Source organism: Typopeltis vanoorti, chromosome 5 (genome assembly GCF_054136105.1).
Source record: "Typopeltis vanoorti isolate ZY-2024b chromosome 5, IOZ_Tvanoo_1.0, whole genome shotgun sequence".
Classification (NCBI taxonomy): Eukaryota; Metazoa; Arthropoda; class Arachnida; order Uropygi; family Thelyphonidae; genus Typopeltis; species Typopeltis vanoorti.
Genome location: NC_143553.1, coordinates 31875430 through 32019608, shown reverse-complemented (window position 1 = coordinate 32019608; position 144179 = coordinate 31875430). Strand labels below are relative to the sequence as shown.

Below are 144179 nucleotides of genomic sequence, written 5' to 3'. Positions count from 1 at the left end.
ATGGATGTCAGTTCAAGGAGAGCGCTCGTGAGGCAACAGTAGCGGCGGTGTGTAAGAAGTGCTCTAGATTCAGATAAGTTATTCTTGAAATAATTAATTTTATATGGGTGATTGTTTGAGTAAGAGCTGCTATAAAAGTTGTGCGTTACTAGTATTATTAGTGTATGGGATATTTTGCTTAAACTTGATTACAAATTCGTTGTTTTTGGCCCTCAGAGCAGGGTTACCACATCTAGTACTTTTTATAAATTTTTAGTGTTCTAGTACTTTCTTCCTTCCGAAAAATAATAACAATATGAGAGTGAGACATATGAGTTTAATATTTTTCTCTTCTACCACCTTCCCATATGTCACATTCAGCGACACAGTCAATATTTCATGAAATCTCAATATGTTACTCCTCTCCATGTGGGACACCTGTTTGTGGTGGAGTGGACCTCCCAGTGATGATACTGGGCCTTTTCATTCTATCTCTTTTTCTTTGCTTTTCTTCCCGTATTCTTTGCTCTACTTCTCCTGAGTCTTTTTCACTATCCTTTTTCCAGACCACCATCACTGGGATCCAATGTCCTGCCGCCATGTTTGCCGTGCAGTGCGACCCGTGGACATCCGTAAAGGGGGTCGTGGTAGTCTTGCACTACTTTGGCCCCTGCGTCGGCAAGGCTGGTGGTCCTGGATGGCCCAGCCAGGATCATTCAGTTAGTGGGCGCTTGCCTGCAAGGGTCAATAGTGTTGCAGTAAGTCTCTCATCCCATGGTCCAAGGTCAGGATCCTAGACCTGCTGCAGTGCCGGTATAGTGTCCAGGGTAGCCCTAGCATTCCACTCCTGAGCACAGTCTTTGCTTGCCAGGTAGTGAGCATCTATGTGTGGCTCTGTGGTGGGTGGGGAGCTCTGACGCCAAATTAAAAATTCCTTAAATATGAATTCTTCATCCTCAAATGTTTCATGGACCCTAACAAAGTCCCAACCAAGTGCTGATAATATAGACACAGCATATGGAAACAGAAATAAGAAACAAAATATATCGGATACCAACATTTTTAATCATTCATGCAACAGGTGAAAAACCAATTGGGAAAATGTCGCCCTTCTTTATCCAAAAAGGTTTAGGACTGGCAGGACCTCCCAAAACTGTCAAGAAATTGCGTTCTGGTGATATCCTCGCGGAAACAATGTGCAAACAACATTCTGAGAAACTACTGAGAGCAACGACAATCGGTGGAATACAAATCACAGTAACACCTCACAGAACACTCAATTCTAGTAGAGGAGTGATATCAGAATAGGATCTCCTTGATGTCCCTGATGAAGAGATATGTTCAGAGCTTAAAGATCAAGCAGTGACAGGTGTGAGGCGCATCCTGATACGCAGGGATGGTCGCCTGGTCTCAACCAAGAACATCATCCTTACTTTGGTACACCTAGGCCTCCAATATCTGTAAAAGCAGGGTATCTCAGCTGTCCTGTTAGAATGTACATTCTTAACCCACTGAGATGCTTTAAATGTCAAAGATATGGACATGCCCAAACTACCTGTCATGGTTCTACTACCTGTGCCCGATGTGGTAGTAAAGAACATGATAATAAATCTTGCTGTGAAAAAAAAAGCTAAATGTGTCAACTGTCAGGGAGATCATCCAGCATACTCTCGTGCATGTCAGAAATGGAAAGATGAAAAAGAGATATAAAAAATTAAAACAGAACAAAACATAACATATCAGGATGCAAAAAGAAAGCTAGCCACCATTACACCTGTTCTACAATCCTCTTATGCTGAAAAAGTAACAATTAAAAAGTGCCAACAGCAACTCAAACATGTATGTCTATTCCACCATTTGATAATTTCACCACACCTGAACTTTACGATCACAAGTGCTTCTCTGTTGAGCGCATTAATCAAGCACATTATATGGCCTTACTCCAGAGACAACTTCATAAATGATCCCATTCGATGAAAACTCATCTGTCAAAAAAATTATGGTGGAGACTTTATTCAAAGATAAACCACCAGACACTTGCACAGAAAAAATGGATACCTCGATACCCACTAAAAGCAAACTAAGCATACCAACTAACCCTAACACATTTGATATTTTGAACACTCTACCAGAAGAAGAGATGGACACTGGCCGTCCATACTTCCTTAAAACAGTGGAAAAATATAAATCTGACAAAGGTAAGCCCTCAACCTCTTGAAAACCAGACAAGTCAATAAAATCAAAACAGTAGGAAAATTTTTACAATGGAACTGTCGTGGGATCCACCAGAATATTGACGATATCAAGATGTTGCAGAAACACAAACCTTTCTGTTTCTGTCTACAGGAAACTTATTTAAGACCCATTGAGGACCGTACCTTTAAGAATTTCACTGTTGTACATAAGGATAGAACTGGAGATGGTCCTGCTCATGGAGGAGTAGCTATCCTAGTGGGCAGTCATACTCCTTTCCGTGAGGTCCAACTTAATACTTCTCTGGAAGCGGTAGCGATTCGCTTCTCTGTGGGATTTCATATTACAGAATGTTCAATTTATTTACCACCAAATGCTGAGTTAAATAAAACTGATCTTGATAACCTTATCTCGCAACTGCCTGAACCCATACTTTTGATAGGTGACTTTAATGGTCACAATACCCCATAGAGTATTGTGCCAACACTACTAATAGACGAGGTCGAATCATTGAAATAATTCTTGATAATATTAACCTTTCCATTCTAAGTAATAAACTCAATACTTTCTTCCATATGCCTACCCACTCATATTCTGCAATTGATCTTACGATCTGTTCCCCTTCCATTCTTCCACTGCTCATGTGGGACGTTGAAGAGAACATATATGGAAGTGATCACTTTCCTGTTCTTTGTACAATGTCTTCACAGGAACCATGTTCACCCACACGGATACCAATATGGAAAATGGACCAGGCTGACTGGAACACTTTCTCTCATCTTGCAAAATTTAATGCTGATGCCATCAGTCAAACACCTATCAATGAAGCTGTAAAATATATAACAGAATGCATTGTCCAGGCAGCAACAACCTCCATCCTAAAAACATCATCTCGATTTCCAGTCTATCCAAAGCCTTGGTGGAACCCAGAATGTCAGGCAGCCAAAAAAGATCAACACAGAGCATGGAGCATATTTCGTAGATACCCCGCCACATCAAATTTAATAACTTTCAAGTGTGCTCGAGCCAAAGCACGTTATGTAAGACATCAGAGTTAAAAACAATCATGGATCCAATTTACTACATCAATTAATCAAATGACCAGTCCAAAAATTGTATGGGATAAAATCAGGAAAATGAAAGGCAGATAGTACACATTGTTTGTCCACCTTAGACTATAATGGAAGTGTTCTTGCTGATCCCAAAGCTATTGCATATACTTTGGGAGAAACTTTTGCTAAAATCTCGGCAACAGCTTCATATTCTCTGGAATTTTTAATAGGGCAGCAAGAGAAACAAAGGCTTAAATTTTCTACCAACATTCTTCAGCCATATAATCAGCCATTTGTCAAGGAGGAACTAAAAAGAGCTCTACAATCTCACCCTAGTGCAATAGGACCTAATGACATCCATTATGAAATGATAAAACATCTACCATCTTCATCTCTTATTATACAATAGAATACTTGCAGAGGAAGAGTTTCCAAATTCTTGGCATAAGTCAATTGTCATCATTGCTATCCCAAAACCAGGAAAAGATCCAACACAAGCAAATAATTATCGACCCATTGCTCTGACCAGCTGTCTTTGTAAGATACTAGAGAAAATGGTTGATGCCAGACTTCTCTGGTATTTAGAAAGCAACAGTTCTTCTTTCTTATACACAGTGTGGTTTACTTAGACATCAATCAACTTTAGACCATTTAGTTCGGTAAGAAACTTGTATAAGAGATGCATTTCTGAAGTGAGAACATCTTGTCTCGGTTTTTTTTGACATGGAAAAAGCTTATGACACAACCTGGAGATATGGCATGTTAAAAGACCTCTATAACCTAGGTCTCAAAGGACACCTCCCTATATTTATTAAAAATTTTCTGTCCAGGCGAACTTTCCAAGTCAGAGTGGGAAGTACGCTATCTTGACTATATCTTCAAGAACAAGGTGTTCCCCAAGGCTCTGTCTTAAGTGTAACACTTTTTGCTATTAAAATCTACTCAATCATTGAACAGCTTCCTCCGACTGTAGACAATGCTCCATATGTTGATGACTTCACAATTTACTATCACTCACGTAACATGAGGATAATTGAAAGACAACTTCAGCAAGCAATTGATCATGTCTCTCAGTGAGCTCTTAATAATGGGTTTAGGTTTTCAACAGAAAAAAGTGTCTGTGTACACTTCTGTTGAAAACGCACTCATCACCCAGATCCTGAACTAAGAATGGGACCTACTGTTATTCCAGTAACTACAGAAACCAAGTTCTCGGGACTCATCTTTGACAGAAAACTCACATTTCTAGCACACACATTCGTCAACTAAGAGAAAAGTGCAAAAGAACTTTGAACCTCCTTCGCACTCTATCCTCTACTGGGTGGGGTGCTGATTGAGCTCCATTGCTCCATCTTTATCGTGCACTTATACGTTCAAAGCTGGATTATAGGTCCCAAGTGTATGGTTCGGCAAGACAGAGTAACCTACGATGGTTGGATTCCATCGATCATCAGGGTATACGGATAGCTACTGGTGCCTTTCGCACCTCACCCACTCCAAGTCTCTATGTAGAAGCAAATGAATCGGCTCTATCACTCCGACGGAAACAGTTGTCTCTTAATTACGCCCTAAAAATAAAATCTCTCCCAGGTCACCCTGCATGGAATAGTATCTTTTCTCTGCATTGGGAAGCTCAATATCACACATATCAGACTGCTATACATCCTTTTGGTATGCGTATTAAAGAAACTATGCAAGCTGTTAGTATAAATGTTGACAACATTAGCTACACTAAACATAACAGCATTCCTCATGCTGTTTGGACACCAACCTGCAACCTCTCACTTTGTCAGCTACCGAAATCTTATACTCCATCATCCATTTACCTGCAATTGTTTAATGCACACAGAGCAGCACACACTGATTTCTTACCCATCTATACTGATGGTTAAAATTTCATATGAAATTTTAACCATCAGTTAACCTATGAAAATTATTAAAACAAATCAAGTAGGTATGAAAGACGAGCGAGGTGGCGTTGTATGACGACTCCATTATTAAAAGTGTGCTGGATGCACAAGGTATGTTTTCCAGGTGGTAAAATGAGTAGAATGATTGAGGTATTGGATAAGAGGAGGGAGCGAACGAAGGAGTTGATGGTTTTAATAGTTACAAATGACTTGACAGAGGACAAAGAGCACGTAAGAATGGATATCAGGAGCTGCTTAAACGGATAAAAGAGAATAATGTGACAGGATGGGTAGTAAGCATGTTGCCTAGGTATGACTGTGGTGAGATGAGGTGGAGAGCAAGGATTATGAATGGTATGTTGGCTAAAATGTGTGAGGAGAGGGGAGTAAAATTTGTTAATGTGTGGAATGAATTTGAAGGACGAAGTGAACTGTATGGGAGCGATGAACTACATTTGAGTAGTTATGGTGTGAGTCATTTGGAGAGACTGTTGCTAGAAGGTAGAGAAGTGAGTATAGAGAATGAATCAGATCAAGTGGGAAGTGATGTGGAAGAGCACGAGAGATTGAAGAAGTGGTTATGAATGAGGAAGTAAGTGGCATGAGTATGGAAAATGAGAGAATGGGCATGCAAGATTAACAGGGAAACAGGGAAGCTCAGGGTGGACAGGAGTACACAGCATGAGAAAGGTGGATGCTCTAAGAGGAGGTAAGAGCATGTGTAGACAGGAAAGTAATGGGATAACCTGGGATCAAGAGGAAACAGTTGGAATTGAAGAGGGTTCTAAAATGAATAAGCAGAAAGGGAAATGTCCCCAGTCGAGCATGGAGAGATCACATCGAATCAATGTTATCAGTGGAACTAGCTGTAGATCCAGGAATGAGCTGTTATGTTTATATACAAATGGTTGCACTAATTGAGTCTGTTCACCCAAATATTGTTGGAATATGTGAGACATGGTTAGATGAGGACCACATCCTCAGGAATAGAGATGGAAGGATGTGATTTGTTTCGTGAGGATAGAAAGGGTAAAAATGGAGGGGATGCTATTGATGATAGAGAAAGAGTTATGTCCATACAAAGTAGAGATGCAAGAGGGAAATTGTGCCAGTGGTTTTGAGGAAGTATGGTGTAACATAGAGGTGAATTGAATGAAATACTTGGTTGGATGTTGTTATAGACCAGGAAATGTGGATGGTAGTGACTATAAAATGTATAATCAAATTAGCCAAGCAAAGAAAAGAGTGATCATTATGGGCGATTTTAATTATGGCAATATAGACTGGAATGATGAGATAGCAACTGGAAGTAAAAAAAATGAGTTTCTTGAGTTTTTGAGGGATAACTACCTCAGACAGTATGTAACAGAGGGCACACGAGGATTGAGGGTCTTGGATTTGGTCATCTCATTAGCGGATGTCATTATAAATGAAGTGTCAAATCACCCACCAATTGGTGAGAGTGACCATGAGGTGTTTATTTGGGTGGTTGCCAGCAATGTGAGGACCTCTGTAAGAAAAGGGTATATGTGGAACTAAAAGGGGAGGGGTGATTATGAAAAGCTCAGGAGACAGCTTGCGGGTGTAACATGAAATGAGGAGTCAGCTGGAAAAGAGATCAATGGAACTTGGGGGATTTTCAAAAACTATCTAGAATATGCAATGTCTAAATGTATTGCAAGGGTGAGAAGGTTAAATAAGGTAGTGTGAAATGGATAAATAAAGAGATTAAGTATACGATACAGAGAAAAAGAGCATTAAGGAGGCAGCTTAAGAGAAGTGGAAATAACCAATTCCATGAGGACTACAAAGACCAGGCAAGGCAAGTGACTTGGTTGATGAGGATAGCTAAAGAGAGGTATGAACAGCAGTTAGCTAATGAAGCCAAAAAGAATCCTAAGGAGTTCTTTCGATATGTAGCCAGCAAAAGAAAGAATGATTATGGAAGGATGACATTGATTGGAGAAAATGGTATAAAGACAGCTGTTGCAAAAGATGTGGTTGAGATACTTAATGAGCAGTTCATAAAGGTCTTTCAATCTTGTGAATGTGACTTCATGGAGAGATTGAGAGCCATTGATGATGGTGAAGAGAGACTGACTGTAAGTGAGCAAGAGGTATATGGGGAGTTGAGCAAACCAGATCTAAATAAAGTTGTGGGACTTGATAATATATCACCACGTATTCTGAAGGAATGTGCCAGGGAGTTGACACCTGCCTTGACATATTTTTTAATACGAGTATTGCACTGGGTCAAGTTCCTAAGTAGTGGAAGGAGGTCAAGATTGTGCCACTTCATAAAGGAGGTGATCGAACTCAAGCATCAAACTATAGGCCTATCTGTGTGTCAGGTGTTGAAGTTAATTGTTGGAGAAGCTTGTGAGAACTAGGATCTAGCATTGGATTGACAACAATGGTATTATCTTTGATGGACAGCATGGATTTGCTAAAGGGAAGTCATGTTTTAGTAATCTACTTACTTATTACAATAAGGTGACTGCTTCCATGGTCAGAGAAGGATACACAATAATATATTTAGATTTTGCAGAGGCTTTTGATATATTACCGCGTGATTAGGTGATAGTCAGGGGCGTGCCAGCACAGTGTGCAATACACACAGCCGCCAGGATAGTAAAGATGCCAAAGAGGAGGAAATACTTTAAAAAAAAACGTTTTTTTAAAGTGATTTTTTTTATTGGGCAGGGGGGGGTGTCCACTAAAGTTTTGCACACAGGTGCCAGACACTGCTGCCGTGCCCCTGGTGATAGTCAAACTGGAGTGGATGGGATTGGATATTAGATTGGTGCATTGGATTGGAGACTGGCTATCTGATAGGTATCAACAAGTTGTGTATGGTGGAGCGATATCCAGGAAAAGGAAAGTTACTAGTGGTGTGCCTCTGGGGTCTGTTTTAGGGCCATTGCTGTTTAACTTTTATATTAATGATATTGGTGAAGATTTGGATGAAGATATTCAGTTATTTTCAGATGATGCAAAGTTGGGACGAACCATGAAGAGTAGGGAAGATGTTGTGACCTTACAAGAGGACTTGAATAAATTGAGTGATTGGGCACGGGAATGGGGATGTGAATTCAATGTTGCAAAATGTAAGGTTTTAAAATTTGGAAAACAAAAATGGAATGCAGATTTGTGCTTGGAGGATATATTGTTGGAGGTGGAGGAAATAAGAGATCTGGGGGTGATAGTGGATAAGGATCTGAAATTTCGGTAGCACATAGCCAAAATTGTGAAGACAACTCAAAGTCTTCTGGGAATGATGCGGAAGACACTGACTTGTAGAAGTAGAGAGATTCTTGTTCTATTGTAGAAGGCTTTGATTAGGCCTCACATAGACTATTGTGCCCAGATTTGGTCACCTGGTTTTCAGAAGGATGAAGAGATGTTGGAGAGGGTCCAGAGGCGAATGTCTAAGGTAGTTTCTAATCTCTGGAATGTCACGTATGAGGAAAGATTGAGAAGATGCAACTTGCAGAGTCTGGTGGACAGGAGGAGGAGGGGAGATATGATAGAGACCTACAAGTTATTACGAGGTTGTTATAGGATCAATGCTGGAGAGGTCCTACAGAAAATAGTTGGAGATCAGGGGAGAACCAGAAGTCATCCCTGGAAGCTGTATAAGGAGGGAGTGAGAAGCAGGTTTTTTTTATGCAGAGTTGTGAACGATTGGAATGCCTTGCCTGAGAGTGTGGTGTCTGCAAAGAATTTGAGTGTGTTTAAAGCACGGTATGATGAGTTGTGTGTTTGATAAAAAGACCTCCTAGATGATTCTTTGACTCCATTGGGTCTTGCATAATAATAACAATAATAATAATAAAATGTAAAGTTCTTCACTTTGGCGTGATTAGCTATCCAATGTTGTATTATATTGGTGGGATTATGCTAGAAGAAATTGATCAGGCTAGAGATCCTGGAATGTTAGTAGATAGGAATTTGAGGTTTACAGCCATATAGTGAAGACTGCAAATACAACTCAAAAGATAACTGCAGTGCTGAAATGAACATTCAGATGTAAAGAATAAGGATGTCATTTTGGCTCTTTTACAAGGCCTTGATAAGATAAGACCTCAGTTGGACTATTGTGTGCATCTGTTCTCCTGGTTTCTGTTGTGATTCTGAAATATTGGAGAGAGTGCAAAGGAGAGTGTTAAAAATGATATCAGGATTGTGGAATATTCTTATGAAGACAGATTGAGAATATGTAGAGTGCTGACACCAGCAAACAGGAGAAGAAAGAGGGGTGATGTGATTGAGATTTACAAACTTCTGAAAGGGTCATAAAGGTAATAATTAATTGAATTTTTCAATTAATGGAGGATGGGGAAGGACAAGAGGGCATCCTTGGAAGCTGAGAATGAATGCTGCTAAGAAGGGGGTGAGGGCTAGATTTTTCTCTCATAGTGTGACTGGAATGGATTGCCCTTGGATGTTGTGAGTACAAGCAGTTTGAATGAATTCAAGAATAAGTATGATAGCTGGTGCATGTAGTATGTGGCCTCCCTCGATAAATCCCTGACTCTCTGGAGGTCTCTCTTAATAATAATAATTATAATAAATATTGAAAGAATAACACAACAGACAAAATGCAGAAAAATTATGAATATTACTATAAAATCATTCATTATTATTATTATTACTATTGGATTGTGTGCTGTATCAGTGCATTGTATAGAGAATTGTATGCACATTTGTGCCAATCCACATGTAATCACAACGGATAAATATTTGTAGTTAGTTTAAAAAAATGTATATTTACATTTATAAAGTATTAAGTAATCTGCATTTTGTACCGAATCTTTGTACTGTACAGAAAATGTCACATATATGTATTCTTGAGCTTCTACTCGGTTGTAATGATACATTTTAAAGAATAAATTTTAAATGACTTTAAACCAAGATAAAATATTAAATTGTAATGATAATGATACAACTAGTTTCAGCCTTTTACAGCCTTCTTCAGGTATCCACTAAAGGTAGAACACAATAATAAAAAATTGAAGTTACAAAAAACTGAGAATTACAGGTAAAAAATAACACAATTTTATTTTATTTTATTTTTTTACCTGTAATTCTCAGTTTTTTGTAACTTCAGTTTTTTATTACTGTGTTCTACCTTTAGTGGATACCTGAAGAAGGCTGCAAAAAGCTGAAACAAGTTGTATCATTATCATTAAAATTTAATATTTTATTATTATTATTATTACGGGCAACTCCAGGGAGTCCTTAGACTCATCGAGGGAGGCCCCAAATCATGTTCATCACAACTATTCAACATTCATACAGTATCTATCATACCTCGCCTTAAACTCATTCACTATCACAGCATCCACCACAGACTCTGGCAGCCCATTCCACTTATTCACCACTCTAAAAGTAAAGAACCCAGCTCTAACACCCTTACTAACCACACTTTTGCCCAGTTTCCATGGATGTCCCCTAGTCCTCCCACAACTAGCCCTGTTCTCAAAAATATCTTCTGAATTCATTTTATAGAAACCCTTCAGTAATTTGAATGTCTCAATCATATCTCCCCTCCTCCGCCTATCAACCAATTTTTGCAACCCACAAATCCTCAACCTGTTCTCATAAGTTTCATTCCACAGACCTGCTATCATTTTGGTCACTCACCTCTAGATCCTCTCAACCCCCTCCCCATCATGAAGAAACCTAGGTGACCAAATCTGGGCACAGTAGTCAAGATGGGGTCTTATCAATGCTCGATACAGAGGAACAATTTGGCCACTTTTGCAATGTGCCTCCTAAACTTCAACTCCTTATCCACCAAGACTCCTAAATCTCGTGCCTCATCAATTTCCTGGAGTACAGTTCCACCAATCTCGGTTTAAAGTCATTTAAAATTTATTCTTTAAGATATATATATAAAAATATGTACATATGTAAACACTCTGCATGATAATAAATTTTGTCATTGTATAAAATAAATAACAAAAATTATTATTATTATTATCTCCAAGGATTCAAAGGACTCATAAGAGGAGGGCTTTCCCCTCCACACACACACACACACACAGCACTGTCGCCACTATTTAATCATCCATCTAGATGCAATGGTACTATGCACCATCCACAGTCTACTAATAGTATTTTTTTTGTCCATAAATTTTGTGTGTTCTGTTGGTCACGTTACCTATATGCAGATGAAAAACGTGTTTCCATAAGAAAAAAACCCTGTTACCTCTGTATGAGATCAGCCAGTTCACCTCCATATGAAAAAGCCATATAAAGATTCCTGTCATCATGATAAAAATCAAACTCTGGGCTTTTCCAACTTAAGGGGGAAATGTCCATTTATTCTTCCAATTGAACTATGGAAGGACTCTCACTTTCTACTTTTGCATTTTAATAGCACCACTCATATGGACATTAAATGGACAAAACATATAGAATACCTACATACCAAACTCTGGATCATCGCAGCAAAACTCTTCCAAGTAAAAGACATTATTCCATCCAACATAAAAAAACTCCTATATCACGGTATCTGCAAATCCCTACTCAGATACAGTATAACAGTCTATGCAAACACATCAAACAGCCACCTAACAAAATTAGAAACATTACACAGGAAAATTGTGTCAACAGTGATTTGGACACCTTACATGCAACAATCAACATCCAACCAGCACATGGCGACACACAGAATCTGAGCATCAAAAACCTGAAACACTATGTAACATTAACAAGGAATTACTTCAACATCACCTATCGAAACAACAACAACAGAACGTGTTGTATAACAACCTACAACAACTCTCTACATCCCTACACCCTTCAACAACTCATACAGTTCTTTTGTGGGATCACATCAGATACCACGCAACTCAACAACCTACCAAGAAATTTAACACACATAGATAACTATAGAACATTAAAACACGAAATCTGGAAAATATGAAAACAAAGTTAATGTTATGCCCATCACAAATCTCCAACATCGAATGCCTAAATCCCATACATAAACGGTAACAACAACATAAAGAGTGAAGGCTAATCCCACTCTCTTCATAAAAGCTAACCCAAGCTTCGAAGTAGGTGGGATTAATTCGCCTCACTCATCTACACGTTATCCTTACAATCAAAGATTGCAGATTATGTAACAAAACAGTCAGTAAAGTGTATAACAATAATGAAGATACTGATATTAAAAAAAAAAAAAATTGTGCATATGTAAATAGGCTGAATAATAATAAGCTATGATATTGATATTGAAAAAAAAATTATGTACATTTATATTTAAAAAAATCACTGTACTCTACATTTGTACTGAACAGAAAATGTCATAGTATACTTTATTGTATACATGTAAATACTCTGTATGATGATAAATAAAATGTTATTACAGTTTAAAAAAAAAAACATTGTTATATATTTTGAATTCACACCCATAACACATGTGCTAAATACCTCAGTCTATACAAAGACAGCTACCTTAAATGGACTAAACATATAGAATACCTTCATAGTAGCAAACTATACACTACTGCTTCAAAACTCTTTCAAGCAAAAGGCATGATGCCAACTATTATAAAAAAAAGTCATATACATATTACAAAATTTGTAAAACAATACTAAGGTATAGTATAACTGTATACATGAACACAATAAAATACATGAACATAATAATCACTTATCAAATTAGGAAAAACTTCACCACAAAAATTGTCTCAACAGTGCTTTGGAGTCCCAATACACACTAGATGGTAACTGAATCTCAAATGGCACAACACAAAATCCTGAGCACAAAGAATCTAAGACACTTTTTCAATGATGCTTATCATAACAATAAAGATACATATTGTATAACATGACCAACCACAAGCCTCTACACCAGTTGTTCCCAAACTTTTTCGATTCTCGACACCCTTGCTGAATCCAGGTTTTCCCAAGGCGCCCATTGTCAAATTCTAACAAGTACACTTTGCAAAATAGCGAATGATTTTTTTAATTAAAGGGTTAGGTAAAAATAAATAAAACGCATATTTAAGATCACAAAAAAAAGTAATTGAACAAATTCAACTGATTATCATTACTGGGATGGATGAGCCTGTTGATCACCGCACATTTTCTCAAATCTTGGAATCAAACTGGACACAGCCACCCTCATTTCCTTCTCCACATTGATTTTCGTGCGATACTTAGTTTTTACGATAGCAACCGCCGAAAATCCACATTTTCTCAAATCTTGGAATCAAACTGGACACAGCCACCCTCATTTCCTTCTCCACATTGATTTTCGTGCGATACTTAGTTTTTACGATAGCAACCGCCGAAAATCCACATTTTCTCAAATCTTGGAATCAAACTGGACACAGCCACCCTCATTTCCTTCTTCACATTGATTTTCGTGCGATACTTAGTTTTTACGATAGCAACCGCCGAAAATCCAGCTTTGCACAAATAAGAAGTCGTAAACGGAATTAAAATTTTCTGAGCTTTTTCACTCAGAAGGGGATATTCATCTTTTACTGATATCCAAAATTCCAAAATTCAGTTAATTCCATGCTGCTAAATTTTGTTTTCAATGTATTGTCACAAGACAACTCAATAAGATTCTCTTCTTCTGCAGCAGTAAATTCAGATAGAGCACTGGCATTAAATGGATCTTGAATCCATGCAAATTTATCAATATTATCATTTTGAAAATATTTCTCAAACCAGGTGATAAGCTGTGATAGGTGTTCTTCAAAAATGGATTTCATACCTCGAGAGAAATCAACTCCATTGGAGGTCAAAAACTGTTGCAACAAGGGGAAACATTCTTTGCCTCCGTCTTCATTCATTTTTCTTTTCCATAGTTTTAGTTTTTTTATAAAAGCTGAAATTTTCTCAATCGACTTTAAAAGGTGCATGTTGCATCCCTGCAGGGAGAGATTCAGAGCATTCATCTTTTCAAAAATAGCACATAAGTATGCTAGTTTTACCAAAAAATCTTCATTCAGAAAATTTTTGGTATACTTGTGGTCTTCCTCTTTAAGAAAAATATAAATTTCCTGTCGCAGTTCAAACGTACGAGACAAAACATTACCACGAGAGAGCCATTGCGAAGTGCTGTGGTACAACAAAGACGTGTGCTCAGATCCCATATCCTCACATAGTTTTTTGAAAAACCTTGCCTTCAACAGCTGAGTTTTTATAAAGTTTGCTACATTCACTACATATTCTAAGACCTGGTTCAATGTAGGACTCAGATATTTTGACGTGAGTGCTTCCCTGTGAATAACGCAATGGGTCCACAGGGCATCAGGGGCTTTGTTTCAATCAACTGTTAACTGTTGACTTCTATGGCAAGATGGACATCAATCCCTTGGATTTTTATCTCGTAAACGATACATTTTAATTATTTAATGAAAGAAATTTATGAGCACCTGGCTCGCCCTAATCAGGGCTGCGTAGAATTATTTCAATCTGTGATCAGAGCCGCGTTTGTCTTTCCATCTGTCTTTTTCATCGTAATCTGATGATTCATGAATGAGTTGGTTGGGATGGAGTGATGCCTGAGCAAGGTACTTGGTTGCTATCTGGAAGAGAAGCTTCAATCAATCCAATCAAATCAGCTGTTTATACGAACACAAAGTACCGAGAAAGTTCGAGAAACATAATTATTGTAGCATGCCATCTAGTAACCATTTATAGAGGCTTCTGCAAACAGTTATTACTAAGTGAGTTACTGGTTTACACCATGTCTGCTAGATGTTGCATCCTATCACATTGAATTGAAAATGGAAATAAAATTATGAAAATTTTGTAATCGCAGCGCCCCTGTGAGGAAGCCACGGCACCCCAGGGCGTCACAGCACACACTTTGGGAACCACTGCTCTACACCAAGGTTTCCCAAACTTTTTTTTCCGTGGCCCGGTTATTTTAATACTTCATCTTCGTGACCCACTGAAATTTTTATGGCCAATAGGTAAAATAAAACAGATTTGAATGTTCATAGAGGTTTCATTTGTTATTATTATAATAAAGAAGCATTTACTCTTAGAAAAATATAAAGAAATTAAACTAAAGCCAAGTAATTTATTAATGAGAAGTGTGATGCTGTTGTTTGTTAACTAGAAACTTCAGGTTTGGAGGAAAAGATGATAACTTTATTCTTAAATCCGGTTCGACTTTCAGTTGGTTTGTATATTTATTTTTTAGAAAAACCAAGAAGAGTTTCTAACCGGCACATTGTTTGTTTGTTGTTTTATTACCCATTATCCATTGTTAAATAGGTAATGGCGAGATGAAGAAAGAATGAAATAAATTATTTAGAAACATTTAAAATAGAAATTTTCAACAGAGGTTTTGCAGAAGAGGTTTAAAAACCTTTATTAAAAATCTAACTTTAAATAATACAGATATTTAGATTTATTTTCCTTTTTTTATCAATTCTGGATATTTTTCTTGGAAGAAAAAAATTAACAAACAGACAGAGAGAGAGAACCACTATGTGTTTCTCTCTCTCTGTCTGTTTGAGTACAGCTGAAAATTTTGAAAAACAAGCCATAGAATCAGCTGTACTCAAACCTTTTATCTTGCTAAGATGATGTGTTTTCTGTTTTACCTCATGGCCCAGATACATAAGGCTCCTTCCTTTTCACCTCAATAGTCTACATCCAAGAATCCAGTTTATGATGGAAAAGAAAACTAACAATAGTTTACCATTCCTAGTCATGTTAGGGACATGCCTTCTGAATGGTAACCTCTCCTTTACTGTATATGGAAAACTCACTCACACAAGCAGATATATTCACACTCTCCCACCACCACCCCTCTTTCAACAATATGGAATCTCTAGCCTCTAACCAATACAGTCCACAATCTTGGTTCCAGTGAAACCTCCCTATCAACAGAAGTGAACCATATATACACCTTCCTATCCAATGGCTACAGTTCATAGAGAATTTAAAAAACAATGAATCCCTTCTCCCCCTGCCCCAAACCCTCAACCTTCTCTGGATTTAATGAAATTTTGAATCAATATTTATTTATTATTATGTGACACCTCCAGGGAGTCCAGAGACTTATCGAAGGAGGGCTTACTCCACAATGCTCTGTCTCTACCACTCAATCCACCAACTACAACAAACCAGAACTACTCCAATGCCATCTACCGCCCACCACCACCACTAGTACTTTCACAGACAATGGATGTTTATCCATGCCCACGGTGGGATTCGAACCCGCAGCCTTTTGATGCTGGAGAGCGGATATGCTAACCACTCGGCCAGGAATTCCAATCCCATTCCCTATGTCTGGGGGCACATCCAAAAAATAGCCATATACTTAAAAAAAAAAAACCTCTGCACAACTTTTAAGTCCCACCAAAAACTTGCTACCCTTATCCATTCCACTAAAGATCAGCTCCCTCCTCTCTCTCTCTCTCTCTCAGTGCCTGGAGTGTACAAGGTAACCTGTTCCTACAAGTTGCCATACTTTGGACAGACAGGTAGATCAGCCATTATCTGTACAGATGAACACAAAACAGAGATTAGCAATCACGACTATGGGTAATCTGGTCTTGTGGACAATGTATTGGATATCACCCACAGGATCTTCTGGAAAAAAAAGAAACACTGTTTTGTGAATCTGCAGCAACACTCAGAAATCAGCTAAATCTAAATAAATAGACATGCAAGATAATTTCCTAAATTCCCAATTTACAACCTAGGCCACCTATAAACAAGCAAAGAGAATATCTCACATAGATATGACTTTAGGATCAGATCCACGTGTTACATTTATTACTGTGTGTGTTGCTTTTGTGTGTGTATTATTATTATTATTATTATTTGACACCTGTTACAAGTATGCTTTTGTATTTCCTGAATATGTCTCAGTAACTGAGACAAAATATGGGAAGGATTAAATAGTTTTTAATCCTTTCCTTAGTGTTGTTAATACTCCATTAAACCTCCAACATGATTTCTTACCAGCACTTAAGCCTCAACACACAATTATTGATGCTCTTCAAGGAGTCCAAGGACTCATCCCAAACAATTGGATACTGTTCACTAGACCAGTGGTCTCCAAACGTTTTTGATCACGTACCCCCAAGACAGAAAAAATAAATAGCACGTATCCCCAGTTGATTGAGCAAAAATCTATTGTAATAAGTATATAAAGAGGAAATATGCCTTGTATCATCATATAATAATTAAAAATGCTAGATATTTTTACACATTATTTTTATTATTAACAGCTTACAAACATATTTATTACAATATTTAATATGAACAATGGCCTTGCATTTCTTTCATAATTTCTTGAAATTCTGGTTTGATGGCTTGTTCCAAGTTTAATGTATTTCAATATTTGATTTTAATACCTGTCATTGCAGAAAATGATGCCTCACATAACTAAGTAGAACTAAACGGTAGGAGTGCATTATTTGCTGTGTTTACTAAATTGCTATACTCAGACTTCAGTCCCATCCACCAATTGTGAAGAGATTTCTGTTGAAATTCGTTTTTCAAAGTTGTGTTGTATCTAATGTCAATTAATTACTCTTGAAAAATAATCAGAAGGTGGTCAATTTTTACATTTTCTGCAAATAGGTATAAAATCCATTGAAATTCTTTGTCGGGAAGATCTGTGAATAAGTTACAAAAATATGTCTCTAAACTTTTTAAATGTGCAGATATTAGACTTTTTGTTTGTTTTACGTTTATATTATTTTCTGTAACGAAATCAGATAAAGATGGAAACATTTCTAAACATACCTTTTCAAATTTCTCTCTCTCCATAGCACCAGTTTCTTTCGAAATGCAGTTATTTTCTCATTCATTGTTAAAATGTTACCTTTTCCTTGAAGAGACAAATTAAGCATGTTTACTTTTACAAAATATCAGCTAGGTAGCATAGTATTAATAACCACTTATCGTCATTGAAAAGATCTGCAAATTTCTTATCTTTATCCAGTAGGAAAATGCATAACTCATCTTTTAGTTCTACAACTCTCTTAAGCACTTTTCCTCGAGATAACCAACAAACCTCCGTGTGGTATAGAAGATTTTCGTGGATACTGCCCATCTCTTGACATAGTACTGTAAATATTTTACTATTCAAAGGCCTTGTTTTTATAAAATTAACTATATTGATAACATCCTGCAGTATTTTGTGTATATCAGGCTGCATTTTTTTTTTCCGCACTTGCTTGCCGCTTGCCTGTGGATAATACAATGAATGAATTGACATATGGTGCTATTTCGGTTACTTTTCCTTTGAATCCTTTCTTTGTACCAAATAAAGCAGCTGCTCCATCGCTAGTTATGCTTAAACAGTTTTTCCACAAAATATTGTTTTTAACAAAGAAGTTATTTACTGTTGAGAAGATATCTTCCCCTGTACATCTTTCCTGAAGTGCCTCAAAAAAAGGAAGTTCTTCGTCTAATTCATTATTAAAATAATATCTAGTAAATACCAATAACTGAGACATGTTGGCAACATCTGTGCTTTCATCAAACTGTATAGCAAATTTCCCACATTGAGTCATTTGTTTTAATAGTTGCTTCTTTAAATTATCTGCAATGATTTCTATATGTCTACCGATAGTATTTGCTGATAAGGGAATACAGTTTAGTTTATCTGCATATTCTTTTCCATGGATTATTTCTACTAGTTTTATGGTGGTTGGGAGTACAAGTGTTTCCCCAATGGTGTGTGGCTTTTGAAGATATGATATGATAACAAGTAAGAGATTTACTCCGTAGTTTTAAAAAACATGACAGCTTTGCCACGGACGATTATGTGTGCAAAGTCGCCCAATGTGCGCTACTTGCAAATTTAAGTTTACAGGATCTTTATAATGTCTTTGTCTATATTAGATATATGTTTAATTGATTAAGCATGTATCTAAAAATATATGTTATTCCTATCAATATAAAACTTTTTTTGACGTACCCCCACGTATCGACTTGCGTACCCCCCCCCCCCCCCGAGGTATGCGTACCACACTTTGGAGACCACTGCACTAGACAACACTATCTCACTACTTCTTTTAAACCCACACTACATTAGAAATATGTGGCAGCCAAAATGGAACCCTTACAGAGTGCACCGAGAACCATAGCTTTTACTAAATTACATTATAGACGGCTCTCATCATGCATTTCAGCTCTGCAGAGATGGAATATTGGACGACACTGATGCAATAGCAGATGTTGATTATCAGAAATGCTGATTCTGCAAACAACTAAGCATCATTCTTAAAGTGTAATTGATAAATCATAATTAACTTTGATCTCTTTGTAAAAATCAAGTTTTACGTTATATTTGTTAAAAATAATAATAATAAACGTTTCTTTAACACACACTGTCATTACTACCTATATACAAATATATTCTCGCAGCCATCATTTGCTTATATGGTATATCACCTCACTGGCAGTAAATAAAGCATTATACAATTATTTTCAATGTGAGAAATCTGTAAACCTGGTATAAAAGAAACATCTAAGTGAATATCACATAAATGCATTTAGGTTTTCTCATGCTGCTTGTAGAGGAGATTATCTTATGTCTGTCAGCAGATACAGCATAGAGAAAATCAAAACTATTCCTAGTATACAGCTATAAGCAGGATTAAAATGCTATATCAGGAACCATTCTGTTGCATTTTCCACACTTGCATACCTAAAACTCAGTTCTTCCATAAAAATAAGAAGAAGGAATTAGAATATGGTTGAGAGCAATGGAAAGAAGTATATTGGTAGTAAAAGGAAAAACATGAAAGGTGGACATTAGAGTGTAAAAGATTGTTGATGCTGCAAAAGTGGAACTAGGCTGTTCATTTATTATTATTATTATTTGACACCTCCAGGGAGTCCAAAGACTCATCGAGGGAGAGTGTGCTAACAGCATCGAATGATTGGTTCCCTTCCAACTACTAACCACGCTTAAACTTACTTAACTGAGCCATTAGTAGCAGAGGCTCTACCAATCGACCAACCTTTGCTGGCTTTATCCAGAACAAATGATGACAGATGGAAAGCCTTTATTACTACACCATGAATTGCCTTTTAGATTGGAAAAGATGAGTGGGGAGTTTAGTAGCAAAAACAATTGAATGAGAAGAGCAAACAGGATTGAGGGAGGTCTTTGTACCTCAAAGTAGGATGCAATAGGCTGATAACAACAATCAAATATCATTTACCACCCATATTATTATTATTATTATTATTATTGTATGAGCACCTCCATGGAGTCTGAAGATTGATCTCAGGAGATCTAACCTATCCACACAATCCTCTCCTTGAACCCATTAATAGATAAAGCACTCAAAACTCAACACTCTGGCAACCCATTTCACTCATCCACAACCCTCCAAGCAAAAACATCTAGTCCTTATACCCAACTAACCATCCCCCTTTATTCAACTTTCAGGGATGACCTCTTGTTCTGGCCCCTCCAGTCAAGTCCTGAAACATTTCCCCTGCATCACTCCCATAAAACCCTTTAAGCAACTTAAATGTTTCTATCATATCAACTCTTTTTCTCCTATTAACCAACTTCTGCAATCCGCACACCCTCAATGTATCTTCATAGGGAACATTCCACAGACCACTCACTATCTTGCTCACTCGCCTTTGAATCTTCTCCACTACTTCATCATCTCCAAGAAACCAAGGAGACCAGACTTCAGCACAGTAATCTAGATGTGAACATATCAAGGCATTTTAAAGAGGAATAACAACTTCCTTATCTCTACCTGTTAGTGTGTTCTTCAATAGCCAAAATAACCTTATGGGCTACATTAGCAATGGTCCTCTAAACTTTAACTCTCTGTCTATTACTACTCCTAAATGTCTAGCTTCATCTACTTCCTAGAGTATAGTTCCATCAATATGATACACAGTTTGTAATTTATCTCAAAATGCATAACTTTACATATCCCATTTGTTCTAATTTGCATAACAGAGTTCCACGTGATATTCTGTCAAATGCCTTTGTAAAATCCAGCAGAGTCATCGTGTAGCCATTTCCTTTATCCAACTCTGCAAATATTGCAACGAATGAATTAATGAATTGCAATAGGATGAAATATTTTACCCAACATACATAATTAAAAACTTAAAAAAAAAAAATACAAAGATGGACTTAGTTGCTGGTGTTTTTTACAGGTGATCTGGATAAGCATTTAGAATATTTTTTAAAAAAATAATAATAAATAAAAAAAACTAGAAAGCATGAAATTAGTTTGTCTTTCTTTTTCTAGTTGCATTTTTTAATGTTAAAGACTCCAGACATTGTGTCATGAAAAGCCACTAATGGAACTTCAAGGAACAGCATTTCGAGGCAGATAGTTATTATTAAGTGACATCTGCAATGACTCATCGCATCCAGGCACTCTATTTCAATACACACATCCCACTGCCACCCCTACTGCTTAATCTTCTGACTATATGTGATGGGACAATTATGTGCCTTGTACAGAATTTTTTTTTTTTTCTAATTCACTGTCACCACTACATAATTCTCCAACTACCCTTGTTACGACGAGAATCGAACTCATGTCTTTTCTAATTGAAGAGTGTAATGTACCATTGGTCTTCCATTTGTGCTATACAGGTTGTTTATTGCAAATAGAGTAAAATAAATAAATAAAATAATTAAGAACAAGAAGTACGTGATATTATTATTATTATTATGTGACACCTCCAAGGAGGCCAACGACTCATCGAGGGAGGCACCTACTCTACAACCCTCTGTCTCGACCACTCAATCCACTAACTACTGCAAACCACATCATCTACACCAATGTCATCTACTGCCCACCGCCACTAGTATTTCCACAGACAATCACAAACATCAATGCCTACAGCGGGATTTGAACCCACAGCCTTTTGGCTAGAGCGGATATGCTAACCACTCAGCCAACCAAGCCAGCATAATAAAGGAGTCACCTCCAAGGAGTCCAAGGACTCATCGTGGGAGGGCACACTGCCAGTGGTGTAGCTAGAGCTTTTGCCGCTTGGGGCAATCTCTGAGTTTGCTGCCCCTCTCAATACAGACCAAAAATACTACAAAAAGTCAAAATGACGTATAGGGAAGTAAATTAAAACAATATGTTTATTTTGAAGTAAAACATTAATTCCAACATTCTAAAATGTTATTTTTCTTGCTTTCCCGTTAAGCAAAATCGCCGACATTGTCGAAGTCTATGTCATCACTCAGTTGCTGTTCTATAGACAGTATGGCAAGATTTCTTAAACACAAAGTGCCTCCCAAGGCGATTCCCCCCCTCTTCCCTAGCTATGCCACTACACACTGCTACACATATCTCACCGCCTCCCATACTACTCAATTCTCACACTACACAGAACTGCCAATCTATCCATCACCACCAACAGTGTTTTTTTTTGTCTGGAAATTGCGTGTTCCGATGGCCGATTTATTATTATTATTATTACATGACACCTAAAGGCAGTCCAAAGACTTATCAAGGGAGGACACCTGCTCTACACCAACGACATCTACCGCCCGCCACAACTGATATTTCCAGAGACAATCACAAACATTCTTGTCCACGGCAGGATTCGAACTCGCAGCCTTTTCGCTAGAAAGCGAATACGAGCTAACGACTCAGCCAACCATTGGCATCTACGCGGTATGAAAAACTCGAGTTTCAGGGAGAAAAAACCCTGCTACCTCTGTATGAGATCGGCTAACTCTCCTTCAAAGGGAGATGAAGGAACTTCTCGATTCCCGCTTGAAGCTGCGACAACACATGAAAGAATATCGTGAATGAAAGTAACAGTACTCAGAAATAAATACTAAGGGAACTAGTACTTGATGATGTATTTTGCTGTAAACTCAATTTCGTTCAGTGTAAAAATTGTGTATCCTACTTCAGTCATCATCGACCTATAATTTCTGTAGCTGATACATAATAAAAGATAAATGTAATAAATGACTACATTAACGGTTTTTTAATTATTATTTACACGCTTAAGGTACATTTACATTTTTTAAATTATATTGCTTTACGCTAAAGACGTTTTTAACGGTGCTCTATGAGACAGGCTACGCTACACTATGAACAAATTAACTTTGAAAGCTTCTAAATATGTTGTTGGGCACATTATGCACCTTGTACATATTTTTTTAATTAATAAATTAAATTAAATAAAAAAATAAAAAAATTGTACATATTTTTTAATATATGATAAAGCTTTAATGACTGTTACCGAGAGATAAAAAGATACTACTAGTTTACTAGTTTCGTTGAATAGATCAACATCCTCAGGTATCACAATCAAAGAAATATATAAAAAAAATCACAGAGACTTAAAATTGTAATAACAGAACAAGTATAAAAAGACAGTAGCGTGTTTGAAAAACAAATGCGAGTATGAGTTCCAAACAAACGTATACTATGCGCTGTCGAGAGTGCGCCATTACAGAACAGAAGCAACGTGAGCATCAGAGAGATTGTAACTCAAGCTGTTGTTGATATGAGAGGAATCTAGAGAAATTTCCCTGGATTCGACAATCTTTCTTTCGAGTTATCGTAGCGCACATGGATGTTAGAAGTTTGAGTCCAGTTTACAATGTGTTGGCGGCCTTCGTCTGAGTTAGCTGAAAAGAGGACGTGGCTAGAAAGAGCGCTAGCTCTAGTCCTGTTATAGGAGATATCTCTACGGTGTTCATCCAAACGTAGAAGGATGGATTTAGCAGTCTTCCCATAGTATGGCTTTCCACAATCACACAAAATCTTGTACACTCTTGGAAACTGAGTAGGAAGATCTTTCTGTTTATGTTTTGCTAAGTAATGAACGAAGTTTTGGAAACGTAGTGAAGCAAGTTTGGAAGTTAAATTTCTTGAGAATCTTGGCCAGTTTTGGTGAGAGAGAGCTGATGTAAGGCAAGGAGATGACGGCTCTTGGGGAAGAGGGATCTTCAGAAGTAGTTGAGTGCCTGGAGGAAAGAAATTTGTCAATTTTCTTTGGAGAGAAACCATTGTTAATAAAAGTTTTTTTAAGAAAAAGGAGTTCATTTTCAATTTCTGTTTCTTCTGTAAGTAATGATTTGGCTCGGTGAGCTAAGGTGGAAATAATACCACATTTTTGGGGGATAGTGATGGGAGGAAGCATGAAGGTATCTATCAGTATGAGTAGGCCTTCTAAAAATTGAGATTTTAATGCTCTCAGCACATCTGGTAAGTTTGAGGTCTAAAAAGGGAAGACAGTCATCATCATCCCTCTTCCCCAAGAGCCGTCATCTCCTTGCCTTACATCAGCTCTCTCTCTCACCAAAACTGGCCAAGATTCTCAAGAAATTTTACTTCAAAACTTGCTTCACTACGCTTCCAAAACTTCGTTCATTACTTAGCAAACATAAACAGAAACATCTTCCTACTCAGTTTCCAGGAGTGTACAAGATTTTGTGTGATTGTGGAAAGCCATACTATGGGCAGACTGCCAAATCCATCCTTCTACGTTTGGATGAACACCATAGAGATATCTCCTATAACAGGACTAGAACTAGTGCTCTCTCTAGCCACGTCCTCTTTTCAGCTAACTCAGACGAAGGCCGCCAACACATTGTAAACTAGACTCAAACTTCTAACATCCACGTGTGCTACGATGAACTCGAAAGAAAGATTGTCGAATCCAGGGAAATTTGTCTAGATTCCTCTCATATCAACAGCAGCTTGAGTTACAATCTCTCTGATGCTCACGTTGTTTCTGTTCAGTACTGGCGCACTCGCGACAGGGCATAGTATACGTTTATTTGGAACTCATACTCGCATTTGTTTTTCAAACACGCCACTGTCTTTTTATACTTGTTCTGTTATTACAATTTTAAGTCTTTAATTTTTTATATATATTTCTTCGATTGTGATACCTGAGGATCTCACGGTAACAGTCATTAAAGCTTTATCATAATATTCCAACCGAGTAAAAATGAATTCGCATAATATATATATATATATATATATATATATATATATATATATATATATATATATATTAATGTATGTTTACGTCTGAAGAAAACCTTCGCAATTACGATGAAACGTCCTGTTGTCATTAAAGTAAATGTTAACATCTTATTCCGGTGTTCTGCCTTATAAGCTTTAGTCACACTCTCACGAACCGGCGAAAAACCTACACGGATAAACAAATATAACAATTCGAAGAACATCTCAGAAATATCACCTATGGTAGAACCAAGGCCACGTCCTTATACAGTCATGGGGTTAATTCTTCTGATCCCAATGACCATCAATCCACTATACACTCAGTAAACTGGGATAGATCCGACGATTGTGATTGTGAAGTGGAAACGTGAAGATATAACCACAAGAAAGCCACGGTCGGATAGGCGACGTTTAATGACAGGGACCGCCAGCGTTGTAGAAGGTTGTTCATGGAAATCGCAAGTCATCGAGTGAAAGAATCACCCAGGAGTTCCACAGTGCTACTAGCTGTCCAGCTAGAACCATGACTGTGCGTCGTGAGTTAAGAGGAATGGTATTTTATGGTCGAGCAGCTGCCCATAAACCAAACATTTCTCCTGTGAAACATATCGTTTAAGCGCCGCCTGCAGTGGTGTAAAGAGCGAAGCCATTGGAAATTGGACAACTGGAAACGTACGATTTGAAGTGATGAATCAGGCTTTATCATGGGGCTGTCCGATGGGAGAGCCTGGGTGTGGCGAATGCCTGGAGAACGATTCCTGTGAGCGTGTGTAGCGCCAACAGTGAAATTTGGAAGATGTAGCGTTACAGTGTGGGGATGTTTTTTATGGAATGAACTTGGCCCTCTCGTAACACCATACAGAAATGTAAATGTGGAAGGGTACATGGACATTTTGACTTTTTGCATATTGTCTACAGTAGAAGATCAATTCGGTGATGACTATTGTCTGTATCAGCATGACAATGCTACCTGCCATAAAACAAGTCTGAGAGAGAATGGTTTGTGGACAATAACGTTCCAGAAATGAATTTGCCGGCCAGAGCCCAGAGCTGAATCCCATAGAACATCTTTGGTTTGAATTAGGACGCCGACTTCTTTCCAGACCCGAACGACCCACATCACGAACTGCTCTGGCTACAGCTCTTCAGGAAGAATGGGCTGCCATTCCTTCAGAGACGTTCTGCCACCTCGTTGAAAATTCCCCGAAAGAGTTAGAGTTGTCATAGAAGCAAAGGGTGGACCCACCCTGTATTAATGTCCACTACTGGAAAGTGTGTCACAGGGAAAGTCTGATTACAGTTTCGAGTAGGTGTCCGGATACTTTTGATCAGATAGTGTAAATCCTTTCTTCCATGAACTTCATTCAATTCCTCCGCAAACTCCACACAATTTTCCTTAACAACCTGCAAATAGACTTTTTCGGAATCATAGCTCTTCGTATCATTCAATTTTATCATACCATAACAGCAGATATAATGTTTACTTTCTCACAGTTTTTATTCTATTGCAGCCTTACAGCATTGATTGATAATATCATTAACCTTGGCTCCAGGGTAACATGATTTCGTTACACTCGCCATATGAAGTTAAATATATTATGGCGTACATTTGCTCTTTAGTTGGAAAATATGATTTCGTTACACTCCCCTCAACCAGTCCTCATATCATGGAATAACGCGCAAAACCCAATCCTTATTATCCTCCTTTTGCTCTTTCATATTGTGATTTCACTTTCATGCATCTCTTCCATTTTTTGCCTAGAGAGAGGTTGTGAATGAATAGAATGGGTTGCCTTAGTCAGTTGTGAGTGCTTTGTCTCTTAATGGTTTGAAGGAGAGGCATAATGGATATTGTGTTTATAACTTGGTACTCCGACGACGAGTCTTAGGACTCCGTGAAGGAGATTGCGCAATCATCATCATTATCTTCTTCATGCATCAAGGATTTAGGCCTAGCGTTGCCTGTTCCAGCCTTAGAAGTCATCGTTGAATCATTTAAGAGGACGTCCTGGATTTCTTTTTCCTAATGGCTTGTACTGTATGGCTTGTTTTGGTAATCTTTCAATCTTCATTCTTTTTGACGTGTTCCATCCATTTATGTTTATATTTTTTAATTTTTTCTATTACTGGTTTAATTCTTTCATAATTTCTTCATTTCTTTTGTGATCAAATGGAGTATACTTTGCAGTTTTTTTTTTTTTTTAATTTCTGTTGTTATATTTCTTTGTTTGTCTTTTTTGTTTTATTGTCCAGATTTCACTTCCATACATAAGACTGGTAGGGCTAATGTATTGTATACTTTTAGTCTGGTTTGTTTTAAATATAGAGTTAATTACACCTGTTATTTTTAAATATTTTGCAATTTTTGCGTTTATCTTTTTCATTTTCATATGTGATCATACATCCTAGGTAGTTAAATGAATTCATCTGTTCTAAGATCTTGAACAGAACTAATAATAATAATAATAATAATAATTATTATTATTAACAACAATATTATTATTATTATCAACAACAATAATAATAATAATTATTATTATTATTGTTGTTCTTGTTGTCCGTCCCTGCCTTATGTTAACACTGGACTTTCAGTAATTGGATGTCATAATTGAGTTCACATTTTTACTACGAGGTGGTGCTAATATTAAAAGATGGCTGCGCCCAAGAATACTGGCATTATGTGTATACCAGGTTTGCTTTTTAAAATTCTTGATAATTTCTATTAAGTTAAATTTATTATGGCGTACATTTGCTCTTTAGTTGAAACATATGGCCCAGAATGCGCTATTTGCATAATTATGAAAGTGATAGGCAAAATAGAAATCACTTTATGGAACCGGTAATAGAATCGATTTCTGTTATGACCAGATCCTGAAATTATTTGTGTCATTTTTGATTTATTAGCAAACTTAATTTTTAACATATTCCCATGGGATTTTTAATTTTAGAGTCCTAATTTCAAAACTTTATAGTGCTTAACTTAAAATAATTTCATAAAAGCTTATAGCAGTTGAAAATTTTTTTTTAAAGTTTAAGCAGATTATTGCTATTACACATCACAAAACACCAAACATCTTAAAGAAGTATATCTGCACTGCTTTCAAACCTCATACAAAGGATCAACTCCTTACCCTCTCAGTTACAGGTGCGTACATGGTACTTCGCTCTTGCAACTTGTGTTATAGATTAAACTGGAATATGTGCCAACATTCGCCTTGAAGAACCCGAGAAAATATATCCACATTTCAACTATGCTTAGTCAATCAGTCTTCCATACCTTGTGCAAAATGCAATGGAAAAAATTATTATACTTCCAAACAGCAAATACAAACTTGAAAGACAGTTTTTTAAAGAAAAAAGAAACATTAAATAAATATGATCCTGTGAAACTTCCCAAGGTTTGGTAAACAGTATGGGTGGTAGCACCCATCTTAGCATTTCAGGTTTCTGGTCTGTCACTTTGCTATTGCAATTCTTATGTTATATCCCAAATGATGTCCCTGTAACTGGGACAAAAATATTGGAACTATTAAACCTGTGCCTAATTGTTTTTGTGCTGTTTTCAGTCTGTTAAATCTGAAGATAAATTATAACTTTGAGACTCAGCACAGGGCAGATAACAGGAGTGGAAAGAATGTATGATAATCCTGTTTCACGTGGATGCTACAAAGTCTGATGTGTTTAACTATTCATGTCTCAGTATCTCTATCTCTGGAGTGGTGGTGGTGAAGATTTCAGAAAATTTGATAAGATCTTACTTTCAGAAATGGGTTAACAGAGAATCAGTATTCTGGAATGAATAGTAAGTATGGGTTTAAGCCAATGTCATGTTCATCGTGTTGGAGGCTTAATCGATTGTATACAGCAACTCAGAAAGGATTTAAACAGAATTTAATACTTCCTATATTTTGTCTCAGTCACTGAGACATCTTCAGGGATTATAAAAAAAAAACTAATGTAACATATACACAAATACCACACAATACTAAGCCCAACCACGTGGGTGACTCTTAAAGTCCTATCTAGGTGGAGCGCCCTCTAAGGGTGGTTATAGGTGGCGTGGAATGTAAGGTGGGATCTCTGATGATAAGTGTTTCCCAAATCTTAGGAAGCTTAATGCAACCATATTTATTAAGATTTGGTTGATTTCTAAGAGCTGCTGCTGATTCTAAAAATAGTCCCTCTTTTTTGAATTTGCTGTGGTGGAGCATGGTGGTTTTTTCCATGAGATCCTGTGGATTATATCCAAGACATGGTCAGCCATGCCTGACTGACCATAGTTGTGGTTGCAGATGTATGACTTGTGTTACTCCAGGCAGATGGTTGCTGATCTGCCTGTCTGTCCAAAGTATGCCAGTTTACAGGAACAGGATGCTTTATAAACTCCAGGCATTGAGAGAGGAGGGAGCTGATCTTTTGTAGAACGGATAAGGGTAGCAAGTTTGCGGTGGGGCTTAAATGCTGTGTGTAGGTTGTACTTTTTTAAAATCTTGGCTATTTTTTCTGATGTGCCACGGATATAGGGTATGGTGATAGCATTTCATAAACCACCATGCTCCACCACAGCAAATTCAAAAAAGAGAGACTATTTTTAGAATCAGCAGCTGCTCTCAGAAATCAACCAAATCTTAATAAATACGGTTGCATTAAGCTTCCTAAGATTTGGGAAACACTTGTCATCAGAGATCCCACCTTACATTCCAGGCCACCTGCAACTGCCCTTGGAGGACGCTCCATCTAGATAGGACTTTAGAGTCATCTACGTGGTTGGGCTTAGTGTATACATATATTTGTGTATATGTTACATTGTGGTATTTGTGTATATGTTACATTGGTTTTTTTTTTTTGTAATCTCCAAAAATGTCTCAGTGACTGAGACGAAATATAGGAAGTATTAAATTCTGTTTTAATCCTTTCTGAGTGCTGTATACAATCCATTAAGCCTCCAACATGATGTCCTCACAGTACTTAAGCCTCTACACATGGATTCCAATGTCATGCTTGTATAACTTGGTCACATTTAATAATAAAGTTATGATTTAGTAAGGCAAATTGCATAAAGTTAGATAAATGGAATTGATTGGGAGAATGATACTTTGGGACTTATTGTCTTAATCCTACACAAACAATAACCTTAAATATTGACTTATTTAAGGTTATTGTTTGTGTAGGATTAAGCATGGAAGGCTGTTGCATAAGTTGGAGGATATGGGATTGGATTATAAATGGAACTGTAATGGAACTGGGATAAGAGGATAGGTAACTGACATATCTAAAAGTGGTGTATGGAGGCAGAGTGAGTGTAAGATTTAAGGTAACCAGTGGTGTACTTCAAGGTTCATTCCTTAGTCCATTGCTATTGCCTTTGCATTAATGACATTAAGAAGGATTTGATGGGAGACATAGAGCTGTTTGTTGATGCAAAAACAGGCATGCTAATCAATAATACAATTGATATATAGCAAAATTATTTAATTAGCCTGGATTTGTGGGCTTATGAAAACAATTTTCAGTTCAGTGTTGTGAATGTAAAGTTAAAATTTGGTCTAATGAGATACCCATTATCATATTATATTGATGGAATGATGCCAGAAGAAACTGATCAGGCTTGGCATCTTTAGTAGGTGAGAAGTTAAAATTCTGAGACCATATAACACGGAATAAAGATACTACTTAGAGAATAATTGCAGTGCTAAAAAACAAAATTGACATGTAAAGTTAAGGAGGCCATTCCTCATCATTACAAATCCTTGCTACTAGCTCTCCTGGTTTTTGAGGTGATACAGATATGGTGGAGAGGGTGCAAAGAATAGTGGTAAAGATCAGGTTTGCAGAATATCAATTATGAGTATAGACCAAGCATATGTGTCAATTGCAGACACTACAACTAAAGAAAGATTTATATCAGAGAGGTTCATTGTCAGTTGAATGAATCTCCTATGATGAGTCTCCAACTCCTTGGAGGGTGCAATAATAATAATAATATAGTCAATAAACGAATGTTCACTATAATTTTCTCTTGCAGAGCACTGCATGATTCAGTGGGCTTGTCTTTGGAGATGGTGAGTGATTTCAGAAAGGCATAGCAGCCAATGTGGGTGATATGTAGCCCTTTGCGAGGTGTCTGGTAATAATATTTAGTTCATGCACTAGATTGCATGATTTACTCGCTTACTTTGAAGATGAAAATAAACAGGGCTGCAGTAGCCGCCTCCATAAAAAAAATAAATAAATAAATAAAAATTAAAAAAAAGTAGGACCACATAAAAGTCTTGGTGGTGGCCATTCCCATAACGTTTTTGTATTATGGGATACTGAAGCAATTTTGATGTGAAGTCAACAGCCTCTTTATACAAGTAAATTAGTTGTGAAGATGCTTCATAAGCAAACTTTGATTGCTTCTACTTGGGTAAAGGATCAAAACAAGAATATAACTAATATAACTTCTTGTTATCTATAATAAGATTAGGACAATGTAACAGTGCTTCAGAGCTCTCTTCATATAATCTGCTATTGTGCAAGACATCAGGCTTTTTTTTCCTAGGGAACCATGTCTTGAAGGTGGGAGCATGTTCTGCAAACCCAGTATGCTGAGTTCATGTTATTTGATGAATATAGTATGCTCCTTTCAGTGAGTTGCTGCATATCTTCTAAATTAGCCACAGCAGGATAGAACAAATTGCAAGAGGCCTGATAAATACTGCCAAACCAACAAGGAAAGCCTATTATTTAGTAAACCTGGAAATTATTATTATGTCACACTTCCAAGGACTTATTACAGTCATGAAATTAGAAAATCATATTCTTATGGATAGGAGCTCTATAGTTTATGGGGGGGGGGTTGATTTGCTGAAACCAACAGACACATAAGTGGATTTGATGTGTTGTATTTCTTGATGTAAGACATCAGTGGAATAAAGCTTGATGGATGAGAAGTCTTATACTGCCAGATTTTTGATAAGAGTGATAATGAGATTAAGCATGAATAATGACTAGTGTATTTTCTTTTTAAACATTGAGAACTCATCTTGACAAGTATGTATTAATATGCACAAAATTTTGGAGACTGTGTTTTAAGATTACCTCCATCTGGTTGATGAAGAGTGCAGAGATTAAAAAAAAGGCAGTGCTATGATTATATTCCATTTCTGATATAAACTGCATTATAGAATGAATAGCATTGATCTTGGCTATAAATTCAAGGAATTCAAATACTGACCTTGCCAAACAGCAAAAAATATCTGTATCATGCTGAAAATTTAGGATGAATGTTATGGAGAAGATGTTTAAAATGCTCTATAAATTATCTAAACAATATCTTCTCTATAACATTCATCTGCCCTATAAAGTACAATCATAATCAAATTCCTGCCATATACCCTCAAGTGGTATACAGGATATGATAGTACAACATGAAAAATTTACATCATTACTAACTTCCTATCTACAATTTTCCTCCAAATCAGTCTGTTACCTGTCAAGCCTCCAACATTATTAGATGTTATATTTCTATCTTCTAAGGCACTTGTTACCACATCCATTTCAGCCTTTTATACTATGAGACTTTTCTACCTCATACTTGCATTTCTGGTCGAATATCTTCTCTGCCTTTCCACATTTCAGGCCTTTGATAGCTTTTTCTACTTGAAGTATGGATATGTATTCCTGATTGCATGCCTGTTGAGTGTTTTTTACCACTGTGCTATCACTGCTTGTTTCATTTAGCAATTTTTCGAAGTAATTACTCAATACTTCAAGGATATCTTTTTCTCCAGTTTTCATGTCACCTTTATCATCTCTAATTCCTTACTCACTACAAATTCCTTACTCACCACCTTCTTGCTATTTATTTTCTATGTTCTTACCAAAAGTCTTTATATGATTACTGTGTAACTAGTTTTTTACATTTGTCTCTGTATTGTCTAAGAGCACAAGCTGACTTATTTGCCAAGAACTTTTGATATGTTTTCTTCTTTTCCTTCACTGCCTCTTCCTGTGTCCACCATGGAGTTCTGATTTTTCTATCCTTGCAGACAATCTCACCATATACCTCTCTGGCTGAATCAGTGTTTTCTTTAGGGCTTGCCACTGAATCTCCAAGATTTCGTTCCTGTACTCAAACTCTTTCATTTTTTCTTTAATAATGTTTGTGTATTTTAGTCGACAATTCATATCAGAGAGCTGCTCAACTTTTATTCACTTTAAAACTTTCTTACATGTTCTTGTTTTCAAGAAATTCAATTTTATCCTGCTCAAGACTACATAGTGATCACTTCCAATTTCAAATCCTCTGTACACTCTGGTGTCCTGCACCAGGGAGAAAACATCACTATCAACAATAACATAGTCAATGAGACTTTTCTTATTCCTAGCCTCTTCTCTCCATGTGAATTTGTGCACATTTTTATGTTGGAACATGGTGTTAGTAATAACCAATCCATGTCCTGAGCAGAAATACAATAGGTATTTGTCATATTATTAGCTTTGCTCTTTTTCCAAATTTTCTCAAAACATTTTTGTATGTCTGACAATCATTTCCTACTCTGCTATTTAGATCTGCAACAAAGACCACCAACTTTTCCTTTTTCATTGTGTCGGTTGCTTTCTCTAATGTCTCAAAAAATTCCTCCATTTCTACCTTAGTAGAACCTGCTGTGAGACAATAGGCACAAATAAGTCTCATTGTACAGTTCCCCATTCTGATATTTACCCACATTGCTTTACTTGAGACTACCTGTCATTTAAGATGATTAGCCTCGTATTTAGTGTTGAATACTATGGCTACTCCATCTTTTTCTTAATTGTCATTGCCTGAATATAACATTTTGTATTTATTGCTCAGATAGATTTCACCAGTTCTTGTCTTTTTTGTTTCAGTTTCTTTATTGTGTTTTTGTTGATCTGGTACTTATCTAATTCCTCAGCTAGCTCCATTTCTTTGCCATTCAGGCTTCTTATGTTCATAGTACCGATCTTTAACTGTGCTGATGTTGGGTTGGGGTATGTTTTAATCTTTGTTCCAGTAGCTGACTTGTTGCTGTTTGCCCTGGTTTCTCTGGCAAAACCAACGGGGGCCTTGTTTAACTGGGCGACGCCCCCCCGGCCAGCATGAAATTCTGTCATGTTGTACCATCGTTTTATATTTTTGTTTAAGCCAATAAGAATACAGTTTAATCAGCTAAATCCTAAATTGCAAGCCCATCCTTGTTTGGTGAGGATTGGACATTAGGTCAGAAGCCCAGGTCGGTTCTCTGCATTCCTTAAAGGCATGATTTTCTTGATTTTTTAGTTATACAGCATTGACTCCTAAGCATCCCCTATAAAGTATCTGAACAATATCTTCTCCATAACATTCATCCAAACACTAATTTCAACAAGTATGTATTAATATATCCAAAATTTGGATGACTTATGTTAAGACCACCTCTGTCTAATGTGCATAGGCTACTTGTATATCCAGTTCTCGATGGCAGCATCTTGCTAGGTTTATTTTATAATTTATTGTTTGAATTGCTTCCACAGTTCTTTGTGGTGTATTGTGCTCTGTGATAAGCATGTACTGTGTGTTCTGAGGATGCCAGTTTTAAAATCCAGCAAAATATTTGCATCTTAATAATATGCCTGGCTTATTTTGTTCTTTAATATGATTTTTAATATGAGTTTATACTGTTAAAATAAGTTGTGATGTGAAATATGCATGGACGAGAATAAAGCAGAAAAATGATTATATCATTTTTAGCTTCTTTTGTACTTTTATCATACTGTATTGTTTAATTCTCTTGATCCTTTTGGGCAGGCATAAACAAAACAAAATGCAATTTATAGCACCAAGCTCTGTAACTTAAGATTATGATTTCTTGCTTTTTATACTCTCTTCTCTTTCTTGGATGTTGTACATGAGATTATGGTAACCATGTGACTACAGTATTAAACCTGCCTACCAACAAAAACTCTCACTATTTATTTTATTTATTTATTTTGGACACTTGGAGTTATTGTTAACATATAAAATTTTGCACTGAAATATTACTTGATATGCTCTCCTAATTGTTCAAAATTTACTTCACTGTCAAGTGGTGTTGAAGGTTACTTGGTTACAAAGTTTTCATTTATGGCTTGAAGAATTTTTCATCCTTTCTTTTATATTGCTTTATGTGGAAATGCCCCTGCATCATGAGTTAAATAGATTGTACCACAAGTATTTTACTCTTTGTCTAGTAGTTTATTATGTGCATCTTTACACACTTATGAATCATTATATATTTAAATTTGTTATTAAATAGGTCAAAGAATATGCCATGCAGATAGCAGACATATTGGTGGGAAAGGAACCTATACTCGCCAGGGCTACATTTATTCCAGTTTAGTTGGGCACATACTAGAAAAAAGAAAAGAGCAGGTAAATGTTTTTCTCTAATTATATGAAAGCATTAAGTAATTTTTGAAATGTTCCTTTTTTTTTTTTTTTAATGGGTCCACTACCATGATAGTGAACCCATTTAAAAAAAGTAAGATTTCAAAAATTACTTAATGCTTTCATATCCAAATCCAATATTTCATATCCAAAAGAAAAATCCAAATAATGTCTAATTAGACATTATTTGGATTTTTCTTTTAATGCCTTAAAAAAAATCACTGCCAAATCCACTAAAACTGTGATTTTCCAAGGTATGGGAATTTTTATTTTATTATTATTATTATTATTATTTACAGTTCAGGTGAGATATGGTGCCTATTAGCATCAGGTATGCTCTGTACACTTAGGAGTAAATCACTGAACCCACTAATTGTCATATCATACTGTATTAAATAGAATGTGTGCTTAATGTTTTTTTTTTTTTTTAAACCAAATTTCGACCCACTTTTTGTATGTTTATGGTTTAATTAGATTTGTGTTTGTTTTCATTTCATTTTATGTAAGATAGTTATAATTATATCATGAATATAGGCAATACTCAAATTGTCATGGCTATATCATGTTAACAGAACTCTATGGATATTGAAATATCAGTACATCAGATTCATGATTCTGTCAAAAGATTCATTTAAAAAACATTCTTAACTCACAGGCCATGCAATAATATTTGGCAGGCTGTAGTTTTGATCACCCCCCCCCGGCATACATGATCAACGAAAATTACCTCCAACTATACCAGGAACAATGCATTTCATGTCCCCTTTGTTCCATAGTATTCCTCAAATTGCACTTAAGAAATGTGTTCCTGAATGAATACCTATTCTTTATCATCTGTACATTAATTTATACTCAGTTGGCACTCACCCAATAACATGGAAGCAAGCCATTACTGAACCCATAAAAAAAATAATAATAAATAAAATAAAATTACTGTATGCCATCAAATTGTCATCCTGATGCTCTCATTGTGTCTCTTAAGTAATGGAGATTGTGATCACAGTCAACTCCTTCATCACATTGAAAACTTTCAACTATTTTCAACATTATAGATTTAGCTATGCAAAAGTCACAAATCTTCTTGCCTACATCTGGGCATGTGCTGCAGAGAAACCTGTGCTGTTGCACATGATGATTGATAGAGCCAGACACCATCAAATTCCAAACTTTTTGAATACAGTCTGGCATAGAGGGATTCTCAGAAAATTTTCATATGGCTGTCTTTTGCCCTTTCCAACTGAGTCACTGTTTCTCTCAGGTCATTTGCTGCATGTAATTGTGTTCTTTCTTCAAATTTCTCTACTAATGCACATGTTCCTCAGAGCTCTGTTATATCACCCACCCTCTTCCTCACTGACCTCAAACCTTATCTGTAGTTTTATGATAACAGCAGTCTTTTATTACAACTACTCGTATGACAGACCTTGCAGTGTAAGTGTCAAGCTTCAAGCTGCATTGTAAACTTAAACATCTTAAACTTCAAGATCTTCTACAACCAGTGCCCTAAACATTGATTTCCTTATCATTCTTCAGTGAATTGTGACAATTTAATCATCTTAATTGCTTTGAAAACACATTTCTGTCTTTTTTTTTTGTTTTGTTTTGTTTTCATTTAAAAGACTATAGTTCTTTCGGGTATCTACCTGGATACTGAACGAACGAGGATGGGCTGGCAATTTGGGATTTAGCTGACCAAATTGTATTCTTATTGGCTTAAACCAATATACAAAATGATGGTACAACATGACAAAATTTCATGCCGGCTGGGGCGTCACCCATTTAAACAAGGCCCCCTGTTGTTTTTGCCAGGGAACCAGAAAGCACACCTCAACTCAACATCACCAGAGTGAAAGATCGGTATTATCAACATAAGAAGCCTGAATGGCAAAGAAATGGAGCTAGCTGAGGAATTAGATAAGTACCAGATCGACATAATAAGGGTGACTGAAACAAAAACTGGTGAGATCTTTCTGAGCAATAAATATAAAATGTTATATTCAGGAAATGACAATCAAGGAAAAGAAGGAGTAGCCATAGTATTCAACACAAAATACTAGGCTAATCTTCTTGAATGGCAGTCAGTCTCAAGTAGAGTAATGTGGGCAAATATGAGAATGGGGAACTGGACAATGAGACTTATTTGTGCCTATGGTCCCACAGAAGGTTCTACTAAGGTAGAAGTGGAGGAATTTTTTGAGGCTTTAGAAAAAGCAACTGACACAATGAAAAAGGAAAAGTTGATATTTGTTAGGGATCTAAATAGCAGAGTAGGAAATGATTGTCAGACATACAAAAATATTTTGGGAAAATTTGTAGAAAAGAGCAAAGCTAATAATAATGGCAAATACCTGTTGGATTTCTGCTCAGGACATGGACTGGTTATTACTAACACCATGTTCCAACATAAAAATGTGCACAAATTCACATGGAGAGAAGAGGAAAGAAATAAGAAAAGTCTCATTGGCTATGTTATTGTTGATAATGGTGTTTTCTCCCTTGTGCAGAACTCCAGAGTGTACAGAGGATTTGAAATTGGAAGTGATCACTATTTAGTCTTGAACAGGATAAAATTGAATTTCATATTGAAAAGAATAACATGTAAGAAAGTTTCAGCTCTGGTGTGAACTGTAGACTAAAATACACAAAGATTATTGAAGAAAAAAATTAAAGAGTTTGAGAACAGGAACCAAACTTTAGAGATTCAATGGCAAGCCTTGAAGAAAACCTTGATTAATTCAGCCAGAGAGACATGTGAGGTTGTCTGCAAGGATAGAAACATCAGAACCCCATGGTGGACACAGGAAGTCAAAGAGGCAGTGAAGGAAAAGAAGAAAACATATCAAAAGTTCCTGGCAAATAAGTCAGCTTGTGCTCTTAGAGAATACAGAGAAAAATGTAAGAAAGCTAAACAAAAGTCATTGGAGGTCTTCGGCAAGAACATAGAAAATAAATATCAAGAAGGTGGCAAAATATTTTGGAGGTTGTTGAAGAAACTTAGAAATGGAAGAAAGAGTACTGTAAAAGGAGTTAGAGATGATAAAGGTGACATGAAAACGGGAGAAAAAGATATCCTTGAAGTATGGAGTAATTACTTTGAGAAATTGCTAAATGAAACAAGCAGTGATAGCACAGTGGTAAATAACACTCAACAGGCATACAGTCAGGAATACATATCGATACTTGGAGAAATCACGGGAAGATAACAAAGGTCTCTATTTGAGTTTTGTAGATCTGGAAAAGGCATATGATAAGGTGCCAAGAGAGAAGCTATTCAATATGCTACAGCTATGTGGTGTCAATGGGACATTATGTCAAGCAATATTTAGTCTTTATTTGAGTTGCAAGTCAGCAGTTAGAATTGAAGGACGTATAGGAAGATGGTTTAATGTTAAATCTGGTGTGAGAAAAGGATGTACATTATCCCCTCTGATATTCATTATCTATATGGATCACATTATGAAGGAAAGTGGTATTAAACATGATATCAAAATTGGAGATGTTAATGTCAGGTCTTTGCTTTATGCGGACGATGTTATACTTATCAATAAATCCGCTACGAGTCTGCAAGATTCCTTGACTAAATTGAATAACTGTTGTAATAGATATGGTATGAAGGTCAGCAATAAAAAGACAAAGACAATGAAAATAGGCAGCATCATTGAAAATGTCAACTGCATTGTGAACAGAGAACCTATGGAACAAGTAAAACATTTCCCCTACTTAGGCACGATTTTTAGTAAAGATGGTAAATTAAATATGGAAATAGTCAACAGAATCAATAAAGCTGGTATAGTAGGAAGTCAATTGAATAAATTCACATGGAATAAGAGAGAAATTAGTCGGAACACTAAATTAGCTGCATACAAGACAGTGTTCAAACCAGTTTTAACTTATCGATCTGAGAGCTGGGTCAGAAGTAAAACACTTGACCAAAGACTAGAGACCACAGATATGAGAATCCTGAGAAAGATTAGAGGCATGAACAGATGGCATCAATGGCAATATCATATTAAAAACGAGGATATTAGGAAAGAACTTGACATTGTCGGCATCCAGGAATGCATTAGCAGAACTAATCTCAGGTATTATTGTCATTTAAACAGACTGGGTGAGGAAAGATTGGCAAAACAAGTATTCTCTGCCAGGTGGGCAGCAAAACAACCCAGAGGAAGACCAAGATATAGGTGGGTTGATATGGTACAAAGTGCCTTACATGACAGAAATATAAGATCTGATAATATTGGAGTCTTGTGAAGTAGCAGACTGATCTGGAGGAAAATTGTAGATAGGAAGTTAGTAATGATGTAAATTTTTCATGTAGTACTATCATATCCTGTACGCCTCTTAAGGGTACATGTTAGGATTTGATGATGATGATAGTTCTTTCCTTGCCTTTGATAATATTCATCCCAAAAGCCAGTTAAAATCATCTGTCTCTCTCTCTCTCTCTCTCTCTCTCTCTTGAACTGACTGACTTCTGCCCTTTCTTGCCTGGCATAAACATATGACTTCTGGGATATCCTCGACTTTCTAAATAGTGTGCACAGTGGATGCTATGCTTAAAGCTAAGTAATTTCCTTATTATAACCACTTTGTAAAATGTGTTCAGGTGAAGTGTCTTGCTAATATAAAAAAAGTAGATATTATGATCATTGAAATGATCTAGTAGTTTTTATTCTAGTAAATGCTAGTTTGCTGAAAAACTAGCGTTTCAGAATTTCCTCAGCCATCTTAGTCAGGTTGCACCAGAAGGACAAAAGCCATTGAAGTAATAGAACCCTTCAGCTCCACATGCTGTAGCAACCACGTCGTGGCCATTGTAAACTTGCATATGCTGCAATGGTGGGATTAACAAAAGTGACTTATGCAGTGTTCTTTGGAATGCAGTGAATGTTATCATTCTATATACATAGGCATTACCGAATCTAACTAAATATTAGCAGCAACAGTTTGATTAAACTTTAAAAAATGATGATGGAGAAATGGAATCAGATGTGAGGACTCTGTTAAGAAACTTTGAGGAACAGATATTAGAAGGTCTAAATGCCATTAAAATATAAATTAAATGAGATAACTTCAGTAAGAAGGGAATTGGCATAACTATTTAAAGCAAAAATAAATGATTTGAAGTCATTGCTGAAGTACAGCTTTGGATGCATTCAAGATTTAAAGTGAATGCATTGAAAATTGAATCAAGGTGTGTAATAAAAATGTATAACTAACAAATGAAAATAAATTACTGAGCTGCAAATTAAAGAAATGAAATGGGAGGTCAGTGAAATTTGGCAATGCTCCAGATTGAACAATATTGAAATATAAATGGCTTACCAAAGCTTCTAATTGAAAATATGCATACCATAACTGAAAAATTTGTAAACCTGCTAGGCCACCAACAGGAAAACATACAACAAGCCAATTGTCACCCAATTGCTGCAAAAATGTTAAAAAGTAAATAGCTGGCAGATCCAAAAGAATTCAACAAGATTGCATCCCAGCAGTCTGATGAACAATTAAAGCTGGTGCCCATCTATATAAGTGACCACTTGACCAAACTTAATAAGCAACTTCTTTATCAAGCAAAGCAAAAGTAAGCAAGTGGTGCAGTTAAATATTCGTGAGAAAGGACAACAACACAAAAGTGATAAGGTTAAAAACACCAGACGACCGCAATAAACACAGTCAAAGAAGGCAGTATAAAAGCTAAATGTTACCAAACTGAGAACAGTTGAATCAAGGCCGACTCAAACAAACATTAGAGAGCATTTGAATAACATAGATCTTGGTGCAGCTATCAACTGTAAAAAAACTATAATATAACCTCTGTAAAAAAAGTTTTCTGATACTGCTTCAAATTTATCTAAGAATATAAAGTTATACCATATAAATATTAAATCGTTACGGCCAAATTTTGATAATTTGATATTCTCAGAAATCGAAATACACACACACACACTGGTGTTAACTGAAATATGGATCAAACAACTTGAAATTGATTGATATTCTCTCATTAATTACAATACATTTTGTGACTGTCGGGATTATAATTGTTCAGGTGGATTAATTTATGCTAGAAAAGTATTTTTCATCCTCATAAACTGGAATTGTATATGCACAGTGCTGAAACTGTGATGATTTATGACCCAGTGATGAATATATTCATATTTGCTGTATACCAAGCATACCAGTTTGGAAAACTGGTTATTTTTAACAGAGTTAAATAATGCCCTCAAGACCTGAAAACATATTGTTATATTAGTGAGTGATATAACTTTGAATTTATAGAAGAATAATAGCAAAATTAAGGAATATAAAAACGTATTATCTTCACATGGGTTGTTTGCATATATAGATGGCAACATGAGAGAAGCAAACAGGTCAGTAAGTTGTATTCATCACATATTTATAAGCAATAGAATGACATTACAGGCCATTCTGTTTTAGCAAAATAACAGATTATCGCCTGTACTGTTGAATTTATTTTTAACTGATAGTCATGCAAAAACTCAAAATTCTCCTACTAGGACCTTGGCTGACTAGCCATCAGTCATGTTTGTAACATGTTGAGCACAGTTAAGCCTGGGATGGATTTCTGTGGTGGGCTGGCAACCTACAACATGGTCAAAAACCCTGATAGAACTGATATAAATGGCAGTGCCAATATTTTGGTGAAGTCCGGAAGGCCATACCCAGGAAGTCTTAGTATCATGCCTCCATGTGGATCTCCCCCCCCCCCAGAAACATGGTGTCGTAATGAGCCATGGCAAAGTTGATACTGAGCAAAGAGCTGGCAGAAAGCTATAAAATGCATCTCCCAAGACATTATGTGGCCAGCGTGGGAGATTGGGCCACAACCCCTCCACCACAATGCCAAGAAGAAGATAGAAAGGCCATAAAGCCCATGGCCAGAATGAGCAAACACTGGATGGGACTAAATTTCCCCAACTATATGACTACTCTGATTGAAACCATTTATGGAGACCAGAGCATGATGCAGTGGGGAAGCTTTCCCAAATAATAAGCAATACTGGAATAGCCCAAAGAATTCATAAACATAACAGTAATCAATACAATCCTCTTTTCTTCTATATAAGAACATTTAATTGTTGAACACTTAAAGAAGAGGAAGACCTTGCCATCTTGCAGAAAGAACTAAAACACGTTAAATGGGACATCATAGGTTTAAGTGAAGTTTGCAAGCAAGATGAACATTTAATAAAACTAATAAATGGAGTCTACTTATACTATTATGGGAAAACTAAAGGACAATACGGAGTTGGATTTCTAATTAAGAAAAGAATTGCACACCTTATAGAAGAATTTAATTATACAGATGGAAGAATAATAGAAATCACACTTAAAATAAACTCCAAACTTAAAATCAGGATCATCCAAATATATGCTCCCACCTCATCCCACACTGTTGAAGAGATAGAAGCATTTTATGACTCACTGCAGCACACTCTAGACAAAAAAAGAAATAGCAATCAAAACACTTACTATAGTAATGGGCGATTTTAACCAAAGTAGGTCATCCCATTCACCAAATAGACACAATAGGACCATATGTATATGGTACAAGCAGCAACTCAGGAATGACTCTTACAGAATTCTCTATCAGTAACAAGCTTTACATTATGAATACATTTTTTAAGAAAGCCCTCAAAAGAAAATGGACATGGAGAAATAAAAAATGAAATCGATTATATACTATAACAATAAAGAAATAGTTCAAGATACGTCAGTACTAAATCAAGTAAAAACAGGAAGTGACCACCGACTGGTGAGAGCCAAAATTAAAATAAACCCCAAATTGGAAAGAATAAAATGGCTAAATAACAAAAAATCAAGAAGTTTTGACTTAAAACCTATTGAAAATAAGAAGGATTACGAAGAAAAACTCAATCAAAAACTAGACTTAAAACTTATTTTATTTATTGACATAAATAAAATAAGCAGAAACCTAACAGAAGTAATAATCTCAGCATCCAACGAATTCAAAAGTAACAAAAAGATCATAAATTTTCAGAGGAAACCTTAAAATTACTAAAAAAAGAGATGAAATATGAAACTAGACAAAAACTTAATTTCTAAAATAGAATATGCAGAATTATGCAAAGCAATAAGGAAAAAGATAAGAAATGAAATAAGATCTTATAACACTAAAAAAATAAAATAAACAATTGAAAACAATAAAAATATGAAAATACTAAGAAAACGTTTATCAGTTGGCAGAAGTCATATAACTGCAATAAAAGACAAGAATGGAACTATAATAAGGAACCAAGAACAAATCCTAAGCAGGCTAGAAAAATTTTATGTAGAACCCTATAGTGATCCTTCAATAGATAAATCAAATATAAATAACTCTTCTCCATTGCATATAGAATTCATGCCCCCATTCACTTCAGATGAAACAAACCAAGCATTAAAACAAATGAAAAATAGAAAATGTACTGGTGAAGATCTAATTCACACAGAATTAATTAAATGGTGAGGAAATAATATCATTCATGTCACAAACTTACTAAATCTGTGCCTAGATGAGGGGAAGATACCAGAAAACTGGAAAAATGCTACTCTGATACTGTTATTTAAAAAAGAGGACAAAAAAGAAGTAAAGAACTATAGACCAATTAGTATTCTCTCCAATCTGTACAAAATTCTCACAAAAGTAATAACAAACAGATTAACCCCTCTTCTAGACTCAAATCAACCAGTAGAACAAGCAGGATTCCGTAAAGGCTTTTGATCAATTGTGTTGATCATGAATATGATCAACACAATTGATCATATTCATGCATTAAAACAAATAATAGAAAAAGCAGAAGAAAACCAATTGCCTCTCTGTTTAGCCTTCATTGATTATGAAAAAGCATTTGATTCCATCAAAACTAATACAATAATCAAAGCACTCCAGAAACAGGGAGTTCCTGGAGAATATATGGATCTCCTCCTCCAGGATATATACTACACTGCAACAGCAACAATCCAACTTCACACAAGTAGCAATAAAATATCAATTGAAAAAGGTGTCCGACAAGGAGACTCTCTATCACCCAAAATCTTTATAGCAGTCCTTCGAGAAATATTTAATAATATAAACTGGACAAACCTTGGTATAAAAATTAATAACAGAAGCTTAACACACCTAAGATATGCAGATGATATCATAATTTTTGCAAACACTCCAGAAGACCTTAATAGAATGATAGAAGACTTATATCATGAAAGCAGAAAAGTCGGTCTAAAAATAAACAGAGAAAAAACTAAAATCATATTTAATCATTTTGTAACACTAAAAAAAAACATAATAATAATAATAGAAAACAACTTCTTGGAAAGAGTCTCTTTATATGCATACTTAGGTCATCTCATTGATCTAAACTGTGGACTCCAAAAGGAAATAAATAGGAGAGTTCAACTTGCCTGGAATGCATTCAGAAAATTAAAAAGCTTTTAAAAGCATTTTTCAAAACAATGATGTCCCACTCTGTTTAAAAAGGAAGACATTTAACCAGTGTATACTTCCAGTCATCACATATGGTTGTGAAACTTGGTCGCTAACAAAAGCACTTGGCAAATAAACTAACAACATCTCAAAGAAAAATGGAGAGGTTGATGCTAGGCATCACATTAAAAGATAAGAAGCAAAACACCTGGATAAGAAGCCAGACTCACATCACTGACATCATTCTTCACCATAAGCAACTAAAATAGAAATGGGTCGTACATCTATCCAGGAGAGAAGATGCGCGATGGACTACTCTAGTAATGAACTGGATCCCAAAAGAAGGGAAATGAAGCCGAGGACGTCCTAAAAGAAGGTGGACTGATGAACTGTCAAAATTTGTTGGGAAGAATTGGTCAACAATTGCCAAGAACAGAGAAAGGTAGAAAGAACTGGAGGAGGCCTTTGTCCAGCAATGGACAGACAATGGCTGAAAAGAAGAAGAAGATACTACATTTGAGAATTATATAGAACATTATCAACTTCCATACTGTGATCTATAAGATGTAAATCAGTTATGAGTTCATCAAAATGGTTAAAATGCAGACAGCGAATTGCAATATCATAAAATAATTACTCGGGGGGGGGGGGCAGAAGGATCATATGCTAGATCAGTGCTTCCCAAACTTATGGATGTAAAGGCCCCTTTGGAAAAATTAATTTTTCCAAAGGGGCCTTTACCTCCATCGAAAAAAAAAATCATAATACAGACGTATATTATTATAATATTTATTGTATTTATATTCAATACAAAACATACACAGCGAATATTGCAGAAATCAAATGCAAATATTGCATTTTTAGCATCTTACATACACATTTGACATGCCACACACTTCGTCTTAAAACGTTTTAAATATGTTTTCATTATTTCACGGCCCACAGTTTGGGAAGCACTGTACTAGATTACAGATGAACTAAAAATATGATAAGGATAAAAGAAAAACTATATTATAAGGCATAGGAAGAATTCCTACAGTTTAATGTTTGAAAATGACTTTAAAAATTTTGCTAAACACTTTAAGGAAAACATAAAGAATACTCTCTTTAACAAAATTTCTTCCTTGTATGAATGATTAAAGTAAAGAATGGCGGTTGGTAATATAAAGCAGAAAATTAAAAAAAAAAGTTTTCATGGCTTACACCAGGGATGGCCAACCTGTGGCGCATTGGATCCCAATGATAATAATAAAAAGTAAGCCTATTTATGCAAAAAAGTATTAATAAAAATCGATGTGTTGAAAAAAAATAATAAAATTGAGTCATTATTTGAGTGATTTAATTGTTTCGTGCATGTCTTTTGCACATTCACTTGTTTGATCCTGAGGTGCCAAACGTTAGCAACAGAGGTGTGTCGCAGGTTTTTTTGTCAATTAGTTTACAATTGATACTCATGATATACTGATATTGATACTCAATATCAGTATATCATGTCTATATTAACATGTTTTACTGAAAGTTTATAAGGGTACAAGAATTGTATGGCGCATCTAAAATCATCATCATCATCAAATTCCTGCCATGTACCCTCAAGGGGTGTACAGGATATGACAGTACTACATGAAAAATTTACATCATTACTAACTTCCTATCTACAATTTTCTTCCAAATCAGTCTGTTACTCGTCAAGACTACAACATTATCAGATCTTATATTTGTATTGTCTAAGGCACTTTGTACCGTATCAATCCACCTATATCTTGGTCTTCCTCTGGGTCGTTTTCTTGCCAAACTGGCAGAGAACACTTGTTTTGCTAATCTTTCCTCTCCCATTCTATTTAAGTGACCATACCACCTGAGATTAGCTCTGCTAACGCATTCCTGGATGCTTACAATGTCAAGTTCTTTCCCAATATCCTCATTTTTAATATGATATTGCCATTGATGCCATCTGTTCACACCTCTAATCTTTCTCAGGACTCTCATATCTGCGGTCTCTAGTCTTTGGTCAAGTATTTTACTTCTGACCCAGCTCTCAGATCTTTAAGTTAAAACTGTTTTGAACACTGTCTTGTATACAGCTAATTTCGTATTCCAACTAATTTCTCTCTTATTCCATATGAATTTATTCAATTGACTTCCCACCATACCAGCTCTGCTGATTCTGTTGTCTATTTCTATATTTAATTTACCATCTTCAGTAAAAATTGTGCCTAAGTAGCTGAAATGTTTTACTTGTTCCACAGGTTCTCCATTCACAACACAGTTGACATTTTCAATGATTCTGCCTATTTTCATTGTCTTTGTCTTTTTATTGCTGACCTTCATACCATATCTATTGCAGCAGCTATTCAATTTAGTCAGAGAATCTTGCAGACTTGTAGCGGATTTATTTAGAAGTATAACATCATCTGCATAAAGCAAAGAGCTGACATTAACATCTCCAATTTTGATATCAGGTTTAATACCACTTTCCTTCATAATGTGATCCATATAGATAATGAATAACAGAGGGGATAATGTACATCCTTGTCTCACACCAGATTTAACATTAAACCATCTTTCTGTACTTCCTTCAATTCTAACTGCTGACTTACAACTCAAATAAAGATGAAGTATTGCTTGATATAATGCCCCATTGACACCATATAACTGCAGCATATTGAATAGCTTCTCTCTTGGCACCTTGTCATATGCCTTTTCCAAATCGACAAAACTTAAATACAGATCTTTGTTATATTCCCATGCTTTCTCGACTATTTGTCGTAAAGTGAAGATCTGATCCTGACAGCCTTTATTTGGTCTGAATCCAGCTTGTTCTTCACCAAGCTTTTCTTCCACAATTCTTCTCAACCGTTTCTCAAGTATACTTGCATAGATCTTGCCAGGAACACTCAGTAGGGAAATACCTCTGTAATTCTCACATTCAGTTTTTTTCTGGTCGAATATCATCTACTCCTGCTGCCTTTACACATTTCAAGCCTTTGATGGCTTTTTCTACTTCAAGTATGAATATGTATTCATGACTGCATGCCTGGTCAGTGTTTTTTATCACTGTGCTGTCATCACTGCTTGTTTCATTTAGCAGTTTTTCAAAGTAATTACTCCATACTTCAAGGATATCTTTTTCTCCTGTTTTCATGTCACCGTTTTCATCTCTAACTCCTTTTATAGCACTCTTTCCTCCATTCCTAAGCTTTTCAACAACCTCCAGAATATTTTGCCACCTTCTTGATATTTATTTTCTATATTCTTGCCAAAGTCCTCCCATGACTTTTGTTTAGCTAGTTTTACACACTGTTTAGCTTTCTTGCATTTGTCTTTGTATTCTCTAAGAGCACAAGCTGACTTATTTGACAGGAACTTTTGATATGCTTTCTTCTTTTCCTTCACTGCCTCTTTAACTTCCTGTGTCCACCAGGGAGTTCTGATTTTTTTATCCTTGCACACAACCTCACCACATGCCTCTCTGGCAGAATCAATCAATGTTTTCTTCAGAGTTTGTCACTGAATCTCCAAGGTTTTATTCCTGTTCTCAAACTCTTTCATTTTCTTTTCAATAATCTTTCTGTATTTTAGTCTACAGTTCACATCTGAGAGCTGCTCAACTTTTATTCGCTTTAAAACTTTCTTACATGTTATTCTTTTCAATATGAAAATCAATTTTATCCTGCTCAAGACTAAATAGTGATCACTTCCAATTTCAAATCCTCTGTACACTCTGGTGTCCTGCACCAGGGAGAAAACATCACTATCAACAATAACATAGTCAATGAGAGTTTTCTTATTCCTAGCCTCTTCTCTCCATCTGAATTTGTGCACATTTTTATGTTGGAACATGGTGTTAGTAATAACCAGTCCATGTCCTGAGCAGAAATCCAACAGATATTTGCCATTATTATTAGCTTTGCTCTTTTTTCCAAATTTTCCCAAAATATTTTTGTATGTCTCACAATCATTTCCTACTCTGCTATTTAGATCCTCAACAAGGACCAACTTTTCCTTTTTCATTGTGTCAGTTGCTTTTTCTAAAGCCTCAAAATATTCCTCCACTTCTACTTTAGTAGAACCTTCTGTGGGACCATAGGCACAAATAAGTCTCATTGTCCAGTTCCCCATTCTCATATTTGCCCACATTACTCTACTTTAGACTGACTGCCATTCAAGAAGATTAGCCTCCTATTTTGTGTTGAATACTATGGCTACTCCTTCTTTTCCTTGATTGTCATTGCCTGAATATAACATTTTGTATTTATTGCTCAGAAAGATCTCACTAGTTTTGGTCTTTTTTGTTTCAGTCACCCATATTATGTCGATCTGGTACTTATCTAATTCCTCAGCTAGCTCCATTTCTTTGCCATTCAGGCTTCTTACGTTGATAGTACCGATCTTTAACTCTGGTGATGTTGAGTTGGGGTTTGTTTTCAGATTTGTTCCAGTAGCTGACTTTTCGCTGTTCGCCTTGGTTCTCTGGCGAAAACAACGGGGGCCTTGTTTAACCGGACGACGCCCCAGCCAGCATGAAATTTTGTCATGTTGTACCATCATTTTTTATTTTGGTTTAACCAATAAGAATACAATTTGGTCGGCTAAATCCCAAATTGCCAGCCCATCCTCATTAGTTCAGTATCAAAGTAGATACCCAACAGGGTGCAGCATGAGAAGGTGAGGATTGGACATTAGGTCAGAAGCCCTGGTCGGTTCTCCGCATTCCTTTAAAGGCTATGTGGAGGTCTCCTCTCAGTTATACAGCTTTGTTCCTTAAGCACACCAACTTGTACGTAAAAATTGGCGCATGGACCATAATAGGTTGGCCACCCCTGACTTACACACACAACAAAAATTATATAGAATTTTATTCAAAAACTCCAATATATTTCATCCAGTGTTACATGGACATTGTCAGGGAGAGAGATCGTTAACTACATTCAAAACATGAATCACAATAATGAGTCATCATTTATGTGTATATTAACTCATGCTTCAGTTGCAGCTAAAGTATATGATATTACACGATTAGAATTCAAAGGGACAATTGTAGAAAGTTTCATAGATAAAAATAATTTAAAATAATTATTAATTAAAAAACTCAGTGGAAGTGGCATGTGCTTGCCATTGCTCTTAATTGCCTGAAGAGAGAGCATCGTAAGTTCGATTCTAGTTGCCAACCAGAGGAACTTTTACTAAGCCTTCTTTCGACTGGTTCCAAAGTTAGTCGATCTCTGGCATGGGCAAGCTGGTTTTTTTCTCATGGAAATTTGGATTTTTCAATCCATAAATTGACCAAAAAGTACATTATTTTCAGTCAGTAAACATAGGGTTAGGATTGGGGACTACGAGATGGCAGCACTTGTCAGTCACGTCTCTTCACTGGACATCATATATAATTTGTGATAGTCTTGGGCCAGCTATCTCTGATTGGCTACTGGTGGAGAGTGAACTGCCCCCTCAGTCTCCAAAAGTTAGATAGGGCTAAAATGGCTTTGCTTATATGGGGATAAAAGGCTTTAGCCGATTAAAACAACAACAAAAAACAAACAAACAAACTTATAAACAATTAATAGTGATTACTTCCCAAAACTTGAATATTGACATACAGCCTGGCTGGTTCAGGTTCGGACGATTTTGTAGCATTTCACATGTTTCAAGGAAAGGACCATCACATTTGAACTTGCTGGAATGAAGAAGTTTTTGTCTGGTTCCAAAGAACTCTTTGTCTAGTATCAATAGTGTGAGAAGCAAAGCCAGACTTGTTAGATTCCAAAAATGTAATATAGTCTTGATGTTCTTCAATTCTAATCAAGGCAGAACTGCCAATCTGTTCAAAATTGGAAATATGACGTGAGCAGAGTGCTTGACAGACACCTGGTAAGGAAAGAGGTGGTAATGTATCCTTTATAGATGGTATGAAAGAAGACAATTTCCAAGCTGGTTTGAAGGAAGCATAAAAATAAATTGAATTTATTAAGAATCCTTGCTGTTTGTTCCAAGGCTCTTGTAAGATAGTGTTAAATTCTTTTCACATTGAATTATATAGTCTGGTAGAAGGATGATAATTATCAATAATTTTTTGAATGGTATTGTTGTATCCATTACATATCAGACCGCTTTTAATTTTATTCAATTCATCTAACAAAAGGGGATCAGAAGAGCAGATCATATAAACTCTGCATACAGGACTCTTGGTGATACCCATTTTATGTAATGAATGATGGTGAAAGGACAAGTGAAAGTATCTGTGAGTAAAATTTGGCTTTCGATAAACTGAAAATTCAACATGGGATTTGAATTTGATCTATGGGATTACAAATTATTAAGGTATCCAAAAAGGGTAGTTGGTTATTGGATTCGCATTCAATAGTGAACTTGATACAGGAGTACAAGGAGTTTATTTCTCTAGAAACTGAAGTAATTTTGACTCAGTGTGGGACCAGACTGCCAATATATCATCAACAAAATGTAACCATATATGAGGCAGAAGAAATATAGTGTCAAAGAGTTCTTTTTCTAAATGCTTCATAAAATAATCAGCTAAGGCCGGTGAGAGGACTGCCCATTGCTGTTCCTTCTATTGGTTTGAACAGTTTATTATGCCATGTAAAATAGCCTGCATTAATGGTGAATTTAAATGGGTTAACAATTTCTTCTGGAAAATCAGATTGAAATAACTGAAGAGTCTCTTGTGGCGGTATGTTGGTGAATAGGGAAATTACATTAAAAAAAAAAAAAAACGTTATTAGACAGATGTAGATCTTTTATTTTCTCCTTAAATCGTGATTTTTTATATAAGAGCAGATGTGACCAGTGAGATTCTGAAGATGATGAGAGAGATTCAAAAGACATATTTCGGTGATTACACCACATTTTTTTATTATTCAGTTCTATAAAACATTGAAATAATAGTTCCCGACAAGTTTCGTAAAATGTAGGATTTACATCTTCAGGGGGTAAATAGTATAACTTAAAGTTTAAACAAGAGAATTAATAAATACAAATCATAACTGTCTGGCTATTCATAAAACTCAAATAACAGAATGCAGATATATAACGTTATTCACGTTGAACAATACTGGATGATGTCACGTGTGCTTGTTCTCGTTCATACAGTCCGAGCTCAGATTGAGGTAGATTTTTTATTAGAGCTGACCACACTTGATGGAGAATTAAACCTTGATTTTTATTGCATTGGGTTGGGTTTTTTAGTATATTAGCAGCTTCTTTAAATTTTCTTATATAACTGTTGTTTTCTATGTATGACATTGTCGTTTTTTGCCAGAGTACATTGTGTCCAGTGGAAGTGGTATGGAAAGCAAGACCCGTTTTTTGTTCTCTTTTGTATTGTACGTCTTTTTGGTGTTCAGCCATGCGTATTTCTCCAGATCTTCCTGTCTGTCCTACGTAGCAAATCCCGCAAGAGCAATGAATTTTGTAGACTCCTGGTTTTTTAAGAGGATGATGAGGTGGTTTTGGTGGATGTAGGAATCTTGAGATTTTCTCCATAGGAAGGAAGGCTACTTTTATGTTGTGTTTGTTCATTAATTTGGCTAGCTTGTCTGTAACATTTTTGATATAAGGAAGCAAGATTGCATTTTTGTAATCCTGTTTTATTGTGTTGTTAGAATTCAAAGTTGGAGGCATTTTAAGGATTCTCTTGATGGTTTTTGTTTCATATCCATTCTGTTGGAGGATTTGTGTTAAGTATTTTAGTTCTTCATTACATCTTTCTTGTGTGCTGGAGATATTGTATGCTCTGTCTTGAAGAGTTTTAATTAAGCTTATTTTTTGTGAAGGATGGTGGTGTGAGGTTGCATTTAGAAATCTTCCAGTGTTTGTAGGCTTCCTATATACTGAGAAGGAGAGTTTACTTTCTTCATTATCTTCTAATAGAATATCCAGAAAAGGAAGTTTTTTATTTTTTTCTTGTTTTAAAGTGAATTTTATGGTGTTGTGCAAATTGTTGAGATAATCTTTGAAATTGATAAGTTCATCTGTTGTTCCACTGAATATGATGAAAATATCGTCCACATAGCGTAGCCATATTTTTGGTTTTTTATGGTAATTCTTAAGAGCATTGTTTTCATATTTTTTCATAAATAGGTTTGCTAATACCAGTGATAATGATGAACCCATGGCCAGCCCTTCTTTTTGTTCCCAGATTCTATCTTTATAGGTGAAAAAAGTATTGTTTATACAATGTTTAAAAATCTCACAACATATAGGAAAAACATCTTCCTTCATAAAAAATAGTAAACATTTCATAGAAAAAGTGAAAGATATACATATTGGTCCAACAGACATCTTAGCAAGTCTCGACATTATCAGCTTGTTTACAAACGTCCTGAGACAAGAAATTTTGAATCTCCTAGAAGACCTCTTCCCTCCGGACATCTTGAATCTTTTTAAACATTGTATAAACAATACTTTTTTATACAATTATTTCAGTGTTTTATAGAACTGAATAATAAAAAAATGTGGTGTAATCACCAAAATATGTCTTTTGAACCAATTAGCCACAGAAGTTTACGCCTGCGATGAGAGAGATGTTTTGCAAGGTAGTAAGTGGGAGAGCCAAAACAGTTCACTATTGGGCATAATGGGTTGCCATCCTTCTGCATTTTAGGACAACCATAGAAATGAAGTGGACATATTTGATGAATTTATAAACAGTAGTGGTATCCCACAATTGTACATTTTCTACTAATTTATTTAATTTTGTGATTTAACTTTTATATGGAAGTGAAACATGTACCATGAAGAACGAAAAATGGATTCAAACAACAGAAATTAAATTTCTCAGAAAAGCAGCTGGATAAATCAAGTAAGACCATAAAACAAATGAAGAAATTTTACAATCCCTGAATATAAAACCAGTTAACTACTATATAAGTAAATATAAACAAAAATGATTTGAACATCTAAATTGAATATACAATAGCTGACTGCCAAAAATACTGTAATAATATAAAATAAATAGAAAATGAAGAATTGGATGACCAAAAAAAGTGATGGCATGAGACTGGAATAGGCCACTTGGCCTAAAATACATGATAGGAAGAAGGAAAAGATTTTGACTTTTTTTTTTTTTTTTTTTTTTTTTTTTTTTTTTTTTTTTTTTTGGATCCCTTGTCTCATCATCATCATTAAATTCCTGCCATGTATCCTCAATGGGGTGTACAGGATATGATAGTACTACATGGAAAATTTACATCATTACTAATTTCCTATCTACAATCAGTCTGTTACTTGTCAAGACTCCAACATTATCAGATCTTATATTTCTATCATCTAAGGCACATTGTACCGTATCAATTCACCTATATCTTGGCCTTCCTCTGGGTCATTTTCCTGCCAACCTGGCAGAGAACACTTGTTTTGCTAATCTTTCCTCGCCCATTCTGTTTACGTGACCATACCACCTGAGATTAGCTCTGCTAACGCATTCCTGGATGCTGACAATGTCAAGTTCTTTCCTAATATCCTCATTTTTAATATGATATTGCCATTGATGCCATCTGTTCATGCCTCTAATCTTTCTCAGGACTCTCATATCTGCGGTCTCTAGTCTTTGGTCAAGTGTTTTACTTCTGACCCAGCTCTCAGATCAATTAAAATTGGTTTGAACACAGTCTTGTATACAGTTAATTTAGTGTTCCTACTAATTTCTCTCTTATTCCATATGAATTGATTCAATTGGATTCCTACCATACCAGCTTTGTTGATTCTGTTGTCTATTTCCATATTTAATTTACCATCTTCACTAAAAATCGTGCCAATGTAGCTGAAATGTTTTACTTGTTCCACAGGTTCTCTGTTCACAACACAGTTGACACTTTCAACGATTCTGCCTATTTTCATTGTCTTTGTCTTTTTATTGCTGACCTTCATACCATATCTATTACAACAGTTATTCAATTTAGTCAGGGAATCTTGCAGACTTGTAGCAGATTTATTGATAAATATAACATCGTCCGCATAAAGCAAAGAGCTGACATTAACATCTCCAATTTTGATATCATGTTTAATACCACTTTCCTTCATAATGTGATCCATATAGATAATGAATAACAGAGGGGATAATGTACATCCTTGTCTCATGCCAGATTTAACATTAAACCATTTTCCTGTTTACCTATCTCTTTTGCTTCAGTTGTGCGTAATTCTCTGATATCTTTTTCCACGTTTGCCATGATTTTTAACAAAGGCATGCAAAAGCAAAACTACTTCCTCTAAATATATTACAAAATTAATGTTGTTGTCACTTTGATCATATAGACAAGACAAAGTACATGAGTGGATTAAGAATTTAATGTATCTGCATGCACACTAAATGGGAATGATGTAAAGAATGTAGTAATTAAAAAAAAGGTAAAAAAAATGAGATATAATCATATTGTTAAAAAACTCTATATAATAATTAAACAAATTAAAATTGTTTATACATATTATAAATTTTTTTTTGAATGTGGGAAATTTATAAACCACTTTTAAGTTGCTTTAGTTTTTCCATTGTTTAAAAGAGGTAACAGAAATGAAATAAAAAATTCTAGACCAGGATCTATATTATCTATAGTCTCAAGGGTTATTGAAATCCAAAAAAAAAAGAAAAGAAATGATTAAATAACTACCTAAATTTCATATCTTTTTACATGCCGATCAGTACGGGTTGAGATTCAGAATCAATATTTAAAAAGCACTATTTGAGTTCTATAAAACAATTTATAATGGGATCTTCTTCTTCTTCTTCCTTTTTCCCCTCTTTTACCTTACAGTGTCTAGGGTTTTCTATTCATTTAACTGCAACTGTACGCAAGGATAAGGTGGTTAGCCCTGTGCCTCCCAGTGTATCTTATGTCTGTAGAAACGTTGAGTTCTGAAGACCGGTTTGCCTGCTTGCAGGATGAAAAACCCAGATAAATTGGGGAGCAGAGACCCTGCAGTCCATGCCCAAGACCGGCTAACTTGGCTATGTCTGAGAAAGATCCTAAGCTCTTCACATCAGCAATGAGAATCAAACCCAGGACACACTTTTACCAGGCATATGGTTGCAAGTCGCATAGCCACTCAGCTAACCGTGTAGACTTATAATGGGATTAATAGAGGAATGTATATGACAGTCATTTTGCGTGATATATCCAAAGCATTTTGTATGCATCATTACTTATTCCTGAAAATGTAGATATGGCATTATAGGTGTTACTAGTGATTGGTTTAAATTCTATTTGCATAACAGAAAGCAGTATATTGGCTATGGCACCTTCAATAGTACAACAAAAATAATAAAATATGGAGTCTCACAAGATTCAGTGCTAGGATCTATCTTATTTTTAATCCATGTTAATGGCAAAGCGATATCGTTCTTTGACGACACTGCATTATTATATGTTGAAATGACTCTTGAGGATTTAGAAAATTGGATCAACCATAATATGTTAAAACTAAATACATTGTTTAGCAATAATAGCTTTAAAATTAATACTGATAAAACTAAATCTATATACTTCACATTAACAGATAAGCTAGATCATAATATAATTATAAAATGGCATGAAACGAAATGTAGTTGTATCCAAAATTCTAACTGTAACTTAGTCAAAAAAAAGGAAATCAATCGAGTATTTGGTTCTTCATTTTGACAGCAATCTTTAATGGAACTACCATATCTCATTTTTAACAAATAAGTTGAGGTTCTTTAACAGAATATATTTATATTATGTTAAACATTTTTAAATGCAGCATTTTTAAGATGCTTATACTATATTTTAGTAAATTCTTCACTGCAATGTGGTATCATCATCTGTTGGGGTCGAGATTACTATTACAATTTGCTTCCTTTGATACAAGTACAAAATAAAATAATTAGAGCTATAGTCATTAATGATTTCTTCACATATTTAACCAGTGGCCTGTTTGCCATTCTTAATATTTTGCTATTATACAAACTATCTTTATATGTAAGAAATAACGTTGTAAATTTTTCAGTATACAATGTGACCAAGGCAAAGAAAGAAATTTTTCATAAACCTTTTGAATACCTAGCAACAAGCAGCTAGAATAAACTATCTCATGAAATCATATCAGTAACCTCAGAATATGCTTTTAGAAAAAGATGAAGAGACTACCTCATAGGACTAAAGGATGTTGACTTTTATTTTAAACATATATTATAGTGGGATAAATGAGATCACCATAACTGTGATATATTATGTCTAATTGTGATTCTAATATATCAAGGGCAAAAAGAGTGATGTGGGCAAATATGAGAATGGGGAACTGGACAATGAGACTTATTTGTGCCTATGGTCGCACAGAAGGTTCTATTAAAGTAGAAGTGGAGGAATTTTTTCAGGCTTTAGACACACTGAAAAAGGAAAAGTTGGTCCTTGTTGGGGATCTATATAGCAGAGTAGGAAAGGATTGTCAGACATACAAAAATATATTGGAGAAAAGAGCAATGCTAATAATAATGGCAAATACCTGTTGGATTTCTCTCAGGACATGGACTGGTTAATACTAACACAAATTCACATGAAGAGAAGAGGCAGGGAATAAGAAAAGTCTCATTGACTATGTTATTGTTGATAGTGATGTTTTCTCCCTGGTGCAGGACACCAGAGTGTACAGAGGATTTGAAATTGGAAGTGATCACCATTTAGTCTTGAGCAGGATAAAATTGAATTTCATATTGAAAAGAAGAACATGTAAAAAAGTTTTAAAGAGAATAAAAGTTGAGAAGCTCTCAGATGTGAACTGTAGACTAAAATACACAAATATTATTCAAGAAAAAATGAAAGAGTTTGAGAGCAGGAACCAAACCTTGGAGATTCAGTGGATAGGAGAGACAGATAGGCATGTGGTGTGGTTGTCTGCAAGGATAGAAAAATCGGAACTCCATGGTGGACACAGGAAGTTAAAGAGGCAGTGAAAGAAAAGAAGAAAGCATTTCAAAAGTTCCTGGAAAATAAGGCGGCTTGTGCTCTTAGAGAATACAGAGACAAATGTAAGAAAGCTAAACAAAAGTCATGGGAGGACTTTGGTAAGAGCATAGAAAATAAATATCAAGAAGGTGGCAAGATATTCTGCAGGTTGTTGAAGAAGCTCAGAAATGGAGGAAAGATTGTTGTAAAAGGAATTAGAGATGATAAAGGTGACATTAAAACAGGAGAAAAAGATATCCTTGAAGTATGGAGTAATTATTGTACTTGGAAAAATTGCTAAATGAAACAAGCAGTGTTGACAGCACAGTGGTAAAAAACACTGACCACGCATGCTGTCAGGAATACATATCCATACTTGAAGTAGAAAAAGACATCAAAAGCCTGAAATGTGGAAAGGCAGCAGGAGTAGATGATATTTGACCAGAAATGCTGAAGTATGGCGGTATAAAAGTCTTACAATGGCTGCACTGCATAGTTCAGAAGGCCTGGATACAGGGACGAATTCCAGATGATTGGAGTAGAGCTCTCATAGTACCAATATATAAAAAAAGGGAAATAAAAATGAATGTCAGAATTACAGAGGTATTTTTCTACTGAGTGTTCCTGGTAAGATATATGCAAGTAATCTTGAGAAATGGTTGAGAATGATTGGGGAAGCTTGGTGAAAAACATGCTGGATTCAGGCCAAATAGAGACTGTCATTATCGGATTTTCACTTTACGACAAATGGTTTTGAATTTATGGAAATATTACAAAGATCTGTATTTAAGTTTTGTCGATTTGGAAAAGGCATATGGGAAGGTGCCAAAAGAGAAGCTGTTGAAAATGCTACAGTTGTATGGTGTCAATGGGACATTATATCAAGCAATTCTTAGTCTTTATTTGAGTTGTAAATCAGCAGTTAGAATATAAGGAAGTACAGGAAGGTGGTTTAATGTTAAATCTGGTCTCAGACAAGAATGTATATTATTCCCTCTCTTATTCATTTTCTATAAGGATCACATTATGAAGAAAAGTGGTATTTATTAAAACTGATATCAAAATTGGCAAATCTTGAAGAAAACATTGATTGATTCAGACAGAGAGGCATGTGGTGAGGTTGTCTGCAAGGATAGAAAAATCAGAACTCCATGGTGGACACAGGATATCTGCATAAAGCTCTTTGCTTTATGCGGATGATATTATACTTCTAAATAAATCTGCTACAAGTCTGCAAGATTGAAGTGAATAACTGTTGTAATAGATATGGTATGAAGGTCAGCATTAAAAAGACAAAGATAATAGGCCGAAACATTGAAAATATCAACTGCATTGTGAATGGAGAACTTATAGAACAAGTAAAACATTTCAGCTACTTAGGCACGATTTTTAGTGAAGATGATAAATTAAATATGGAAATAGACAACAGAATCAACAAAGTTGGTATGGTAGGAAGTTAATTGAATAAATTTTATATGGAATAATTCAGAAATTAGTCAAAACACTAAATTAGCTGTATACAAGACAGTATTCAAGCCAATTTTAACTTATGGATCTGAGAGCTGGGTAAAACACTTGACGAAAGACTAGAGACTGCAGATATGAGAGTCCTGAAAAAGATTAGGGCATGAACAGATGGCATCAATGGCAATATCATATTAAAAACGAGGATATTAGGAAAGAACTTGACATTGTCAGCATCCATGAATGCGTTAGCACAGCTAATCTCAGGTGGTATGGTCAGTTAAATAGAATGCGTGAGGAAAGATTAACAAAAGAAGTATTATCTGCCAGGTTGGAAGGAAAAAGATCCAGAGGAAGACCAAGATATAGGTTGATTGGTATGGTAAAAATTGCCTTAGAAGATAGAAATATAAGATCTGACAATGTTGGAATCTTGACAGGTAACAGACTGATTTGGAGGAAAATTGTAGATAGGAAGTTAGTAATGATGTAATTTTTCATGTAGTACTATCATATCCTGTACATCCCTTGAGGTTATATATCAGGAATTTGATGATGATGATGATGATATATCAAGGGCTCACATCTGGTGAGCACACAACTGGCATCTCAAATGTACTTGAGCTGGATTACTTTCTGTGATTTTTTCGACCTTATGCTATCAGAATAACTCAAGAGCTAAAGGTCTCTATTGCATACTTCTTCCATTTCTTGTCATCATACTATACAGCTGGCAGAAAACTATGAAAAGCATCTCCCAATCTGTCTGGTCATCATGAAAGATTAGAGCAAATACCTCCATAAATGTGAAGAGAAAAAAGGCTATGATGGATAAACTAATAAAATCTTGGATATGACTGTTTTTAGCCAGAAATGTGAAGAAACATATCCAAACCTACAAAAGAGTCCTGTTTTGAATGTAAATAAACCTGGCCAAGTTTTTAAGAATGGATAACTTATTGAAAAAAAAAATGATCAGCAAGAATTCCATACATAGCTGTTTATATTCTGAATACTCTTATCGGTTATGACAGATTAGTAAACCTGGATAAATAGCTTGAAAGTATTAAATAGGATATAATTGGAATAAGCATCGTTTTGTTTAAGGAAATTGACAGTGTTAACTAGATAATAACTAAAAATATTTAATTATTACTTCCTATATTTTGCCAAAGTTAAATCGCCATCTTCAGGAATTAATACTAGTATTAAACATTTGCATGCAGGCACACTTCAGTAACAAAGATGAAACCGGAGAGAGATACAGGATATTGTATACAGATGAAGTATGCCTCCATACATGTGTTTAACCTTCCAACCGGCCTTGATGTCTATAGATATCCAGCTAAATCTGGATACGATTCTGTAATACCTAATGAATAACATAGATAAGAAGTGCAATTTGGTCTCACTATTTCATCCACCTTGGCTGGTAGCGAGGTTAATACCAGTATATTAATCCATGAATATGCTGATTTAACTTCGGTGAAATATAGAAAGTATCATGATCATCAAATTCCTGACAACACCCTCAAGGGATGTACAGCATAAGTAAATATTTTTAGTTATTATTTTCATTATTAATTGTCAGTTTCCTTAAACACGATGAATCAACGTATAAGCCTAAACACTACAATTGAAATAAGTGAACATGGACTATTTTTTTTATTTATTTTTATTTTTTATATTTTTTTTTAATGTGCTTTGCATTATGGGAGATACTGAGACAAGGAGTGATGAGAGCTTGGTCCACTTTTGCTACGAGTTGCCAAGGGATGTACCACCTTACCTCAGTCTTGAAGATATTTTCAGGCGCAAACTTTATTTGTTTACACTTGGATAAAGGATTAAACTAAATTTATTATAGTCTAACCAAGTGCAAAATAAACTTCCAACATCTTTCTCTAAATTGAGAGTAATTTAATAATAAGATGGTACACCAGTTGGCAACTCGTATAGGTAAATATGACCTCTCCATTGCTTCTGCCTTAGTATCACCACTCTGGGTCTGCCTTCCACTGACGAGACCTCAATAAAGGTCGAAACCGGTCTGGGTAGTGGCCCTTTCCTTAATGCATAGCATTATACATGTCTGCAAGGAGATGTGCTTTGCATTATGGGAGATACTGAGACACGGAGTGATGAGAGCTTGGTCCACCTTTGCTACGACTTGTCAAGGGATGTGCCACCTTACCTCAGTCCTGAAGATATTTTCAGGTGCAAACTTTGTTTGCTTACTTGAATAAAGGATTAAACTAAATTTATTATGAACTTAGACTAACAGGAAATACAATCTAAGCAATGGGCATCTATTAATAACAAGTAGAAAACAAGTTGATAGCAACTATAGTGTTGATTGATTAATGATAAAATAAGTGAGAAGTTTCCAAATTCACATTAGAAAGAATCTGCAAAATCACAGTAAGATTAAATAAAAGATATACCTTAAGGGTAGTGTAGGTTTATCTATCTACAAGTGGCTACATGGATGAAGAATTAGAACTTGTCTATAACTAAATACATCATCTTCTAGAAAATAGTAGACATTATTTTAATATTTTGATGGGAAATTTCAATGCAGATGTAGAAAAAAAGAAAAATTCAAATGTGGGAATCAATGGTTTGGCACTAGAAATGAAAGGGGAGGAGAAATGTTAATGAAGGTTGCAGCAGAAAGAAATCTAAAAATAGTGAACACTTTTTTCAAAGAAAAATCCTAAAAACAAATGTACCTGGAATAGCCCATTTGTTTTGGGGGTTTAGAAAACAAATGTTGATAAAAAGGAAAACTAGAACCTTCTTAGAATATTGGAAACAACAACAAAAAAAATTTCAATTAAATTGAGAAAAAGACATCAAAAAATAGATCCAGTATCAAACATTGAAAATTTCAAAGACATCCTAACAAAAAGTATAATAAGGAATGCTGAAAATTTATCTGGTAATTCAAAAAGATCAAATATAGATAAAGATATACCTTAAGGTGCAGGAAACTAATTAATAAAATTAAAAAAAAAAAGAAAGTAAAGGGCTAATAGGATAAAAAAGAAAAGAAACATGAAATAGGATGCATATATTGTAAGAAACATAGAATAGAGAACTTTTCAAAACAGTAAAGAAAAGATAAGAGAGCATATAAGAAATTTCAGTACAAAAAGGATAATAGCAGCAATAGAAAATAATAGTATAAAGAAAAGGTATGCTGCTGCAGGTAATATTTGTATGTCAAATGTAAAAGATGAAAATGGAATACTAATTATAAACATGTTGGAGATTATAGCTAATTTTTTATCAAGAATTATATTCAAATAACTCAACAGAGAAAAGAATATTGGAAACCACAGTGAATATACAGTCAAAAGTAAAACATGCACTTATAAAAATGGAAAGGCACCTGGATTTGATGGAAACTAATAGAAAAGTTGAAAAATGGAGGTGATCTCTTGCATATACTAGCAGAATTGTATACTGTGTATTTAAAAACAGGAAGAAACTCCTAAAACTAGAGAAATCATCCTTCTCTGTGAGAAAGGTGATAAAACTCTCAAGAAATTATAGACCCATGACTCTTCTCCTGGTCCTTTATGAGCATTTTGCAAAAATTGTAGATGGCAGAATAAACAGATACATTAAATTTCAATCACCCAAAAGACAATATATTTCAGAACATCATTCTCAACTTTAGATCATTTAAAATCCTTAAATCAAGTAATGGAAAAAAACATAAGAATATAAAATACCAATTTCTTTAACTTTCATAGATTATGAAATAATCTATGAATTTCAATAGACCTGTGTAAATTGCTAGAAGATTTAAAACATACGGTGAATTTATAATAATATGTTAACTCATATATGTGAGTGAGGAAAAACGAAAGAGAAATGGAAATAAGAGGAGTCAGACAGGGAGACTCTATTTCACCAGAATTATTATCTACAGCCTTTGAATATAATTATGAGAAAATTGACCTGGGAGAAAAGAGGACTGAATATTGATGGAGAATACTAATAAGTAATCTATGATTTGCTAATGATAGCATACTAATAACAATATCACCAAAAAGAATTATAATACATGCTTATTGAATTAAATGAAGTAAGTTTTAAGACAGGCTTGCAAATAAATATGGACAAATCAAAAATAATGTATAGTGAAAATACTCCAGAATGAAAACAAATAGAAATAAATCAAAGACATTGAAATAGTGAGCTTATACAAATGTGGTTATTAAAAAGAAAAATAAATAATCGATGTGGAGAGTATATAAGAAGAAAAGTGACCAGCAAGCTGCTGCTTATGGACAGTACAAAGCACAGGTAAGAAGGGTGACAAGTATTGTAAGGAAAGTGAAATCAAATTATGAGAAGAAATTAGTCAAACAGCTAAAGGGAATCCCAAGGATGTGAAAAGTAAAAGGAGGAATGGTCATGGAAGGACAACTTTAATGAGTGCTGATAGTAGGGAGTTGACAGAAGCAGATGAAATAGTTGTTGTTGAGTGATCATTTTGCAAGTATATACCATCCAGATGGAGGTATAGCAGTGCTACATATGACAGGAGCTATGTCAAAATAGTGGTGAATGAATTGGAAATGCTTAGAATATTGCAGAACTGTAATGCAAATGCAGCCATGGGATTATATTTGGATATCAACCCATTGTTAGGAGAATTTTTAAATGCATATTTACAAATTCAGTTTAGTGGTGGTGGACTGTATATGGCATTGGTGTAGTTACTGTTCATTGTAGTTGGTAGATGAGTGGTGGAGGTGGAGAGTTATAGAGTGGGTGCCCTCCCTTGATGAGTCCATGGACTCCTTGGAGGTGTCATGTTATAATAATAATAATATTTAAGCTTGGTGCTGGTTTAAACTCATAATACAATTTAATGGAATAACTACAGCATAAAGAAGCAGAGGTAGCCATGAAAGACAGATCATTATCTTAACAGTGGAGAAATTGGTCAAAGAGAAATCAGGAATGGGTGGATGGGAATATGATTCTGTGGGGCTGGTGGGGTTTTGTGAAGAGTAGTCTTGATTTAGTAATTTACTCAGTTTTGTATAATAAAGTGACAGTGGAGTTCCGTAAAGAATGATACACAGTGATGCTGTTGGTCTTTTCAAAAGTATTTGAAAGGATATCACATGGAATCTGTTATATAAATAGGAGCCAGAATTGATGGATATGAAGTGGTGATATTGATAAGATGGCAGTCAGTGGGCCGACATCAATGAGCAGTGTAGGGGAGAGTTAAAAACAGAAGGTAACTGATGAACGTTGTGCTGCAAGGCTCTGTACATGGGCCACTGCTATTTAATTTCTATACAAATCAATGATACGGTGAATGCCAGCCTGGTTGGCTGAGTGGATAACATACATACTCTCCAACCAACAAGTCATGGATTTGAGCCTGCTCTTGATGAGCTTGTATAGCTACTTCAGTTTATAAGGCTTGTCTTTTAATAAAAAATAAATAAATATAATTAATTACTACAACACTTTTAAATATGGGGAAAAAAAAGAGAGAGAGAAATATCCAGTTGTTTTCTACAAAACTGAGCAAAGCTGTATTTAATAAAGATCATGTGGAGATCCTGCTGGATGATTTTAATAGAATGGTCAAAGGATAATGGTTGTCAGTTAATGCTGTACAGTCCTATGAGCTGAGTACTACACTTTTGAAATTGGATTCCCAGAAATTGCTTGGGAAGTTCAGAGGACATAGTGCAAACTTAGCTAGGATAGTGCTTTACATTACCTGGATGTTGAAAAAGATGCTGACAATTAGAGATGAGGAGGTTTATATCCCTTTTTTATAAGGCTTTGATATGGCTGCATCTTGACTACTATGCACAGATGTTGTCTGGTGATGAGGAAATGATGGAGAGGAGCCCAAGGCAAATAATCAAGATAGTGACAGGTCTGTGGACATACCCTATGAGGATAGATTGATGTTTTTGTAGGTTACAAAGTTTGTTCATAGAGTTTATTCAGCTGTATTTTTTTCTTCTTTCCAGTGATTGAGTTAAAGGAGAAGTATTATTATTCTGGCATTTCCATGGAGATGCCTGAGTAATAATATTAATAAATAATAATAATTTAACAAATCATGTGTTAATAAACAATTAAAAATGACAGTTGGAATATGTTTATCAGAAAGGGACCAAGCGACTTTTTTGTAAAATGAGTTATTAGTACTAAATGACATATGAACATACTAAAAAATTTCACCAAATACAACCAAAATGCTAACTGATCTCTTTCATAATGAAAATGTTGGTGAACCAAATGCCTTCATAAGCTATCTCAGATTGCCTATAATCAAAAAGAAACTAAGCACCATGGTTCTTTTTTTGATATTTATAGTAGGTTTAAGACCATTGCTTTTTTTTTTTTTCTTTTTTTTGGTTCTTTTTTGTTTTTGATGGCATAATATACTATTTTGCTACAGTTTTCATGTTTCCACGTGCATGTGATCGTAAGAACGTATATTTATTTTTCTAATTTTGGTGTTGCAAATGTTTGATTAGCCATGGAAAGAAGTAGAAAAATTCTGAAAATGGCTCTTAATGATAGAAAAGAAGATGAAACCTTGCAAGAGAAAGAAAGGGTAAGAAATAAACATTTGAGGTTATGTTTGTGTTTTTACTAAAATGAAATTCTGAAACACTGTTTTAAAATTTGCTTCATCATTACATTTTAATGCGAAATGTAACTTTTTTCATAGATATCTGTAAGTGATAAGGAAATTCATTTTAGAAAAAAATTTCATGAAAAACACCACCGATCTGAATCAAATCATTAGTGCTATTAGTTATTATTGTTAGTTATTTTCTTGAAGAAATAAATATGACAAATCAACAATATGGAAATTCAAATACTGATCTTTTTGATTTAGAAAACACAGAGACACAAGTACGTATTGTTGTCTGAATGTATTACCAGATAATACCAAACAGAAAAAAACAATGCTGGATATTCCTGAATCTGCAATAGAAATTTCTCCATAGAATTTGCAAAATATTAGCCATTGGACTGATTGGACTACAATCAGTCCAATGTTATGTATGAGCCAAATTCATATTTAGCAGAAATAGTTTGTGCACTTTTATATCCAGTAATGAGCAAGAGGAGGAATGCAGCAACAAAAATGAAAATATGGATAGAAATGAAGAAAATGAAATTGGTAGACTGAAGAAGGGAAGAAAGAGAGAATTTAAAGTCAATCTTTTATAACAAAGAAAAAATCTGCTATATTCTGATGTCTTATTATACAGCTAAAGGAAAATTCATGAGATCAAAGTTTTCTAGAAGAGTATAAGTGTGCAAAGATGTCTACATGTATAAGACACTAGAGAAGAATATAGATCTGCAAGTTGTCCAACTATGTTATGCAGACTGCAGACAAGAGTATACAAAAGAACATGCAAGTAAATTATGTCTATACACGAATATTAGGAGTATTAGAAACAAAGGAGTAGAATTTGTTGCCTTTAGTCAATATGTTGGGACCTCAGATTGTAGGAATTAGTGAGACCTGGGTATAAGAATTAGGCATGCTAACTGGTATCTAGTGTAATGGATACAATATTTTTAGGAAGGATAGAGAGGAGAGGAGTGGACATGCAGCTAATGATATCGGATGACTTGAATCCAGTTAGAGTTGAGACCTACTACTACTACTAACAGTATTTCATGTGGCAGTGAGTTTGAAGCCATCTGGAGTGAGGTGGAATCTAACAAGATCAATTACATAGTGGGGTGTTGTCAGTGGCATATTTAGGTATTTCCCACCCCTAGGCCTGCAGAAAGTGTTTCCCCCCCATATTTAATGAACATGTTGATTTACATGCATAACCTATTTATATTGTAAATTCGTAATATAAATATAATTACAAAAATGAGAGCCTGTAATTTCCGCTGCGCCTCAAAATTTGCCGCTCTAGGCCCGGGCCTATACTTAAATACGCCACTGAGTGTTGTTACAGACCTGGTGGATGAGTTGCTAGTGATGAAGAAGTGCATAACCAAATAGAAAAGATGAGTGCAAAAAGAGTAATCATGGGACACTTTAATTTTCTAATTATTGATTGGGTAGCAGTAGAATCTCATGAGAAGAATGAAAATGAATTTATTGAGCTTTGCAGGACAACTTCCCCAAGCAGCATGTGACATAAGGAACTCTAAGTCAAAGAGTATTAGATTTGATTATAGTGTCAGAGGGCATTTCAGTTAAAGACGTAACTATTATGCCTCCGGTTGGTGACAGTGATCATGTGGTATTCACTTGGGAAGTGACTAAGTTTATGAATATTCCATTCAGAAAAGGTTACAATGTAAACTACAAAGCAGGAAATTATGACCAACTGAGGAGTATACTAAGTTCAGTGGAGTGGGATTGGTTGATGAATGGGAAGAATGTCAACAGTGCATGGGAAGCATTTAAACAATACTTAAATGATGCCATATCTGAATGTGTCCCAAGAGTTCAAAGAATAAATAGGGTAGGAGTCAAATGGATGTGTAATCTTATTAAGCAAGAAATTCGTAAGAAAATGATGATTTCGAAGGAATACCGTGTGCTTAAGAATGATGTCCGTTATAAAAATTATAAGCGGCAAGCAAGAATAGTCACAAACTGTTGTACAGAAAGCAAAATCTGAGTATGAAAAGAAACTGGCTCTGCGTGCTAAAGACAACCCACAATTCTATCTATATGCTGCAAGTAACAGAAAGAATGAATATGAAAGAATAACTCTTCTAAATGAAGATGGCATGAGAATGACAGATGCAGAAGAGGTTGCTCAACTGAGTGCCCATTTTGATAAAGGCTATCAACCTGGTGTGCACAACATTGAGCTCACTGCTACCTATTCACTGGATGAAGAAACTCAGGTGTATATGAGGACAAGGTATTAGAGCTGCTGCACAAACTGAATAAGAATTCAGCAATAAGGACTGATGGGATATCAGCACGTTTGCTAAAAGAGTGTTCAGGTGAACTGGCTATGCCTTTGATTAGGCTGTTTAATATGAGTCTCAGAACAGAGAAGATTCCACAGGAATGGAAAGAATGGATGCTAATTCCATTGCACATGTGGTACAAATACCAATGTGTCCAACTATCAATCAATTAGTATCTCAGGAGTGGTGGTGAAGATTTCAGAAAAATTGGTCAGGGCTTGCATTCAGAAATGGGTTTGACAGTGAATCTCTACTTTGCAATGAGCAACATGGATTTACTAAGGGAAGGTTATGTTTTAGCAACTTGTTCACATTCTATAACAGTGTTACCATTGAACTAGACAAGGGGAATGATAGAATACAGCATGGTAGACTGTTGCATAAATTGGAGAATATGGGTTTGGATTATAGAATATTAGCATAAGAGGATGCTGACTGATGGATATCAAAAAATGGTATACTGGGGATGTGAGTCTATAAGATTTAAGATAACCAGTGGTGTATCACAATGATCAGTTCTGGTCCACTGTTATTCAATCTGTATGTTAATGATATTGGGAAAGATTTGACAAGTGACATTCAGCTATTTGCTGATGATGATGATGCAAAAATAGGTAGGGTAATCAGGAATGCTGCTGATATGCAGTACTTGCAGAATGATTTGAATAGGCTGGAATTATGGGCATGGGAAAATGGGTGTCAGTAAATGTAAAGTCATTCACTTTGGCATGATTACGTATCCAGTGTCTTATTATATTGATGGGATTATGCTAGAAGAAATTGATCAGGCTAGGGATCCTGGAATATTATGATAGGAAGTTAAAGTTCAGGGCCATGTAGCAAAGATTGCAAATACAACTCAAAATATAATTGCAATGCTGAAATGAAAGTTCATATGTAAAGATAAGGATGTCATTTTGCCTCTTTACAAGGCCTTGATAAGATCTCACTTGGACTATTGTGTACAGGTCTGGTCTCTGGTTTCTGTTGTGATTCTGATATAGTGGAGAGAGTGTTAAAGATGATATCAGGATTGTGGAATACTGATTATGAAGACAGATTGAGAATTTGTAGACATTAGCAAACATAAGAAAGAGAGAGGTTATATGATTGAGTCTTACAAACTTCTGAAAGGGTCATACAGGATTTCAGTTGACAGAATTTTTCAATTTATGGAGGGTGGGGAAAGGACAAGAGGGCATCCTTGGAATTCGAGAATGAATTCCACTAAGAAGGGGTCAGGGCTAGATTTTTCTATCATAAGGTGGTGCGTGATTGGAATGGATTGCCATTGGATGTTGTGAGTGCAAGCAGTGTGGATGAATTCAAGAATTAACTCGTGCATGTAGTATGTTGCCTCCCTTGATGAGTCCCTGACTACCTGGAGCTCTCTCTTAATATTAATAACTTTTATAACAATGAAAAAGGTGCAATATTCTCAGATGTCTTGTTATACCACTAAAGGATAATTCATGAGATAAAAGTTTTCTATAGGTGTCCTTGTAAGTAGGAATGTCATAAACTTGTATCTGAAGATAACATTTTTTGAAAAATTCTATAAACTATGAAGTTATGATGCACAAACTGCTTATATTGCTACCAAAGTTTCTCAGATCTCGGTGAACATTAAAGAAGTAAAGACTCATAAAAGGTTATATATGAATCAAGACCCATACAGTTTGTAAAGATTTTTTTGAAGAAACTTTTTAAGAATTTCTTCTAAACAGATCAATATTGCTTTGACAAAATTCAAAATGGGAATATTAAAGACATATATAATTGGATAACAATCACACACGTGTAAAAAAAAAAAAAAAAAAAAAAAAAAAAAAAAAAATCTGACCAACAAGTCACATTATTGTAGAAATCAAATGGAGAGAGTTTGTATTTAAGCTGTGGTACTACAGAAAGAAAGCTGCATGATTTGTATATAGAAGAAAGTCAGTACTTTAAAGGAACTACCGTTAAAACTATATTTTACAAGAAATTTAATTATAAAAAGCTGTGACTTAAAGTTACCTATAGTGTGTGTAATGCATATAAAGCTAAACTCGGAAGTGAAGGATTTGAGAATAAAAGAGCAGTAATAAAATTTGTCCCCATCCATCAGGAAGTCAAGTTAGCTAGAAAAAAGATAAAGCAAGATTTGATGTAGCCAAAGAGAAAGCTGAACTTATAACACTCACCTACGACATGGAAAAAACATTTCCACTGCCCAGTATTGCAACTAATTTGGTGTTTTAGAAGAGGCAACTATCGCTTTATAATGAGGGTGTGTGTGTACACAGTTGAAATAAGAAGTACTGTTTTGTTTGAAAAGAAGGAACAACAGAATATGGTGCACAAAAAGTAGGTTCAATCCTTAAAAAAAAAAAGTTTTATCAGAAATCATATCAGCCCAAGTGCTAAAACTCTTATCATGTGGTCTGTTATCTGTGTTGGACAAAACAGAAATATCGGAATAGTTTTGATGTTGAAATATATCATTTCAAGTCACTCAACATTGAAAACTATATTTTAAATATTTAATATCCAGACACAGCTATCTGCCCAATGATTCATATTTTTTCAATAGAGAAAAAACTTATCAAAGTTTTGGAAGTGGAGCAGTAGTGAATATTTTATCTTACATTTTGTATATAACTGGTAATTAGTTTACGGAATTAACAACGCATATAAAGTATATTAATTAAACGTTCCTAACCTCAACAAATTTGGGTGCATGAAACTGCCCCAAATTTGGGAGACTTACATTATGAGAACTTCAGCCCCAACTGCCAAGACTACCAAATTAGCCCACCAGAGGGCACCATTAGGACTTTAGGAACAATATTAGTTTCTTGCTTTCTTCCTCGTTTGCTTTTGTTAGTGCCTGCATGCACATACCATATCTTTATGTTCCTGAAGATGATAACGTGACATTGCCGAAATATAGAAGTTATTCATTAAAGTTACCTTTAATTAATATACTTTATATGCGTTGTTAATTCCGTAAACTAATTACCAGTTATGTATGACCAACATATAAGCCTTGCTACTAGAATTACATTTTGTATACTGTGACTTTAATAAATTCTAATTCTTAATAAATTTAAAACAGTGTCTTGAATGGTGATTTTCATTAGTTTAGGTAATTATCAGATTTTCTGATGAATATCAGAAAGGAACTAAGTGCTAGAATTCATAAAAATCATCTGAAATCAAGGTTTTGTCAGAGTTATTTCTTTATGAAAATTTCATTTTAGGGCTGTGGAATCATGAAGTTAAAATAAAAATAAATGATAAGCTAAAAATGCAAAAGTGTGCACAGATTCAACTTTCAAGACCATTTTCTTTACATTTAATATTTGTTGCTTGGTCCCTTGCTTGATAAACATGGTCCAATTATCAGGGTTTTTTTATTTTTTATTTTACTCCATTGTATTCACTGATAAATAATTGTCATACAGAACACTTGACCACTATCTCTAATGACTAATCATGAAACTAGGTTGGTTTGAACCTTCCTAATTTGTTTTGCTGACCTAATTGATTTATTGGAGTTCAGATATCATGTTATTCGCTGTATTATATTTTTAAATGTATGCTTTGAATTGCTGGTGCTTAACTTTTTACCATCTGGCTATGTCATTTAGTAAGTAGTACAAGGTTAGTCATGGTGTGAATGAACTTCCTGGCCAATCTTAAGCTTTATAAACAGTTATATAGTTATTGGTTTAGTCGTGGTGGGATGTAGTTTATGAATTTATTTGCACATTGTATTTGGAAGAAGGTAATACATTTTGTGTGTGTTTTGCCATTCATTTTCAGTGCAATAGAATGATTCTGCTAAATGTTCTTTGACTTCTCTTTATTATCTTGAATAAACCCTTCATCGAGATTGTAGGCATATTCAGAACATTGAATAACATGAGAAAAGAGTTTTAATAGCGAGGCTCAACCATATGGATGACTGTACATGGTTGCTTAAAATTTAGCTAGTGTATATGAAAGAACAGGGAAAAAAAAGTTCTGCTACCTGTTCAGTTTGCTTGTTTTTTATTGCAAAAATAATCGTAAAAACTTTGCTGCTATCTTTAAATAAGGCTAGATGACTTAACTTCAGTTCAAAAGGTTATGAATTCCCCTTGCATCATGAGACCTTTCCAGATGAATGTTTAAACTAATTCTGTAGTTCAACCACTCATGATTATGTAAACCATGATGCAAATTATATTTACACTTTTATTTTTGTCATTATAACAATTCATGTAATGCTTATCATGCTAATCTTTTAAAATTTTTAATCTTTTTACATGCTAATTTTCATGTCTGTCTAATAATCCTTTGATTCTACTCCTTAGTAAAAAAAAAAATGATAGTTGCTTATTATTGGAATTAGTTTCTATGTTTTGACCATATAATACATATTCATGATGCTGCTTCTCCCCCCCCCAAATAAATAAATAAATAGTCTTATGGCTACTAGTTGTCGATTTCTGTTCAATAAAGCAGTGGACTTTAAAGTTTCACTCTATATATTCAGTGCTTGTATATAGAAGCTAGTGACTTCACATCACTTGCCTTAGTATCCCATAATGCAAAGCACATTACGGACATGTATAATGCTATGCATTATGGGAAGGGTTACTACCCAGACTGGTTTTGACGTTTATTGAGGTCTCATCAGTGGGAGCCAGAACCAGAGGTGATACAAAGGTTGAAGTAATGCAGAAGTCATATTTCCATATACAAGTAGCCAAAAGGTGTCACACCTTATTATTAAAATACTCTGAATTAGAGATGGTTGTTGGAAATGTTTCCATTAGGTTATACTATAAATTAAAGATGTCAAGAAATTATATTGGTTTAATCCTTTATCCAAGTGTAAGCAAACAAAGTTTGCACCTGAAGTATTTTTGGAACATTGGAGCAACTTTTTAAAGTTGCTCCAATGAGCTTGTTCTCCAAGAATTTATGGTTTACCTAGATTCATAAGTAGAACATACCACTTCGGCTCAAATTGAAGGAATCGATAGCCCCAGTTATCATCTAGCCAAGAAACCAGCATCATTAGGTCATATCCCATCCCATACAATACATAGTGGCTTCATCTATTTGCCAAAATAAACATTATTTTAAAAACGCCATTGAAGTTCAACTACATCACAGACAATTTTTTTTTTTTTCAGGTAAAAAAATAACTAACATTACACTTGATAAAAGTGATTTATTAGTCAGTTTTGATTATATGCACTTTTCATAAATGTCCCAATCAATGATACAGTTCTTCTTTTAACAGAACAATTCCTGCCTGAGGTTACAGAACTCTTTGCCCATGTACTATGTTCACATAATCTTTTATTCTAAGATTATAAATTATAGCGAGAAGTGTAGTGCTCCAGAATTGTAGTCATATTTATATAGATTATTTACACATATATATATATATAGACAGGCTACATTACATTTATATATATGTGTGTGTGTACTTCAGGTGATGACCTTAATATAAAGGTCAAAAAATGTTAGGAAATTAAAATAATTATTTTTAACATGGAAAACATTCGAGATTTTCTGTATCGTTAAGACAGTTCATGAAATCAGTTGCAATGAGCTGCAAAATTACAGCTCACAGTTTGAAAAACACTTTGCTAAAACACCAGCCTGGTTGGTTGAATGGATAAGTTTCTCCTCTCCACCCAATGGGCTCTGAATTCAAATCATAGTATGGTGTGGCTGTTTGGAAAGCCTAGGTAGTAGATAGATATTTACATTACCAATGTGAGACTGCTATCTTGTGTATTAGAAGCTTGGCTGACCACCAGCTAACAGGTTGTGAGTTCAAATACCACTATGGGCATGAATGTTTTTGAACATCTTTAGGTGATAGATGAATTTTATTACTCAGTGTGTGAGAATACCATCCTGCTTTTTGGAGGTCCAAAAGTGGCTTAAAAAAATTCATGTTTAGTCTTTTCTCTTTAGTTTGGATTATGTAACTTTTAATTCCCCATGATACTAATACTGATGTACTATAGGTTTATAGCAACCTTTCATGGAGAATTTACATAAAAAATGCTGTAGTGTGAGCAAATATAAACTTGCTGTAAAATGTAAACATTGTCACAAGGAGAAGCCTTGCCGCTAGGAGAAACACCATAGATTTATTTTAGCTGCTGACTAGACCTTTTTTTCATACTCTTGTAAGTTAGTCAATCTTACAAGATTGACTAACTTACAAGAGTATGAAAAAAATTGACGTACAGGCAAGTGAAATTTTTGTTGTTGATCTGGCTGTACCAGTGTCCCAGTGAATGCTTTTAGGCGAGGGACCACCATTGTACTTATCCTTGAAAAATTACTATGTTTAGTCTCAGGAGCAGAATTCCTGGTTATCTTATCCTTCGTCAATAGTGCTAATGTACTATGGGTTTACAGTCTTTAGTGGATGGGATTTACATTAAAAAAAAATATAGCCAAATGAATTCAAAATAAATGTTTTTCAGTTTATTGAATGCGAATAGTTATGTTAGAATAATTCTTAAGTGAGACAAAAAAAAATCTCATTAACTTTAATTAAATTGTATGTTGTAAAACATGCAATCAAAATGTAAAAAAAATAAAAAACAAATGTCAAATATAAATAATTTCTCTATTTATATGAGATTCTAGAAATAGAAGTAAGTCAAGGTACTGAACAGAACATTGTTCCATCAGCAGGCTCCATAGTAACTGTGAGAGTAAGTAAAATATTTTTCAGTATTGTAACAGCCACAGTTTTAAGATCTTGTTGAGAAATATTGTTATAAATGTTGGAAAAAAAACTGAAATGATGATGCCATTTTCAGATTTTTTTTGCAGTTTTTTTTTTTTAATTATTAATTCCTTACACCTTGCTATGAATTAACTTATTTCTAATTTGCAGTTCTGCCATTTCAACAAATATGTTATAATGAACTGAAATTGAGATGTTTCTAAAGTTCTTTAAATGATAAAACTTGTTGGTAACTGAGCTACTCGGGATTTTTCTCATGTCTTTATAGAGAAAAACTAGAATTGGCATGTATAGTGGAAAGATATTTGCATTAATCATCTGTCAAGAAGTTTTATATCACTTGCACACATGAGAAGCTGTAAAGCTTATAGCAAATCAGTGCAGGGGGGGGGGCAAAGAGCAAGAGAAAAGTAATGTGTTGATTTTCTTTTTGAATATTCTCTAGACTATGACCTCCAGTCATAGTCTGGATAATATTTCAGTGGAAAGACTGTGCCATAGAACCAATATAGATGAAATAAAAGATGAGTAAGAGTAGTAGATTTGTTGAGTCAGCAGTTCAAATGTAAAAGGATGTTGGGCAGCTGTTGCTCATGTTAACAAAACTGGGGACATTATAGATGCTAGTTCTATTGAATGGTACTCATTGAAATATTTGTAGGAGAGACGCAATGTGGAAACTGACACTCTGTGAGAGATTAGGTAGAGAAATTCTGTGAGAAGGATGTTGTCATTTAGCTGAACTACCCTCTTCTGATATCAGGAATTCATTATGGAAAATTATGGAGACAACTACCGTGTTAGAGCAGAAGTTTAGTTTAATATAAACCAAAATGAACACTCGACATTTCGACCTTCATATCCAGGTCTGGAGCATACACATATATACAGAGAAACATGCTGCACTACAATCTACATGATTTGCTAAAATTACTGACCAACCGTTGCAACAATTATTGGCCTGACCTCTGGTGGGGAAAAAAACCTTTACTACATCAAAGCTAGAGTCCTATTATTATTATCTGTTGGATTACAAAATTAAATTGGGCTGGAGAGTAACATATTTATAAAAAAAAGTCCGTGCGGTTAGCCTAGTGGCTGTGCACTTCGCAACCATGCCTGGGGAAGGAGTGTCCTAGGTTCGATTCTGGTCGGAGATGTGAGGAGCTGAAGGATCTTCCTCAGACATAGCCAAGTTAGCCGGTCTTGGGCGTGGGCAGTAGGGTTTTTCATCCTTATAAGCAGTTTTAATGAAGTCCTTGCAATTCAATACATTTTTTGGTTGTTGTTCAACTTGTGGGGAACAAATCGCGAATTCAATTTACAAAGACCCAAATTCTTGGACAAAATGTTGTGCACAGTTGATTTTGGAATCCCCAATTCATTTTCAATCAATCTCACAGACGATTTCGGGTTTTCTTTGATGAAATCATGCACTTTTTGGATGCTAACTTCACTCGGTCCAGTTTTTAGGCGGAACGGCTTTTCGTCGTCCTCAGGCATCTGACGACCACTTCGAAATTGCTTAAACCACTTATAAACTTGAGTACGAGATAAGCATTCATTACCGTATGCTTTTTGAAGCATTTGATGCGTTTCGGTAAAACTTTTACCAAGTTTAACACAAAAGTCAATTGCAGCTCTCTGTCTGAAACTCATTTTTCCGACCATTTGTCAAAACACACTGTCATGCTTGGCATTATAACTCGGCTTCTAATGAAACAAATGTCATAAACAGTTGACATGACACTAATGAAGGTTGCCACTTTCGACAACAAAAAGATACAACAGGTGGCATTACTAGTTTCTTCAATTTTCGAAAAGTTGTTTCTTTTTGGACAGAGAGTGTATGAGAGCTCTACTCCAATCATCGGGAATTCATCCCTCTGTCCATACCTTCTTAACTATGCAATGCAGCCACTGTAAGACTTTTATACCTCCATACTTGAGCATTTCTGGTCAAATATCATCTACTCCTGCTGCCTTTCCACATTTCAGGCTTTTGATGGCTTTTTCTACTTCAAGTATGGATATGTATTCCTGATTGCATGCCTGGTCAGTGTTTTTTTACCACTCTGTCATTGTTTCATTTAGCAATTTTTTGAAGTAATTAATCCATACTTCAAGGGATATATCTCTTTCTCCAGTTTTCATGTCAACTTTATCATCTCTAATTCCTTTTGCAGCACTCTTTCCTCCATTTCTGAGCTTTTTCAACAGCCTCCAGAATATCTTGCCGCTGCCTTGATATTTATTTTCTATGTTCTTACCAAAGTCTTCCCATGACTTGTTTAGCTAGCTTTACACAATGTTTAGGTTTCTTACATTCGTCTCTACTTTCTAAGAGCACAAGCTGACTTATTTGCTAGGAACTTTTGAAATGCTTATTTCTTTTCCTTTACTGCCTTTCTTTAACTTTAATTTCTTGTGTTCACCACAGAAATTAAAGTTAAAGAAAGTTAAAGAAAGACAGTTCTGATTTTTCTATTCTTGTAGACAACCTCACCACATGCCTCTGTCTGAATTAATCAATGTTCTCTTCATAATTTGCACTGAACCTTCAAGGTTTGGTTCCTGTTCTCAAACTCTCATTTTTTTTCTTGAAAAATGTTTGTGTCTACGTTTCACATCTGAGAGCTGCTCAACTTTTATTAGCTTTTCTTGCATTTTCTTTTCAATATGAAATTCAATTTTATCCTGCTCAAGACTAAATGGTGGTCACTTTCAATTTGAAATCCTCTGTACACTCTGGTGTCTTGCACCAGGGAGAAAACATCACTATCAACAATAACATAATAAGACTATTCTGATTCATTTCCTCTTCTCTCCATGTGAATTTGATGCATCGTGTTAATAATCTGTCTATGTCCTGAGGCAGAATCCAAGACGTATTTGCCATTGTTATTAGCTTTGCTCTTTTCTCCAAATTTTCCCAAAATATTTTTGTATGCCTGACAGTCATTTCCTACTCTGCTATTTAGATCCCCAACTTTTCCTTTTTCATTGTGTCAGTTGCTTTCTCTAAAGCCTCAGAAAATTCCTCCACTTCTACCTTAGTAGAACCTTCTGTGGGACCATAGGCATAAATAAGTCTCTTTGTCCAGTTTCCCATTCTGATATTTGCCCACATCACTCTACTTGATATTGTCTGCCATTGAAGGAGATTAGCATCTTATATATTAGCTTCATGTTGAATACTATGGCTACTCCTTGTTTTCTTTGTTTGTCATTGCTTGAATATAACATTTTGTATTTATTGCTCAGAAAAATCTCACCAGATTTTGTCTTTTTTTTTCAGTCACCCCTATGATGTTGATCTGGTACTTATCCAATTCTTTAGCTAGCTACATTTCTTTGCCATTCTCAGTTTTTTGATATCCCAAATGAATGTCCATTACACGAAATCTTCATTATGAACTAAATATGTTCAGACCATACCATTAAAATCAAAAATGTAGATTCAAAGAAAAAATTTAAAATTCTCAATCAGAATAGTTTTTACCTTATGGATAATGAATCTTTTCTACACAAAATGAACTGTTTTGTGTCGAACCCATACAAAGTGCATAATTAAAAAGCTGACTTATTACCACCATTTTCCATTCTCTTAAGCCGATTGATACAGGCTGAGTAGCGTTTATCATTTCTGTTCCTTACCTCATTGTAATTGGAGGTGACCATTTATAAAGTTGACTGACTACTGAATTTTTCAGGTTATTTTGATTTCAGTAATATAGACTACACATATTTTGTTTATTAGAAAATTTCAGTTAGTGACATTTATGTAATATTCGAAATTTAAACTTAAATTCTGGATTTTGATTTTCACACATTTCTAGTCTCTTCTTTCTTATATGTCTCATTATTGTATGAATTTATTATATGTCATTATCGTTTGAGTTTTTTATGTTGTCCTTATATGTCATGCTAATCTTTTGTGTTCTTTTGGAAATGTACAATGGGAGGTTAATTTAAATAGTCTGGCATTAGGGACCAGAATAATGACTACCATTTATTGTGTCAAAGTAAAAGTCTTACACTTTGGGGTGAAGCAGTCACACACATGTATACTGTAGTGATGGAACTGGACTAGGAAATTGATGAAGTCAGTGATTTGGGGTTAATTGTGGACAGAAATAAAGTTTAGAGGACTAATTTCAAAGGTGGCCAAAATAGCTCATCAAATTACTTGAATGTTGAGGAATACACTGACAAGCAAGAATAGGGAAGTTATTATTCCTCTTCATAAGGCTTTAAGAAGACTACATTTGGACTGTTATGCATAGATCTGGATTCCTTGGAGATGAGAAAATGGAGAGGATTCAGAGATGTGTAACCAACATTATGACAAGTCTATGGAATGCCCATGTGAGGGTAGATTGAAGGTCTATTATTATTATTGTAAAAAAAATCTCCATGGAGTCAAAGACTCATCATGGAGGTTCACTCTCGGTCCACTGCCAGAGAGTTCATTCCATTGGAATGCACTCTTGGGCAGTGCATTCCAATCACTCACCACTCTCTCCATGCAAAAAACCTGCTCCTCACTCCCTTGCTCACACCCTCTTTATACAGCTTCCAGGGATGACCTCTTGTTCTCTTCCCATCTTCACCCATTCTGTGCAAAACCTCCCCTACATTAATCTGGTAATAACCTCTTAACGGCTTATATGTCTCGATCATATCCACTCTCCTCCTCCTATCCACTAATTTCTGCAAATTGCATTTTGCCAATCTGTCTTCATACTCAACATTCCAGAGACTAGTAACCACCTTAGTAAATCGTCTCTGAAATTTTTCCAACACATCTTCATCGTTTTGAAAACCAGGTGACCAAATCTGTGCACAGTAATCCATATGTGACCCAATCAAAGTCTTATACAAAGGAACCGTAACATCCTTACTTCTACAAGTCAGTGCCCTCTGCATCAATCCCATTATCTGCTGTGTTGTCCTCACAATTTTACTAACATGTCCCCAAATTTTTAGGTCCTTGTCTACAATCACTCCCAGATCTCCACTTTCAAGATATTTCCACCGATTATGTACTCTACATCCCATCTCTGCTTCCCAAATTTCAAAACCTTATACTTTGCAACATTGAATTGATATTCCCACTCATTTACCCATTCAGCCAGTGTATTCAAGTCCTCTTGCAAAGCTGCAGCATCTGCTCTACTCCTGATAGCTCTCCCCAACTTTGCATCATCTGCAAACAACTGCATATCACCATTCAGACCTCTCCAAATATCATTTACATACAAATTAAACAGTAATGGACCTAAAACAGATCCTTGGGGTACATCACTAGTAACTTTTCTCTTCTGGGATATCGCTCCTCCATAGACAAAATCTAAATATACCACTGTTTATGCAACGCATTTGTCACTTTATTATAAAAAGTAAGCAGATTACTAAATCATGATCTTCCTTTAGTAAATCCATGCTGGCTGCCAAAGAGTCTTTTTCTGTTGTCAACCCAATTCTGAATCTTAGTCCTAATTAAATTCTCTAATACCTTGACCACAACTCCAGACTCACAGACTGGTCTATAATTCAAAACCCTACTCTTATCACCTCCCTTATGAATTGGAACAATTTTACCCTCTTTCCACTCTTTTGGAACTTGACCCAGTGAGAGACTTATGTTGAAAAGATATGCAAAAGCTGTTGTTAACTCTTTGGAACATTCCCTCAAAACACATGGTGAAATAGTATCAAGTCCCACAGCCTTATTTACATGAAGTCTATTCAATTCCTCATATACCTCCTGTTCACTTACTAACAGTTTCTTCTCCTCCTTCTTTCTCACTGTTTTTCAAGTTCTGCATGATGTCACATTCATAAGACTTTTAGAAATTACTCATTAAATATCTGAACTATATCCTCCGCAGCAATTATCATTCAGGTATGTGGGTTATAAAGGCTGTTTGATAGATGGAAATAGGGAAGGGATGATATGATATGATAAAAGCATATAACTTGTTAAAGAGGTTTTATAGGATTGACACAGAAGACTTTTAATAGATGGCAGGAAGAGAGTCGCCCCCTGAAAATTGTGTAAGGGTTTGGTTAGCAAGGGTGTGAATACTAGATATTTTTCTTTGAGAGTGTTGAATGGGTTGCCAGACGTGGTTGTGAGTGTTTGTTATTAAACAAGTTCAAGGAGAAGTATGATAGGTGTGTGTGTCTGTACTAAGCATTATTCACACAGTAATGGTTAGTATAGACCTCCCACAATGAATCTTTAATTCCATGGAGGTGCCCTAGAAAATGAAAATAATTAGGACTTTCTTAGGTAAAATTTATCTTGGTGAAAGATGTTAGTTTTCATTCCCAGAAGCTTTTATTTGTGAAACAGGAGAGATCTTAGTAATTTAGAATACCACAAATCTATATGGGTTTGTCGACAGAAATGAAGTTATTAATCTTAAATAAAGTTAAAGTTAAAAAGTTTTAAAATTTAAAAGTTAAAGTTATCTTCATTGGCAGATATTGAGGGAGGGAGGGATTACATCATCCCTCACAAAAATGTGGTGTTATAAAACCTAGTTGTGCAAAGAGTCCACAACATTCCATTCATAAAATGAGATTAGGGATACACCAAATTTGGTATTGTCTAGAAGTTATTCAAAGAATCATAAGTAACTACATCCCACTTTCATAATTCTTAAAGATCATTGTTCATTATAGTGGATAATTTGCTATAGTTAATTTCTTTTAGCATGGCATTGTGCTTATGAGACTACAGTAGGTTATAACAGTGCTTACTATAGTGAGAGTTGATTATGTGTGCTGTCTCTGACCACTGCCACAATTAATTGAAAGAAGAGTTCCATCCTATATGTATCTCTGAAAACCTGATTCCTTCCTCCAGATATATACCTAAGTTATTGGTTGTTACGATGAAGATGGTTTTCTGGAAATAGCTTCTGAAATTGCAATTGTCTTATAAAGAAATTTGTTTAAGTTAAGGGATATTACATCCCATATTGTTTCTTAGCCGAATAAGAAACTCAAAAGAGTTTCATACCAAATATGAAAATTATATATAAAGTTCAGCGATTCCAAGCATGAGCAAATACCTGGATAGCAGCAACTGACCCTTAAGGTAGTGCAAGCTGAGGCAACTCATAGCAAAAGTGGAGCAAGATCCAATCACTATTCTTGATATTTACTCATAATGTGAACTTAGCTCCTAGGAGCTGTATTACTGTTCAACATTATGAGAGAAGGTCACTACCCAGACTGGTTTCAACCTTTATTGAGGTCTCATCATTGAGTAGGCAGACCTAATTAATACCAAGTTTGTAGCGAACAGAACTTGCATCCCTTCTATGAGAATTACCAAGTGGTGTCCTAATAAACTATTAAATATATGAAGAGCCAAAGGCTTCAATTCAGCAACATATAACTTGTTTAAGTTAAGGGCTATTACATCCCATATTGTTTCTTAGCCGAATAAGAAACTCAGAAGAGTTTCATGCCGAATATGAGAATTATATAAAGTTCGGCAATTTCAAGCATGAGCAAATACCTGGATAGCAGCAACTGACCCTTAAGGTAGTGCAAGCTGAGGCAACTCATAGCAAAGGTGGAACAAGATCCGATCACTATTCTTGATATTTATTTAATAGTTTATATTAATTAATTAATTAATTAATTTAATAGTTTATAAAGAAATGTTTTAATGTTTAACAAGTGACTCATCTATATTTATATATATTGTTAATTTTACAGCCAGTAATAAAAAATGATTAACACTGGGTTTATGGGTCATAATGATTTAATGAACCTACTAGTTTCGCCACCTAAGCTAGTGGCTTCATCTGGGTTGGGTTGAACATACAAATATATGACAAGTGTTAAGTATGAATCAATATATCACTAAAAAACACTAAATGTGTTGGAACCGTTACACAAGAATACAAGTACAACAGAAACATGTGGAGAATGGATGCTGGCACATGGTCAGTCATTGTTCAGCAGGTGCGTTCGTTAGTTAAGAGCTCCATGCTGTACAAAAAAGATAACTTCAGCTCCCCAAAATCAAAGAGGCTACAATGGTAATACACTCACAAGGTACTCTAAACAGAAAAACCAGGAGAAGATTTTTTGTGACATTTGGAAGTCAGTCATTAGATCTTTAAGCACATCAGACTTTAATTTTACTGCTGACTATCAGATACATCTGCTGAACAATGACTGACCACATGTCAGCAACCACGCTCCACATCATCTCTTGTACTTGTATTCTTGTGTAACGGTTCTTACACATTCAGTGTGTTTTAGTGACATATTGGTTCATATTAATGCTTGTTATATATTTGCATGTTCATCCACCCACATGAAGCCACTAGCTTAAGTGGCGAAACTAGTCGGTTTATTAAATCATCACAATGTGTAAACTCAGTTTTTTTTTATTAATTTGTTTTTTGGTCGAAAAAAACAACATACTTATCATGAAACAACTAGTCCTAGCTCACAGTGACAGGACAGTTACTGAATTATGGAAATTCAGTATCTGTTCATTATTAACAAAGATTTAAAAATAAAAAAACATGAAACTTAGTTCTCTTTGTAGTCTATTTTTCCCCCTTCTTTAATACCCATAAAATGTTAGAATTATCTCTTATCTAACATTCAGATTAGATAATAAACTGGTTAAATTCAAATTTACATGTAAATATAATGTATAAAACTAATTATAAAGAATCATTCTTTTAAATTTCTTGTGTTATATTTTTCTTTCTGTAGATAACAAATGTGAATCAGAGATATTCTAAATGTGCCATCTTATGTATTGAAAAGACTGTCTTAAAAGAGCATTTTAGAGGCATGATCAGGTAATTAATTGCCAAAACAAATGTTTTCACTATATTAAATTTTTCATCTGTTCTTTCAGTTGGACTGAATAAAATTTCTCTTGCAGATATCATTTTTTAGTTGCTTGGAAAGTATATTTGTCAAGATATTATATTGCATTTTATATGTATTTTACTCTCTCACATAATGAAACAAAAGTTTATGCATAAAATATCTTCAAGATTAAACTACTTCTATGTAGAGAGAAATTGACTTCACATGAAGTTGTTCTTCGTATTCCATAATGCACAGCAAGCTCCCTTCACACAACATGTATGTTGCTATATATTACTGTGATTTACCTAAACTAGTTTGGATCTTTATTGAGGTATGTTGTGAGTTCAAGTTTGTTGTCATTCACCTTCATATACAAAAAAGAGTGCTAAAAATCGACAGAGGATCATAGAGAAGGGTGTGTGTCGGGGGGGGGGTATGATAATAGAAAAGTAGAAGAAAAGGTCTCAGTCGATCAGTTCAGTCATTTGATTTAAAGGCCATTGCTTATGATAGTTTTAGCAATCACCTTTGGGTGAAATGTGTATTGCTAAAACTATTCTGTGTCCATTGCCCTTTCCTGTGCCAATAAATGAAGCAGAAAAACAAAGAAACAAACTGCTAATCCTTGTATATATTCTGTTCTGATTGCTTGCCCAGTAATTCTTAAGTAACTGCCAGATGTGATACTTTAAACTACTTATGGCAAAAATTAAAACGGTCTGGCTTTTCCTAATAGGAGGTAAGAATTCAGTAAAACAACCTCTCAAAAAGTCAGTGTTGGAATTGAGAGTATACCAGATATGCTGCATAGGAGAATTCTGATGAAACACTCCACTTTATTCAGCTTGGCACACTGAATCAAAATGGAATGTCTGTCTCCCCAGCTATAATGTTGTGTTATTAAAGATTCAAATTTCCACTATAGCTGATTAGAGTTTAATTGCATGACTACCTCATCATTTAAAAATGTTCTTACTATATATACTAGATAATACCAAAAACATCCAACAAAATGCATGTGTGAAACACTGGTAGTATGATTCAAGATTTGGTCTTGTCTGTATGTAGCCTGAACAGTATTAGTAAATTAGGAATATTTGAGAACAGAAAGTGAAACTCCCCCTTATGTTGAAGATGCAAGTACTCTTTGTGCATATATCTTTCTGATGATTCCAGGATTTCTTGAGGCTGGTATGTCTAGTATATTGATGCAATCAATATCATAAAGTGACATAGGGCAGTTCTTTTATTCACTTCAACTGTGCCTAAGAAAGACAAATAACTATCCCTAAAAGATGTCAACCTGTTGAAACAAGTTCCTTCTAATTGTTTATTGAATAGAGTAGATATGCAAAGATAGATATTCCAGTGATTGTTAATGGATCCCTCATTAAAATTGCACCATAAAAGAAAATTAGCTGAAATGATATCTCCAAAAATTTAAATTTTTTTCCCATCTGGGTTTGCACAAAGGACCGCTGACCTGATAAATTGTGGCAATGTGCCAAAAAAAGATATAGATGGAGCCTGAATCCCACAGATTCAGGCTCCATTTATTAGTATAACAGCACAACAGTCTTGCTTTGTTGTGCTATTACTGTGGAGATTATAGTAATAGTATTTTTGTAAGGAAGAATTCAAGAACAAGAGAACCAAAAAGATCCTGAAAGGCAACTCTACTGCACTTCTTTACCTTCATGAATAGGCTCAGGAAGGAATTTGTTCGCAGAAATGGAGAAACCTTTGCATAAATATTCTTGATTAACATCTGCAGATCCTACACAACTGTGTGTGTGTGTGTGTGTGTGTGTGTGTATACACACACACACACACACACACACACACAGTTGACCCTTGAAGAATGTGGCTTTGAACTGTGAGTCTACTTATGCATTTTTTTTTTTTTTGAATAAATATATTGGAAATTTTAGAGATTTCGATAATTTGAAAAAACTTGCAGATAAATTGCATAGCTTAGAAATAGCGAAAAAATTATGAAAAAGTTGGGTATGTCATGAATGCATAAAACATATACAAATCTATTATAAAGTTAAAATTTATCAAAACTTACGTAGACAAACGCTTACAGACCGTACATCACCATTTTGCAGTCGAGAAAACTTAAAGATGCAGTATTAAATCATAACTGCATAAAATAACTTAATTAGTTTAATTAATTAATTAGCATAAAAAAAATAACGATTCATTTATTTGTGTATACGCTAGATTATCACAAATCAATCACTAGGCTACCATAAACCAATCATATTGCTACTTCATTATCAACGTATGAATCGTTATACCTGTAAATACCTATAATTAATTTTGAATAATTTCATTTTCTTTTCATTTTTGATGTCTAGTGTTAGTAATACGTATGACATTTACAGTGTTTTAGACACTATTGATGTAGGTATTGATGAGTTGGCACCCCTAATTCCCCCCCCCCCCCCCACACACACACACATTGTTCAAGGGTCAACTGTATACACACACACACATATATATATAGAGAGAGAGTTCAGAAACCCTGCTCTATAGAACAAACATCGAACTTTCTTATGCCACTTCAGGCCACCAATAAGCAAGACGATGAAATTCGTCTCCTACCTATTGACAATCATATACATCCATGCCCACAGCATTATTGAAATCTGCAGCCTGTTGGTTGGAGAGCAGACGTGCTAACCACTCAGTCAACCAGGATGGCAATGATGGAATTGAATGAAATTTGGTATTTGGATTTATGTTAAAAGTTGTGAGACCATCACATTGCTTATCAACATGAAGCTTGAAGCTAGTAAAAGTTCCATGTTTCTAGGGTATGGTTACTTAATTATCTAGCTCATCCTCAGTACTTATTCTAATGTTTTACAGTTTTTTTATTGGTGAGATTCACAAAAATAAAAAAGGACCATTGTGGAAAAATTAGACAAAACAAATTTCTTCCAGAGCACATATATATTATCTTGTGTACTCTACATGAGTTAATGCATTTAAACACATGCTTTTTCAGTTTTTACTAAAGTATTACCACTCAGAGTTCCTTGAATAATATAACTTTGTACTTATCTTGTGAGAACAGTGGAAATATCAGCAGTTGAAAATTCAGTTCTCATCAGCATATTAGTGTACTCTAACATTAGTGCAATTGATTGGATGTGTACTAGGCATTAGTTTTAATTGTTAAGATGCTTGGCTTAAAACTGTGAAGAAAGTTTTTTTTTTTTTTTTGCTTTTTATTTGTTTTATTCCTTTTTTTTTTTTTATAGTTATAATTCCATTTTTATTGGAAAAAGTTGTTTACTTTGTAACTTACTCATGAAATATTGTAAATCTACTGTTTAGTTTATCTATACTGTGGGTGGACTAAGGATTTTTTTTCTATTTTTATTATTTTTTTATTTATTTTTTTACCTGGTTCAGAAACCCTGCTCTAGAGACTAAACATGGAATTTCTTCGAGTTGCTTCAGGCCTCAAATATGAAGGGAGGTGATCAGGCAAACAAACAAACTTATCACCTGAAAACCATCACATACATCTGTGTCCACAAGAGGATTCGAACCCACAGGCTGTTGGCTGGAGTACCAACTCCATTCAAGAGAAAACAGCCATTTTGTCATCAGTTTTTCCCTCCAACTCTTTTTTGGATGACCAAGGCAAATCATCTCCCACACTACTACAAACTGCCTACTGCATGCCCCCTCTGAACTTTCACCATAAGGACATCAGGAAAACCCTGATTTATCTCAATTTTCAGGCTCCTGGTCTAGATGGTATTCCTCCAGTTGTGTTCAAAACTTGTCTCCCAGAATTAACACCCATCCTGTATCGCTTATATAATCTATTATATTCTGTCATCTACACAGCAGAATGGAGACAGGCCTACATCCAACCTCTACCTAAAAAGGGAGAGAAAAGTCAGTCATCTGTTTTTCCATTGCTCTTATTTCAGTACTTTCAAAAGAGATGGAGGTTATCAACAACCAGCTTCTTTACTACCTGGAGACTCATCCATTAATTAACAAAATCACTAATATGGATTCCACCATTCTCATTCTACAATTGATCTCCTCACCAGTCTCACCCACCTTTGGACACAGACCATGGAAATATTTGAAAAAACCTGTGTTGTCACTCTTGATATTTCAAAGGCATTTGATCATCATATGACATCCCTCCTGCACTCTGTGATTGGATTGCCAGCTTTCCTTACTGGTCATTCATTGCGTATCACGGTGGATGGCTTCCTCTCATCAAACTTTTCCATTGATGCTGGAGTACCCTAGGGTTTTTCACTCTCGCCCATACACTTCCTCCTTTACATCATCTCTCTCTCTCTCTCTGACTTCAAACTCTATTCATAGTTTTGCCGAGGACAGTACTTTACATTCCTCTTCCTCATTCGAGAAAACCTGTAGCACTTAAATAATAGAAACCTTTACAAACCAGTTAACACCGAACTCCTCAACATATTCAAATGAGGTGAAGACAGAGTAGCTTTCAATGCTACTCTGTCTTCATAAAAACTCAGGCCTACTTGATTACCCACAAGAAAGATCCTACTTCACTCCCTCTTACTTTTGATAATGTTCCAATTTCCTTTCAATATCAGATTTTTCTTCTTGGCCTGTCATATTCAGTTTATTCTGGCACAAACATATTACATATCCTTTTCAACCTCTAAAAAAGCTTCCGTATCTTTTCCATTCAAAACATTACTTCTCTTCCGCTCAACTCCTAATACTTTATAAATCTCAGATCTGACCAGCCTAGGAATATTGTTCTCACATTTAAGGTTGCGCCCAAAACTTCTCTAAAAATTCTTGATGATATACAGAAGAGGACAATCTGCTTAAGAGGTGACCCTTCCCTAACAGACTCCCTTCAGTCACTTTCCCATAGATGCTCTGTTTTGGCACTGTGCCTTTTGTATAGATTGATACTTTCATGGGCATTGCTCCTTTGCCTCATTTCTATTGAATTGGTCGCTACCATTCCTCCACTTTCGTCTAACCATGTAAGAACTAAAACAGCCACTGACCAACATCCCTACACTGCCAACTCCAAACATACTGAACAACTTCTCATCTTCCTTCATTCCATCCACCTCAATTCTTTGGAACAATTTCTTCCATACTGTTTTTCCCACTGAGTACAACCTCCAACTTTTTAAGAAACATATCATTAGGCTACATCTTTCTCCTTAATCACTTACCCACACATGTCATTTGTTACAGGTCCTGTAACCTTTTATGTGTGGGGTCATTAAAAATAACAATAAATCATTTCCTTATTTGCTATGATTGTTGGAATTTTTTAACTAGTTTTCCTGTCATTTTATAATGGATTATATTCTAGTTAGTGTATTAATTTTCTTGATCATTTCATTATAAGTATTTTTATAGCTGAAGTTGAATTTAACATTTGGCATTATTTCCAAGTATGAAGGTACAGTACATACGCATGCAAAATCTTTGAATTATGTCTAATCTTAAACATAGTCTCTCTCTTAAAATTGTCCTGTTGTGAAAATGATATTATTGAACTCTCAAAGTTCATGGCTTAGTTTCTTGTGCCTTATTTGTGTGCTTATTGTAAAAGGAGATGGGGTAAACTTGCACATTGCTCACTCATTTCCATTATATGAGATTCTACTTGTTTTACTTCATTATAAAGCTAATTCTCTTTTTACATGACTTTTTTTATGCAATTTCGAAATAACACGGTTTAGAAAACAAAAGCAGTTCTATTTTTACACTGTATATTTGATTTAACATGGTTCAAATGGCGCTTATTTTTAAAATTTCTGTTTGAATTCAGTTCTTTTAAAAAGGGTATTTCCATTTGAATTATCATTTCCTAGTATGGTACATATGTACTTACACTTGAATTTTGGGGAACCTCCTCGATGTTTTAAGTACCCTGGATTACTCTATGCTACAGAATGTTAACAAGTTCCAAGTAGAACTTATATAGATATATCATAAAAAAAGTGTTGGTGGCTTTAAAGTTGCAAAGGATCATGTGACTATTATTTTGCAGCAATGCTTCAGGAGATGGCATATTAAAACCATTACTCAATAATCGATCTCTAAGACCGCAGGTAATGAAAGGTGTGGATTTTAACACATTACCAGTGCACTGAAAGGCAAATAAAAAGGTTGGGTTACAAAAGAAATTTTTAATGAATAGTTCCATCAATGTTTTTTTCCAGAAGTTTGATGGAAAAAAAATCTGGACTTTAAAAGTTTTATTGATTATAGACAGTGTGCCTGTTCATCCTGTTCCTGTGCCCGTCCACACAGTCAAAACTTACTACATAAGAAGAACATTCCATTACATTTTGGATAAACTAGATAAGGATAATTTACTGACAGTTATTGATGTGAGGAAGAAATTTTCTATTTTGGATTGCATCAAACTTGCTAAGTTGGCATTATCAGAATTGAAACCAACTTTAAATGCATGCTGGAAAGATACTTGGCCAGAATGTGTGAAAAAGAAAAACTCTACTTTTGCATACAATTGAATATCCTAATATCATTAGATTAGCACACACACAGTTGGCAGAAATGGAGTTGATTTTTTGTCTGCAGATATTGAAGAATTGATGGTTGACAAAGCTGTTAGTGATGACGAAATAATAGAAGCTGTCCTTGAGAAATCTCGATGAAAAAGAAAAAAGTGACGATGATGAAGAAGAGATTCTATTCACTGCAAGATTAATTAAAGAAGGGCTTCAAATGGTTAGTAAAATTGCAAAGTCATTTTCTTACACATGATCTGAATATTGAACAAGCTGAACAGTTTACACGTGAACTGAAGTCATGTATGGTTCAATATGAAGAATTATACAAAGATCAAAACAGGATTTCAACGCTTAATTACAGAGTTCGTGATAAAAAAAAAAAAAAAATCAACCTTCAAAATATTGGAAATTAGTACTAATTTAGTTCCTTTTACTGAAGAAAACGTTTCACCATTGCAGTATGAACAGAACGGCCAAAGTGTTTCAAGTGATGGAAGTGATATAATTCCAGTCTCACAAAAGAATGCAGCTACTGTCAGAAAGTGACGGCGAATAAAATTTAACTAATAACCATATACGCGGATGTATTTGGACCTTTTTGAATTTCTGTTTTATTAGTGACACACTATTTTCTTTAAGGGATGCATATATATATATATATATATATATATATATATATAATATGTTTTGTTTGAAAATAACTTATTGTTCATATCTGGTTTTCACATCTGGAAACGTTCTTTTATTTTCTTCATATGCACTGTATTCTTTTTTACATGGTTTTCATTTACACGATTTTTTCGGGAACCGATCTACTGTGTAAATAAAGAATTGGGTGTATATATTTTAGGCCTCCAGAAATCCACTTGCCCACAGGTGGAGTATCAAAGGTCTCTATTCTGATGACTTTTCACAATGAGACATTTAGGTTTTTATTATGAAGCATCCAATTCTCACAAAAAGTGCTGTAACATAGAGTTGGTTAGAAAGCACTCAGAAAACACACTTTAAGAGCCTTTTATACAACATATTATATAGCATCGCCGATGAAATGAAAAGATGGAAGTGGATTGGACACATACTGAGAATGGACAGCAGAGATATTCCTAAAGTGGCTTTGACATTGATCTCAGAAGGAAAAGGGGCTTTTCCTTCTGGGAAAATTGACTTTGCAGAGAATGACAGAAAAGATAAAAAGACTGGCTGGCTGGAAGAGCTGGAGAGAAGCCAAACTGGTGGCTCAGGACAGAGATATTTGGAAGAAGTGGATCTCAGCCTTATGTGCCATGAGACATGAAGAGGATCAGTAACTATTATTATATAGCTAAATTCAATAAGTCATTTAGTGACTTCAAAAACTTCATAGCCCTGCTAAATAAGTATGATATAGATACAGGTTCTGGCCCAGTACTAGAAGAACAATACCAAAATGACAAGAAATGTACAGAAGTAAAGAAATTGTGTTAGTTATTGCTGATGTCATTAAACAAAAATTAGTTAAGGAAATCAAAGACCCCAGTAGAGTAAATCTTCTAGATGTGATTATAGCTATTTCAAATGAGGAACAACTTGTCCTTTTTATGAGATATACAGATAAAAATGGGAAACTGAAAGAAGCATTTGTTTTCATAATTGCTCTCCAAAACTCAGCAGCTGCAGGTTACTTTTGATACATTAGAGAGTGAAATGAATGAATTATTCTTGCCTTGGAAGACTGATAATTCATTAGTAGGCATTGGAACACACAGAGCAGGTAACATGCTGGGAAAAACTAGGGACTAGTGGCAAAATTACCTGGCAGGTCTTATATCAACACACTGTACTGGACATAATTTGAATTTTTAATTCTATTTAAGATATTCCCCTTGTTGCTGAAATTGAAATAATGGTTTTAAAAATAAATTTCCAAATGGTATATCATGATTTTATTTTTGGTAAATTCTGATAAAAAATTAGACCTTACCAAAAAGACAGAAAGAATAGAGAAAGTAGCAGTCATGTTATAAGCGATAGTCATCATGTTCAAATATCTGCATTCATTAAGATGGATGTCTAATGGAAGCACTGACAGCACTTGTTAACAACTACTTTGGAGGAAATGGAAGGGATGGTGTCAAAAGGCTTGTTGAATAAAACAAAAACATTCCTTTGCAATAAGAATCCATTTTCTTTTTTTCTTTTTTACCTTTATTCCAACGACTGTCACTGATTTTTCAAAAGGAAAATCTGCTATTTCAAACAAAATATCATGTAGATAGTACGTTGGATGCTCTGAAAGAAATTAGAGAATCCACAACATTTTGAGAAGAAATTTTTTTTAGGTGACGTAAATAGTGTAGGTGTATACAATGGAATTTAGCTAATGTATGCAGAGAGCTCTTCATATGTTGGAAAAAAAATGATGAAATAAAATAAAAGGGAAAAAAAAATAATATATTTGTTAAAAAGATTTTGTGAAAATGAATGAGAAATTGCTAAGGCTGGTTGTCTCAGTATGTGATATATTTGCCAGACCTGAAGATTTGTGGTGAACATTTCATATTTCGATGAAAAAATATATTGGTTCAGTAAATTTGATAAATGAGTGGTATGGGAATTGTTTAAACATACCAAGATCTTTTTGTAAGAACAATAAATAATATGCAGGGCCAGATTTAAGGTTGCTCTTGCTCCTAAGCTATAATTTTTTAAGAGGCTCTCTCTACTGAATAAATTTTAGGTTCAATAGCTTTTCGGAGGCCTTTGTAATTATGTGAAGCTCTAACTTGTAGTTTATGTACACTAGTGACCAAAATTATGGAAATCTTTTGGAAAAAGTGTATTTTTGAGTTTTGATGGCTCATAACATCACTTTTTTATTTGGTGTAATACCATAAAATTATATATCAATAGAAAGATAATTTAATCAAGAATGTAATGCAATAACTTTTATGAAGGATTTTTTATTAGAACAGCAGTTATAAATAAGAAAAGTGAAACACATAGAAAAAATGAGATATACAAAAATTCTCACAATGTGAGTTAATACTTAGTTGGGTAACCTTTAGCGTTAATTACGGCCTTACAACGCCTTCCCATGGAGTGAACCAAGTTTTTTAGTTCTGCAGCTATTATAATGTCAAACCAAGATTGAATTATTGTTTCTGTTAATTGGGTTTTATTGGTGGGTTGCTTCTGACTAACAAGTTTCTTTAGTCGGCTCCATAGATTTTCGATTGGGTTAAGGTCTTCATGTTGGAGGCTTAATGGATTTTTTACAACACTCAAAAAGAATTAAAATAGACTTTAATACTTCCTATATTTCGTCCTAGTCCGCTAGAACATGACCCCACAAAAACACAAGTTAAGAAACTTAAAATTTTACTCAAAAAAGTATCTTCCTGGCCCCCAGATGTCACGAAAAAACTTAAACCTTTCTGCCCCCCCCCCCCCCCCCCCCGAATATACGGTTTACCAAAAATCCACAAACCCAATTCCCCACTCAGGCCTATAGTAGATGCTGCCAATGCACCTTGCTATAGACTATCTAAACAACTGGCCAACTCTCTGATCCCCCTCACCGGAAGGTCCCCTTCCTATATAAAAAACTCGACCCACTTTAAAGCCCTCACAGAAAATTTAACCTTGAAGAAGACAGACATATTGGTAAGCTTTGATATCTCCTCTTTGTTTACCAATATTCCCTTAATTGACACCTTATCTCTCTTAGAAAACGTTTTTCCCTCTGACATCTTAGATCTCTTTTCCTTTGCCATTAACTCTGGATATTTTTCGTGGAACAACAAAATCTACAAGCAGATAGAGGGAACTGCCATGGGTTCCCCCCTCTCACCCCCCCTTGCCAATTTCTATATGGAAGATTTCGAAAAACGAGCCATAGACTCAGCCCCACTCAAACCTTCTATCTGGCTAAGATAGGTAGATGATGTGTTCTCTATTTGGCCTCATGGCCCAGACACGTTAGACTCCTTCCTCAGTCATCTCAATAGTCTACATCCAAGAATCCAGTTCACTATGGAAAAGGAAAAGAACAATTGTTTACCCTTCCTAGACACCTTAGTCACACGCCTGCCTAATGATACACTTACCTTCACCGTATACAGAAAACCCACACACACAGGCAGATACATTCACAAACTCTCCCACCACCACCACCCCTCTCAACAATATGGCATTATTAAAACTCTTACCAAGAGAGCCCACAATCTTTGTTCCAGTGGAACCACCCTCACTAATGAGCTTAACCACATACACAGCACTTTCCTCTCCAATGGCTACAGCGATCACAGTATCAAAAAAATAATCAACTCCTCCCCCATTCCCCTTCCTTCTCGTCAACAAGATTTTAAAAATGCCATCACCATACCCTACATCTGTGGCACATCTGAAAAAATAGCCAAGATACTAAAACAATACAATCTGCACACAGCATATAAGCCCCACCGCAAACTGGCTACCCTTTTCCGTTCTACGAAAGATCAGCTCCCTCCTCTCTCTCTGCCTGGAGTTTACAAAGTACCCTGTTCCTGTAAGCTGGCGTACTTTGGACAGACAGGCAGATCAGCATCCATCCGTCTAGAGGAACACAAGTCTTACATCTTCAAACACAACTATGGCCATTCAGGCTTGGCTGACCATGTTTTGGACACCACCCACAGAGTATCATGGAAGAAAACCACCATGCTCCACCACAGCAAATTCAAGAAAGAGAGACTTTTCTTAGAAGCAGCAGCAGCTCTCAAAAACCAACCAAATCTCAATAAATATGGTTGCATTAAGCTTCCGAAGATTTGGGAAACACTCATCACCAGAGTTCCCACCTTACATTCCAGGCCACCTACTACTGCCCTTAGAGGGCGCTCTACCTAGATAGGACTTTAGTGTCACCCACGTGGTTGGGCTTAGTATTGTTTGTTATTTGTGCATATGTTACATTAATTTTTTTTTGTAATCCCCGTAGATGTCCTAGTGACTAGGACGAAATATAGGAAGTATTAAAGTCTATTTTAATTCTTTTTGAGTGTTGTAAAAAATCCATTAAGCCTCCAACATGATGTCCTCACAGCACTTAAGCCTCTACACACGTATTCTAATCATCCATGGGTTAAGGTCTGGGCTATTCCCAGGCCATTCCAGCAATGGAATATGATTATCTTGAAACCACTTTTTGCACATAGCAGCAACATGACATGGAGCTGAATCCTGTTGAAATATAAATGCTTCATTATCTTAGAAAAGATCACATGCAGAAGGCTTCAGTTTGGGCTCAAGTATTTCATTTATGTATTTTTGGTCATTTATATTCCCATTAATCACGCAAATTCTGCCCACACCTTTTGATGTCATACAACCCCAGATTATAACACTAAGTGGGTGTTTCACGGTAGGTCTAATGCAATCAGGATGCAAATCTTCTCTGGTTCTTCTCCTTACGTATTTTATGCCATCACTACCAAACAGGGAGATTTTGGTCTCATCACTCCAAATAACACTGTCCCATTGTTCTGCTGTCCCATTAACATGGGTTTTAGCCCAGTTTAATCTTTTCAACCTTTGTTTGAGAGATAAAAATGGCTTTTTTCGTGGAATTCTAGCATTTAGACCAAATTCCTGCAGTCTGCGCTGAACAGTCCTTGCGCTCAACTTCACATTGTATTGTGCCATTTCATCTTGTATACACCCAGATGATTTTCTTCTGTCACTTAGGCACAGTATCTCAATTCTTCTATCATCACTTGCTGTTGTGCACCTTTTCCTGCCTTTACCAGTTTGGTTTTGTAATGACTGAGTCTTCTTATACCTCTTCAAAAATTTAGAAATGCCACCTTCGGTTAAGTTTCCACCAATTTTTCTTCTAATTTCTTCATAACTGTAGCCTTGTTCACTTAATAGTACTCTTTTACATTGCTTTCTGGGTGACCACTCAACTCTTTGCATCATTTCTTTAATTTTATTATGTTTTACAAGCTCACTAAATGAAATAACACAAAAAAAACCAACCAACTTGATAGCAATCACATAACACACTGACAAATCTCCTCCTCCTCTCAGCTCTAATACATGACATCAATAGCTGAATCCTACTGTGACCTTATTGGCTCATTGCCAAAACGAGGTGACACCTGATTGGCTCTCTAAACACTCATTCTCATCGGCTACATTCAAATGAAAGAAAGCTACTTCATATCAACTTAAGCAAGTTGTGCTTTTTTTTTCTGGTTATTTGGCTATAACTTTTCATAGAATACAGATAATTGAACAAACTTTGTTGCATTACATTCTTGATTAAATTATCTTTCCATTGATATATAATTTTATGGTATGACACCAAAGCAAAAGTGGTGTTATAAGCCATCAAACCCCAAAAATACACTTTTTCCAAAAGGTTTCCACAATTTTGGCCACTAGTGTAGCTCATGCATAAATACAGTTATAGTAATATGAACAGATTTTTATTTCTCAAACATGCTCGAAATTGTTGCTGTTATATCAGCATGTATTCATTGTGTGAATGAAGTTTTAGTTAAGTTAATCTAATAAAAGAGAAGTTGAAGTCATTAATGAATTTCTCTTCCCTGAATGATTGTTAGTGATATAAATTACCCTTCTCTGCAGTAAACTTTATTCCAAAATAAAAAAGTGAATAAGTGGTATTTTGCAACCAAGAAAAGACACACTAATGGACATTAAAGTCTATGTAAATGAACTGTAGGTGTTAGTGGCATGCATTTTGAACCTGTGTAAAGGAAAGGCTAATTATGTGAAAAGTGTAGTAAGAATTAAAGAATATGTTACTTTGTTTTGTTATCATAATATTTAGCATTTAGTTTTATAAAAAGAACATTACCTATAAAAATTATATAAATAATTTTTATTTTATTATTTTTTTTTCATTTATTTATTTATATATTTTTGTGGCTAGTGGCTAGTAGATTTAAGTTGTATTTCTGTAGCCATGTGTATGTGTGTGTACACACATGGATACAGAACGTGTGACATGGCATGTCACATCAATATATTCGTTAAATATATTGATGTGACATACTGGCTACCAGCAATGCTGATCAGTGCTGTTATTTGTTTATTTCGTTGTTGTTGTTTTTCTGAATAAAAATTATTAATTATTAATATGTTAATTTTGAAATATAAAGTTATATTATACTATAAATAATAATTTTTAATCTATATTTTAATAGAAAAGAAGATGTTAGAATTAAAGAGATAGATAAGGTAAGAATTATATTTTTGTTTTCCAGTAAAGTTAACTAAAAATCTCCTTTGATAGCTTTTAATAGCATTTATATAAATTCTTAATATCAAGTATTTAAAGCAATGGCTAGTGAATTACCATCTTATGAGACTGCAGTAGTTATGATAGGCTTCTCTGCTTGCAGCAGAGAAGCCCACACTTTCTGATTGCTTTTCTGCTGGTGAATTCAATAAAACAAGAAACTATATTGGTTCTTGAATTACACGAAAGTTGTAAGTTGACTCACTACAGCAAATACTGTTATAGCAAACTCCCCCACTCTGACTGTCAGAATGTCCCAAAAAAAGAATACTGTGTGGGCTAGAAAGCTGAAATTTCACAAACAGATATGACCAAGTTAAAATCCATAAAATCATGTTTAATTATCCTCTTTCTTCCATTCATTAAATGAGGCAAAAGTGTTTTTTCTTTTTTTTTTGCCTCATTTAAGTGATATGGGCCAAGTTATGATGAAGGGACTTATCCTTTATGCAGGAGTTTTTATTTTTTTAAATACACCTTACTTGAAGTCATTAATAAATTTTACAATTCTCTACAAAACATGTTGGCCTGGCATTTATTATTATTATTATTATTTTGCATTAAAATGTAATCAAAATATAAATATGCAAATAATTCACAGGAATTATGGACTGAACATGCAAAAATTTAAAAGCATAGAGTAGATATTTGCTTAAAGTTATTTAAGCAGAGGCATACACTTCATTTGTGCAAAGTTAATAATTTTGCCTCTGTGTCTTTTGTTCTATAAGAAAAAAGAAAATATGTATCTCTTGGCTCAAGGTTAGATTAGTTTAGCTGATTTAATTAACTGAAGGTTACTGAAATATGCTAGAACATATACAGCAGTTGAAGAAAAACTAATTTGTGGTCATCTTGAATGAGATGGGAAGGTCTTTTAATCTTTCAGATTATTTTTAATCTGAAAGATTAAAAATAATCTTTCAGAATTACTGTTTGATTTTAAAATTGAAATACTTATGTCAGGAGTAGCTTAAGGATCAAAGTTAGATAACTGAGAGAAGATCTCCACATAGCCTTTTATGTGGAAAACCAACTGGAGCTTCTGATTTAATGTCCAATCCTTGCCTTCAATCTTCCTAGTACATCTTCTTAATACATGTCTACCTGGATACAGAATGAATGAGGATGAACTGCTAATTTGCTAATTTTGACCATAATTGGATAAATTTGGAATTTATCCAAAATTAGCTCCTAATCAAATTTATCCAAAATTATCAAAATTAGAGCTAAAACCAAAACAAAATGAAGGAATTGAAGGCGAGGATTGGACATATGGTCAGCTGAGGTTTTGCTTGGTTAAACGAGGACCTTCTGTTTTTGGCAGAAATCATTGTGAACAGTGAAAAAATCAGCATCAGCAGAAGTAGCTGATGGTGGTTTGGTTTAGAAATATACCCTAAATCACCATCAGCAAAATTTGACATTGGCACCATCATTGTGAGAAGCACTGGTAGAACCTGGCAGAAGAATTGGAGATGTACTAGATCGACATAATCGGTGTTACAAAAACAGGGAGATTTTTCTAAATAACAAATTATTGCCTGAATATAACATTTGTTATATTCGGGCAATAATGATTAGAGAAATGAAGGAGAAGCTATAGTATTCAACATTAAACAAGAGGAATGGCAGACAGGATCTAGTTGAGTGATGTGAGCAAACATCAAAATGGTAATTGGATAATGAAGCTTATTTGTGCCTATAATCACACACAAGTTCTACAAGGAAAGGAGAAGAGGAATTTTTTGAATAATTAAAGAAGCCATTTGACATGAAAGAAGAAATGTTAGTCCTTATTAAAGATCTAAACGGACAAGTAGGAAATGGATACCAGATGTACAGAAATATTGTGTGAATATTTACAAATATGTAAAATGTGAAATAAGAAAATATGTACAAATATTTAGTATTTTCCATTTTTGTATGTATTTTCTTTCAGCATGATAAGAACGAGTCGAGTAGCTTTCAGTAGTGAACTGTATGCTTAAATACACCTCTTTTACTCTTCTGCAAATTTTACTGCTTCACTCTTCATCATGGTCAGCCTCTAAGTATTGCTGCTTAAAAACTTCGATTGTACGAAAAATATTTTCAAATCGTTTCTGTGAAATCTCTTTTGGCTGAATATCAGTGGTTAAATTTTCTTCATATTCTTCGGGATCTTCCTGCTGTGCATCTAAATTTAGCAGGTCGGAATCGCTCAATTCTTCAGAATGAGATTTAATTAACTCTTGGACATTATCATTACCAAACTCATCAAAACCCAGTTCATGCCCAATGTTGGCAATTTCCTCAACAACATTATTCATTTCATTTGAAAAGCTTCCAAAATCTTTTGCACAATGTGCTTCCAAATGGCTCGCATACTGCTAGCAGTAATTTCATTCCAAGATTGATGAATATTTTCAATAGCAGATTTAACATTAAATTTCTTCCAGAATTCTACTAATGTCATAGAATTCTCACCAGATGTTCTTCTCAGGTAGTATGCCTTAAAGGTTGCGATAATCCCCTGGTCCATAGGTTGTATGAGAGAAGTTGTATTTGGTGGTAAAAATTTGAAACATAGTATACATGGAAGTAGTGTAGTATGTCATTAAAAATAACTTTGTAAAATGTTTTAAATCGGTAACTAAATTATTTCATTCTGGTGAGTGATTTTTTAAAATAGTTAGCCATAAAAATGTATAGATAGAAAATTTTTAAAATCCGTAACATTTATTTTTAAGATGTATATAGGCACACTAATCAAATTTGGGTACCGAAAAAAATGACGCACTAATCGGGGACGCATTAATCGAGGGATTAATGTATATTAAATAAAACAGGTGAGAGAGAGCAACCCTGACGTACTCCTCTATTTATTGGTTTTCAGCTTGATGTTAAATTATTGTACTTCACAGATATTTTATTATCTTGATATATATTGAATAAGGCTCTAAAGAGTTGGTTTGGTATTTTATATTCTCCCATGATTTCCCATAGTTTTTTTCTGGTAATTTTATCAAATGCTTTGGTGTAATCTATAAAAGCTATGTGTGTTTCTATGTTCATTTCTCTGTGATTTTCAATTAGTAATTTTAACATAAATGCAGAGTCTATGCAAGACTTGCCTTTTCTGAATCCATTTTGTTGTTCTGTTAATTTTGGATCTACTATACGTTTAAGTTTATATGCTAAGATTTTTGCATATATTTTATAACAAGTACTAAGTAAGCTGATGCCACGATTGTTACAATCAGATTTATGTCCATTTTTGTAGATGGAGATAACTATTGCTTTTGTCCAATCTTGTGGGCATTTTCTTTCTTTCCAAATCATATTATAAAAATTAAGTAGCTTTGAATTCTCACTTGAGTGATAATTCAAGTCCTGCATATTTGATAAGTTCCAAGTTTATATTGTCTTCTCCTGGGGCCTTTCCTGTTTTGCTTTGGGTTAATTCTTCTAGAGGGATGATTTCCAAGTTGTCCGAGATGTTTACAGGGGGTGGTTTTCTGTTTTGAATGCTTTCATCATACCACAGATCTTGGTAGTAATTTATCTGTGTTTCTATTTTAATAATATTAATATCTGTGTTTCTATTTTAATAGTATTAATATCTGCTTTTCTCTAGTTTCATTATTTAGATCTTTAAGGATTTTATATGTGTTAGGTCTTTTAAGTGTACAGTCTCTTTCTAATTTTGTTACAAAATTATTCCATCTGTTTCTGTTTATTCTCCTGCATGCTGCTTTTGCTATTGCTTTTTTTTTTTCTATTGTATTCGATTTTTGATTCTATTGTTTTCAGGTTGAGCCAGTTTTTATATGCTTTTTTCTTTTCAAAATAATGCATTTAATTTTGTCATCCCAATCCCTAAGGCCTCTTTTTCTTTTCCACTGTTTCTTTGTTCCCAAACTTTCTTTTGCAGCTTTTGTCATTATGATTTTTAGGTTTGACCATTCTTCTTCTATGTTCTGATTTTCTTTTATATTTATCGTCGAGTTTCTTTATTCTTTTTTGGTACAAATCTCTAATACTATTGTCATTTAGAAGTCTGACTTTGAAGGGTTCAAAATTCCTATTTCCCTTATATTTTTTTCTTGTTTTCCATCTTAGTTCCCATTTTATTTTTCCAATTAAGAGGTAATGATCTGGTTCTATTTCAGATCTTCTGTATACTCTTGTATCTATTATCATTTCTGACATTTTCATATTGCTGATTATGTAATGAATAATGCTGCTTGTGTTTCTTGCCTCCCAGGTGTATCTGGATATCTTTATGTTCGAAGAAGGTGTTCGTTATTTTAAGGTTATTGCTTATAGTAAAATCTCTATCTATTTCCATTTCTATTACAGTTAAGTTCTTCTATAGGTCCTATGTTTAGTTTATATGGTTTATTGCCAATTCTTGCATTAAGGTCATCCATTAGCAAGATGAGATCCTTAGGATTGGTATTATTTAAAATGTTCTGCGGTTGTGTGTAAAAGTTTTCTGAGTCCTCCTCTTTTCCTAAAACTATGCTTTAAACAAAAATTACTCCTAAAAGTTACTATATAAATTATTATTCTCTGAAAAAGCAACTTGTGCAACTACCGAAATAATTACAAAGGTACCACTCCTTATCCTACATAGGTAGATCTCAAGACAGATTGCACTGTTATTTAAAAAAGGTCAACACGAGAAAATTATTATTATTATTATTACAGGCTACTCCAAGAAGTCCTTAGACTCATCAAGGAGGCCCTAAACATGTCAAGAACTATCCAACATTTGTGCAGTATCTATCATACTTTGCTTTGAACTCATTCACAGTCATGGCATCCACAACATACTCTGGCAACCTATTCCACTCATTCACTACTCTCCAAGCAAAAAACATAGTTCTAATACCCTTGCTAACTTGGATGGTCCCTAGTTCTCCGACCACCAGACTTGTTTTGAAAAATTTCCTCTGAATTAATCTTGTAAAAACCCCTAAGTAATTTGTATATCTCAATCATATCGCTCTGTTTCTGCCTATCAACCAGTTTCTATAACCCACAAATCTTCAACTTGTTCTCGTAAAATCCATTCCATAGACATATCATCCTGGTCACTCGCCTCTGGATCCTCTCCACCTTCATCCCCCTTATCGCCAAGAAATTCTGGCGCTCAGATCTGCGTGCAGTAGTCAAGACTACAGATAACATCCTACAGAACTTCCTACGTTCATTCAAAGACAACATTCTGGTTGAAAAATATTCTAGGATATATATAAGAGTCCATGTTCACACAGCTAGGTTTACTCAGTCACTGGAAGAAATTTTGAAATCCGAAAGAAAGAACACTTAAGCAATGTGGAATATAAAAGGAAAGAAAATAGTGGTCTCACTAAACATAGGTTAATAATCATTACACTTCAGAGCAGTGAATTGAATATCATTACATGGTTTCCTTCATTACTCTGTAACAGAATGCTCCTTTCATTCTTTTTAATATTCATATTGTTTTGTCATTCTACTACATTCTCTCCAATTTCAGATTTATATTTTTAGTGTATTTTAAAAATTTTTTATATTAATATTCTTGGTAAATAATATGTAATATATATATATATATATATATTTTTTTTAAATTATTATATTAATATTCTTAGTAAATAATAATATGTAATATATATATATATATATATATATATATATATTACCATAATCTCTCAGACTGTCATTGTGCTGTCATCCAACTTTGGCATTCATGGGATCTTGAATGCATGTATATGCCCAACAGTGAGGTTATGCAGAGAACAGCTTTAAATATTCAGACGCTAACACTTTAATGGTTACCTTTTCGTCTAAACAACAATGCTAACGCTTTGTTGTTTAGACTTTATTCCTTTACACTTTTTGTTGATGGTTTCTTTCTTTTTTTGTGCGCCTGAAGAAGTCTTCTTAAAGACGAAACTAGTCGTGCTGAATAAAAATAGTGTTTTATTTTTGTCTCTCAGCTTCCAGTCATTTAATATTTAAAAATAAATATATATATAAAAAAAACAACATAACAAGTTGAAATATCCTGGCATTTACCATATTTGGCGCAACTGCAACATGCCTTATTTTGGCTAGGCCGAAAATCCATCAAATTATGACTAAAGAAACATAAAAGAGACATCACATATAGCAGAACTAGAGCAAACTCTCTGTTCTCTGACGCTAACGATAAAAATTCTGTCATTCATCCAGTCATGTGAGACAAATCGGAAAATATCTTTTGATGCTATGATGAACTGGAAAGAAAAATTGTAGAATCTAAAGAAATTGTCCTACATCTAGTACATCTCAACACTAACTCAGCTATAATCTCTCTGTCATTGAACAGGTACACAAAATGGCTTTATGCATTAATACGTTAAATGAACGTGGAGAGATGCTTCTGGAATTTGCAGATAACAACCTGATGATTTGCAATACCAAATTCCAACAAAAAGATTGTCGTAAATGAACATGGCGCTCCTTCAATGGCAAACACAGGAATATGATCGACCTGATATTAATAGACCAGAAATGGAGAACCTCAGTTCAACAGTGCAGATCATTCCAAGGAGCTGATATTGATTCGGTTACAGCTTAGTGATTGTGAATATAAGACTAAAACTGAAACCGAAGTACAAAGGAAGTTCCACAAAGCTAGAGACATCTCAAAACTAAATGAAGACAGCTTAAGAACAGCATATCAGAACATATTGGAAACTAAGCTTAAGACCCCAAGTGAAAAAATATATAAATACAAGAGCAGAACGACTCACTACAGTGCTAAAAAAAGCAGTAGAGGAAGTAATTCCTGAAAGAGAAAAGATCAACAAGAAATGGATAACTCAGGAAACCCTAAAATTGGTACAGGAGAAAAGAGAACTGAAACTTAAAAGAGATAATTCAGAGACAGCAGATGAGTTATAGTGTCAAAAATGCAATGAAGTACTGAAAGCAGCAAGATCTGATAAAGCCAAATGTTAGAAGACCAGTGCAAAGACATTGAACAGTACTATGGAGAACACAAAACTAGAGAGGTCTACAAACTTATAAGAAATGTCAATAGGAAGTGGCAAACAAGATCAGTAGCAGTCAAAGATGAAGATGGTAAAGTATTGATGGACAAGATATTGCAGTGAACTATATAAAAATCAACTAAATAATACTGCAACAGAAGTGATCAAAGAACTAAAAGCAATCTCTCCACCAGCAGAGATCTTTGAAAATGACATCTTGGAAGATGAGGTGAATAAGGCTATAAAACATCTCAAGAACAACAAGAGTCCTGGAGATGACAACATAATAGGCGAGATGCTAAAATATGGGAGAGAATCGGTTGTAAAAGAAATGCGTAATGTAATATGTAATGTAATGTAATGTAAGCTGTGTAATGAAATATGGAAATCATGGTATGCCCCCAAAGAGTGGAAAAAATCAGTCTTGGTTGTCCTTCATAAGAAAAGTAGTGCTTTAGAATGCACCAATTTCAGAACTATTGCATTAATGAGTCATCTTGGCAAAATGCTGATGAAAATACTAACAGAAAGCCTGAAGGGTCACATCTTCCGGATGAGCAAGTCGGATTTCGAAAAGATTGAAGTACAGTGCAACAAATACTCACACTAAGACTAATAGCAGAGAAAGCTTGAAGAAAGAACAAAAAGATATACTGCTGTTTTCTGGACTTCCAAAAAACATTTGATAATATTGACCAAAATATAACATGGGCAGTCTTGGAATCCTATGGTGTGGACAATAAATTGATCTATCTACCTGCTGAAAGATTTAAACAGCTAAGCACATGCAAAAATCAGGATAGCAGCTGCGACTGGAGATTGGTTTTGCCACTAGTCAGGGCACAAGACAAGGGGACCCAATATCACCAATCATCATCACACATCTGGGAAGAACACTAGATAAGATTAAAGAAGAATGTGGAGGCATTTCAATAAATGACATGAGAATAAACTACCTCTGCTTTGCAGATGACATCATCCTGATTGAAGAAGATGCAGCAAGACTGGAACAGACATTGCAAACACTATACACAGAAGGAAAAATATATGGACTAAATGTCAAATTTGAAAAAACTAAAACAATGATATTCGGACAACAGGAGTTACTGAACAGAGTTACGATAGACATGTTTCAACTGGAAAATGTGGAACACTTCACATATCTTGTATGCCACATGACGCATGACTTGGACCCCAAAAAAGAGATAAAAATTAGAATAGCCAGAGCAACAACTATTTTAAAAGCCATGGACAAAATATGGAAGAGCCGAGCTATAAAGATGCAAACTAAACTGCGCATTGTAGAAACCTGTATCTTCAGCAGCATGCTCTATGGATGTGAGGCCTGTGTACTCCTGAGAGAATCTGAAAGGAGGGTATTAGCATTTGAGAGGAAGTGCTATAGAAAAATCTTGAGAATAAGCTGGATCCAGAAAGTGAACAATGAGGAAATCTACAGACGAATACAACCAAAAGAAAACATGATCCAGAAAATAATCAAAAGGAAACTGCATCGCTTTGCCATATATGTAGAATGAACGATGAGATGAAAATAAAAATGCTGCTGTTTGGGATGATTGAAGGAAAGAACAAAAAAGGAAGACCAAACAGAGAATGGGGGTGATGACATTGTCAAATGTGCAGAAACTCTATACACAAATTGAGTCATCTTGCATAAAATAGAATACAATGGAAGAATCATATCAAGATGACATCAGACACCTATGGGCGTTAGACCCATGGTTGTTGATGATGATGACGTTAACACTTTATTGTATACATTTTCTCTCACAATGTTTGTTGGCAGTTCTCTCATGTTATGCACCCGAAGAAGTCTTCTAAGAAGACAAAATTAGTTCTGAAGTTTATTTAAATTAAAATAGTGTTTCTATTTTTTCCTTCTTGACTTAGTCATTTAATCCTTTTTTTTAATATATAAAAAATATATAATCTGTTTTTTTTAAATATATATATTATATATATATATATATATATATATATATTATATATATATATATATATATATTATATATATATATATATATATTTAAAAATATATATACACATTATATATATTCTTATATATAATGTGTGTATATGTATATATTTTTTTAGGTTGAAACGTATAAGTGTTTTCGACCTGGTGACATTGTACTAGCACGCGTTGTATCCTTTGTATAATGTTTTTACTTTGAATTCAGTATAGTTTATGAAATATCCCTTTCTAATATGGTGAGCTTTGTTTTCACATTAAGATATTTTAATAATGTTTAGCCTGAATGTGATGGGTTACTGACTTTAATCTTATTTCACATACTAATTAAGAATAATTATATCATAATTATAAAACAAAATTTTTAATTAGTTTAATAGTAAATATTTTCATCGACACATACATGCATTTAGACCACTTCATTTTCATCTAATAAAAATTTGTGAATAGTACATGCACTTATAATCTTACCTTGGATAATACTTTCCACACATTGAAAAGTTAAAAAGAAAACTTAGTGAGTATTAAGTAACAAATCATAATTTTAGATATGTAAGCATTTGATGGTCTTTTTTTTTAGTATATTATATGTGTTATTACAAGACATTCTTATAAATACTGCACTATATACTGTTTTACTAATACTAGTATTAATACATCAAATCAGCACAGTGGTTGTGAAATCAACCACTGCTGATATGATGTACAGTTTTTTTTTTTTTTTTTTTCATTGTATGTCAGCATTATGGCATTATATTTGGATAAACAGTGTTTGTTAATATTTTGCAGAGGTTATCACTGAAAATTTTCCTTATAGATATGATGTAGCTTTCAATAGGTGATGCACATTCTTATTTACTCTCCACTGCAGAAAACGAACTTGGAGTTGTAATTGCTCATAGTGAAGCAGGTAAAGTATTTGTCAGATTCTTGAAAGTTAGAATTCATCATTATCGTTCATTTTCTTTCCACTACTGGATGAAGGCCTCACCTAAAATCCTCCATTCAATCTGATCTTGAGCTTTTCTGTGCTACTGAGTTCCAGCCATATCTCTACTGTCATCCTCCCACCATCTCTTTAGTCTTCCTGTAGCTTTCTTTCCATATCATTCTGATATCAATTTTATCCATTTTTGAGTGTTACTTCTTGCAGTATGATCTACTCACTGCCATTTAAATATTTTAATGGCTTGGGTCTGAGCGAAGACCCAAGTATTACACTTTCTATTTTGAATGGTAGTGTGTTACGTCTTCGTACTTGCCCTGTTATTATTAATTACATTATTTACTTATCTTACTTATTCTCAGCTATTCCATTGCTGACAAATTTATATTCTTTTAGGTCGACTGCGCCAGCCGGCAACTGAATTCTGACACACAATTTAAAACTACTGAAAAACAATATAGGGATCAAGTGGTTTGCAGTCGTGGTCCCCCTTTCTTAGTTACTAATGGATTCCCCCTATTACTTATGCATAGTGCGAAATTTAACAAGTGGTAACTCAATTCTCAGAACAATGACAGACTCATGTGGTTTGAATTAAAGAAATACATTTATTTAGACAAATACATATATACACTTTAGTCAGAAATTCCAATTCTAAAGAGTCTGACCCCCCCCCCCCCTTTAAGTTAATGTATCCAAAAGGTTTACTCTAAAATCTTATACTATCAATCTCATACTCTTCTTTGTATAACTTGGTTCAGGCTCTGGTTAATTCTTACAGAGTGCTCAGTTCCCATATATAGGAATAACACATATACATAGATACATTCTACAATCCTAGTATGGAGCATATCAGACATACTCCGTCTTGCAAGATTCACATGGGACAATATTCTCTCTTATGCTCAGGCTTTATCCTCCCTCAAAATTCAGTTAATATTCAAATTTAAGTTTAACACAATGATATAAATGTTTCTTCCAACATAAACAGTCCGAAACCTTGGTTCACAGCTCAGCTTAAGCTTAGGGTGTCACTTGCATCTTTAGATGTAGACAGAAATGTCCAAAAGAAAACAGTTCTTTAGATACAAAATGGAAGTTGACTATATGGAGCTCCTTAACGTTCTGTTTCTTATACCCTCTTTGGTTATTATTCAATTTTAATACAAAAACTTGCACCTTACCGTTCTTGCTTGTCTGGTAGTTGTTGGAACTTCCTTAACTAGGCTTCCGGGTTTCCTCACCGTATATTTCTTATGGCATCTGCGACATACTTCTATTCTTTTCGAAAGAGGTTCACCTCTTTGCTGATTTATCCGTTGGCATGGCTAACCAACAGCTCTTTTCTGGAACTCTGGCCGCATTCCTCAGTTGTGGCTATGGTCGATGCGGCACGTACAGCAACGGGAAAATGCTGCTGGGCACGGCGGCAAGCTTCACAGCTATCCAGCACTTGAATCAGGAATCAGGAACAGAAAAATAAGAGAGCGATTGAATTACGCGCCAAAGCCTATATAGTCAATGTGAGCGCCCTCTCTTGGTGACTACGTCATGCACACAGCGGCGGCCGATTGGTCACCACAGCTCTGAACTGTTTTTAACATGGCTCAATACATATATCATCTTACATACATCTTTCAGCATTTATACATAATTTTCCTTTGTTAAACAATCCACAAACATTATCTATTTATGTTATGGGTTTCTCAAAATTCACTTAATATCTACTAGAAAAATGGTTAGACATAGTTCTGAATTACCAAGATGCACATTTTCTTCTGGAGGCATAAGCATGTCCATATCCATGGTTTTTAGCATTACCTTATGTTGGGTCGGAAATAGGATGACTCATTAAAAGTGAATCGGCACTTTTTCCGACACAACAAATGCCCCCTCCCCCCCTTTATCTAAAATTTTACTTTAATGAAGTTACAGAAAAATTTTGTACATTTTATCTGCCCCCTTTTTTATCTTTTTTTTTCGATTCCATTAATTGCTCAACACATATGAGTGGCTTTGCTCTCTACATTGTTTATTTGGAATTGTGCACCTATCACTAGTTTGGTCTTCATTTTCTGCCCCTTTACAGGTCATTAGTCAGCTTTTTTTCTCGTGATAAGATCATCACATATTTCCTTGATCCTAAATTTGTCTTTTCTATTCGGACCATTTTCTGTGGACTGAGAATTCTCGTGTAGAGGCTTGTCCTTCTCTTTTCTATTTCCATGGCTCTGATTGGCATTGCTTGGATCCTTTGTTCGAAGGAACTTAATCTCCCCCTTGAGGTAGTCGCAGGAGAATCCATTCTTCCACAGAAAATCCTCCCTTAAAATTAGCCCTATGTGGGAGATGGAGCTCTTTGGTAGAATCAAAAAATTTTGCCGTGAATAGAGTCCAAACTCAGGTAGTCCCACCTTCAGTCTCACTACTTTAGTAGCGTGTATTGGGGAGGGGGATATCCCTAAGATCCCAATTGATTACTTCAGATGTTTGATTCTATTCTCCACACCAAGCCCAAGTTCATCGATGTGTTTTTCAGATATTATAGAGACTTGGGAACCAGTGTCAATTAGTGCTTCAAATTTTCTCCTGAAGATTTTTCCTTTCACCACCATTCCGGGGAAATTTTTATTGCCCTGTTTCCCCTTTTTAGTGGGTAATCTAGCACACGTGAGCGATGTTGCCTCTGGTCGGTATCTGGTTCTATGATCATTTGTCGAGCAATATGACCCAACTTGTTGCAGTTGAAACACCTGGGAGGCTCTCGGCGGTAGTTTTTTTCACACTCTTTCTCTGAGGACAAAAGGGGTCCAGTTCTACAGCTTGTAGACAATTCTTGCAGCTTCCTCATCATGTGATCCATTTTCTCCAGCATGGGTTGCTGTAGTCTTTCAACCTCGTTGCTGACAATTTTCTTTACCTTTTCTTCTTGCAAAGAGGTGAGCATTTGATTTTTGGCCGGATCAATTATTAGCTGATTGATCACGGCATCAAGTCGAGTGGTCTTTGTATCTTCTCTACCTCTTGCCTGACTATTGATCGCACTTCATCGGAATTACTAGCACCTACTGCAACACTGTAAATTAACTCAGAGTTGCTTTCTTTATATTTCTTTCTTATATTTCTTATGGCGTCTGCGACATACTTCTATTCTTTTCGAAAGAGGTTCACCTCTTCGCTGATTTATACGTTGGCATGGCTAACCAACGGCTCTTTTCTGGAACTCTGGCCGCATTCCTCAGTTGTGGCTACGGTCGACGCGGCACATACAGCAACGGGAAAATGCTGCTGGGCACGGCGGCAAGCTTCACAGCTATCCAGCACTTGAATCAGGAACCAGGAACAGAAAAATAAGAGAGCGATTGAATTACGTGCCGAAACCTATATAGTCAATGTGAGCGCCCTCTCTTGGTGACTATGTCATGCACACAGTGGCGGCCGATTGGTCACTGCAGCTCTGAACTGTTTTTAACATGGCTCAATACATATATCATCTTATATACATCTTTCAGCATTTATACATAATGTTCCTTTGTTAAACAATCCACAAACATTATCTGTTTATGTTATGGGTTTCTCAAAATTCACTTAATATCTACTAGAAAAATGGTTAGACATAGTTCTGAATTACCAAGATGCACATTTTCTTCTGGAGGCATAAGCATGTCCATATCCATGGTTTTTAACGTTACCTTATGTTGGGTCGGAAATAGGATGACTCATTAAAAGTGAATCGACACTTTTTCCGACACAACAAGTGCCAACAGTGATCTTTCTATTTTCCTCTGGACAGTCTTCAACTTGTTGGTAATTTAATCCTTTTTGCATTCAGTTCATTGATCATTTGTTGGCAGCTCTGCAGGCTTTTCCTAAGAGAACAATGTTATCATCAAATTGTAGGTGATGTAGCTCTTTCCCATTTATTATAATTCCTCTATCTTTTGCATTCTGATTTTTTAAAATTTGTTCTAGGTCTACTGTAAATAATTTAGGTGAAAAAAAGTATGGATTACTGGAAGAAAAAAGCAGATGTGCTTTAATGTATGAACTGAATGCTATTATTTAAATATGGTTATATGATACTAAATTTGTAAATTGTGATATATGCCTGAATAATCATTTGTTGCATAAAGTGAAGTTCCTTAGAAGTTGATAAAATTTGAGAAACTTATCTTTGGATTCCTTTACCAACATTACCTCATTTTTGTGCAATAATGATACTTATTACTGATAGAATATCTGTTTCGAAGATTAATTGTAAAATTTTTCTTAATTATTATGAATATTTAAGATGTTGTCGATTGCGCCATTTGTATTATTCTAATTCTGTTATCAACTTTATATTATTTTCAACTGTGCCTTTGTTATTCCTTTACACGTGCAATTTAGAGCCCTAACTTACTTATACTTTACTCAGTCATAACTATAATCTGCTTAAGATAGACCTCTCTTTTAATCCCCTATAATCTTCTTTATGTTCCCACTGTTAGTAGATGACCTTTGTTATTAGTCTATCCACAATAAACAGGGTACCAACTCTCAAACAATGCAATTTAGAAAAATTTATTTGTTTAACAACTGTGCCATTCTAAATTATATATATAGCTTGAGAATTTAAGTATTGAACATATGTAAGATCAAATCTAACATACACAGTCTCTTATAGTTAGTCATGGCGATTCTTAATCAAAGTGTATGTGTGTGTGTGTTGGAAAAACTTCCAACACACACACACACATATATCTTCTACTTTTCAGCCATTTTCTGTCCACTGCTGGACGAAGGCCTTCTCCAGTTCTTTCCACCTTTCTCTGTTCTTGGCAATGGTTGAGCAATATTTCCCAACAAAATTTGACAATTCATCACTCCACCTTCTTTTAGGACGTTCTCGACCTCGTTTCCCTTCTTTTGGAATCCAGTTCATTAGTATGGTGGTCCATTGTTCATCTTCTCTTCTGAATAGATGTCCAGCCCATTTCCATTTTAGTCACTTATGGTGAACAGGGATGTCAGTCTGGCTTCTATGTATATACATATGAGCACTTGCAACACTAGATGTATACTTATTCACTGCATGGGGCTAATGGTGATGGGGTTGGATGTTAGGAGGATCTAAATATAGATACGTGATATCAAAACCTGGAGATATTAACATCATTTCTTTACTTTATGCAGATGATGTTATATATTCTTAAATAAATTCAATTCAAGTTTTTCAGCTTCTTTAACTAAATGGAATAACTGCTGAAAGAAATTTGGAATGAAAATCAGCAATAAAAATAAGTAAGAACATGAAAAATATCGACTTTTGTATTCAATAAAGAACCTATAGATTAAGTAAAATATTTCATCTGTTTAGGCACAATTTTAATAAAGATGACAAATTAAATATGGAAATTGAAAACAGAATAAGCAAAGCTGTTGTGGTGGGAAGCAGTTGAATAAATTTATATGGAATAAGGGAGAAATTAACCAAAACTAAATTAACAGTATGGGGTGACAACATTTTAACCAACTTTAACTTATGTAATTTGAGGGTTGGGTTAAAAATAAAAACAGAACATCACATCCCAGGCATCACTGAAAGCTCTAAAAAAAATTTAAAGTGTACATGTGACAACATTGGCACAAACATGAAAAATTTAGATATCACAAAGGAAGGAACTTGACATTGTTAGCATTCAAGAATGTGTGAGAACTGAGCTAATATAAAACAGTATGAGAAGAGAAGTTAGTGAAGTAGACATTTGATGCTGTGATGGTAGGTAAAAAGATCTATAGAAAGACTAAGATCTGGGTTGAATAATGCAGTTAGAAGGTTCTTAAATGACCAAAATTTAAGATTTGATGATGGTGGAATTCTGACAAGTTAAAATTGTTGATAGGAAGCTAGTAATTATTTTAGCTTAATCACACAGTATTATCTTCGTATCCTTGACACCTTGTGTGGTGGTAGTGTGTGTGTGTGGGGGGGGGGTAAATAACGAGATTTTACTGCACCATCACCAGAATAATTAATGAAAGAATTAAACTAAGAATCAGTAATAGAAAAAATTAAAAAATATAAACATAAATAGATGGAACATGTTCAAAGAATGAAAATAGAAAGATTACCAAAACACAAAGATCACAAATATCCAGGCCCATGGCAGAATTTGAACCTACAGCCTGTTAGTTGGAGATTGAATCTGCTAATCACTTAGTCACTAGTCTGTCTGTATAATTATTATATGGAGAGACTAATTTGGAGGAAAATCGTTGACAGGACATTATTACTTTTTTCTGTCAATGATTTTTCCTTCATAATAATTATACAGTATATGATAATTATAATTAAATATAAAACTAATTGGCAGGCAAATTTCAAAATGGGGAATTGAACAATGCAAGTTATTTGGTACTGCAGAAGTTTTCCTAAAGAAGTTTGGGAAATTTTCAAGTCATTCGAGAAGGCAGATGACGTAAGAAAAAAAGGAAAAGTTGATCTTTGGATATCAAAAAAGCAGGGTAGAAAATGAATTCTAGGCATACAGAAATATTTTGGAAATATATGGAGAAAAGGACAATGCTAGTAATGTATATGGACAAAGTGAGAATTTATTTTGGAGGATGATTATAAGAATATAGCTGAATCTATAAACTTTATTATTTGATGTAACTTCTGAGGTGGGAATGATAAAAAAACAGAACCATCTAAATAGTAAATTCAATAATTTCATTGTTTTGTTTTACCTGAAATAATTGAAGTTATTCTTATCTCTGATGAATGTATATTACTGCTTATTTGAATAGTCACAGAAACTTTTAAGTTTATAGACGATCTGTTTTATTTTAGGTGTTCCCATGGTTCCTATAAGTTGGAGTGAGATGCAGTGTCCAAAAACATATAATAGGGAACCACGAAAAGTAGCTAAAGTTGTTCCTGAAGCCAATTTATTTTCTCTGTAAATAAAAAATAGCTTGTAACAGTATAGTTGTTTTTGCATTTCTATAAATTACTCACTTTTACTTTTAAAGGCACCTCCACTACTTAGTGTTTGTATTGTAATTCCCTTCTCCATTGTGAATAGTTATTCCAGGAATTCTCTGGCTCATGTCACCTCCACATCTCCTCTCCACATAATTCGAAGCTATTTCTTCCTGGTAGTGATCAATTCATGATTATAAAATAATATATTAAAACATGCTATTGAATACTTTTTTGGGCTTCAGAAACTATTTAAATTCTAGTTATGTGTTTTTCACTGCTGCATTTTATAAAATCTCGTATGAGCTATTTTTGCTTTATATAGTAATATCCATCCTCCCCTAAAGCACACTATGAAATTATGCATCATGAATAGTTATAGTTTTCTTATTTTGGCTTTATTTTCCTTCTGTTCTCAAGATTTAACTGCTAAATGATACTATGAAAATATTAAAACCTGATATGAAACAGCATTTGCTGTATCACATTACTAAAATGCAATACCTTTCAGCAAGTTACATGTAGTAATTCTCATAATATATTTCTCAATCATATATTTTTAAGATTATCGTCTTTTTTTTTTTTATTAATCCCTATCGGCAATATTCTGTAAAAAATTAATTATAGCATGCTTCAGTTTAGTATATTTTTGACTATTACATATTGATTTATGAAGTTTAAGCATAATAGAATGATTTTTTTTTTCAGTTGTAAACAACCTCCCAGCAGATAATTCACAATAACACCATCGTTTACAACCGAAAAAAAAAAAAAAAAAAAAAAAAAAAAAAAATTCTAATATGAACGAATCAGATCACCAGAATGGAAAAATGGTGTTTTTGAAATGTTTTGAGCAAAAAATACACAGCATTGTATATGGTGAAAAATCCTCCAGATAATCCTGTTATCTCATTTTGAAAATCTCCTGAAAAAAGGACATCATGCAAGATTTATCTCAAAGGGCTAGTGTTCTGAAAAATGTCATCACAATTTTTTGTAATAAAATACATTTATGAAATCTTACATATGATTTTATACAAGGTAAAAATAGCTTTATAAATTACTTGATTTTTTAAAGTTTGTTGATGCCAGTTCTAAAAATCTACCCCAAAATATAGGGTGAAAATACAGAAAAGTACAACAAATCACATGACCGTTGATAGCTGCTTCGTCATCGGTGTGATCAACCATGGCTAATTTGGAGTATGAGCAAATTACTCATGAGTGATCTGTTACTATATGATTTTGTGTAAACTCAGATAAGAATATGGATTTTGAGGCAATTTCTTTAAATACAAAAACGATAATAATATGTGGTGGGGTGGTTCTGGAAAGTTCTGATAAACACACAGAGCAAAAACTAGTAGCAAAGTTATGAAGGTAACTTATGTTCTTATATCCTCGTCTGTTCTTTCTTGTGGTTATATCAATTGCTTCAATATAATTTTTGTTCTGGGCGTTCATCAGAACTTTCCATTACCCCCCCCCCCCCCCTCATATTTCGTTATATTATTATTATCAGTACTCCGGGGAGGCTATACATTACTCAAACCAGCTGCCATACCTTCCCTTAAATTCATTCACCCTAGATGCACTCACTACCTTTAAAAGAAAACTATTCCACTTGCTTCTCTATGAGAGAAAAACGTAGCTCTTATCCCTTTCTTGACTGCGAACAAACTTAACTTCCATGCATGCCCCATGTTCCTTTTCCATCTTCCATATAACAAAAAATTTCATCATACGATATCCTATAACACCCATTCAGAGGTTTATAGACTTCTGTCATATCAACCCTCTTTCTCATGTTTATCAGGCCTGTAATCCACATACTTGCAATTTTTCATTATAATGTAAATCCTATAATCCCAATACTTCGTAACTCTTCTTTGCACCTTTTCCACAGCTTCTTTATCCCCTTGGAACCTGGGAGACCAAATCTGTGCTTAACAGTTCATGTACAATCTTATCAAGGTTTTATAAAGAAGCAACTTCCTTATCCTTACATGTCAAGGTTCGCTTCAACATCACAATTATCCTCCGAGTTGTATTTGCAACTTTTGCTATTTTTGCTCAGATTCCTATAAACCACCATTATGTCAAGATCCCTAGCCTCATCAGTTTCTTGTAGCATAACCACACTAATATAATATGCTGCTGAAAAAAAATCTCATCATGCCAAAGAGCATATTCTGTAAGTACTGGATGGATGTCAATAGCATCCCTGATTGTTCGCCAATGATGCCTATCTTTGCATCATTGGCAAACAGTTGCACATCTATTATGAATGACATTAGGAAGTTCCTTCCTAATGTCATTCATGTATAGATTGAACAACTATGTCCCAAGGACTGAACCCTGAGGTACACCACTGATCACCTTAAATCTGGCAGATTCACCCCCACCTTATACCACTTTTTGATATCTGGCTGTAAACCATCCACTTATCCAAGTCAAATTTATATTCCAATCCTATATTCCCTGTTAATGCAACAGCATTTCATGTAGTATCCTATCAAATGCCTTAGCAAACTCCAACACTATCATAATGTATCCATTCTCTTTATCCAACTCAGGCATAATAGTGTTTTAAAATATGAGCAAATTGTTAAAACATAACCCTCTAGTAACCCATGCTGCTCCTTGCAGAGTATAGCTGGTTTGTCTACCAATTTCCATATGTGAGATCTTGCCAACTTCTCTAAAATCTTCAACACCACACAAGAGATACTGATAAGTCGGTAGTTGAACTTATCAGCGTTTGCACCACCCTTGTACAATGAAACTATCACACGTTCCTTCATTCCTGTGGTATCATTCCTGAGCTGAGACTCAAGTTATACAAATGTGAAAAGCCAATTCGGTTGAACTTTCTTTTAACAAGCATGCTAATTTTCCATCTGTCCCTATTGACAAATTCTTATCCAGGTTATGCAGTAGCTCTTCAACCTCAACTCTTCATCCAATGTAGTAGTTGCATTGTGCATCATGTTACATACACCTGGTTGATATATCTAACCAAGGTGAGCGCTCATTAATTGAACAATCTCATAAGGACCATCTGCATTCAATAAAGTTATTCTTTCATATTCATTCCCTCTTTTGCTTGTGGCCTAATGATAAAATTCTTTTGGATTGCCTTTAGCCTGCATAGCCAGTTTTATATCAAACTCTGATTTAGCTTTTAATTTTTCAGGAAATGACATCATATACTAAAATAATTATTATTAAGAGAGACCTCCAAGGAGTCAGGAACTCATCGAGGGAGGCCATACTATTCATACCAGCTATCATACCTGTTCTTGAATTCATTCATGCTACTTGCACACACAGGATCCAACAGCAGTCCATTCCAATCATATGCTATTCTTCTATAACGTGTGATTGGAATGGATCGCTCAGATTTTCTCTATGAGAGAAAAATCTAGCCCTAATCCCCTTCTTGACAGCATTCATTCTCAACTACTATGGATGACCTTGCGTCCTTTCCCAGCCCTCTGTAAAATGAAATATTCCATCCACTGAAATTCTGTATAACCTTTTCAGAAGTTTGTGTCAATCATATCATCCCTCTTTCTCTTGTTTGCTAGTCTACAGCCTACAAATTCTCAATCTGTCTTCATAATCTGTATTTCACAATCCTGATATCATTTTTGACACTCTCCTTTACACTCTCTCTCTCTCCACTGTATCAAGATCACCACAGAAACCAGGAGACCAGACCTGCATGCAATAGTCCAAGTGAGGTCTTATCAAGGCCTTGTAAAGAGGCAAAATGATTTCCTTAACTTTCCAAGGTTCATTTCAGCATTGCCAGTATTCTCTGAGTTGTATTTACAATTTTTGCTATATATGACCCTTGAACTTCAATTTCCTGTCTACTAAAACTCTGACATCTCTAGCCTCATCAATTTCTTCAAGCATAATTCCACCAATATAATTCGACGTTGGATATCTAATCACATCGAAGTGCATGTCTTTACATTTATTTATTTATGTATATCAGAGCACTCCTGATTACTCTATCTATCTTTGCATCATCAGCAAACAGCTGTACATCACATGTCAAATCCTTCCCTTATAAAAAACTTTAATTAATACTTTCCTATATTTTGGCAATGTTACATTACCATCACACAATGATATGTGCATGCAGGCATTGACGCTGAGCAAAATGATGCTGAATAAAGGCAACTGATGATGGGTCTAGAGTCCTAAACAATGCTCCTTAGTGGGCTAAATTGGGTTGTCTTGGCCATTGTGCAGATGTTTTTAAAATGTATGCTTCCCAAGTTTGGGACAATCTCATACACCCAAATTTGTTGAGGTTTGGAAAGTTTTTCAAATCTGAGGCAGATTTGATGAATAGTCTCTCATACTTGTGTTTGCTGTGGTGTAATAAAGTGGTCTTCTTCCAGCGTATTTATCCTGTGGTGGGTGTCCAAAGCATTGTCAGCAAGTCCTTAGTGACTTTATTGGTGAAACAGGATGCAGTCCTCCTGTTCGGATATCCTGATATTGGCTGTCCTTCCTGTTTGGTTGTAGTAGGACAGTTTGCAACTGCAAGGGACCTGGTATACCCTTGGTAGATCTAAGGAATGTGGCTGGTCTTTGGTGGAGCAAATAAGAGATGCCAGTTTTCTATGTGGTCTATAACTGGTTGTAAGGTAATATTTCCTTAGGATTTTTGTTCATATTTCAGATGTGCCCTGGATATATGGAATGGTGATAGATTTTGAGGAACCTCTGCTTTGAAAGAGGAGGAGGGGGTTGCTGTTACATGATTTCATTATTTTTTGGGGGTTGTAGCCATTAGCTAAAAAAAGTGTTAAGGATATGGTCAAGTTGTAGTTAGGACTGTTATCTGAACAGATTAATTTTGACCTCTTATCTTATATAGGGTTTTTATGATCCCATATTGTTGGGAGGAGGGGGGGGTGACTGCTGATGAATGTATCTACTGTATGTGTAGGTTTTCTGTTAACGGAGAATGCTAGAGATCCATCAGGCTGGTACGTAATCAGAGTATCTAGGAATGGAAGACTTGTTTTCCTTTTCCAAGGTAAACTGGATCCGATCCTCGGTGTTGATTGTTTAAGTGTGTTAAGAATTGTGGAGTGTATTCAGGCCATTCAGCCAAATGGAGAACACATCATCCACATAGCATAGCCAGGTAGATTTTTGTGGGGCCAGAGTTTAAAGTTTTTTATTCAAAAGTCTCCATAAAGAAGTTGGTCCAGGGGTGGAGAACTTGTGACAGTCCCCCTCTATCTGTTTGTAGAATTTTCTTTGCCAAATCAAATAGCCTGAGTTCATGGTGAACTGAAGTAGAGCTGAGATATCAGGATCAGGAGGAAATATGGCATGGATGAGGTCTAAGGTATCTTAGAGTGGAACATTAGTGAATAAGGAGGAGACATCAAAACTGACCATTATGTCAGTGTGTTAGAGTGTAAGGTTTTCTATACTGACTTTAAAGTGGGCTGAGGTTTTTATGTGTTGCCAGTATATTGTTGTGAACACTTTGGCTAGTTTGTATGTGGGTGAATCAGTGCCATCCACAGTGAGATATAATAGCACATTTCGTTTATGGATTTTTGGTTGTCTCTATATTGGGGGGGAGGGCATCTAGAGTTATAAGGTTTTAATCTGTTTGTAAATTCCAAAAGGTAACCCTTTTTTTTAAGGAGCCTATGGAGTGTTCTGATTTGTGTGCTGGTGAGATCATAGTCTATAAGGGAGGAAGGTAGAACGATCTAGTAGTAAAGAGGCAAGCTTACCTAAGTAATCTGATTGGTTTAAAACCACAGTGGCATTTCCCTTATCTGCTTTGGTAATTATTATTTTGCTGTTGCTTTTAATCCTTGCAGAGCCTCAAATTGTTTTTCTTTTTTCTTGATAGGTTATTTTGTGGTGGTTTAGTTTGGGTGAGAACACTGGCTGCATCCAGTCTGATGTTGTTGGCAATATGGTTTGGAAAGCTGCCAATACTTTGTTTAACTTGTGTCATTATCATTTCTTCTGAGGTTTCAGGCTTCAGAGTAAGGGAAAATAAGTTTATTACCAGTTAAGAGGTAGGTAAGGTTTAGAAGCTGAGTTTTTTTGTAGACTCAAATTTCTTAATATGTCGACATAATGGCCACTATCCTGAATACACTCCACTATTTCTTAACACACTTAAATAATCAACGCCCTGGGATCCAGTTTACCTTGGAAAAGGAAAACAACAGCCTTCCATTCCTAGATACTATGATTATGTGCCAACCTCATTGATCCTTGGCATTCTCCATTAACAGAAAATCCTACACATTCACCAGCAGTCACTCCCCACCTCTCAACAATATGGGATCATAAAAACCCATATAACAGGGCAAAATTAATCTGTTTGGATAATAGAGCCATAACTACTGAAGTTGACCATATCCTTAACACTTTCTTGGCCAATGGCTACCCCCCCCCCCCCCCCCCCCAAAAATAGTAAAACCATGTATCAGCAACTCCCTCCTCCCTTTCAAAGCAGAGATTACTCAAAATCTATCACCATTCCACATATTGTTTTTTGTGATCCCTGGTGATGGCAAAATTAATATAGGAAAGTATTAATTAAAGTTTTTTATGATTAATATTTTAGTATATATTGCCATTTTCTGAAAAATTAAAAATATGTATAAGCTTATCTACTTTAGTTTATTTATTTATCTATCTATGTAATTTTCCACACAGTGCTCATTACTTTTCTGGCCTGCACTTTATATATTTCTTAATTCCTCTTACGATATTCTTTCTACGTCATCTTCTTGTTGTGGGTCTCTTGCTTAATAAGGTTGCGCATCCATTTTACTTCCACCCTATTTATTCTCAAATTCTAAGGATACATTCAGATACTGCCTCATTTAAGCACTTTTTCAAAGATTCCCATTCAGTAACTGATACCTTGCTATCAAAGTACCAGTCTTTCAATCTTTCAGACAGTGCGGGCTGCATTAAAAATTTCAGTGAAGCCCGCGGGCCACTAAGCTATACTGCGGTATTTAGATTTGTAAGATGCTTTCCAGATTCACAAGGAACACCGTGCATTTTATACTTTACATAAAATCCTATAAAAATAAACAATCTCAGCTTTAAGAGCGTAGGTAGGAGTTGGGTTCATGATAAGTAAATACAATCAATCCTTGAAAAAAAAGATAATTTAATGAAGAAAACATTCATTTTGTTACATTATCAATGGGAAACTTGCCGATGTTGGTATCAATGTTGGAAGTTGCTATGTGCAGAGTATTCTCAAGACGTTGGTCCATAATCTGAGTCCTTGTCTTGGGCTTCACATGCTTCATTCTGGAGAACTGCTTACATAAGTATGTGCTTCCTAACAAAGCGCACATCTTCAAAGCGTGCCAGCGAAGATTAGGGAATGCGTCCTCAGAAATTTAGTCTTTGTAAAATGTAAGCAAGAGCACATTGAATAATTTTTCTCTCAAAGATGAGTTGTTTTGGAGTTCAAGCAGCTCCATTTGTACTTAGTCTGGAATTTTGGCAGCATTGACACTGAATGGCATGGAAAATAAATCTAAAGAAGACTGTTGGTTACGGAAATCACTAAATTTCACTTCGCAACACGGCTAATTTTGTAGCGTATTCATCAAGAGACGAACAGTTGGCGAGAAGCTGAAAATGAGTTAAGTCTTTTTTTGCAAGTTGTGCCTCCCAAAGTTTTAGCTTGGCCACAGAAGCTTTGATGTGATCAAACAGAGTGTTCACCAGTTGATCTTTGGATTGTAGCCATGTATTTAGGTCATTCATATGCAACAAGATGTCAGTCACAATGTCATCCACTTCGGATCATTGAATTCTGCAATCGGCTTCCCCTTGGTTTGCATGAACTGTTGTATTTCGCTCCTTAACTCAAAGACTTTTAAGAACCTTCCCTCTGCTCAACCAACGCACATCATTATAATAAACCACATCGCGGTGATCCACTTTGCATTTTTGGAATTGACGGTGATTCAATCCTCTTGCCCTAATAATGTTAATGAGAGTCACAGTGACTTTCATGACATTCTCAAATCCAATAGTTTTCGTGCACAAATTCTTTTGGTGGATTAAACAGTGGTAATGGAAGAAATCTTTTCCTTTTAGTTCCAGTTCTTTCCATAGCAGTGCAACAAATCCTTTCTTTCCCAGCATAGCAGGGGCACCAACAGTTACCACACCCCTCGAGGTTGGTTAAGCTGAGGTCGAAACACTGGAGCATTTTCTTGGCAGCTTCAAGAATATCAGTGCCTTTTGTCATTCCTTTCATAGGACAAGCGCTAGAAATTCTTCTGTCACAGTGAATTGTTGATCAATGCCACGGACAAAGATAGCCAGTTGTGCTGTATCCTTCACACCTGTGCTCTCATCTAAAGCAAGTGAATATGACGTAAATTCGGACGACAGTTTTTTTTAAAGTTCCTTCAATGTCATTGGCAAGCAGGGGTCATTGGGGTATTGTAGCACAACGTGTTGTTCTACAGTTACCCCAGACAAACTCTGTTTTTTAAACACTTCCTTATTATTTGGACACAGAATTTCCCCAGCAGCGATGAGACAATCTTTTGCAAACTCACCGTCCAAGAAGGGGCTTTTAATTTTTTAGCAATTTTTTCTGCTATTACATAGCTTACTTTGATACACACTTTACTCTCTTCCCTCTGCCTTTTAAACATTTTAAATCAATTTGGAGATGGTTCACTTTGTCCACACGAAGCTGCCCTTGAAGGTGATCGAAATTGGACACGTGCTTTGTCTCATAGTGTCGATTTATATTGTATTCTTCTGATATTGACACACGAGAAATTAAACACACTGGCTTATCGTCAATCAGCACAAAAAAGTACAAATTGGTCCACTTTTCATTAAAAACCCGACAAGAATCACTTGATTTATGCTTTTTACTTGTAGATGCCATAGTGATGGAAGGTGAACCCAAAAAATGATCCAAAATGGCTGTGTAATGGTTATTATCCACTGAATATGTCTCACACTAATGAAAAAAGTCTGCCAATAAAACCACAATAGGCTATGGCTGACAAGACAAACCTGCATGCGCTTATACACAAATATCACACTGTTCACGACTGACTGTGGACGAGATCCGCTTGTATTTATATGAAAATAATGAAGTATCAAGAACCTTCAAGATGTATCTGGAAGGCACTAGGCAGCGCACTAATGAACTACTGCTTCAGCCATCTACTTGCAACGCTAGTACTTAAATACCACTTGGCATTGGTGGATGGCTGAAGAAGCATGTCTATTTAATATTTATTTTTATAGGATTTTATGTATAGTATCAAATTCACAGCATTCCTTGTGAATCTGGAAAGCATGTTACAAGTCTAAATACCACAGTATAGCTTAGAGGCCTGTGGGCTTCATTGAAATTATTTTTTATTTAATGTTAAGTAGTTATTTAATGTTAAGTAGTTTGAATGTTAAGTAGTTATTTTTTCAAAATGGCCAGCGGGCCATGGCAAAGAGCTCCGCAGGCCATGCGTTGAAGACCCCAGCCCTAAGTTGATCATAATTTCCAGCTTTGTAGCTCAGCATATAACCTGTTCTGATTGGAACATGCTTGAGAAAGTTGTCTTGCAACAATTCAATGAATTCCTCTGAATTCTTATCATGAGCTTTCTCTTCTACACAATTGATGTCACCCATAATGATCACTCATTTAGTACTCATAGGGCTAAATTGGTGATACATTTCATTGTCCCCTGCAACTGAGTCACCAGGTCTGTAGCAACAACCCACCATATATTTCATTCTGTTAGCTCCTACTTCATATTAGATAACCTCAAACTCACTGCTACATGAAACATTGTTACCATCATTGTTTTCTTGCATTTTCATCCTAACTGGATTTAAGTTGTCTGATATCATTATAGTATGCCCACACTTGAGCTTTGTTTGGCTTTGTGCCAAGAATAGTCGATTCATGCTGAAGGGGAGAAAGAAATGAAGATGTACAAATTGGTCGCAAACACACAAAATCACATGCTTTATAGGTAAAATTTTCCAACTGTTATACAAGCAAAATAGTTACCACTTTAAAAACTACAGTGATCATAAAAGAGAAGTTAATTTTCCAACATGTAATAATAAACAACTCATCACACAATAAGATTTGATTATCCTATTATCGGAATGGATTCTCTTTCTGTTGACATGCACGGAAGTGTCGAAGGGTCTGGTATCTGTGGACATACTATAGTAATACTTCCCCTACTCTTCTGTCATTCCTAAAAATAATATACTAGTTACACTCTATTCCGGTTACCATTTCTGATTCTAGTAGCCAGGTTTCACTAATGCCAACAATCTTAGGCCACAACGTATTCAATGAAGCAATGAACTCAACCCCTTTGTTTCTCATGCTCTTGGTATTTGTATATAGGCATAACAAATTACCACCTAGCCTATTCTTATAATTAGATATGCAGGTCTATTTGGCTTTGCTGTAGAACTTTCTCTTTCCCCTCCCCAGACATACTCAAAAGGTCTGAACCTAAATCGTATATTTCCACCCCTTTGCCAGATGCATAATCATGTTCAAAGCCATTCACATCTTTATATTTGCATACCATAGCTGAACTTTCTCACATTTTCCCCCATTCCTCCCTTGATCTAGTTTCCCTTACTCTCTGCATTAGGTCTCATCCCAGTAAGTAATTTTTGCAGGCTTGACTTATATTATTATTAAAAACTGGTTACAAAGTATGTAAAGTTTGAGGAAACTGCTTTAAATTCCTCATGTTAAAAATACAGCTCTGGATTACATGCAGCTCTTTCATGCCACTGTCTTTTTTCTTTTTTTTTCCTTGTATTCAGTACATTTGATTATTTTTAGTAGATATTGATAAAGCACATGGATTTTTAATTAGAAACAGTTTGATATTTATTAAAAATACAATAAAAGATTGACATTTTTATTTCTGGCCATTTTTTGCTAAAAAGTGGATGGTGTAAATATAATGGTTGCAAATAATTTAACTCACAGATTCTAGTGAACCCAGGTAATTCAGGTCCATGTATTTACTGTTAATCCAAAATGGAACTCATTCTCAGTTGAATACATTTTTGTATGCTTTTCAGCCCTTTATTTCAAAATATGCCTCATTTTTAATTTAAGCACAGTGTCATCCCATTGACCAAGATTAGCTACTCAATAAAAAAAGAAGAAAAAAACATTTCTTTTGTCTTTTATAAGTTATTTTCATCACAGCTAGGCAAAATGAATAGTCACTAACTTTCTGCAACAGGGCACATGAAGCCATTCCTGAAAAATCTGAGATACACGTTCATTGATTCAGTAGGCTATGAATATTCCCACAGCATGCATATAGGTATTTTTAGAAGGCTGTTTTTGTATTCTTTTTAATTCATTTGTTATAATTTTTAATTTGAACACAAAATGCAGGTTTACTGACCACTTACTTTTGATTAAGAATTTATTCAAAATTGTATCTAATCAAAAAGTAACCTCCTGCCTAATGACTTTATCAGGCCACCCTACATGAATATGTGAATAGAGTGCCTGTTCTGTACGTATGCTGTTCAATAAGTTATAAGACTATATTTATACAGAAAACAGATTACCTTTAATCGTCATAATTTATATGGTATTTTTCGAAGTAACTACCGTGAGACACGATGCATTTGTCCCAACGTTGCGTCCACTTCTTAAACACACGTGAAAGTCCGTTTTTTGAGAGTTCTTTCAAAACCGCCTCCGCAGCTTTTACACATGCTTTGTTGCTTTCGAAATGGCGGCCTCTTAGTGGTTTCTTGAGCTGAGGAAACAGCCAGAAATCGCACGGTGCGAGATCAGGACTGTATGGAGGGTGTGGTAGGATATCTGTGTTGTTCTTCTGCAAAACGTCCACTACACAACCAGCAATATGTGGCCTTGCATTATCGTGGTGCAATAAGAAGCCATTCTTCAGCAATGGACGCTTCCTTTTTAAGTGCTGTACCATTGTCCGTAAAACATCCACATAGTATGAGCGTTTACAGTATTCCCGGGTTCTACAGCGTGTTGGTAAACAATGCCTTCGTACTCAAAAAACATTTTGGTCATAACTTTACCAGCCAATTTTACAGTTTTTGCTTTCTTGGGGGGTAGGCGAAGACAGATGCTTCCATTCACTGCTTTGTTGTTTCATTGTAGGGTCATAGTGATACAACCAAGCTTCATCTGCTGTAATGATGCGTTTTAAGAAGTTGTTGCCTTCTTGTTCCAGTCTTTCTTTCCATTCTGTGCACACATCTGCTCAATGCTGCATTTGCTCCGGTGTCAAGAGTTTGGGAATCCATTGGGCACAAACACGTTTCAGTCCCAAATGTTCAGCCATGATTGAGTGAACACTTCCCACAGAAATATTCAGGACAACATGCAGCTGGCATACTGTAATTCTGTGATCCTCCTTGATGATAATCACTGCTGTGTTGATCATTGTCTCTGTGATGGACGTTGAAGGTCTTCCCTCACGTTCAAGATCTTCCACATTTTGCCTTCCTTCCTTAAAAGTTTTATGCTAGCGAAAAACACTTGCCCTTGACATCGCTCATGACACGAAGCTTTCCACGATGAAGTGGAAAGCTTCGTGTGTCATGGTAAGAGTGTCCAATGCCGATTTTTGCAAACGCACACAAAATTTAATTGCATAATGCTGTTCGAAGGACGCTTCCATTTTGATGACTGGTCGCGGCTCGTAGGTGCACCGAAACAAGCTTGCGTTTAGTCACATGACACTGGCACATCAGCCCGTATACGCCATCTATCAGCAACAACAGACAGCAACATTTCTTTATTCCACAGAAATTAATATTGTGATGAGTGGTTTTGCGACAGTAAAATTAATCATTACTTATTTAACAGCCCTCGTAAATACATTTGGAATAGTATAGTTTGCATGAACAAATCAGCATGTTTGTTGAGAGGATGATGCTAGCATTGTCCTTAAGAACAGCTGTGTTCTGCACTGTTCAGATAAGTTTAATTTTAATAAATATTCGTGATATGTTCATGGCACAATGCATGTGAGAAAAATGACAGTCAAGACTTTGATATTCAGTGATATTAATATGGGATTTAGTATGTGTTTAATGTATCCATTGTCAAGAGCAAATGACTTGTGGTATGAGAGCAAGAGTGGGGGGGAGAGAGAGAGTGTGTTGGAAATGTTTCATATGTAAGTGCAAGAATTGCAAACCAAGTCAAAAGGGGAAGAGTGAAATAGCTGATATTAAAGATATAAAGCAGGATTGTGAAAGTGATAGAGAATGTAGTGGAAGCATTGGATGCCAGTGTACCAAATACAAATGAAAGTATGAAGGAAATGAATGCAAGTAATAGTGTGGAGAGAAATAGCATGCTTATGCAGACTCCTTCACAGGACAAAACATGAGCTGGGACAACTGGAGAAACAACTCGCGCATTGTACAGAGGAGAGAGAGAGAGAGAGAATGCAAGAGAAAGTGAATGGGGAAATTATAAATGATGTGTTGGCTGTGTAGAAAGAACAGTTGTTAGTTTGAAGAAAGAGATGATTTATGTAAGAACTTATTGATTTGTTGTGAGACAACTTCCTTAAGTAGCATGTCATAGAAGTATGATCATAAATTAAGTGAGCCTCCAGGGAGTCCAAAAACTCTTCGAGGGAGGGCATCTATTCTATAACTCTGTCTCAGTCCATCAACTACAACGAACCGCAACTACACCAACACTGTCTACCGCACACCACCACCATTAATAATTTCACAGACAATCACAAACATCCATGCTCACAGCAGGATTCGAACCCACAGCCTTTTGGTTGGAGAGTAGTAGATACACTAACCACTCAGCCAACCAGGCCAGCAATTAGATCTAATTATAATGTAAGAGGTTGCACTTAAAGATATTTGTTTTCCTCCAGCTAGTGACATGACTGATGTTGTCATACTGGCCCGGGAAGTGGCTAAATATCTGCATATTCTATTTAGAAAAGTTACATACTGTACTGCAAAGCAGGAAATTATGACCAGTTGAGATTACTAGATATGGTATGGTCGCATGGTATCAGTTACTACTCTTGTAGATAGGAAACATATTGGTACATGAGTATTAGTAAAAAAAAACTTAATAATGCAATATTAGAATGTGTCCCCTAGAGACTGAAGAATAAATAGTCTTCTTTCACTATGTGTTATTTCCACTTCCTATGCAGGGTCCACGTGTTACTTAGATGCGACTTCTTGGTAATACCATACCAACCGACCTGTCGCCTAGTCTGCTGCTGGGGGGGGATATATTTTTGGCTGTAAAGGCATATGTTCATGAGCGCCGGTTTGCCTGCTTGCGGGATGAAAAACGTCAGATAAACTGGCCGAAAACCCCTACTGCCTGTGCCCAAAACCGGCTAACTTGGCTATGCTTGAGGGAGATTTTCAAGTTTTTCACGTCTTCGATATGAATCGAACCTGTGACACCCCTTCCCCAGGCATATGGTTGCGAAGCACAAAGCCACTAGGCTAACCGCGTGGACACTGAAGAATAAATCGTGCAAGAGCAAAATTAATGTGCAGTCTTATTAAGAAAGAAATTCTCAATAGGAAGATTATGTGGAAGGAATATCATGTGTATAAGGTGATGTCAGTTAGGAAATTTATAAGGTGGTGGCCAGAAAAGTTACAACTATTGTACAGAAAGCTAAGAGTGGGTACAGAAATAAACTATGAGGAAGAGGTTACTAGAGCTGTTATTTCAAACTAAAGATAACCCAAAAGAATTCTATTTTTATGTTTCAAGTAAAATAAAGAGAAAATGAAAGAATAACTCCTCTGATCCAGAAAAGATTATTCAGCTAATGAGTGCCCATTTTGCTAAAAGCTGTTAATCTGGTGTCTGCAATATTGAGCTCAGTGCCACCTGCACACTGGATGAAGAAAGTCAGGTGTACGGAGAGGAGGTACTACAGCTGGTGCATAAACGAATAAGAATTTGGCAGTAGTGCTGGCGAGCTATCAGCATGGATGCTAAAAGTGTTCAGCTGAAACTGGCTGATCCTTGGACCTTTTTTTTTTTTTTTTTTAAGTCACGTCATATAAAAAGTTACACAAGCTCGTCTCGAGAGCCACTAACCACTTGACCAACCAGGCCAGCATTTTGGAAAAGTTAGTAAGTTATCACATACATAAATAGGTTGACAGAGAAGCTATACTTTGCAATGAACAGCATGAGCTTACTAAGGGTGTTATGTTTGAATAACATGCTTACATTTTAAAATAACCCATTCGCCTTTTCTAACATGATTGAGTTAGACAAGGGGAATGTTAAAAATTCAGTACCTAGTCAGTGTTGAGGTTGCAAGTCAGCAGTTACAATTGAAAGAAGTATAGAAGATGGTTTTACATTTAAAAATAAAAATAAAAAATCAGGTGTACGATCTCCACTAATATTATTACTAATATTATTACTATTATTCATGTTGTAAAGGGAAGTGTTAAATTTTACACTCCTAAATAAATTCAGTGCAAGTCTTCAGAATTCTTTAATTAGACTGAATAACTCTGTAACAAATTTTGTATGAAAATTGGCAATAAAATGACAACAATGAAAATAGGCTGGAACACAGAACACATGACCTGCTTTCTCAGTGGAGAACTTCAAAGAACAGTAAAACCTTTCAGCTATTTAGTCACAGTTTTAGTGAAATTGGCTAAATAAACTGGAAAATAGACAATCGAAATAATCCAAGCTAGTATGAATATAATCCAAAATACCAAAATTTGTTTGGAATAAGAGAGATATTAACCCAAATAAAAATTAGTCGTAAAAATCTGGTGTTCGAACCAGTTTTAATTCATCGTCCTTTCAGTTTACTTAGGAAATAAAACAGTTCATGAAAAAGTAGAGGAATAGAGATATGAGGGTTCTGAAAAAAATGCTCACCTGGTTGGCCAAGTGGTTAGCAAATCCGCTCTCCAGCCAAGAGGCTGCAGGTTCGAATCCTGCCAATGGCATGGATGTATGTGATTGTCCTACTAACCAGTTGTACTACCCTATGTACTACTGTGACCTGTGTCCTGGCACAGTATGACCTTTGATGTCTTTGTGCCATAAAAAAATCAAATCAATCTGAAAAAAAAAAAAAAAAAAAAAATAGAATGAACAGGTTGGTCACAATTCTTGTCACAATGGTCACATTCTTGATACTGCTATTCTCTAACAATGCAAAGGAACTTTGCATTATTAGCATTCAAGGATATGTGCAAAGAGCTAATCTAAGATGTATGGTCAGTTTAACAGAATGGAAGAAGAGCAACACAGGTGTTTGGTGCCAGGATTGAAGGAAAAGTTTCATACAAAAACCAAGCTCTAGTTGGAGTGATGCAGTTAGAAGACCAAAATACAAGACCTTACAATATTCAAATCCTGACAAAAAATAGGAAAAAAAAACAGACTAATCTGCAAGAAAATGCATTTAAGTTAAGGGATATTATATCCCATATTGTTTCTTAGCCGAATTAGAAACTCAAAGAGTTTCTATCCCTTAACTTAAATAAGTTCACGTCGCCAATTGAAGCCTTTGGCTCTTCATATAATTAGTAAGAAAATTCATTATATTTAATAGAATAAATACATCACATAAAAATAATTAACCACACCTTTAACCACCTTACCGGCCGTTATGGATCAAATACGCATCCGCATACGCTTCGTATCCATCATATATTTCATTGTTATAACAATGGTATTACAATTTTAATAAGCACTTCGCATCCATGATAAAGTGAACGTCTTGGCCGGTAGCGTGGTTAATCAATCCTGTATTTCATCTCATTCAATGAGACATCATCAGGGAAACAATATTAAAATTTCAAAAACAAAATAAGTCGAAAGGATTAGACTGTAAGCCTAAAAATCTTATGAGGGAGACTATGGGTGCTGTTGGTTAGCCTCTCCCCCTCTAGCTAATTATCATATGGGGCATTTTGAAAAACATGCTCTTGATACTGCTATTCTCAAACCTTTTTACCTGGCTAAGACACATTGATGATGTGTTCTCTATTTGGCCACATGGTTTAGACTCCTTAATCCTCCATTTCAACAGACAGCACCTGAAAAAGGAAATAATAATAGCCTGCCTTTTTTTAGATACATAAACTTTCTCATCATTTCCCCCCCCCCCCTTTCAACATGTAGTATCAAAATCCTAGTTAAGAGCCTCCAATCTCTGTTCTACCCAGACTGAATTCTTCTTTATTTGTCAGATCTTGTTCAATGGTGGCAATGCCAAAAAAAAAAAAAAAAAGATCAACAAATTAATTGTTTCTCACTTCTCTCTCAGCATGTTGACTATAGTAATACTATCATTATTTTTCATATTTGGGGCACCGCAGAAAAAAATAGCCAGAACTCTAAAAAAAAAGGTACAATCTGTGCACTTCAACTCTCGTCTGCACCTGGCTGCCTTCACCTTTTCTCCCAAACCCCTTTTCTCTCTGTTTCACATGTTTACAAATGTTTTTTTTCCTGCAACTTATTTATGTCAAACTGGGAGATCTGCAAACATCCACCTAGAACAGTGGGGCTTAACATTTTTAGTGGTCAGCACCCCCTTGAATCTAAAAATAAGTTCTTGCACCCCCCCCACCCCACCCCGTTGAAAAATATGTTTCTATTTCTTTATTTAGGAAATTACATCTATTGTAAGATAATTTCTTTATTGAAAAATAAACACATACATTTACATATACGTACAAAACAATATCTCAATTTTCAATGGCTATGTTGTTGTTGTTTATTCATAATAATACTTTTGAAGCGAGGCCCCTTTTTTGAAAGAGCCATGCATAAGTCATCACTTGCATTTAAGCGATTTCTGGCTTTTGTTTTTATGTGCAAAAGTGATGAAAATCCCCATTTCACACAGGTAGGTGGTGGCAAATGGTAAAGGTGTCTACAATGCTGCTTTTGCCAGCTGTGGATAAGGTTCTGTGTAACAGGATTATTCTAAGTCCAGTTTTTCAAATTCTATTTGAATACGTGCATTGGCTCATATTTCAATAAGATCATCTTTTATTAAATAGCTGTCGTCCATCGAATCTGGGTCAAAATTTAGAAACTTCTCTCGCACCCCCAGGTTAAGAACCGCTGGCATAAGTAAGGTTGGTCAGGTCTAGCAGACTATGCCTTGATACCTTGCACAGTATCTGTGTAAGGTATAAAGTGTATAAAATTTCTTGTGCCTGCAGTTTAGCCTACATTGGACAGATTGGTAGATCACTTAAACATCTAAGTTGAAGCACACACCACACACATATATATATTACATTCGCAATCATCTGTATGGAAAATCAGGATTGGCAGATCATGTTCTGGATACTCCTTCACATGGGATTAAATGGAGGAAAATATCTACTCAGTCTAGCCATAAATACTGTTTCTACTTGAACAGTGCATAAACCTTTAATCTTTCATCACATCCAAACCACATATATAATATGCATATAGCAGCACTCAATGTTTGAAATGTTCCCCTTTTTGCCTTCACGCATACCTGAAGATGGTAGCATGCACAACATTCAATGGAAACACTGCCACTGCTCGTTCCAAATCCACCTTCAGGCTGGGGGTTTCGTTTCTTGAGCTACTCTCAATCTCCAACCACAATTTGAAGTCCAACAGATTCAGATCGGGACTTCCAGACAGTTGATCAGATGATGATATGTGGTCAGGTACGTTTGCTTCCAACCACTGTTGTGTGTGTGCTTGGGCTGAGCCTTGTTAGAAAGTCTTCTGCCTACCATGAAACAAGGTGTTTGGGAGCTGTGCCACAGGTTCCAGCACGATATCTTCATACACTTTGGTGGAGATTTTGACCCCTTTTATGGAAAAATGCAATTCAGATACCTCCTGATATGTCCCCCCCCCACACCCACCCACCAAACCATCACTGACATGGGGTAACGACCTCTCTGAATCCTGGAGTGCCTTTGATTTTATCACCCTGCTGCATAAGTTGTGTTGTTAGGAAGTGTCTAGTAGAATGATGATAGGCTCTCACCCCCAGCTCATCAGTTAGTACATGTGACATCGTTCTCTGCAAAACGTCTCTCGCAACATCAATTTCTGCAGTCTCACAGGATTACAGCAGAGGTGTCCTTCATAGCCCTCACAAGCTTTTGCATCCTAATGCACCATCTTCAAACCTGTTCTTTGGCAGTCAAATACATCTGCTGTGTCGTTATAACAGTTAATAATCTGATACGCAAATATCCTACTGATCCTGAGTGGTTTTAGTATGTTGAAAATAACAGGTGACTGCATTCCAACCTTGTGAAGTGTTATTATAACTATATGGTTCTCATCATCTCCCCACTGTATGTTAGTCCATACAGCTAGAAAATTCTTTCTACTGATAAACACACGAATGTCGGCTGTGCACAGTGCCAACGGAACTGGGCTTATGCAGTGCAAGGGTGTGTCTGCGGAAGTTGTAACAATATTTATGGCAAGACTGTGTATATTATGCAGTCATTATAGACCTGAGAGTATTTTTAGACACAGTATCAGCTATGATACACTCTCCTAATACACTACCTATGGAATGGATAACCATAAGTTATCCATTCCACAGGTAGTGCCATGTAAAGACATTAGTTCAGTTTCAGTTACAATTTGAACTGTTTTCCATATTTATTTAGCTCACTGCTATGTGCATGTCACAGTTATAATTGTGTGCTGAAGATGCTGGGTAAAAAACCAGCAAAATATGAGTAAGTTTAATAAATGTATTTCTTCCTCTTTTGGTGGTGTTTATGCTGTGAAACTCTATTATGAATAATCACAACCCTAAGTTTTTCCATATGTATTTAATTATGCAGTGTAGTGTATATATTCTGTATATCCCTTGAAAGTACCTATCAGGAATTTAATAATGATTTTTATTGAGATATATAAGAGAAAAATATGCAGATACATTGCATATTCTTCTCTTTTACTGGGCATGAGCATATGACATTAGGACGGGGATGGAAAAGTGCAGAAGTTGTACTGAACATCAACAAGGAAGACAACTCAAAGTGGCTTGAGTGAAGAGGAGTTAGAATGTACTATCATTTCATGCTTAGTGGTGGAATGAATTTTTTTTTTTTTTATGGCTAGCCTTAATATACAGAGTGATCAGAATTAAAGTATCCCAGTTAAAAAAAAAAAAAAAACTACATCAAAACTATATTCTATCTAATTAACGTGTTTACAGGAATGCATTGTATCATGCAGGAGCAGTATATGAGAAAAAAAATGTAGTTCCAAAATTCACCACCTGGGAGCATTCTAAATACCACATGCATAGAATTTGGATATCACGCAATTCAGCAGGTGGCAGGAATATTTAAAAAGATGAATATTTGATTTTTCCCTTCATTCTGGTTGTTAATATCATCCACAGCAATGGCACTAACCCTGCCCCAATGTGCTTTGCTCGTGAAGCTGTATTACCTAAACAGAATGCTATTGCTGCACTCTGCAAATTTCATCACCTGAACAAATGTCTACAATGAATGATTAGTCATTTTGAAGACATGGAATTGTTGGGAGTTAGGCCTGGCAGAGGTCACAAACCAATCATTTAACAAGTAAATGAAGTTGCTACTGCTGTTGGGGACCAGGCCATGAATAACAGCGTTGGTTTCTGCAATGCACATGCTGTATCAGGACACACGGATGTGCCTTACACAACTGTCTGGAAAATTCTATGGAAGGTTCTGCATTTCTATCTATTCAAAATAATCCTGACACAGTTGCACCCACAGGACTTTGAAAGTCGACTGGCATTTGCTGTACCATTTTTTGCTCAAGTGGAGTTGGACACTGCATGAATTTGGGGAAATAAGGCTCACTTTCACCTGAATGGAGCTGTGAATATCCACAGTTGATGGATGCAAAACCCGCATGCAATCCAACAGATTTCTTTACATTCACTGAAAGTTACTCTCTGGTACAGGTTTACAGCTTTGTTTATCATTGGACCATTCTTCTTTGAGAACATTTGTCAGTCAGGTTCTGTGACCTGCTCAGTAACTGGTTAGAGGTATTGTGATATAATAAACAGTTTTGTTGCCACAGTTACAGCAGCATCTGTGCATGGATTCAGTCAGGATGGGGGCTCTCTGAGGCTGTATAGGAGGTTCTTCGAAAACATTTCACGGATGCCAGAGTGATCAGACGTTTCCCACTGCATGGCTGCCTCATTCACCTGATCTGACCCCCAGTGACTTCTGCCTGGGGAGATTTCTCAAAGACTGGGTTTATTGAGATCATCCTGATAACTTGCTAGCACTGAAAGATAGCATGTGCACAACATGAGTCTCGACCAGCTACGTTCTATAACTGAACACACTGTGCAAAGGATGCAGTTTGTGACATACCGGGAAGGGAATAGAAGTGAGTAAAGATGTATTATGCTTGGGTCACTTTTCTCCTTACACACGCACAAATTACTACATCTGCATTCGGTACATCGCCTCTGTTAGAGAATTTTGGAACTGCTCCCCCCCCCCTCAGATATTGCTTTTGCACGACACAATGTATCCCTGCAAAGTTTCACAGCATTTGGATCACCGGGTGGCACTCCACAAGGCCTTAAACAGGGATACATTAATTTTTATCACATTGTATATATATATAAAAGCTTGATTTAATATGCTACACTGAAACTGTCACTCCACAGAGATCTTGATAAGCATAAAATGCCATCTGTTTTGGTAAGATTTAGATGAATAGAGTAATAGGATAATAGAGAACATAATTATTTATTTAAAATCAGATGTAATAGTAATATTAAAGTGAACATTGAATTTTATTCATTTTTATATATAAAAAAATAATTAGAATCTTCTGTCCTTCAGTTCTTTGATTTTGCTGAATAATCAGCATGTCTAGGAGCTGTTTTAAAAGCAAGGTCAATAAACTGCTGTAATTCTTGACGATACTGCATGACCTCTTCTTCTGCTTGAGATTTTTTGTGTGTTAAACCTCGCAACTGCTTTGTTAATTTTGTTACTTCATTTTCTAAACATGCTATCCTTTCTTTTTGTTTATCTATGGTTTGTTCATATTCCAAGTATTGTTTTTTCATCTGATCTCTTATTTTGACAGTTTCTTCTGTGGCACTGTCTACTACTTCTTGCATATGCTGCTGCATTTGTATGAGTGCTCTCTGTTTGCTTTCTTCAGCTTCCCATGCCAATTTTTTCATTTCTTCTTCATATTTCCTGAAAGTTAAATCAGAATTTAGCTTTGCAATTCATGAAGGCAAAGTACATTTATAATGTATTCAGTTTAAAACTGCAAAATTTTAAATTGATCAAAATCATGCTCAAAAATTCCCAGACATTAGTTGTGCTGAGGTCATTATGTATATTCAGACATCTAAAATTTTCTTACGTGTAAAATATATTAAATTTCATAATTTATGATTCCCATGGAACTGAGAGATCTGACTGGATGAAGAATTATATATCCTTTATGGATATTTTTTAATTGCACATTATTTTTAGGAAATTGTCATTTCTGAGCTTTCTGTTTCATCATCTTAATGTGTTAAGTTTGACATACTGTTCACCAGTAGTAACTTGATATAAACCTATAAATGAAATTATGAAGAGAGGCCAGCATACTAGGTTCTGTTGTGGTTGCTATCGGTGGTATTATAAGGCCCATATCACAAGAATTATAACTATCATGCAGAAAGCTAATTGTGAGTATGAAAAGAAACTGGTTCTACAAGCTAAAGACAACCCACACAAGAATTCTATTGTTATGTTTCAATTAAAAGAAAGAATGAATGTGAAAGAATAACTTTCCTAAATGTGGACAGTATACAGGTGGCAAAGGCAGAAAAGATTGCTCAACTAATGAGTGCCCATTTTGCTAAAAGTTATCAATCAGGTGTAGGCAGCACTGAACTCATTGCTATCTCTATGCTGTTGAGAGTTTATTTTTCACTTGGTTAGACTATAATAAGTTTAATCCTTTATCCAAGTGTGAGCAAACAAAGTTTGCACCTGAAAGTATCTTCAGGACTGGGGTAAGGTAGTGCAACACCAGGAAACTCGTTGCAAAAGTCGAGAAAGCTCTCATCATGTATCTCCACTACTGGGCCTGGCTCCCACTGACGAGACCTCAATAAAGGTCGAAACCAGTATGGGTAGTGGCCCTTGCCTTAATGCATAGCATTACACATATCCGCAAGGAGATGTGCTTTGCATTATGTGAGATACGGATAGGAGTGATGAGAACTTTCTCCACCTTTGCAACGAGTTGCCTGGTGTTGCACTACCTTACCCCAGTCCTGAAGATACTTTCAGGCACAAACTTTGTTTGCTCACACTTGGATAAAGGATTAAACTAAACTTATTATTATCTCTATGCTGATACTGAATGAAGGCACTCGAGTTTATGAGAAGATATTGGAGCTGTTGTCAAATAAGAATTTTACAATAGGGACTGATGAGATATTGGCATGGATGCTGAAAAAAGGTTCATCTGAACTGGCTATATCTTTGATAGACTATTATTATTATTATTATCCAGGCCTCCATGGAGTCAAAAGACTCATCGTGGGAGGTCGTTTTTAGGAAACACAAAGTTTATCATACCACTCCTTGCACCCACTGACCGTTCCCGCTCCAACCACTCTCTCAGTCAATGTATTCCAAGGTTCAACCACCCTCCATGCAAAGAAACCACTCCTCACCCTCTTGCAAACAGCCTCCTTTCATAACTTCCAGGGATGGTCCCTTGTCATCGCTCCTTCTCGCCATTCCACCAAGTGAAAGAACTCTCTAATGTCTACCCTGTAACTGCCTCTCAACAGTTAAAAATTCTCGATCATATCACCTCTCCTATATAATTTGAGTCTCCAAACAGGGGAGTGATTCCACAGAACTCACCTGGAAAGAATGTATAATAAATTCCTTTACACAAGCGTGGTGCAAAGACTGATATGTCTAACTATCGATCTATCTCTGATTGCCATCAACTTTTTGGTAAAGTTGGTAAGAGCTCACACTCATACAGAGAAATGGGTTGACAGTGAGTCTATACTTTGCAAAGAACATCATGGGTTGACTATGGGTAGGTTATATATTTGAGCAACTCGATTGCATTTTATTTGTTACAGCTGAGTTGGGGGGGAGGGTATATCATGATGCTTTTGGACTGTGGTTAGGCTTTAGACAGGATACTCTGCATGGAAGGTGGTTGTATAAGTTGAAAAGTATGGGGTTGAATTATAAACTACTGACTTTGATAAGAGGATGATTGACTTACTGATATCAAAAAGCAGTGTATGGTAGAGGTTTGAATCTGCAAGACTTAAGGTGACCAGTGGTGTACCACTGAATCAGTCTTTAATCCATTGTTATTCAGCCTTTACATTAATGACATTGGAAAGGATTTGACAGGTGACATACATCTGTTTTCTGATGATGTAAAGATAGGCAGGGTAATCAGGCATGCAACATGTGCAGAATTATTTTACTAGGCTGGAATTGTAGGCAATGCAAAAATGGGTGCCAGTTGAATGTTAGTAATATATAAAGTTATGCAGTTTGATATATAATGAGATATCTGATAGTGTATTATATTGGTGGGATTATGCTAGAAGAAACTGACCAGGCTGGGAATCTTGGAGTTTTATTAGACAGAAAGTTGAAGTTTGGGGCTGTATAGCAAAGACTGCGAATATAACTCAGAGGATAATTGCAATGATGACAGATTGAACATTGACATCAGGAAGTTGCCTCAGTGTTTTAATACACCCTTAGGATTATTATATGCAGTATTGGTTTCTTGGTTCCAAAGGTGATGCAGGACAGGAATGCAGTAGATCATGATAATGGATAGAGAATTTGTGGACTGTAGACACTAGCAAACAGAGGGAAAAGGGGTAATATGATAGATATTTACAAAACTTTTGCAAGGATCATGTAGGAACTGGCTATATGATCAAATGATGGAAGTTTAATTTTATAGAGGGAGGGGGGAACAAGAGGGTATCCATGGTGAAATTTTGCATGGTTGGAATGGCTTCCCTTAGGAAGTGGTAAGTGCAGATGGTGTGAATAAATTCAAGAGCAAATGTGACAGGTGGTATGTGGTCTCCCTTAATATCTTGTAATAATAATAACAATAACAACAGTTAATTCTTTTTGCATTGTGATGAAAAAATGAGAATCCTTGAGTATATGATGTGGTCTGAGGTGTTGATTCCCTCTTGGTCTTTCGTAATAATAATAATAACAATAGTTAATTCTTTCTGCATTGTCTACTGCATATGTCACATATAACATATGTCAGCTGCATATGTATTCTTACAGGAGGGGAGAAAAAATGAGAATCTTGGAGTAAAGAAACACAGAGAGACAAACTTGCATTCACTTCTGAAAGGTCCTATTAGAATTCCTCATGCTCCAGGTAGGATTCTAATGCAGGTCTTTCCAACTTATATACGGTATTATCATAATACATAATGATTTTATGATAATTAGATTTTAAAAAAAAGAATAGAAGTTATAAATATATAAAAGATGGCTCCCAGTTAAACTGGCAACCTTCTTTTTCATATGTATTACCATTTAAACAAGTAGGGAAATTTTGTTTTTTTATAAAATAGTCTTAGAGAAAAATGATTTACTCTCCATTGTTTAAAAAGAAGGAAATTTTCATAGGTTTGCAGTTCAAAGAAATCAGATTTCCGAATTCTCCAATTAATTCTAGATGGAAAAAAAAGTTACAGGACAAAGAAAATGGAACTGAAGACAAGTTGCATGATTAGTTATCTACAAAAATATACACTGATGAATCAAAATGAGACACTGTTCCACTTGCCATGACTTAATTTTTAACAGTATTGACAACATTCTTGTAGAAAGTCTTAAATGTTGGTTATACATGCTTACTAAATAACTTAAGAAAATTACAACGTACAATAGAATATACATTAAATTAAACTAATATATTTCCAATATTTTGGCAACGTCACATTGCCATCTTCAAAGGAACTTACAATAAAGACACATGCATGCAGGCACTAAACACAGTAAATGATAATGAAGTGAGGCAGCTATGGTTTCCCTAAAAGTCCTGATGGTGCCCCCTAGTGGGCTATGTAGGTATTCTTGGCAATTGGGCTGAAGGACTCCTGATATCAGCCTCCCAAATTTGGAGCAGCATCATGCAACCAAACTTGTTGAAGTTTGGCATGTTTCTTAGGGCTGAGGCTGATTCCATGAATATTCTTTCATATTTGAACTTGATGTAGCTTAAAAATATCAAAGCACTTTACATCAATTTTTACATAGGTCAAGTCCCATGAGAATGTTGTAAAAATAACTTGTTTGTCTCTATATATTTTGTACTAGATATTTTTGTAAATAACCCTTTAGAAGTTAACTGTATATACTCCTTTAATAAGAATATTTTAGAGTGCTAAAAACAGAGGTAATGTTTTGCCGCCAGAGCTATATGTAATAGATCTACATGGCAGCATAAGGAAGGTTGTTTATGAAATTTTGTGTGTATGTGAAAGGCTTACAAGCTCTGCACGTAAACACCTCCGAAGTCAGTCAGAACGGTTCAAACAACTTTCCAATGGCCGGCAACTTACAATCAAAAGAAAGCGGGCCGAACTTGAAAGAAGATGAAAGAGTCATGCCGAGTTCTTTGGAGGGGGGGGGGTTACAAACTTCGTGCGAGGTCTCAGAGAAGGCATAATAAAAAGTGACAGAGCCAAGCATAGGGAGCTTCCTGGTTTGAGACGTCGCTAGAGAGAGAGAGAGAAAACTTCTAGGCCAGACAGAGGGTTTCCAGAGGTCGTAGATGGTAGATGAAGCTCCCTGCATCCAAGAGTTGCCAGAGACTGGCTGCCCGGTTCCAGACGTCGCCAGAGAGACAGCGCTTCCAGCAGTTGCAGAGACAGAGCTTCTAGGCTGCAGACACGGCTTCAAATTGCCGAAAGGAGAAGTTCCAATTGCCGGGGAGAAAAGTTTCCAGTCCAGAGAGAGGGATCCTGGTTGACTGTTGGTGGCAGTTCGAGCTATATTTCGAGACAGCAGACAAAAGAGGCAGTCATCCAGGCATTTTCGGTGAGCCCAAGCAGAGGAGAAAAGGCGAGGCAAATTACCCGAAGCACCTTTGCTCAGAAGTTTTATTCTTTTCGCCGTTGGAGAATAACCATTACCGGAGCTGTACGGGTCCACAGCCCGCTATGTTCCCGATGAGATATTTCTGAAGCCAGATTTCCTGAAGGAAGCTCAAGATCTGAGATGAGAGAATTGCCTTAGAACTTTTTGTGAACCCAAGATACCTTTGTACAATTCCTCTTATAATGTGTTTTAGTTGGACAATTAAGATTTAGATTAACAGTAACAAGAAGTGTCATTAAGAGAATCTATTGGCATATTTGAAGCTGATATAAAGTTTGTAAAAGTAACTTAACAGAGAGGTAGCTAACCTCTTTGCAAGTAAACTAGGAGTTTAATAAGTTGAATTTGTAAGCATAGAGTTAATAGGTTTTTGAGTTAAAGAGATTAATTAATGTTGAAGTAAAAAGGTTCTAATTTGTGCTAAAGAATTTGTATAGATGGATAGAGAAAGCAATCTTCCTATTGTTTAATTCATGGTAATTTAAATAAAATGTGTTTTGATTTTTTTGTTAAAGGAGTGCTGCCTGATTGTTTATTTTTACAACTGCACTGTTCCTAAATAAATTGGACTTGTGAGCGGGAAACTAAGTGAGATAGTCGAAGTGTAAAGTTATGTAAAAGAATAGACCACGACTGTTTATGTAAAGTTTTATTGAAGGAATTTGTATTAGAGAGAAAACTGTCGGCTGTATTATTGAGTTTTATGCTAATTAAATTATATTAGTGGCACAGTCTAAATTAAATAAATTTTCTAGTATCTTAGGCATAAGATTCGTAGTGCGATGGGTAGATAAACATAGTACGTAATAATATAAGCAAGAAAGATTCAGAGAAAGAAAGCGTGCACAGCTAATTAGAATAAAGATAAAACGATATTACATATATAAGAAAAATAAACCAAGAGATAATACAAATAATATTGGAAAACAACACCCTTCTTTACAGTGCTATGGTGTATTATTGTGGCTTTCTTCCACTGTATTCTGTGGCATGTATCCAGAGCATGGTCTGCAAGACCGGAGTGGCTGTACTGGTGAAACCAGATGTACTCCTTGTGTTCTGAAATTCTGATGTTCGCTGTCCTGCCTGTTTGGCCAAAGTAGGACAACTTACAGCTGCAAGGGACCTAGTATATACCAGGTAGATCTAGTGGGGGGGAGGGTTGGTATTTAGTGGAGTAGATAAGGGATGCCAATTTTCTATATGGTCTGTAACAGGAGGTCAAGTCATGTTTTTTTTTAAGATTTTGGTAATTTTTCCGAGGTCCCTCGGATGTAGGGAATAGTGATGGATTTAGAGTAATCCTTGTTGTGAAGTGTAGGGAGCTGTGGTTTACTGGTTTCAATATTTTTTTTTTCGGGGGGGGGGGGGAATAACCATTGGCTGAGAACTTGTTGAGGATGTGATTTAGTTCATTGGTTGGGGCATTGTCATTTGAACAGATTAGTTTAGCCCTGTTGTATAGTGTCTTAACAAGTCCATATTGTTATGAGGGGGGGGGGGATGGTGGGATTGTTGGTGAATGTGTCTGCCTGTATGGGTGGGTTTTCTATAAACTGAGAAAACCAAGGTTCCATCAAGCTAGCAGGTGACTAGTGTGTGTCTAGGAAAGGGAGGCTGTTGTTTTCCTCTTTTTCCAGGGTGAACTTGATTCTGGGGTGTTGGTTGTTTAAGTCTATCAACTATGGACAGACCTCCAGTATAATCAGAGAAATGTTACAAGAACCAGGAAGCATTTCATTATTCAGTTTGGACAAGATTTTCTTGATCTGTGTGATAAGGTTTAAGTGCTGAGAGAAACACATGTTAGAGGCTTTATGAAGTGAAACAGCACTGAGAAAGAATTAAAGAATATTTAATTCTTCCAATATTTCATCTCATTCACTCAGACATCATAAGAGAGTACAATATGATGCTTATAACACACACGCGCACAATGGCAATACCAAGCTAACTGAAACACGTGGACGAAAGACTAGAGCTAACTAGGTTGGATGCCCTCTTCACACATCTGTTGGTGGCCTGGAATGTAAACTGGGATCTCAAAGTATTAGTGTTTCCATATTTTGGGAAGTTTTATGCAACCATATTTATTCAAATTAGGCTGATTTCTGGGAACAGCTTTTTTTTTCTTTTTTTGATTTATGCTCACCCGTATACCCGCACTTCACAGTGTAAGCATTCGAAACTGAAAATCCCACGGAATAGGTTTGTCAATCCTTATTCCAGAAGTGTCCTATATCTGTAGATGCTTGTTCACAGGGCTGGTTTGCCTGTTCTGAGGGATGAAAAATCT

At 35.4% G+C, this 144179-nt stretch overlaps 1 protein-coding gene across 2 annotated transcripts; it reads left to right on the top strand.

Annotated features, from left to right (window-relative positions):
• Positions 1-27729: 27729 nt before the first annotated feature.
• Csl4 (exosome component 1 Csl4) lies at positions 27730-114650 on the top strand. 2 transcript variants are annotated; one of them, XM_090392316.1, is made up of 8 exons: positions 27730-27771; positions 35364-35479; positions 74935-75009; positions 83802-83890; positions 97636-97669; positions 106856-106906; positions 107562-107643; positions 114515-114650. In XM_090392316.1, exons 1-8 carry the CDS (start codon positions 27732-27734, stop codon positions 114625-114627), a joined length of 600 nt encoding a protein of 199 aa, XP_090248442.1. In that variant the 5' UTR covers positions 27730-27731; the 3' UTR covers positions 114628-114650. The 2 variants fall into 2 exon arrangements, with proteins under 2 accessions (XP_090248442.1, XP_090248443.1); XM_090392317.1 differs by lacking the exon at positions 74935-75009.
• The last annotated feature ends 29529 nt before the right edge of the window (positions 114651-144179 follow it).

What these genes read in the sequence shown, in the direction of transcription:
- Csl4 (XM_090392316.1), top strand. Translation starts at nt 27,732, where the DNA reads ATGGCTGCGCCCAAGAATACTGGCATTATGTGTATACCAG. An exon ending in GCTCCATAGTAACTGTGAGA is followed by an intron (nt 75,010 to 83,801) that starts GTAAGTAAAATA and finishes TTCTTTCTGTAG; the next exon opens with ATAACAAATGTGAATCAGAG. An exon ending in AATTGCTCATAGTGAAGCAG is followed by an intron (nt 107,644 to 114,514) that starts GTAAAGTATTTG and finishes GTTTTATTTTAG; the next exon opens with GTGTTCCCATGGTTCCTATA.